Source organism: Nyctibius grandis, chromosome 10, assembly GCF_013368605.1.
Source record: "Nyctibius grandis isolate bNycGra1 chromosome 10, bNycGra1.pri, whole genome shotgun sequence".
In the NCBI taxonomy this organism is placed as follows: domain Eukaryota; kingdom Metazoa; phylum Chordata; class Aves; order Nyctibiiformes; family Nyctibiidae; genus Nyctibius; species Nyctibius grandis.
The window spans coordinates 3,969,083-4,113,261 of NC_090667.1; the positions used below are offsets into that span (position 1 = coordinate 3,969,083).

Consider the following 144,179-nt stretch of genomic DNA (forward strand, 5'->3'; position numbering starts at 1 on the left):
CCTGCTGTGTAAGCCCTAATTAAACCCTTGCAGCAGAATAATTAATCATCAGTAAGGGAATTAAGTATTAGTCTGTATTACAGTAAACATTAGTTATATATTAACAAGCTCTTTAGCTATTCATTAACCTTTTAAGCCCTTCCAAATCCCCTATATCACACTGCAGGTTTGTGTTAAACATCTGTCTTAAATGACCTTAAGCGAGTGCCCTTTTGCTTGCTGTTAAAGGCATTACAAATTCCAGGACCAGTTTAGTTATTTTGCCCCTTTGGTTATCATCTCCCTTTCTATTTGGCTTTATTTAAATTCAACTGTAGTGAAGATTTATCTCATTATTGATATGGAGCCATTAAAACCTCCCAGAGACTGAGGGAATCACTTCCCAAGATGATATGTGATAACTGAGGCGATGGTTCTTTCTTGCTATTGTTGCTCTTGTGCTGCTTGCACCAGGCATTGGCAGATCTTATCCCTCACACCAGAGTATGTGCCCTACAAAGATGCAGGACAGGGAGTAAGAGAGGGCAAAGCTAATGGGTATATAAAGCCCCAGATAAGATTCTGAGTCACAGATCCATTTTTGGCCCCTGACTTCCAGCTTATTAAGGCAAATCCCTGAATTTCTCTGCACCTCCCTTCCCTTGCTGGAACTTAGGGCTATTTCTCCTGTGCCCTCTCTATCGCTTTTTAGTAAAAATATAAGTAAGTTTTTTAAGGCTGTAGTTTGTGCAGGCTGGTATCCAGCATCAGGTCTCCCACCTGCAGAGTTTACAGCCCAGTCACTCTCAGGTAAAACGATGGGCAGGAACCAAGTGGGTGAAGAAGGGAGCAATGGGACCTGCTGACATTAGCATCTCTAGCTCTGCAGTGGTGAGAGTTTTCTGGCCAAAGCACGAAAATTCTCTGCTTTTAGGGGTCAGGATGGGTCACAAGGGAAGTAATTATAATGTCTGGCTAGAGGAAACATCTATCCTCCCCATCTGAAAGCTGTCTTGCAGGACAGCCCTGGTAGCCTTATCTATGAAGTTGTGGCTTTCATTTCCCTACCTGTTGCTTAGTGAGGGAGGCAAATGCAAGCCAAATCAGGAATGACAAGACCTGTTTGCCAGGTTCCTGCCTGGGGCACGAGGCAGCAGAGGTGCTCTGTGGCACGGTGCTACCCACCACGCAGGGCTGATGCTGTCTCCTCCGTCCCCACCTGCAGCCCAGGGCTGCAGCACTGACCTGGCCCCTGGGGCAAGCAGAGACCTGCTGGGGTGATGTATTTGAAACCCTGTCCATGCCACTTGAGCCTCCTGAGCTTGTGGTGATGGACTGTGTCCCGGCTTGTCCTTGCCGAGTGATCCTTAATGTCTTACATCTTTTAATTAGGGCAATTTCTTTTGGCCTGCTGGAAATGTTTTTCTCATGTAGATTAATTAAAAATAAAGCCTAGCTCTGACAGCTTAATGTGCTGTGAGCTCTGCTCAGGATGCAGGCAGTCTTCTAAGCCATTATTCATGACACCGTTCTTGCTGCTTATTTACTTTTAAACCGTGTTTTGTGGGAACTGGGGACAGGAGACGTTCTCTGTAAAGTCAGGGGCAGAATGAGTCCAGCTGTGAGGGCAAAGCTGTGTATGAACCATCCTGTGCTGCTGAAAGCAGTGGCATGATGCCAGATGCCCTCAGCAGCTCCTTTGTTTCGGGATTTGCACCTCTGCTCAGCAGGGGTTCCTGGCTTAAAACCTGGCAGTTCAGCTATTCCAAGTCATGTTAATGCTTTCTGCTGTTTGCTCCCTTTCTGTTAGCAGCAGCTGACTGGTTTGGTCTTTGAAAGGAGTGAAACAATTGTCTAAAGGCTTGGACAGTCAATAAATCAATATTGGCTACTTAATGGCTTTGTTCTGGTCTTCTTCAGGGTGTTTATTTAAGTCCCAGTTTGATTGGTCTGGGGGATTTGCAGAATTAGGATGATTTCTTGGAGAATATTCACCCTTGTGAATACAGTAATTGCAAATTAAGCACCACAAGTAAGGAGTCATTTTTGCAGACTATAGTTGGTCACAGAACCTTTAATTTCATAGTTTTATTCCTTTTAAATGTATTTTGGTTTAGGTTTTGCTTTTTGACTCTTTCGGGCTTCAGAATTCCTATAGCAAAATTGCTTCATATATTGATTTCATTGATCACACATTGCAGAAAAGCAAAAAAATGTCCATGTATTGGATAGTCAAAAGATCAGGCAAATATTTCACTCAATGTACAACAAAATATTATGAGGTAATTTTATTTTTTTCCCATTTTCAGATAAAAATATTACAGTATACAAGATAATCTTATTAAAGGTAAAAATACTGTATTTTGCTTTTTCTCTAAACAGATCTACATACAGTACACTTTTAATTTTGTTTTCTTTTTTTTTTTTTTTTTTTACAAATATAACTATTATTCTATTAGGCTATCTGTGTTCTCATCTGGCACTTAAGAACTGATCACAGGTCACCTTCTGGTTCTGCTTGTGTTTCTTAGTTCATACCTAAATGTAATGTTCATCTCATGGGTGTCTCTTGTAAACAAACAGTACAGTTCAGTGGTTCCCAAGTAGTAAGGTGTGCTTTAAGTAGTTGAAATCACGTAGCTAAACGTAAAAAGCCAACAATCCAAGTTTGCAGTTGTGTAGCACAGACTCATCACTTTCCAGTCATAAAAGTGCAATCCAAGTACTTGCATTACTGCAGCCTTTAAAGCAGTTTTAATCCCTTCCCCATCCTCTGTAAGAGCCAAACACATAAAACAATAATTTCTACAATGTTTCTTCCTTTTTTTGTCAGAATGTTCTCGGTGGAATTGAAGCATTTTCGTATTGATTTAAAGGTTTGAAACTACTGGGCTATGTTCTTTGTGATTTATCTCACCCTATGGCTTGCTGTTTGACCTCTGGAATCCAAAAGCTGAGCTCACTTTCATCACTGTCACTGGATTAACGTTGTTCCTTGAACCGAACACATTAGCATAATACATGTTATTTCTGGGTATTCCTGGGAAGTGAGTTTCACATCATTATGAATATTTCAGTACGCTGTTGTTGAAGCTGGGATAATCTAAGGATAAAAAAGAGGCTACGTGTGTACAAAGAGACCATATCCTTTAGTGGACTAGATAATATAGCTGGAAAAGGTGGAGATTTTGTCTGGGAATCCTTTTATCAGGTTCTCGCAGAGGGGTGAAAGGATGCTTTACCCAACAAGCTTAGTCCATTTTTTCCAACGCAGTCACCCAGTCTCAAAGGCAGATGACCTCTACCTGCCATACTTTGCCTTGGTCATTTCAGCAGATGATTTCTCGTTTGCTTATTAACTCCTTAGCCACAGTGCTGTTCAAAGTTATCTTCATGGATGTTCATGTAAACATAAAAGGAGAGTACACACCCAAGGACAGGAATTTATAAAATGTTTCAAGGAATATACTTGGCACGTTTTTTCTTCAGACTTCACCCAATTCTGATCAGCACAGTCTCAGTCGGTATAAATGAGCACAGTTGCATTGTCTTCACTGGAGTCAGATGGGTGAAGATCTGGCTTTTTTGCCTTTAACTAGAGATGCCTTCCGTATGGTGCATCTATTTCTGGTGTCAAAGGGCAATATTTTTACCAGTAAGTCACTTTTGTATCATAAAAGGTTTAACTGGTAACTCACCAAGCACAGGAGTGATGAGAAGTGCTCCTACCAATACTTACTAGTTAACAAAAGTTGAGTGTGCAGCACCCATCTTTTGCATGGTTTTTGCCCTCCTAAGATGCTGGTTGAGACTGAATAATGTTTAGAAAACCGTTTGACTTTCTCTGTGTTCACCATCAAATGTCCTTATTTAAGTTCTTCCCAAATTTGTCGCTCAGCTGCTGTATTAGTCTTGCCAGCTCGCCAGTAGCTTGTGACTTTTCCTCTAAGAGTTCATAGCGGAGGCTAGAAATATCTTGTTTAATCTCTTTAAGTTCTCCTAAAAGGAGGAAAATGTTCTTGTTAGCAATATTGAACCAAATAATTAATTGCTGTGGTTTTAAGACCGAGAAAGCATTAATTGCAGTTTTCTTGGTCATGAATGTATGTGGAGCTCCATATGATGTCTCTGCATTTGTGCACTTAGTATTTGAGTTATAAGAAATAATCTGTACTTGCAGTAGTGGTACTGACAGCAATAACAACTACATGTGGAAAGTTCATCTTTTTTCTCAAGTCTGTTCTCTCTCCACATATGGATCTCCACATACACAGGACATTTGCAGGAGGGTAGCAGTCAAGAGGTGTTAGAAGGAAGTTCTTTTCCATCTGTATATAAATCCTACATGACACCACGGCCATACAAATCCTCAACCAGTTCAGAAAAAGTCCTTGGGACAGGCATGGGCAGTGCAGTCAGAAATTGCTTTACGTAGACCCCAAGACAAGGTTAGGTGTTGGCAATATCATGGGTGGTGTAAAGCAAGCAGAAGTAGAACTACAGGGCAGAGCAGGATTATGTAAAGACAGGTCCTATGATATATGTGTTCTGCTAAGGAAAATTAAAGGCCCAGAATTTCAAGAGCATGAAGGTGGCTCAGAGTCACCACTGCTCACCTTAGTGCTAGCAAGAGCATGCTCTCTCTCTACACAGGATGTTATCTAAGTTCAACCTTCTTACTGGCAATACCAGTAGCAATAACATTACATGCTCTCATCTGTGTCAATTATAAAAATCCACTTGCCTTCATTGACCTCATCATTTTCTCGGTCAACCTGAGCCTTCAGTACATACCGCTTGATCAGACGTTTCATTATTTTCTGAAAAGAGAACAGAAACACTTGTCTTAACATGAGCTTATCCACATTGCCTTAATTCTAGACTCATTATGAGCAATTAAAACACTGGATTCCACTATGGATAAAACCTGGCTTCAGAGGCTGCAAAGAGAATTTTTTATTGATTCCCCATTTATTTTATACTTTATATTATGAACTTTGTACTACAATAGTTGATTGACAGACATTCCATAATGAGCCCACGTACGAGGCATTTTGGGGTATTTTGTGGGATGCACATGAATGTAGAGTATGTCCCACAGACAAATATAACACAGCTGGTCCAATAGCAAGCTAAGAAATGGGATCCAGAGCTTTCCTTTAGCATGTTGCTGTTTAATGTATCAATAAAAAATACTTTACGGGAAGAAATAAGTGGTTAATTAATGATGTTAGCAAATTCACTCATGGTGATGAACTTAACATCTGACTTGAGGTTAACAGATAGACTATTTGCCTTGCAATTGGGGTTTTAGGAGAGAAAATAAATTTAGTGAAGGACAGAGAAAAGAGTTTGAACAGAAGTGGAGAACTTGGCTTAAATGAGAGAAGTTTCTTAGGGAATGGCAGATTTTAAGGGACATGCACAGGGAAAAAATAGACCATGTAGACTTATAAAATGGGAGATGATTGTTAGTAAGGAACAGTGTATATAGAAATAGTAGATGGCGGCTATGGATACGAGCTTGCAATGTGATATTGTTCCAAAAATGCATAAGTTACATTTATCTAGAAGGAAAGTAACTTTGGCAGTCTTGGGCTACACACTGGGTTACAGCTGAAGGGCTGCATCATTGTCAGATCTTCGCTACAGAAAAGACACTCATCAATGGGGAAAAAAAAAATCTCAATTATGATAAACATAAAAAGGATTGCTCTACCAGAGACAATGGTTTAGGTGCGTCCTCTGCAAACAGGGGAGAGCTCAGTGAGCATCCAAGAACAGATACACAAATGTCTTTCTTTGACCAGATGGACGCTGTTAAGGGAAAAGCCTGTCCCAGCACAGGCTCACTTACTCACAGAGCAATCACATGTCTCTGCTTTGACCATCACTGAAAAATGCTGCAAAGAGTGTGAAATATGAATTAAGAAATCAGTACACCTGCTCTTTTTTCTCAGCAGCCAAATACGGATTATAGCAGTGCAAAAGGCATCTGAACATCAAAGAAGGATCCAGTCATTTGTATATGTCATGCAGTTACGGAATATGGGATGTCTAAGACTGTCCTTGTTTCAGAGGCATCTGGCTAACCAGGTAAGTCATTAAGGCAACAGAGATGAGGCACAGCGCACGTACGGTGTGTTGAAGATGGCCAAGGTAGTAGAATCCAGAGGGAGGTAGGGTTGTCACCTGAGAAAACATAAATGGAGTAATGTTTGGGGAAAGTAGGGAAATCCTGGACTTTTGCATATTGTGTTACCCTACTACACATTTGCACAAGAAATAATACAGCTGCTGGCACAAACACTCCAGCTGAGACAGACAGTTGTGTTAGTTCCTGCTGGGGCACCCCGTGCCACCGCTGCAGCCACAGGTATTTTTGAACAGTACCACATTGCAGGTTAAGCTCAGTAGGACAAGTCGCTGCCAGAGAAAGCACATGCAAATGTTAATGCAAAGGCTGGAGAGGTGACGCTGTGTCATGACAAATGAAATGCCATCAGTGCAAGACTGGAAGGTTGAAGAGTAAATTATATTTCTTGTATTAAATTAAATACCCTTGAATGGAGTTAATTAACATGACAAACGCTAACACCATGTGTATTTCCACGGGTGATAGGCTGTGTTTGTCTCTGAAGTGCCCCAGCCAAGTCCCGTGCCCGTGCTAAGCCCCAGCCTGGCACATCACAGGATGGCATTGGCTGGAAAAAAACAAACGTGACCCTTGCAGGTAAGAGCTGTTCACTGACAGATCTCTTCCCTGGCTCCTGCTTTCATGCTGTGATTACCTGATATCTTGTGGGCTTGTTATAAGCATTCTTCACAGAAAAATTTTCTGTATTTCGAGTGCTAGAGTGAAAACGATCTTTCTGAAATTAGAAAACATAATGATATAATTAGATCAATGACAGCTTCTCATACCCAGACGCTCTGCACAGTGTTGCAGATAACAATTTCCACGGGCAACACCATTTTCTCTAATTTCTCTGGCATTTCCCCATGGAAAAAGCAAAACTAATTCTGTTGGGAAGGGTCTGGGTGCTAAGCATACCCCTGCGTCTCCCTCTTGTTTTGTCATGCAGACACTCACTAGTGCTGAGGAAAGCGTGCTGCTGCGTAGCAAGTATTTCCAAAGCAAATTTCTGTTTCAAATGACAAAAGGGGCAGCGGCTGAGGCAGAATCTACCTATTAGTGGCTACACATCACTAGGTAGATATAAGTAGAGAGGTTGTTAATTATAGCTTTAGGTATTCATGAAGTGTTATTAATCCCTGCTAGGAAACTTGTTCCCAAACCTGGAATGGCAGTAAATGTTGTAATGACAGTAAAATCAATTTGGAAATCACTTAAAGGAAGGTGGACGTTTTGAAGAGGCACAAAGGCCTGCTGGGTAGATGAGGAGTCAGACAAGCTAGGAGCCTATTTGTGCCTCTGCTTCTGCCCTTCGTCTTTGATCTTGCTTATTTGGCCTTGGGAAACTCCCTTATAAAAGTGCCTGCTTTTATAAAAGTTCCCTGGTGTCCAGACAGTGCCTAATATGATGAGGCCACAAGTTTTGGAGGAACCTTTAGCTGCAATGTAATACAAATAACATGCAATGCTGAGGCTGAGTAACAGGCTGTACTGTCCTCGATCTACCTGTGTACCATGCAACCCCGTCCATAAGGTCCCTGGCATGAATCCTTTCTACAAAGAAGCTGAAAAGTGAGGATACAACATACCCGTTGTTTGGAATTCAGCATCCCCATCTCAAGATCATTTTCACAGTTTTTGGCCTTAGATTTGCAGAGTTTTATGAGGCACATTTTTATTCTCAGTATGAGATAATAAAATGATTTAGGGCTTGGCACTAGATTAAAAGGAGCAGGTAAAGTCCTTCCTTCGTCAAAGTAGGATAGCCAGAGCTTGGCACGTGCAAACTTCCACTCCACATCTGCATCCTCCTTGGGAAGGGAAGAGAAAAAAGAAAACAACTTACAGGTAGGATTTAACTAGAACCAGATTCTGTTTGCCAGACCAAGACCCCTGCACAAAACAAGTCTTTGTAGGCTTCTCTGTGATAATATCAAAATAAGGAAAATTTGAACAAAGCAATGGATAAACAGAGAGTGTAAGTCCTCCAAATATTAGACTATTTCCTGTTTCCTTGGATATCAAAGCGGTTGTCTTTCAGTAACGATCTGGTGCTTGTGCTATGCTGATTAATTAATGTGCCAGAACATACACAGAGTCATGGAACACAGAAGAAAGAGTTATGTGCACAACAACAAAGACTGTCTCTGATTAACTGCAACACTATCTAACTGCCAGCTAACTGTTATCACTGCCTTGGCCAGGAATCCCCCAAAGAAAGAGGCTAGGTCACTGATTTCTTCTATCATTAGCTGATTTCCTCATGGATCCTGTTTGTGTTCACCATCGTGTATCCCTAGATCAATACACCTTAATTCTCTCACTGTTCACCTCCTGCCACTGATGAAGGTGGAGAAAAAGTCCATCCCTCAGAGCCCATGAATCTCCTTTATTAACTGTCAAGGTGGGCCGGGATCACTTCCAAGTAACAAGGTCAAGGTTAGCACATACTTTATGGATCTGCTCGGCACTTATATAGGAGGATGGTCAGGGCCATGTATCAGGACCATTTATCAGGCAAAAGAAAGGATGAGACACATCTGTTCCACAGCTGTTTTCAATGTGGTTTATATAGAGGCCAGCAGCATCAATAGAAGCGTGGGTCTGCCAAAACCCGGTACTAATGTATATCTGTGTTCTGCTGAAATTAATAACCTCTGATTACCCTGTACCTCTGAAACCCAGTCAAAAACTGGCATAACACAATTCTGTCACAGTTAAAGCAATATATCTTCGCCAATGGAGCAGCATTCACTTCTGCCGTTTGATCTCATTGTCTGGGGTCACACCTCACAGAAGCCTTAAGCTGAATTACAGTAGAAATCACTTGTGAACAGGTTTAATGCTTTTCTGCTTTAATGCTTTTAATGTTAAGCTGTTAAGAAGCTACTGACAGAAGTAGTTCTGGTTTCTGGCTGGCAAAAGGATTTTTTCTTTCCATAAATGCAAAGTTGGCAGGAAGGGCTAATACTTGAGGCATAAACAGAAGAAAAACAGAAGTAGCTGAAGAGAGATGTTCAATGGAAAGCATGAGATTATGGTCTTGTCGCTCCAGCTAAGAGTAAAGCATGTCCCCACTGACCATAATGGAATTTAATTCCTAAGTAACTACCATCCTCTGTCATTATTGACATTGCTGTTGTTAGATAAATGCATTTGAAAAAGATGCTTTCTCTGCAGTCAGTTGGATCGAGTCACCATCCCTGGAGGTGTTTAAAAGATGTGTAGATGTGGCACTTACTTAGGGACATGGTTTAGTGGTGGACTTGGCAGTGCTGGGTTAAAGGTTAGACTTAATGATCTTAAAGGTCTTTTCCAACCTAAATGATTCCATGATTCTATGATTCTCTGGCTCTGTCTTTAATCCCCTTGTTACTGAGGACTGAAATGAATTAGTGTGACATTTACTAGTTTTTCCTGGTTCTCAAGTAGGAGGATCTGGGCCAAATAGCTCCCACTTGTTTTGCTTGCTGGTAGTTACAAGTAGTCTTTAACAAAGTTTTGAGAATTTCCACGCAATCAAGAAGGATGATAAAGCATTTTTCCAGGAAAATGGTAATCGCAAAGTTTAGGCTAGAAAGTTAATATAGGCCACCTATTCTGGTATTTGTAGAGATTTTTCTTCGGAAATTTCAAGAGCATCTCTACCTACTACAATTAACTAGAAAATACAGTAAGAGTCTGAGACCCCTTCAGAACTAAATCTTCTTTCAGTAGAAGAGGATTCAGGAAGATGCTTGATCTTAAGTGATCAGAAACCTTTGAGGAAATGACTCTGCCTTCTGCATGCAGGAAAGCTTCTGGGGCAGAGAACATATGTGAGGTCTCTCTGACATTTAGACTTAGTTACAGCAGGCACAAGATAGATAGAGTTATATTTGCACTACAGTACATGGATGAATCAGACATTACAGTGAGAAAATATTTTCAGCCCTGGCCTTTTGCAGTGTCAGGTTCTGAGGGGAGATTAGAACAAATAATTAGTGCAAACCCAACTACAGAAGCTTGACATTTAACAAATCAGAAGAAAGAGGTGACTCAGCATTAACATTATCCAAATAATATTTTTTTTCTGCCTTTATTTACATTAGTAGGGATTTGTTTATGTCCAAAGCATTTAGCAAATCCAGCCAGCTAACAGCCAAACTACTGAACAAGGTTGGGTAAACCAGGCAAACGTCTCTCTGCAGAAACCTATTCATATTCCTTGAGGGTTGTGTTCATATCCTTTAAAAGTTGCTCTTTGTGAATGTCCATGCAGTTACATTTTGCAGACCTAGACACTCCTCAAAAAAATCTGTATCAAGGGTTCTATGCCTGGTATTCAGAAAATATGGAATTTTTAAAGGTGCATACATGAGCTTCAGACCTATATGGGCTTGAGTGTTTAAGCAGTAGAGAACAGGGCAAAAAGCCAGATGAAATATTACTCTATCATAAGCAAACAATGCAGTTAAGGTAATGCACATGGATAAATTATCATAACCAACACAGGGAGTAAAAAATATCACAAACCACTTTCATTAAGTGCATGTAAAGGAAATTTGGTTTACTTACAGACGGTCATAAAAAACAAGGAAGTTGAAGTTGCTCTAGAAATGATTCACTGTCAATTATTAATTTAGTTGTAATTTGTGGTCAGACACAGCCTTAACTCTTACATAGTGTACAATCTGTGTTTCAGCAGCACTCGAATCTTGCATATGGAATAAGCTACAGATTCCTCATTTTTTTTAACATTTCATTACCAATGATAATTAAGTACATTGAGTTTGCAATCTCATTTCTTATCTTACCTCAATTTCCTGATAGGAGTTGTTGATCATGGCTATTAGCATATTAAGCAGCACCACCACCATAGTCACGTTATATACTCCATAGAGTACATATCCAATATTCTCAATGAATTTATGATCATACTTCAGCACCACAGATATCACTTCAGATAAGCCAAATATTGACCAGAATAAGGTTTTAAAACTTTCTTCTACCCTAAAAAATAAAGCAAACAATCATTTTATAGAGTTGACACGAGGTTAGCCAGGTCAAATGCTAATAATAAATGTGGCAATCCACCAATGCAAATATGATGCCTTGGCACAGTCATTCTAAGCCATTATCCATCACCCAGGGATGAGCCAAATCATATTTCCTGATTGGATACAGAAATATGATTTCTGAATAATACTGTAAAGTTACATTGTCCCCTTATTTGCTCCATCTGTTCTCCTCAGGTGTATTATTTGCCACTTGGATTTTGTGTCCCTATGAAGAACTTCTTCATGGGAAACTTGTAGTTTGAAACTTTTTGTGTAGGACGCTTTACTTCTACTCATTCACCCTTTTCTCATACAGAGAAGACAGGCAGAGATTTTCTGGCAAAGGGAAGAAGAGACCTAGTTTGACTTCCTTATATGCGATTTCCAGGGCAGAAGAGAAGCATTACTTTTTACCCAGGAGGAGTGACCAAAAAGTTCTGATTAGTGGCATTAATATAACAAGCACACAGTGCAAATATAGTCAGCCCATAGTCTGGTTTTCTTCCCATCTTGCTCTGTGACTGCAAACAAGTCAGATGCTCAAGCATTTGTAGCAAAAATTTGAAATTAAGGAGTGGTACAAGATGTTGCAGAGAGGCATTTTGATTGGATTGTTTGAAAATAGAAAGGAACTAGAGGAAAATAAAAAGGTTGAAAGATAGGAAACAAAAAAGAGGGGAATAAGCTAATGAGAAAGACAACTGAGGCTGGAAAGGATGCAGCTGGACTGACAGGTCAAAAGGAGAGTTGGGAGAGTCTGATTCAGAGGAGTCAAAGCCATAACAGGCAAAAGGGGAGCAGCCACAGCTGAAAGGGAAGGAAGGAAGGAAGGAGGAGGAGGAATGCTGGTAAATTTTGGAAGCAGTTTGCTTAATTTTAAATTTAGAAACAATTTTGCCTTCACTGAACAGTCCTTAGTATGTTAACAGTTAGTTACCTCCCCTCTCCCCCTGCCTGCCAGGAGGTAAATGCCTTCTAAGAAAACAATGCCATTTACAAATTATTTTGATGAAATGTTTGTTACTAGGGTGGCAGCCTAATCCTTCTAAATCTGTTCATAAAAACAGATTATAGACACAAACTGTGACATATCCTAAGGGAACAATAAGATTTACATCAACTCCAGTATCAATTACACCGTGCATAAAAGCAAGAGAAATAAATTTCAACGCTTTGAAAGGCTAGTGCAATGCATTGGGTAATTCCTTTCTGCCACAGCAAACTGGTATTTATCTCCCATCATAACTTATGGTATTCCATATTCCATTTACAAGTAGTAGTAAGACTGCAGTAAATATTAGGTATCATTCTCAGCCGGTACAACTGCATTGACTTGTGTGGGGTAACCCTGGGTGGTGTTTCAAATAGATGTTGCACAACTTCATTTAAAATGTGGCTTTCTATTGAGTCTCTGTGATACTCAGAGTCTCAGAGTCACTGATACCGTGTTCACTCCCCCTTGCTGTTTTGCATGAGGTTGGGACACCACGCAAAGATACACTTGTGGGATGAGCTATGACTGTGCTGTAAACAAGCGCCATCACTTTTCCACTTGCTGGACATTTCCTCTCCCATCACACTCTGCTCTTGTCTCCTGACTTCATCTGCAGCAAAGGGTAGCTGGCATTGATGTGTCAGATACTCTGCACTTTTATGGTGGTAATCGGGCCAGTCCTTATTCCATTAAATGTTGTACTTTCCAGTTAAAGAACACATATAACACCAAAAATCCCTGGCTTTGAAACCCGCCACCTAAGTCACTTATCAAACTAATAAAAACAATAACCTCCAGCCCTGATCCCAGCTGCACCCTGCTATTAACCTTCCTTTTTTAATTTGGAAAGGTTCCCTTAGTTTTCCACCCTGCCGGCAGATTTTAATACAAGTTGTCAACTCTGCTCCTTTTCTGCAGCTTAAACATTAACCTTTGTTCTGGAGTGGTGCCAGGTTCTCCTTGAAAAGATAATTAAGGACTGCGAGTGGCCTTGACCGCCCTGAGCACTGCAGAGGCGGCAGGCAAGGGACAGGGTGCTGGGCTCCAGTGCCAGTGTCCATAGTCCTTATTCCCCGTGTCAGGTAAGGGACAAGTGCCCATGGCGGTGGGACTGGGAGGGTGGTGTGAGAGGTGGACCTGACCTGTAGCAACCCAAAACAGTGCTTAGCAATGCCCCCAGGCAGGCACTGATCTTCCTCTCATGGAGGATACATTTCTAAGGAGACCTTGTAGTAGTCCGTCCCTACCCTCCAAAAAGGCTGGATGGCTCCTTCTTTCTGCCTTTTTGATTACTGACGAATTGCATGAGATTTGGCACAGGACACAGGGAACAAGAGTGATTTCCTTTTTTTGACAGCATCTCACTAAAACACAAGATGAGGATGTTTGGAGCCAAGTTCTCAAAGATCCCGAGATGCTGATGTGCCTCATTGTTGCCAGCTAAGCAATTTACCCCCTTCCTGCAAGGTCAGCAGGTGTTTTATCCTTCTCAAAGGCAGAAAAATGAAGGAATGGAGAAAGTCAGGAGTCCTGCCCAAACTGGCAGCAGGAGGATCCGGCAGTGGCAGATTGACTGATGCTGCTTGTGGAGATGGGTACGTGCACTCTCTCTCTACTGTGGTAGAGCCAACTGTGGCAGTGGGGAGAGAGCAGAGAGATCTTTTTGTTTCAATACACATAGTCCTGTAAAAGTTAAACAGAGATTTTGCATCAAGGAAGAAACCAGACCGTAGGCAATCACCTAGTTGCAGATTTTCCTCACTTTTGTAAACAGCAGTGTGCAGTTCATCAAAAATATCATGGCAAGGCTATGATTTCATGTCAATGTCGTGTCCTCCTCTTTAAGAAAGCTTAAGGCATCTTTTCAACTGAGTTATTTCCTTAAATTGATTGGTTGAGATGCAACACTGCCAAAAAAGCAATATAGTCAATATAATCAAAAAAATAATCACATTTTGACAATGCAAAATGAGAAGAAAAAAAGCCTCCAAGCCTCCAAGTAGTACTGGCACTGAACAGTGAGTCACATTTCCCTTTGGGGAGAGGGAGACAGAAAAGCTGGCGTTGTGGTGTTCAGCCTGATTTGTGATGCAGAAAGCAAGATGAATGCAATCAGTCTTGCCTCCATTTCGATTTTGTTTGCATAGCATGTTCTTAATTACAGGCTGTTTCCAGAGCTGTGTTCTGTACACAGCACACGATAAACAGATAAACATAGCTGGGGTCGTTGCAACTGTCATGGAAATGGTCTACTTTTCAGCTTTGAAGAACTTCAAAAAAACTGTGTGAAGTCCACTGCATCTTTATTTACTTTGCATCCAGAACAATAAAATGGAAGAAATTATAGAAACTGCATAGTAACTCTGTTCAGAGGCCACTGGGGTGCTACGTGCTTGCTCTGTAGATGGCAGCACAAGCAAAACAGAGCACAAGATTTCGAAAATGCAACAGCAAGGGAAGGTGAGAGCTAAGTTACACCAACCATCCACTGATTGTTATCAATAGAACGAAGCAAGAAATTCCCTCTGAGTGTTATCTGGACAAATGTATACTCTTTCTTCTGCCTACGTGCTATCCTGGGAGCTGTGGTTTTCTTAAATGTGTAATTTGAAGTTATTTCAGTGAGTAGCTATTTATCTAAGCTTTCTCACTGTGTCTATCCAGTGAGCTAGCAATTCAACGCTCTTTGAAACTGGCCACAATCAATTAGGGCACAAATCCAATGGGGATTTTTCTGTCATGACTAGCCAAGCGATCTCTGAGAATCGGGTCCCATAGTAGAATAGTCACAGTTCTGAGTATAAAACTTGCTTTCTGTAAAATTTCCCCCATCCTCATTAGAATTCACAAACATGCCCACCAGGAAATGCATTCAGTGACATCTCTGAAGTCACAGAACAGTTATGAGGACACCAAAGAAAGCACTATCTTTTTTTTTTCCCCAGTGAATTTTCAGTGAAAGAACAGTTGAGTTCCTTATTCAGCTCTAATACCAAAATCTTCCTTCTTTTCATGAATACGTTAATGGCAGCAGGAGCCCACCACCTTCAGCAAAGCCCACAGGCAGCTCATGAAAAATAGAGAAGGAAACGTTGCTAGAGCTGGCAGCTGCCCATCTGCCAATATAACCTTGTCATTAGCTTATTAAAATTGTTTGAGACTGTATACCTCAGGGTTTCTAGCTTGTCGAATGAGATATCTGAGAAGGATTTTCAAGATGAATGTTAATCTATTCTCTTTGTTTCATATGATGAAAGGGCTCATTTTCAGTGATCATCATTTGACACTCCTGTGTGTTTAAATAATCAGAAGTAAGTAAGTCTCTTTTAAATCTCTTCCAAATTCTTAAAAGGAAAATTTATGCTCATGGAAAATTTACTTCATAACAACATGAAGTCCCTCCAGGACAAGTAGTCACCAGGCTGAAGTTAAGGAGGAAGAGCACTGCCTTTTGACAAGAGTCTCACCAATCCAAACATCCCTCAGGCATTTAAGCAATCTTTACTCCTGTGAGCAGTCATCATTTTAGTCAGTTTACTCATTATTTCCATCACAAGATAGTGACTACTGGAAGATCCACTTAGGTAATGAGTGCTGATGAGAGAGTCATTGCATCAGAGACTGGAATTTGTCAGTGACGTGCTCCAGCAATGTGCCCGGGGGATGCCAGAACTGAGGGTTACTGTGCCACCAGGCAATCAAGGACAGTATCGACTCCACTTCTCATTAACTCTTGTGCTTCAAGGGCATCTCCTCTTCAAATAAGAAGTAAGTCACATCCCACACACTCAATTTTCTTCTACCTTACTACAGAGCACAGACAAATGTAATTGCATCTGACCTCATAAATCCTTCCATTAAAATGTACTCTGAGGTTACAGCAGAGGTCTAGAAGGCATATTTGGCTCAATTAGAAAAAGTAAACATTATGTTACAAGGTCCGTGTTGCACAAGAGGGTGGTGTGGCAAAAATGGCTCCTGGGCATTTGGAAGGAAGCAACCACTCGCAGGACAGAAATTATGCTGAAAAGGTTATTCCTACTATGGGAGAGATGAGCTAAGCCCCCAGCTCGCCATGTGACACATGAGAGAAATGACACATCAAATGCCAACTGCTGTCTGCTCTACATCTGGTAAACGCTGTGGGCTCGGGCATTGCAAATGTGGCGTGGTTGCCTGGAAGTCGGATCACAGAAAAGGGTAAAACATTATGCCAAGCTTTCTTCTTCCCTCACAGACAGGTGTGTGGGAAGGAAAGTCCCCACCGTGTCCCTAAGGCAAGTCACGGTGGTTTTGTGGGACACAAACCTGACTGCCGCAGTGCTATGCTGGTGTCACATCGCAGTGCAAGGAAGGAGGCTTTCCTGTGGATGTATGGGACACATCCCTCAGACACAGCAGGGCACCAGGCTGTCCCTCCTCTGAAAGCTCCTTCAGGACCTCAGCTGTCTCCCACAGGGATGGGGCTTGGGTTCCCGGGGTCCCAGAGAATCAAGATGGCATTTTGTCCTACCTCCAAAGGGCTGTAGGCTTTCCCTTTTCAAAAGCAGCCTCAGTGTGAACCTCTTTGCAGAAGCATTTGCCAACCTCTTTCTCTTCCTGACATCCCTGACAAAGTGGAGACAGGGCCTCTGGCACGGCCAGCTCCCAGGGCTGTGCGGCCACCCAGTGAGTGCTGGCAGGGGAGCATGACCCAGGCAGACCCACTGCCATGCATGGCTGGTAGCCTGGCATGATGCTTTGTGCAGCTTTCACATGGCCTCTGCTGAAAAGTTCCCAGTCAGGATTTAAAAAACACAGCCTAGGCATCCTGGTTGGTTTTACTTTCTTGAGCATCACGACGAGCAGCTGCCTCTGCAGATGTGCACCTCGTAATCACAGCTGTGCTCAGGCAGTATCCTAAACCAGACCTCACATAAGCTAAATCATCCCTTATTTTACATATATTTCGACTTGTAGTTTTAAGAACAATAATCTTAGGTCTAACTTCTTCTCCACTGCTTCTCTTGACTCATTAAACTGAACATCTCAGAAAACATTTTCCTGATCTGTTATCTTGATTTCCAGAAATAAGCATTTCTGAACTATACATCTCCCTATGCTCAGGCCTTGAGCAGGCTGTCAGGGCTGGAGGCTGTGGTACAAGCTTCCTTGGCAAAATCTGGATGTGACTTCCCCACATAGCTGGAGTAGAAACTATCTGAGTAGACCTTGCACTAGCAATGGACCAGAATGGATTTAGCTCTGCAAAGAGGTACTCACGTTGTAAACGCGGGGTTGTATTTTGCACCAAGGTAGTAAGAGTAAAGGTTGAACATTCCGATCATGAAGGCCAGGAACACCATGATGAAGATGACCATGAACTTGAAGATATCCTTCACAGTCCTCCCCAAAGAGATCTGCAGGGGGCCAAAGCTTTCGTTGGCTGGAAGAATGTAAGCAATGCGGGAGAAGCTGAGTACCACAGCTATTGCATACAGTCCTTCTGAAATGATCTGAGGATCCGAGGGAAGCCACTTGTTCCTGGCTAAAACAATACACGTACATTAGGTATTAGTAAAGAAAAGTGTCAGATGGAAGTTATGATAAATGACCCCTTTTCAACAATGATTCTTGGTTTTGGACAGGAGTTAAAAAAAACGGTTTTGGACCAACTTGTCGCTGGAGTCTTCAGTATGCTGTACACATATGGGTGAGAAGAATTAGTTGTACTTTTCACATGGTAAAGACGAGAAATGAGCAAGTCACTGGGATTTACCAAAGTCACACAGCAAATAAATAGCATGGCTTTAAACAAATCTGATATTTTCTGTTTCCTAGTTGAACATCGACTGTGCTGTGCCTTTTCCGTCTGAAGCTCTTGAGATGGAGAACTAAAACCACAACACAGTAGACTTTGGCTGTAGATTTGGATACATGGCGCTGTGGCAATATTTGGAATGGAAGCATTAGGGAGACTGAGATCTCCATCCCTACCATCAGATAAGAAAGTCAGGATTTGTTCAAATAAAGCAGACATAACTATCAAGTGTATCATTTTCATGTTACCTTTAAATTAAACCTATCCTTGCAGTCTAGTCACTCTAATATTTTTACTTTAAAAAGCTTCTTGTTGATACCAGATATGTATCATTTATTTAATCTACTGAAAATTTGAACATTTATATTAATATAGCTTATAAGTGTCCTTGCATCAACTGAGCTTCTTGATGAGAAGATTGTGACTCAGAGCTGAAACATGTGACATCACTAAGGACACAGCAGTAAACGGAGGCATTATTTGCAATAATCTGAACCAAAGGAAAAGCAGCAGGTGGAGGAATTCGCAGGATGTGGTTGTGACATTCTGTTCCGGACCCTTTGTACCTTTGTATCAAGAACTCACTTTAAATGGGTCAGTGGCAAAGCAGAGGGAGGAAAACCACAGCATTATCTCAGAGGCCTCTTGCTTGCCTGGGCAGGGAGAGGGAAGCTTGCCTTTGGAGGGGACACACCAAGCGAGAGGCTGAGCCTTTGTGACCAGCTCATGGACTCGCCAGCAAGCCTGTGGCTGTGCACCCTGGTGTTGGGTCAGGGTACATATCTCTGATGCCACAGGGTGCACGTCTACAGTGGATGAAGTCTCGTGTCCCAGATCTTCCTCTCCAGCCCAAGCACATCGCTAGAAAAACTACCTTACAACCCTAGGGAGCAAAGGGTGCTCCTTTGTGCCCAGCTCTCTAGCTCCTGCAACCTCTCCATGAGCAAAAATCCTCATGGATTTTGCTCAGGGTTATATCTAAAGCTTGCAGAGGCATATAATGAATCCAGTCCTCACACTGGGGTGCAAAGCTCTATTCATTTGTGAATATCAAAGAAAAAGCATTTCAGCCATCAAAAATAATGTTGTCAAGGCTCTACTACTGCTTGCATTTCCAAATGTTAGCCTTATAGATGGTACACACTCTCCAAAATACAGGTTTTCCTCTTGGAGGAGCAGCAGCTTATGGGTGTAATTTATTTTTGTATTTCCCTTATACAAGTGTAACAGAGGTTCAGAGTGCACCAACAGTTAGAAATGCAGCTCCAGACCCTATGCTTGTTCACACATGTCCCCCCTTTCTCATTTGGAAAACCAAGCAGGTTCATTCATCTGTAATTTAAATTATATTCTGCTCACTCCCAGTTCCTGATTATTTGTTGCCCAAGCTATTTTCTCAGGATATGATTGACCTGAATGTAGCCTTAGCACAAGATCAGAGACTGAATGAGGTTCAAATCTCAGTTCTTTTCTGACTCTTTAGGAAGAAGGTGGGAATGGGTAGATCTGAGATGAATAATTTGGTTTAATTAGGAAAAAACCTACATAAATGTCACAAAAAGAAAGCTGCTTTCAGCACTGCCACACATTAGCCTAAAAGAACAGGAAGCATTAGATAGCAAAAAGCATCTTACCATAAGTAAAGTAAGCAACTTCAGGGGGAAGGGTGACATTATTGAGGTCATCGTCTTGAACGTACTGGTCTACGTACTGTTGTGCTTCAGTCGCTTTGAGAAAAGCCATGAACCTGGCGGTGAATGATGCCACGAAGATGGACAGCATCCCAAAGTCCAGCAGGTTCCAGAGATGCACCACGTATTCACGTGGACCCTCTTCCCAGATCTCCTTGCACTCTGACCATATCATGCCTGCGGAGAGGCCAGAGCACATTTAACCAGCAAACACAGAACGTGCATATTATATTCAGACAGACCCATTTCCTGGCTAACAGTGGCTTCTAAGACTGAAGCAAATAACTCCTCAATTAAACTGAATTTCTTGAGAATAGTTCGTGTCATCTCTTCTTAAAAATTATTAAAAACTTAAAGCTTATATGTCTTTTTGTGCATATGAGGTAGAAATTTCGAAATTTCACTGTGTGAGTCAATGGTAAAGTAGATTTCTGGTGAGGTCAGAGAAAACACAGTTCAGAAATACTGAAGTCATTAGAAAATCCTACTGCTGATTTCCTCTTGTCCCCAAAATCTCCTTGCTAAACTGTGCCACTGAAGATGGTATTTCTTGCTCTGCTGATGTTTTCCTCCTTCCCTAAAATAGTGGGTGGGTCCATTTTGAGAATGGAAACAGATCTTTGTGACAGAAATTCTGATCCAGGAGTAAATGCAGTGTGATTAAAGGTAAGACAGAAGTTCTGCCCTTGCAGTACTTTTCATAAAGTTTTATATATTAAATAATAATGAATTTCTGTATATTAAAGTCTAATCTACGACTTTGAAAACACTGAGTTTAGCCTGAATTTAGAATCTTTCTGACAATTGACTTGCAGATAAACCTAAATGCCAGACCCAGAAAATTAAAATGTTTTGACATCCATGTTCTACTGGGGAGTGCTAGGGAGGACAGGTGAATTCAGTGGGCAAACTGGAGCCAAGAGCTCAGGTCAAATTCATCAACTTGCCCAAATTTCAATCACAGCAGGTCTCCACAGCCAAAATCTTGCTTTTGAATAGCTAAAATATTGGAATATTTAACCCACTGATAAATGTTTCCTGCACTCTACCCAGTCCTGTTTCCATAGCAGCAGCAAAATTCACGTTTAATCAAGCAGGAGCAGTGCCTGCCAATTTTCATGTGGCCTCCTGCAACCTTGTCCTTTTTGTGAACTCTTCTTCATCCTCTTTGCTGGAAGCTCTCATGGTGTGGCATGTAAATGCATTTGCTCATCTACTTCAGAGACTCCTGGAATCACATGGTGTCCCAAGAGGTGCAGTCGAAGGCTGGGTTGTAGAGAAGGAAACAAGTCAGTGTGAATCTAGCTGGAGGCTGGAGGAATGAAGAACTGCTGCTGCCAGTCTTTGTGCACTGGGAAGGATTTGAGAGAAAAGGAAAGCTAAGCTATTGATACCAACTGATGGCCAAGGCACCGCTAAGTCTGTGACCTCCATAGCTCTGGAATCTCCAGGCAGATCCTTGGAGCTGTACCCCGATATAGGTTATGCCCCATATAGATCTATCTTTGGAGAGAGCCTGAGGTCTCCTGAGGCTGAGCAGAGCCAGAGGGAGGGCAGGAGAAGAGCCTCCCAGCTCTTCTCCTCAAGTCCACAGCTGCTTGGCTTAGTAGAAACAGGAACTTCATCCCAAGCCATCATTCACCAAGAGTAAGATTTAACAATAAATAGTCTAAGGGAGAAGGTGGAAGAATTGGTTTCTCAGGAACTGTCCCAGAGTGAGGATGAAATATTAAAGAAATATTTCTAGGTAAAAAAAATATCCCAGAAGTGATAGATAAGAGAGATCAGCCCTACGCATTATGCACGCGTGGCATATAAAGATACCAAAGCACTTCAGGAAATATCACATGCATGGTAACACTGTCGACCAGAATACTTGTTCACTGACACCCAGAAATGTCTTTTCTGGTTTAAATATTAACTCTCCCATCCAAATTTATTTCTAATCTTGGTCACTTAATATACCTAAGTCACAGATTAATGAAGTAAGGAATGTCTAAAACTGAGTAGACTGACTAAAATTAGAATCACTCTGTGAAAGTATCACACTATTGGCCTATAATTTACATCATTCTTTTTGCCAGCTTCATGGCAATCATTTTTTATCCATACATATGAAAAAATGTCTCTTCAGGACAAGTAGAAAAGTGACAGTAATTATTTGGTCAGTACTGCTGGGTAATTGTATACGCATTGTGAGAGAGTAATTCAAAGCTTCTCCTTAAGTAAAAATACTGAGAAGAGAGAAAGGAGCTAAAATTCAGGGGATGGGATGTAAGATGGGATGTAAGAACAGAAATAAGGGAAGCAAACTAGGCAAAGCAGATTTGCCAGGCTGTGATTGCATTTCAAGATGGTGACCTCTGGGAGAGGTCGTTTCCCTGAGTTTGATGCACAGAGAGGTGGGATATGAGCAGCTCCTGCTCCTCAGCTTCTGCGCGTCTCTTGTGCCTGTTCTCCCACAGCAGCGATAATCAGACATGTCACTTTGATGGGCGCTTCTGGTTTCAGCAGGGGAAGGAGAGTCAAGCTACAGGCACAGCCCATCTGGAAGAAAAATATAAGTGTGCAAGCAGCCCTTCACCGCCTGTGCACAAAAAGGAACAGTTTGTCAGATTTTTATATCCACTGGCTTGGTACGTAAATCACAAGCAGCTGTTGTTGGAGAGCCACCTTTGAGCCTGGATCCCCCAAAGGCTGTTGGATTAAGCGAGAGAGTTGTGCTCAGATTGCATCTACCCAGAGCTTAACTGCTACCTTGGCTGCTTTTGCAGTGAGGATTTTGTCTCTGTAAACGAAACCTTCCTGCTTCCAGTGCACACTTTCGTCCATATTACTCATGAGGAACACCCCAGCCTTCCTCACTTGAAGGCAAGAGATGGGAAGACCTGGCTGGAGGGGAAGAGGTAGCCAAGGCATACAATGAGCCACAGACGCATGAGCTGAATTTGCCATGCCCCATATATGAAGGGGCAAGTTCTACTTTCAGAGCATTGTGGTATTTCTCTGCGCTGACAGGTTTATCATCTAAAGCCCTTGGATGCTCATTCATAACAGAGGAGAGAGACCAAAAAGTCATTCTCCCACCTAAAATGCTATCTGTCTGTTCATGGGGATGATAAATGGGCTATTAACACTACCTGGCTGATCCAACCATGCTCTACAGCCGTTTCAGAGGTGCAGGCTAATGGGAAGTAAATCCTCTGATACGGATTTTTGGAGCAGGATGAAGTGCTTGCCTGGCTGAAAGTCATTGCCTCCGCTCGGTTTACTCCATTACTCACCTGCATTACAAATAGTTGGGAGCAGGAGATGGTAATGCTATCTTTTTGCATAACTCCACTCTGAAATTCTTCTACTGGTAGTTTTCTCTCAAAATATATACAAGTGGGTCGATTTTCATATCTCCAGCAAAATTAATTGCAGGGAATGCTATCAAAGGTTGTGCTCACTCACGGCCACACCGTGCTATGCTAATGTAGCACATTATCTTCAAATAATGCTATTCTGAACATGCATCATAATTTTATGGTTGACAGCCAGATAACTCAGACATCCAATTTTCTCCCCAAAAAAGAACCAAGATCAGGGACCTGTAAACTAATTTCTCAAAAATGGTCTCCTATGGTTGGAACAAGTAATGTGTCATCAACACTCATCATTGCTGCCATAGAATGAAGGAGAAAAGAGAAAGAACAGAAACAGAAGGAAGGGATTTGCAAGCTGAGAATAAATAAATTTATACTTTTTGATTGTACTACAAATTGAAATGTAGGCAGCACACCTACACTGTTGAGTCTGAAGACAGCAACTGGTGTTGCTAAGTATGATTAAACATAGCTGTGTATATTTAGTACAAGTTAGATTTATTATACTTTAACATATACTTACTGTCTACTTACATTTTCCTCTTTGGAAAAGCATGTCTTGGCAACTTTACCTGTGATAGTTATCTATAGCATTTACTTTTATTTAATTATATTTCTATTTACAAATACATATTTGTAATATCTATAAGATTTTTGCACCAAAAGGCTGGGCAGTCACCACCCTTAGTGCTTTTACAGCCCTTAAAGTTCAGGGTCACATATGGGGCTCAGAAGTGCCCAAGCCCCCACGCCAGCTCTCTGCAGGCCACGTGCACCAAACTTTCACCTCAGTGTTGCTGAAACATTATTTGAAGCTTTATGTAGGCAGACAGGTAAAATGGCCAGAGAAGACTGTCAGTGCTGATGGAGGCAGTCATTAGAAAATCTCATTATATTCAGAAGTCTGTACAATGAATCACCTTTCTTCTCCAGAACACTGAAAACCTTCTCTTTAAATTAAATGATTTCTTCTTCATCCCTCAGGAACCCACCAGGCAGACAGTTACCTACTGCTTGTAAGAAAAGAATACCTAGTCTAAAATCTAATCACCTTGTCCAACTGCTTTAATATAATTTTAAAAATATATCTTACAGACTTACTCTATCCGCTTTGGCATCTATTCAATATTTTCTAGCCTAATATCCTGTATGGAATTCTGATTATTGTAGGGACAGGGAACAAAGGAGTGGTGGCCAGGAAGTCATCAGACAGAGCAACCCTATCCTATTTTTCAGGAGAGATTTAATGCCTTCAGTACTTATGGAAGAGTGGAATTATTGCTGTAAGAAAAGAATCAAAATTACAGAAATCATGGTGGAGAGTAAAAATAGATGCAGAAGAGGTAGACAAAGATTCTGCAGAGCTGATAAGCTCAATTTCCCAATAAATCCTTCTGAGCTAGTTTGGATTAGCAGTTCAAGGTAGCTGACCTGCCAGGAACAAATTGTGCCTGTAGGAAAAGCACTACATCTGTATTTGCCTAAAAATCCCTGGCATATGACATACTTCTGCATTTGAAGGGTTCATCCACATGAATCCCTACTTTGTAATTGTTGGATAACTTAATTTTTTTAAAAGATTTGAATGCTGTGCAGTCCTCTCACCAGTAACAATTCCACACTATGAACTTCTTAAAATCCAGCTCTTCTTTACCTAGCAGTTTTCATCACTAGATCTCAAAGTTCATTACAAAAAAGTAAATAACAATATACCCATTTTGCAGATGAAGAAACTGAGGTTCAGTGCATTATAATAGGATCTCATGGCAATGTAATAAAACAGGATGGTGTTCACTCATGTCCCAATGGACACACCTCTTTCTGCTCACTTTAGACAGAGCAATGTCCTACAGTGAAGCTATAAGTTTCGATGACTATAGTACCTTCTTTAAGATGCAATGATTAAAACAAGAGAGGCAAACAGACAACATCTATAGCATTCGCCATGGGAAGTGGAAAATCAGGAAAGTGAGAATTTGCTAAGCATCATTCAATATTTTCAAAAGCAGTGACCAAGATGAAAGTCATCTTTGATCCTGTTTTAATCAAAATACTTCCACCAACCTCTAATTTAGCCTTATTTTGTTTTTTTTTTGGGGGGGGGGGGGGGGGGGGGTTGGGTTTTGTGTTTGGTCTTTCTTTGGTTTGGGTTGGGTTTTTTTTCCTTTGCCTTGTCACTGTTTCTCATGCTATTCCTAGTCATGTTGAATTTCTGGAGGACTTGCAGACATTTTACTTTTGCTTACCCAATACCCACTTCATGATCAGCAATTCTGTCCATGAGAACTGAGTTGTTTTGACTCTAAATATTTGTTTTGGATGATCTGTGATGGTCTCATTGGGGAGATTTTTTACTCCTTCAAACCGATCTGAAGCATTCACAACTAACAGTCCAAGGAAGATTGTGAAAGAAACTGCATGTGCCACAAACTTCATGAAAGGACTTCGAAGGGTCCGTCCCAACTGCAATGAAACAGACACAAGACATAAGATGTTTTTTTCCTCATCCACCTCCTGGAAGTTTTTTCCTATAAAAGTTTGAACTATTTGCGCAAGGTGAAAAGGATTCAGAAATGAATACTAGATCATGAACTAAACACGGTTTAGATTTGTTCAAGTTGTTCTTTGCTATTACTAGTATTCTTTGCTACAATAGTATTGGTCAGGACAGCTCCTATAAGCAGTATTCCACATTACAGAAATTTCCTTCATTTTTCTCACTGTCTTAGCCCAGAAATGAGTCCCAGACTCATGCCTGGGCATCCATGAGTCTTTTAAGTCAGGCCTGATTTGATTTAAGTTAAATATCTTAGCTGATTGTTACTATGGAAAAATTATTTCATTACCCAGTTGTGTGACATCAAGATTGTTTCCATGACTTAAAACCAAACAAAGCTCTTGTAAAATTGACCAGGACAAAATTGGGCTGCTCAAAGCATCACACATAAATCTTCTGTTAGCATCACCATCCTTTCAGCAGATACTCTGCCTGTGTAAAATTGTCTGCAATAACACTACGAGAGGATACAAGGCTCATGCATCAACCCTCAGCCCTTGAGCCTAATAGTGACTATTTTGGGTCAGGTACAAATTCATGGGGGAAGAAATGCATTCATTATTCAGTTATTTATTTCTATCACAGGTCCCAATCAAAAATCAAGACTACATTGTTCTGATCAACGCAAAGCCATGCATTAAAAGACAATTCCTGCCTGAAAGAACTTTCAATTTGATGTTATGACAGAAGGTTCCGTATGGTTTTTCAGTCTAAACTGGGGTGAAAAGAAAGGGACATTGAAAAATGAGAATGCTCAAAAGGTGTAGTGTAATGAAATCACAGTTGATGAAAAGTTAAGTCTCTGTACCTCCATTTTTTTCAATTTTAAAACACCTACCTCAAGAAATTAAAACCAAATAACTTTCTCAATCATATTTTATTTCTGCTGTAAAACTGATTTATTCTTAATTTTTTGCCTCAGGTTTTTTCCCCCTTGGTTTTTATGCTTTTCATTTAAATCCTCCACTTATTTCTAATCTAATTGTTCTCCCCACCTATTGCTGTATTCAAATGCAACCTCTGTAATTCTGAGAATATATCACAAATGTTGCTGTTGGTTGATGTGCCAACTCCCAGCACATTCAACAGAGGTGAAGGAAATTAAACAGCTTCATAAATCCTTGCTAGACTGAGGTCTCACATAACAGAATCAACATGGTAATTCAACACATGAATTCCTTCTACGACCTAACCAAAACCAACTGCAACACAGCCTGGCTTTCACATGCACTTCTCTGTATGAAACTCTGGAGTCCTGTTCAGTATTCATAAAAGCCATGGGGCTTTGTGTTGATACAAACCTTAAGAAAACGAAGTTGCATTCTCAATTACTCTAAGAGAAAGTACTTTTCTTAGAAATATTTTGGAGGACACCAAGCCTTAAACATGTTTTATTATCTCAGATGTTCTGGAAGACTGTTTTCAAAAGGTTTGTCTGATTACACCAACATAAATCTTTTCAAATTATAGTCTTTCCTTAATATCCACCCATGGATCTGTAATTTCTTGGGCTTGACAAATTTGGAAAGGACTCCTCACTGCCTTTTAAAGGAAATAGGAGAAGATGCTTTTAAGACTGAATAAATTACCAGCACCAGGGGTGATTTTATCAAATTTAAGTTCCTCTGATAAGCCTCCTGCTGAAGATGTCTACCTTGTAATGGATGATGTTGCTGGCTATTGCTGAATGTGAAATGATCTTCTTCCCTGCCACCCCTTTCTTCTGTGGCAAGAGTAGCGAAAAGGCTATTTATCACTCAGCCACACACCTATTTATCTCCACTTGCTTGAGCAGACTCTTTCAGGATGGAAACCTCACTACAGATTTCATACCACAGACAACTCAGGCTTTTACCTAAGCTAATGGTTGGCTCTGGTCCTTTGACCTCTAGGTCTTGGCAAAAGTCTCCTGCTCCGTCTGATGCTGCGAGACATAGCACAGCCCTATTTAGGCACGTGGCAATTTTCCAAGTTTCATAATCTTTTTCCTCAAAACAGTAAAGATTGTATGATTAAGTCTAGTCTTTGCAGTGCTAAGCAGTCCCCTGGGGCTTGCCAGAATTTCAGGCACATGTGTCATAATAATGCTCCACTAACTAAAAATACAAGATCAGAAAGAAGAAGGAAAGGGAAGAGAGGAGCCCTGAAGAAGCAAAGAACCTGCAAAAAAGGTTCATAAAAGGAATGAGAGTTTAAACATCAGAGTTAATTAAAAGGGCAACAAAGATCTTCTCCTTTAGCTATTCCCCATTTTGGTGGTTCTTTTCTTTCTTCACTCCACTCCCATGTTGTTATCTCCTATCCATTGCTTGTTCATGTTCTTTTCTTGTCACCCACCGTCTGAATGTTTCCTTCCCCCATCACCCCACCTTTATTACCTGTAAAAATGCACCTCAAACCATGCCTAATATCTTCATTTGTCTATATTAAGCAACATCTCATGCTTGCTCTCCTCTGGGGCAATCTTAGAGGACAGCATGGATTGCTTCCCAATGGCATTACAGAAAAATATGTGACTGCATTCCAGGCCCTGGATAGAAATGACCATAAAAAACATGCACCTTCATGAGTTTGTACCTTGCTGCAGGGAGCAATCCAGTAGGCTATGGCAAGGAAGGGCAGGCCAATGGAGACCCCAAAGACAGCCAAGAACTTCACAGCTATAGATTGCTGCCGTAAGCCTGAGAGGTTTTCATACCACATGGTGAGCAATTGCTGCTGGCAGTTGGGGTGAGCAACAAACTGTAAGAGAAACAGAAATAGAAGTATCAGTAGCATTGTCTGAACAGGATGAGATTTCAGTGAATAACCTGCTGAACTTGCCAGTGGAACAAGACAGGGCACTTCTTTGTTGTCCAACATAGCTTATAGTGTCACAAATAGAAAAATGCAAACCAGGCACCCACAATCCCCAGGTACTGGCAGAAAGTGTTTCAGTTCTGCTTCTTGTTTTCTCTAGATAAAAGTTTTGTTAGACAGCAGACTGTCTAGGCCAAAACCCAACATCCATCAGTGGTCAGCACTGACAACGTGCCTCTGTGGGGTCAGCGTTTACATCTGAGATGGTCTACATTGAGATTCAGAAAAGACACAGAGAGACACCTTGATGTCAAGCTGAAAAAACCTCTGATAACTTGCTAAAGACGAAGGCCATTGAAAGAGTAGCTCAACACAGCACTATTACATTGTTCTATTCTCTGCATACGGACCCAAAGTGAACCATTCTGCACGGTTCTCCTTCTCCTGTAAACTATAGGAGGTCTGCTTGGTATTTTGCTACTTTAAATGCTGTATTTCAGATTATTTTTCAAAAAATGACAGCTCATTCTTTACTGATCAGACAAAAAGACAAGTTTAAAAGCAGAAGGAAAAGCTGTGCTGCTCTGGTACAGAAAGTACATGTTTTGTATCCTGTAACTGAGACTCTTCTTCAGTTTATTGTTCAGAGGAAAAAGAAAAGGTGAGCAGCAGACAACTGAAAAGGGCAATTTCTTAATGGTAAAATTACAGCACCACTGGATCCCACAGAAGGGATTCATAATAAAAGATTAAACTTCTTTATTTCATATTGTTCTTCAGGGTGATTGAATTTAGAATGTGACTATCTTTAATCACAAAGACAGACAATTAAAAGGCAAAATAACTGAAAGGAAAGATGAAAAATAAATATGTTGCTAATGTAGCTGATTGCATTAGCAGAACTGAGTGTTTCATTTATGAGCTTTGTGGGTGAATAAATGTTCTTAGGAGGGAAATGTAAAACCTTGCACTATTTCAAAAAGCAGAACTTTCTGGAGGTGAGGGGGAGGATGAAGGGGTTAGAGAGAGAAAGAGAGGAGGGAAGCAGAGGCTACTAGGGGGCTTCGTGGCCGCTGTCGCCCCTACCTGGCAGGGTGGACATGGACCATGTCTGGCAGCTGCCCCGTTGCCCTGCTTCAGCCCTTCCAGCTGCAGCCAGCTGGGGGGATTTCAGCTGTAGCCTGTAGTTTTATTGGGACTGAAAAGCAGAGAAAAGTCTAACCGTGCTTACATCTTCACTATCTCTGAAACAATGATCAAATCGGGAATTGAATGAACTCTTTTCTAGATGTTTGCATAATAATAAAACCGCTACTGTGAGTTTAAATGATCAGTTTATTGCTAGTGCAGAATGAATACAGTTGCACAGTAACTAGGATTGCTGTGGAATAGTGCATTTCCTTCTTTAACAGCTATTTAAAATGTTCTTCTTCTGATGAATTAGGCTTTTGGGCCTGCATTTCTCAAAAAGAAAACAATAGAAAATAAGATTTTACCCCTTCCACTGAATAAATCAATCAGAGTGAAGAAATTTGACAGGTACTTTTAATCTCTTTTGTCTTTAGGTGTTTTTTCCTGGAAATATTAACATTTTAATATGCTTTCTTTTAAGCTGCTTTCAAAAAAAGAAAGCTTTCAAAAAAGATAATCTATAAATCATCAGTCTTAGCCCTGAACATTTAAAGTTTAAGGCTAAGGTGATGATAGCAGCATTGCAAGGTGGCATTTCCTAAGGCCCAGTGTTTATGTTTGTGCTAATGCTGCGAGGGCTTATTGTCTTTTTGGCAAATGGACAGAAAGATGAAGTAGAAGGAAGCTGGACAGAGCATTGATTCCCTTTGTACATTTTGTTTTCAGATATGATGAATTCAACAGCAATTGTAGCAACTCATGAAAAGGAAAATTACACTGGTAGATGTGCAGACTTGTGAGATGAAGGGCCAAAGCAACAGCCAGGTTTCCTCCTGCTCTTGTAATTGTTCACCACAATATGAGAATTGATTCAAAGAAATTCAGTTGTCCTTTGCAATGAGACAGTCAAAGACTTTTGCTGATTGGCGTTCCAGAGAATTCACGAGACATTTTAATCTGTTCAATGTTTCACTCTGTCTGGGAACAGCTACAATGAAAATACAAATACAGGAAAATTGAGAAGGAATTGCCATAAAACCCAGTTCACTGGAACAATTTGTTTTGTACAAGGCAATAAAGATTGGCAGCATGTCATAGAGCCTTGATGGTGTTCATCTTACTCTGATTATTACAAAAAAAAGAGGGGAAAATAAGATCAGGATAAGAAAGATAAGAGCATGAATGAGTTTTGATCTGTTATTTGCTTACCACAAGCAGTACAGTTTTTCATTATGTTTGCTCCATCAGGTATTAATGAAATACACAGTGACTCTTGGACAATGCCAACCCTCTCTCTATCAAAATTTCAGAAATTGAGTTTAGATCTCGTCAGAGACATTACAGAGCCATTTGACTTTCTCTCTTCTCTAGGAATGGGCATTAACACCAAGTTACACTAATGCTTTGCTTAGTGTCTCAAACTCTGTTCTTTTCTGTGCCTAAGACAAAAGCTTCAAGGCAAAATGCTTCAAAGTGTAATGAAAAATGGTGGTGTTGAATTTCAGAGGCCTAAATACTGCAATGCTTTTTTAAAGTTTCCATTAAATGTTATTTTCCTTTCTCCAGTACTGGAAAATGAGGCTAGAAGGCTTTTAGGGGCAAACTGTGGCTGTTCCTGTGCTGCATCCCAGAAGAGGAGAAAGGCAGAAAGCGTTACAAGACTGGTGTGGCTGGGACTCTGCAGAAGGGCAAGATATCTCTGACTGAGATGGAAGCACTGGCAGTGGAGGGATTGCGTGAGTCTAAAAAGAGCCGTGTAAAAGCATTAAATGCTTTATCTCATGGGCAGAGAGAGTCCTCTCCAAGCTGATAAAGGTAATGCATCAGGATCTGGGAGCTCAAGGAAAACATTTTCCAATGCTTCTGCATTCAGAAGCCACAGTGGCAGCTTTTCTGGTTGCATGGCATAGGGACATGAGCAGTGGTTTTTCCTTATGCCATGCATATCTCTCTGAGGAAGAAAATTGTACTTTCCTCCAGCCTATCATTTACAGATTTTTTTAAATTAAAAAACATTAAAAAAAAAAAAAAAAAAATCACACATCAATCTGAAGAGCCAGCTCAAATAATGAAGCTGCCAAGGTGGCATTTTTGAGAGCCACTGAAAAACACGGGAAAGTATTGACACCTCCAAAAGCCACTGTTCTGTGCTACAGGGAATTACACGAGTGAGATTAATATTTTGTCTAGAATACAGAAAAAATCTCTCAAAGCCTTCAGTGGGAACTGAAAGAGCCCAAAGGAACAGTTTTATACAGAGAAATAAAGAGAATGCTTTAGAGACCACTGTGGACACCACATTGAGCAGTTGCTTTTCCACATTGCTGTCTAATTTGATGTATGATAGCTCTTTCTTGTAGCTTATCGTGTATATGCATTGTGGGAAAGCACTTTACAGCTCTCACGACAGAGAGTGAGATTTTTTCCTCAGCATACTTGTTCAAAAAGGCATGAGTTTCACTACACAGACAATAAAGTACCTTTATATCTCTATAACTGTATAGGAAGTTACTTCTGATAGAAAACACTGTAATAGAGAGACTTTCATTTTTTATTTTTTTATCATTTTGGACAGAGAAAGAGTCTGTGATGAGGACCCCTGTTACTGCTGCCTTCAATATTAGCTCTGAGGCTGCCTGAGCTGTCAGTGGTTAGGCACTGTTTAAATCCCCATCCAAAGTACCCCGCATTCCCTACCTGAAGGGCATCTCCCTCATCCTGTGGCACATAACAGATAAGCTACAGCCAGGTGAAAAAAAAACCCTGGAAAATTCTTGAGAGTGTCAGACAATGCTCAGACATTTAAAAAAAAAAAAAAGAATATGTATATAGTGGACAGAAACATGCTGTCAGTACAAATAAGGAAGCTTATAGCGAGACAGGTAAAAGGCAGAGGTCAGCCTCAGATGATTGGAATTAATTGTGCAGGAAAAAACAAATATCTTTTGTTACTGAAATAATTCTAAGTCCCTTATAAGTGCAGAAATCTGCCATTGAGGCAAAAGAATTAACCACTCAGACAAGATCTTCTTGCTTTGCCAATGCACCCTATGCTAAATAGCCAGGGACTGAGTTCAGAAGGAAAAACTTATCAGTGAACCAGTGAAAAGACTTTAAAAACCTGCATGTCAAAACTAACAATGCAAACTTTAATGTGAGTTTAATGTCCTGCTTTCACAGAGATACTCCTGTTTTGTCCTCTCCAGCTGGTCCCTTCACTTTTAACAAACGCTGGCAAACCTCAGCAAACAAAAGCTGCAATTCAGGTGAGCAGCAGTGTGTTTGATCAGTGAGTGAGAGCTAGAAAATAGCTACATAAATAGTTTTTCAGGAGAACTTTGGTAATATCAAGAGGCAGTGGCAGGGGCAGGGACGAGCTGTTTCTCTTTCAATCCTGTGGCCGCATTCATACCCTTCAAACAACCTTTCTGGGTTCATTATTAAACATTTGTCTTTTGATGTAGCTCATGGCTTCTGCCGGGGATGTCAGCAGGGAGCGCAGGAGCAGCGCTGCTGCAGGGAGCCACACGTGGGAAAAACCAGGTGGGATCTGAGCCACACATTGTGTGCTCTGAAAGGATGAAAGTACATAGGTATCATTCAGAAGACTTCAGCCTGAGCTGAGCTTGCCGTGCTCGTGTTCCCAGCAGGACCGAAGCCAGCCCTGGTCTGGAAGGTGAGTTGGCATTTGATCAGCAGCGATGCTGTGCTGGAGCAAAAACGGAGGCAGGCAGGGATGGGAAGCTGGGCTCGTCCCTCTCCACTTCTGTGTGGGCAATGTCGTGTTTCTTCCAGCAAAATCCTCATCAAAGGAGATGTGAAATCATCCTTTTTCAGTGGGTTGTTGCTCTGGGAGTATCAGGAAACATCGGCAGGGGTGGAAGAAACTCAGGGAAAGGTGGAAGCAGGATATTACTGCTGTTCCCCGAAAGGTAAAAACTATACTGCCATAATCACAGAATCAATCAGGTTGGAAGGGCCCTCTGGGGTCATCGAGTCCAACCTTTGACCTAACACCACTGTATCAACTTGACCATGCCACTAAGTGCCACATTCAGTCTTTTCTTAAACACCTCCAGGGATGGTGACTCCATCAATCAGATGAATTAAAGGGTAAACACATGCCCACATGCACTCAACAGAAGAAAAAGGCAATGAAAATATTAAACCAAAACATAATTACTTTGTTTTTAAATGACTTTTCATTTTTGAAGATTCCTTTGATATTTTAAGCATTTTTAAGTCTCAAAGCCTAAACAAAAAATCTAGATTTATACTGAATAAAATAATTTCCTTGAACTGAAACATACTTTTTTTGAAAAAAAAAAAACAAAAAACAAAGCTTGAAAAAACTGACACATACATCAGAACAGTTTTTTGACCTAGTAAGAGACCCAGTTACTTGCAGAGTCATTTCACCCAGTGCAGAGCAAGAGATGACAGAGCTCAATGGAAATTACTGAAGCTTGCTAGGAAATACGGAGCACAGGAAAAGGCCAATATATGCGTATGTCTTTTCTTATCTTCACCTTGTTCTCTGTTCTGTGAACCTCCAAGTGAAGAAAGAGCCTTTTGTTTTGAAGAAACTATTCTGAGACACCTTAACAGAAGCAGATGGAATATAATACATTTATTTCATGATCTGGAGTGTGAAAAATATCTGTCTTTAGCAAGTGCTTGTGCTATTAAACTATGACAAATGAGGCTGTCAGAGAGTAAATACAGCTGGATCTTGGCTCACTGTTTGCTGTTGTGCCTCATAAGAGGTAAAAGTAAAACTGTAGAAAGTTTAAGAAAGAAATAGAAAACTACTTGTCCTATTATTTATGAATTAAAAACAATAAGTGAAGTTCCAATCCAAATACCCATGCTGTGAGACTGTGACCTTTTCACAGAAGAGACCTGCTCTAATTATAGTTAAATTCTATCCATGGCCACAGGCCCAGTTTTTAAAACATTTTGCACCAGAGTAACCTTACAAGGGCGAGTAAATCAGCAGGTCCAAATTCCTTCATCCAGACACAAAGAAGTATTTCATGGAACCCTGTTCAACTTGGGTGAAAGAAAATTCAACTGATCAAGACTCATTTCAATGGGATCTGACCAATGCATAAAAATAAAGACTACATGAGAAAGGTCCTCTGAAATATTGCAGTTGCTGCAGACACACACAGAGAACATGAAGCAAGGAAAAGTCCCTGCCCTGAGGATTTCTGCAGCTTTCCCTCTGTCCCTGGGGTTCATTTGACTGTCTAATGGCATCACACACATATTCATGAGGTTCTTGCTCATCCTGTAGATGATCTTTATGATAGTTTTGGTGAATATTCAGACCTGATATCTGGAGCCTGACATCAGTGTTTATAAACCTGGCGGCAAAGGGAAAAGCTTTGTATCTGTAGGTAGAGCCCAGATGACCTGGAATTATCAGGGAAAAGAAATGCAACGTATTGTGCAACCTCAATCTCTGAGTTGCTTTTAAGGCATAAACCCAGAAGCATTTGTTATGGTTTTAATAATAAATTACACCTTTCGTAAAACCTTTCACACGTACTTTCTGAATCAAAATATCTTTCTTATTAGAGCCATTTGGCAGTGAGGAAATGCTTGCATCAAGTCCCAAGATACTCACATATTCCCTGGTTTTATGGAAATCCAATATCTGGATCCGCTTGCTGGTTGACCTGAGTTATCTGATCCAAAATTCTGATTTTGAACACTTAAAACCTTAGCATAGCTACAGTTCACAACCACATCTCTTTCCTGTGACTCAGTCTGCTCTGTAAAAGGAAGCGTGTTGTTTGGGATAGATCTGCTCTCTGCTGAATTAGTTGGTACATTAACAGGATGGGGATCTCACTTTGCAAAGGTGACAAGAAGACAGAACCAAGGCAGTGAAGGTCATCCCAGCATCAGAATGTTTGTGTAATTGCCCCAAACCACCCGTGCAGTGCAGCTCTGCAAAGGAGGTGGCATGGTCCCATTAAAATGAGCAACGTGAATGGAAACAGGATTTGACCAGGAACTAAATTGTTAAACAGGCACAAAAACCCAATAAAAACAAATTAGTCTAATAGAAAACAAAAATAATGGGATAAATAAAACTGTCAGGACCATTTCAAATGCAATTTGCCTATTGACAGAAATGCTCTCCAGTGCAGAGTGAAACCACAAAATTAATAATCCTCTTAGTAGTGGAGGGAATGAAGGGGAATTTTTTTGTTGTTCTGTTACATTTTCAATTCATGTTATATAAAATTAAAGCTGATATATTTGAGGAGTATAATTAGAAAATTTAAACTTTACACAAATTCTTTAGTTGATTCATTTTAAACCTTGTTCTGCTGAACGTTTCTTTATAATTTCACTTTTCTGAGACAAGGATAGAGGCTCTTTCCTGTGATCAGTGTTCTTCTATAGGGTAGTGAATAAGGTGTTTGGCTCTTAAGCAAGCTTCTGTTTCATATTCTAGTGGGTTGCATGTATTCTGAAGAGATTTGTTGCTAATGTCTAGTTTCTCCTCTTTTTACATGTATGAATTAATCTTATCACTGAATTATTTATCTGAAACCAAGCAAATGAATTGGAAGTCCCAGCCTCTAACATTCCAGGGTTTTCATATCTGTGCAGAATCCAAACCACTTGGAAATCCTTATTATTTAATTATTCATCTGAAAACATGCCATAATAGAAAGCTACAAAACAACAAGCTCCCTTTGGTATCTATAAAAAAACAAATACAGTGGGCACAGAAGGAGAAATTTAAGATGCTATAGCTGCTTCCTCCCCCAGGAGAGTCAATAAACTATTTTCCCTTGCCTACGTGGTGAGGAAAGGCTGGGCTGGTGCTCAAACTCAGATGCCTCTGGTATAGACGGCTTCACTCCCAGCAGTGCTGATGGAGGGAGAGACTCACTCATAGGACGACTTCTCTCACCATGAAGCAGAGAGTCCCAAAACCAAACTCAAATGTAGACATCTCCAGTTGTGTGACAAGAACCCCACGTAGAAGAGCTGCACACTGCGTCAGTACCCGTGCAGACACCCAAATTTGACCACCACTTAGGAAAATTCCCTCAGTAACTTGAAATACTGAATCTTACTATTTTTTTGAGGGATTGTCAATATCTCGATGGACAGCTAAGACCCTGTGGCACTTTGCAAATGATAATAATTAAGTTTGCATATTACAGTAAATTAGGAATATTGCAAACGACTCAGGATGGAGAAATGATTCATTCAAGCCTTGAGAGGATGGATGTATGGGCAGGAAATAACAAAATGAGATTCATCTTGGAAAAGAAAAGCAATTAAAACATCTGGGCAAAGGAAATCGTCAGAACCACAGATTTTAGAGGGAGGAAGGAACCTTGCTAATGAAATACTCAGAGACATAGAAACACTTTCTGTGAGGAAGGGAAGTGACTCCTTCCCATTCCAATCACAGACAAAACGTCTGTAATACGCAATTAAAAATGTAAAAAGAAAAATTACATGGATAAGCTTAAGAGTCCAGAATGACCACAGTGTTTCTGCTGTTCACATAGATATTAAATTACATTTGTACAGTATCGACTGGTTCTCCAGTGATGGAAAGAAGAGACACTTTCCTTCCCACCACCACAGTCCAAGCCATCAGTCACTCCACAAGACCTCAGTTAAATATTCCAGAAACTGAAGAGTGGAAAAAAATTAACTAGGGATTAAGGAAACAACAGCAAAAAGCCAGCTTCCTGAAAGCCTTTTTTCTTGAGGAGTTCTCTTCCTTGAGGCTTAACATTTAGATGGCAAAACATAACCCTGTCCTGCTTCGAGCCACATCTGTGCATGTCACAACCATTTGGGTACAGAAAGATCAATGTTTGTCCCGTGGGAAATTCCTAAATTTAATTTTGTTCAAAGAAGGACAAACAGAGATTTTCTGTGACCTACCCAGCTGTGAAAGCTGTGGAGCTGAAACATTTCATTTGGGTTACCCAAATGTAGTTTCCTGTTTGCATTAAGGCTGTGGGCGGTGTGTCCCGGTGTGCCCTCTCTGCCTTTGCCCCCCAGCAGTGCCACCCCAGGGCATGGCACTGCAGGGTAACAGCAAACTGAGAGCACATAGAGCTCGCAGAGCCGTAGCTACCCTCCATGGCACGTGGCACAGATATACTCCTTGCTCTCCAAAGGGAGGAATTTCAGCACTTCTTGTCATCCTTGGGCTTCTCCTTGCCCTCTGTTCTCCAGCACATTTTCTTGTGCTTCTCTTGCAAGCACAAAGCTTTTCCAGTCAACCTTCCTAAGGCTGTGCTAGCTGAGCTCTGCCCTAGACTGTGTCCAGGGCAGTGTCTGTTATTGCACACGTCGAGGGGCAAAGCTCTCTCCACAGCAGGAGCAAGGCTAGTTCTTTTGCCCATTCAGGGACTAACCTTCTCTAGCTCCCACGTGGGGTGGAAATGCTGCAGCTGGAGCCCCATTCAATGGTGACAAGCACCCTGGAAGGCATCCCATGCACAAGATACTGTGCAGGATAAAACCACATCCTCTGAGCAAATGAATGGGGAGCACAGGATTTTGCAGTGGTTGGTGATAGCTGGGACTTCTCATGCCCTTCAGTAACTGAGTCGTGTGACCAATGCAGAGAAAAATTATAATTTAATGCAGCCATGAGTATTCTGTTCGGAGCATCCTCCATATGTTAATTATTAATAATACATTTATGAGAAAAGTTCCTGTTCCAGCTCTCTATTAAATAGGATTTACACAGCCATCTGGTGTTCTGTTTAATTCTTATTAATTTTTTTTTTTCAAACGCAATTTGTGTGTCTTACTGTTAATTAAATTAAAACTCGTGAAAGAGAAAGGTGCTCTGGCTTTGTGATGGCTATGAACTGAGCTGCTGAGAAAATAGAGGTGGGGACTCAACATTTGCAATTAAAAGAATTCAGCAACAATAATTCTGACATTGGGGAAGAAGGAGAATGAATGTCACCTCCTATAGAGAAGCAGCAGCTTTAGACCTAAAGGTAAATGTCGACATATAAACCCCCTGCCATCATTAAAGGATGAGAATAAAGGAGCATAGAGATAATGAGAACAGAAAGTCTGAAGGGCTCTGTAAAGCTGATATATACCAGTAAAATGGTTTTATTGTGGTACATCAAAAACTGCATTTGCTCACTACTGGCTGTCCAAGGGAAGAGCCCAAGACAGAGTTGTCCCAGCCTCTGCACCTATGCCTCTCACAGGTAGAAGTCACACCCTGGCTTAATTAGAGATGAGTTCACACACAGGGAAAAACCTGTGCTACCCTTATATTTCCAGTTCTGACTGGAAACAAAATTGTTTAATTGTTTCAAGAAAAGAAAAAACATTATTCTGCAATTTCCAGTCAAGAACATGAAGTAAACTCTCAGTTAAAAGTTGTAAACCTGCATGAAGAACATCTGAGAGTATCCTTGGCTCAAGAAGCTCAAGATCAGTTTTATTTTCTTTCCTTGGGAGCAGAACTCCAATTTAACATCTCAAGCCACTGTTGGCTATAATCCACTCAAAACACCCAATCTAAGTAATTCCTGTTTCACCTTAATGCTGCTTTTAATTTTCCCAGTTCCATGGGTAGCTGTTGGATTCCACCACGATGTTTGCTCTCACATCGCGATGGTTCCCTAGCGCTCTCCTACAATACCCAAAGAAGCCACATGAGCAGCCTTGCTACAGCATCAGCAGGGTGCTCGGTTGCTCTTCCTGCACCCAACCTTTCTCCTCCCTTCGCCTGAGGCCCTGCACAGCTGGAGGAGAAAGAAATCAGTTCTTGACTGGAGTATGCAAGTGTGAAGCATAACTAAATAATATCGGGGACACAATAGCAAATTTGCAACAATCCCACTACATGGGCTAGAAGTCCATTTCTTGGAAAAAATCCAGGACTCCGTAAATACTCAAATGTTTGCAAATTATTTGTTCTGCTTTTGACAAAATGTTCCCATTGTAATAATTTTCGAGGAATCATGAATCATTAAGACACCTAATTTGAAGGGAGTAATGACTCTGGAAAACTTGAACAGAGTACATTTGAGAGCAGTTTTCCAAAAATCCTGGGGTACAGAGTGGTGATTTAGTTCTTTCAGGTAAGGTAGAGAATTAGAGTAATCCAGGGTTTTTAAAGACCACTTTGTAAACTACTGCAATTTTATATTTCTCCTTGCTGCGAAATAAGTACAAGCAGAGTTTCTTAATTCTTCAATGACCTTCTATATAAAATCCTTCAATTATATTAGAGCCTTAAACTTGCTTTCTTGCCAGCATTTCATATATGCTAGTAGCATGCTTTGCAGAAAAAAAGGAAAAAAAGAGACAGACAAATGACTTTCCAAGATCCATTTCAAATTTTGTAAATTTGGAAAAAAAGATAATGATCAATAAAACTGTGTCCTTTCAGTTGAATGGAGAACTGCTTTTTTGGAGTAGCAAAGAGGTGAGGTAACAGGGAATTCTAATGGGAAGCACAAAGGAAAAAGTGCAGAGAAAGATCACTCAGGGACTGGAAAAAAAACCTGTTGTAGGTACCAGTTGCAGGTTTACTGAGTGGAGGAGGTAAGAAGGCTTCAGTCCCCTTTTTCGCCCTGATGCGCATACGAAGTTTTCCTGCACCGGCAAATCATGATCACTCAAGAGCTCTGTGAACATCCAGCTCAAGGGCAGGTTGCCCCTGGACTTGGCAATTTTCAAGCAGGAATTTGTCCTTCAAAAAACAGAGGCACAAGAAGCACCATGTTCTGGGCACAAAGGTTGATCACTGAGCTCTCTGCTGTGCAGGCGTGGCATGCACTGTACTTGCAAAGTAGGTGCAGCCTCTACCTCCAACCAAGAGTGACTTACTGGGGAACACAATTGTTGAATTCAAGATCAAGAAGTTACTCTGTTGCACTCAAAATTAGCACCTACAATTTAAACTGTATATGTAACATCAATTGCATCCCTACAATTCTCAGATGGGCACATATGAAGAAAAAGACAAAAGATGGTAGAGTCAATTTAAATCCATAAAATGCGATGTGATGGTTCTCTGTTTCGAAATTCTGCTGTCTCTGCCATTAGACTTTGAGGGGGAAGCCAACTCCATGAGAGCTGTGGGATGGGCAGGGCATGGGAGACACTAGTAGACCAGCTTCTACTACTAAAGAAAAATCCCATTCTTAGACACTGTGCCTGTGGTGACTGCACTGTGTGAGGATGATGAAGTAACAGAGAAATTTAAAAGAACAAAATTTTAAAAGTTTGTGCAAAGGCCTGATGAAGCTCTACAGATGCAATTTTTCTCCTGCCTGAGGATGGGAGCCCTTGACATCTTCCCCAGACTACGAAAATAAAAGTGTGACAAAATGCAGACTGCATCAGCAGATATAAAAGTAAAATCATGGATATTGAATAATAATTTCCAATATAAATTGTTCTCTGCAATTTTCATCAAAGAAAGCCTATTGTAGGCACTTAGAGTACTAATATGGGAATGTGAATTAAGAAGGTAATGGTAGAAATAGATTTTTTTAAAAAAATCAAATATTTCTTAAAATTTCAGATGCAAATGCAAATTTTTAGTCTGCATATTAAGTTAATTAAAAAAAACCCTAACAACTAACACTGCTTTTATTTCATTTTCTCAGACCACTATGAAGTCCCTAAAGTTGCCTTGTCTAAGATTCTTCTTGCTGTTCATTGGAAAGAAGGAATATAAAATACTTCAGGAGCTCTATACTCATTTAAATAAGAGCATCTTTGTTTCTTTGGCTCATCTAGAGCTTGCCGAGCTGCATAATACAAAATTGACCATCTGGATATTGATGCTAGTGATAAAGACAGGACAGTTTTGGTATCAGGGGTGGCAGTCGCAGCTGTAGTCCCTTCATTAGTCCTACCCTGCCAGTTCTAGAGTGCAGTAAAAAAACTGGAAAGGTCTCCAGTTTTGTAGGTCTCCAGGGACTGTTTCTGGGTGAGATACAGCCACCCACGTCTCAGCATCCGGACTTGGCCTGGGCAGGCAACACTGTCAGACCAGGTGATGGGGCTTGGGTGCTGTAGGTGGGAAACCACTTGCTGCGCCTGCCTCGGTCTGCCTTTTGCCCTTGGAGGGTCACATAAGATATTGCTTACGTCTATGAGTCGTTGCATTAGCTTTGAAAAAGTGACTTGAAATTTACAGAGTCTGTCCAAGTATGGATTTATTAAACACGCACAATAATTCACCTTCCATCTCACCCCTCCGTATTACAGGATTTTCTTAAAATGAAAATAGATTTCAAAACACAGGGGTGGTATACATAAGCCTAAAGATCTCTCAGCTGGATAAAACACTTGTACCTGAAACCTGTTGCCTCTTAAGGAAATCATTACTCTGTTACCATAACACAATCTCTTTGTTCAGCAGGTGTGATAAATATCAGTGTATTATCATAAGTCACTGCCAATAACTAAAGCCATTTGTCTGAATGTGTCTCTGCCTCCCACATATGAAACTATCTTACTTTTGAGTTAGCAGTTAAATGCTCATTTTACACACAGACATATACTGCTTGCTGAAAAGAATATTCTGAAAAGTGCTAACATGAGGTTGACAAATGCTCATGTTTATGTTCTTTGATTAGTTTAGCAGTTATTATCAGTGACCAACAAGTTGCTGTGATCCTGAAAGGATGCTCAGCTTTCCTGGGCATAGGAAGATATTTATAAGTTAAAAGACTAACTGTATATGACCTGCCACAGATGTTTTAGATCAGCGTTCATGCTTTAGGAAAAGGTGCACATATATAAAATATAAGAAACAAAGGAAATGTTCCTCTGAAACCAACTAAGCATGCTCAAAGCACAATAACTAACAGCAATTCAGCTCTGGCTAATGGTCTTGGTATCTAAAGGATGACACAAATATTTAGAAGAATGAACAAGCGAAATAGTGCAGAAGACTTCATGCATTGAAAAGGCTTGAGGTTCTGACCAACTTCATTGTAATTCTCAGACCATAGGTTGCTGGAGACTCTTCCTGGATGAGGTGCTATCAGTGTCTTTTAGATGAGTTCACTTTCTGAAAGAGCACCAGAGCAAGTTTTGCCTCCTGTTACCAAAGCAACAGCTTCAATAACTAAACTTGACCCAGCTTGCTGAAAGTCATCTAACTAAGAGTGAACTGAGATGTTACACTCAGTTTTGGTGATGAAACAATGTGGAGACACAACGTCCTAGGAGGAAATATTTGTCTCCCTACCATGTGCTCCTGCATGAAAGCAATTCATTTCAAATAAGAGTTTTAAGATTCTCTTTAATTAATGGCTTTCATAACAGGAAAAGACCTTCCCTGGCCAGCACGGCAACACAGTCAAGAGGCAAACTGAAGCAGGTGGTGGGTTTGGAGGGAAAAGAGAGAGCAGATGTTAGCTTGAAAATTTGGAACGCTCTCCAAGTCCCGTAGCAGGAGCCCAGTTTCCATCAATGCATATTGTAGGAGCAATTAATTGGGACCACCCAGGCCTAGGATTTGCCAGAATCAAATTTTCCATTCACAGAACATACTTCCGTAAAGCTGAATATTTGTTTAAAGTACTTCTAAAATTCATTCAGTCTTCATGTTTTTCCTTAAAATATACATGTGCCTTCTGTTTTGTAGATGTGGTGGAAATCCAAACTCTTAGAATATGGATCTGGAACTTTAGGAGAGTGGAAGCTGGGAATCTATCACTTTTTATCAATGTTGATCTACTTTCATATGCTTTCAAAAAAATCAAAATTCCAAGTTAGTTGGAAATTGATTTTTGAGGTTTTGATCTAATTCTGAATAAAATTTATAAAACTTCTTTTTTTAAAATTTAAATTCCACTTTCCATCACACTGCAGTAAAGGGTCTTGAGTACAACAAAATTGTTACATTTTTGTATATGTTCTTTCTGTAACATTACAGAAAAAGTAACATTTTTGATGGTTGCAAGTGGCTTTGGAGACTAAAATGAGATGTGAATCAGAGGAGAGTGGTCAGGGAGCATTTGAGAGCAGACAAGTGAGTTTGGAGACTTGGTCTGCTGACTTCAATCAGGCTGCAGAGTCCAGCAGTTTCCTCAGTCTAAGCAGAAGATGTAGATTGAAGGAAAGACAGATGGTTGGGGAATGGTGAGGAGCTGGATTAAATTCTCTGCTTTTATAATTTGTGGCCAAAGATGCCACAGCATCTCCGAGGTTTATCCCTTACCTTCATGTAAATCACAGAGAAGGAAGGAAGACCCTCAGTTTGGTACAGTAACACCTGTTGGTCCCTGCTGAAGTCTTCACAGATTCATAGTCATGACCTGCATAAGAAGCACTGTGCACTATGGGCAGTCCCTTGTGCCATCTATACATTCATGTCTGTCACTTGAAAATAAATGCCATAGCTGCTGTAATGTGTCCCTTGCAAATATCCTTCTCCACACTAAAGTATGTGAGAAAAGGCAAATCGTACCATAAAACGCTACAATTCCTGGTCCCACTGAAATCTTTCATTTGTTATTTTCCAGGTGACATCAAGAAAGCATAATTTAGATGTGAAGATGTATCCCTCAGGGACCCAAAGAAATAGCTTACCTTTTTGACCTCGTATTTAATAGCAAGTTTAATCCTGCTCAGACTTGGCCGGTGGTGCTCGGGGCACAGATGTATGTTCACATCTCCATTGAGAATCGCCTCTACTTCTTCGGTGTCTCTGCACAGGTCCAGCACCCCCACGACAAAGTCCTTGCATTGCATAGATAGCTTCCTGTAGTCATTCTTAGGGAAAACAGAGAAGCAAGAGTTATTTAATTGTGCACTTGAAAGCACACCTCAAACAAACAAACAAAAAAAGCAAGAGAGAGCAATTGTGAGCAAGGTTACTTCTGCAAAACTGCTGGCTGGAGTAGTAAGAAAGCACTTGATTTCACCCAGGGTGTAGCTAGCTATTCACTAATATATATTAATTATAATTAATTAGCAATGTTTGGTCAGCAACATAGTTTACATTACAATAGAACATACTTCACAGAACAAGTAAAGAATTTATAGGAAAATTCTGATTTTAAGCAACTGCTTGACCTCTCCTCTCTGCTTGACATGTCTTCTAAGAATGTGAAAAGGTGGCCAAACAAAGGTCCTGGTAATGGGTCAGAATTTACAGCAAATTTTACAATTTACATTCTTCACCACTCATTCTTTCTTTAGTAACTTTCAAGGAGTTTCAGTCTGGTGTGACAAACTGTAACACCAGACACAGATGTGTTCAAATGAATTATATAGCTGTAATACCAATTTCAGTTTCAAATTTATTACCTAACGATTTGGTTAAACAGTCCTAAAGAGGGATAAAAGATTATCCCCAGAGGATAATTTTTGTCATAACACTTCTCCAGGAAATGGGACTTCAGAAACTCAACACGATCTCCTATGAAATAATTTCACCTTGCAAACCCAAATTACACGTATGGGAAAAGAGAATGTAGCAGACTTGACAGAGGGCTAGAAGAGCAGTTTCACTGCCTTAAATTAAATTGTGATTGATTTTCACATGCTGACAATTAAAAAATGAGGAAAATGCCACCATCTGAGTAAATGCAGTAAATCAGAACACAATTAAGACTGCCATTAATAGCCTAACAAAACGGTGAGATTAAAGACTCGATGCAACAAATAGAAATAATAAGCATAAGACAAGCTGTTACTGACTTGAGAGATCTTTTCAAATTAGGTTTGATGAGTTAATTAAATTCAGCAGCTTATCTAATTAAGCAAGCAGTCAAAAAAAGAAGATAGTTAAACCTGGCTTTGATGAAACGATAAGAGTAACCTGGCGTTGTACTCTTGTATTTTCTAAATTATTAATTCTAACATTTACACATAGCAACGTATTAGCCTTCCTTGTTAGGCAAAGATCTCAAAGAACTGTGCAAACATTCAGTAGTTAGGTAGAATAGTACTGTCTGATATATGGTGTTATCAGAAGTGGCTAAATTTCCTTGAACAGTTTTTTCCCTTCAGAACAGAGATGCTCTTGATAATGAATATTTTTTAAGTAAGTCAGTTTAATTACGTTATTGTAAGTTTGAGGTTACTTCTAATGTGTGTGTGTCCCCACTTTGCTTACTATGCTGTCCTGTATGCTGAGGGCTATGAAGAGCTGTTCCACTCAGCACAGAAAAATTCAATAGTCACAGGGAACCAGAAAGCCCTTCAGGGCTGGGGTTAGGGCATTCTCACAGAAACAGGGAGATGCCATTTCTGAGAGGTGTTTAGGAGACTGGACTGAGGAGGAGAGCTGGAGAATAGCCTGTATTTTAGTGGTGAGACCTTCTGCAAGGTGGAGCTTGTGTGTTTACATCCTCTTATCTCTCAAAGTGTTGAAATCTGGGTTTGCCTTTTCCTTCATGAGCGCTGTAATCAGACCGCACATTCTGATAGGGATCTTCATAAATGGAGATCAGCAAGAACTTAAAATCTTCATTAAAAGGAGACATAATGTAACAACAAGCAGGTGTTTATCTCTGGTAGAGCAGGTGCATGCCCCATTGCAGAAACTGGGGCACAGAGACTTCTACAAAAGTGCCAATTTAGCGTGCTAAGATTTAAGGTGTTCTCAAAGTTTAGGCAGAAAATGATTGTACATTTGCATCTAAATCTAGTACCTAAGTATTTTGTGGAGATAGGGTTTGTAGAGTGAATGTTATCTAATATGGGGTGAAGTAAGGTCTGAAATGTAAATGAAAGACAGATTGTACTTTATGGATTCAAAGCGCTCCTCTCTAATCAATTCCATGCTTTAATCTTCACCACCATACCAAGATGAATTTCAATAAACAGAAAGCCTGTCTGTTCACTGAGAGAATAGATGGTCAAACAAAATACCAGCCTGAAAATAACTGCAGGAATTGTGAAGGACAGCAAATATAGATAGATCTGAAACTAGATGTAGGCTGGGAATGAAATACCTAGCTGCCACAGGTAATGGAGACACATAATTAGCCCAGTAGGGTTAAAAAAAAAAACAAGGGTGAGAACTCTGCTAAGCTTTAATACCATTCTCTATGTTCTGTTTGCAAAGTTCACAAGCTTATCTCTCAGCCAGCACATTTTAGGTAATTCTCATCACCATTTCCACATCATCTGAACAACTAGCATGTATTAGCTCAAAATATTTTTCCTCTTCTGCTTTCTTTAAGGAAGACAGTTTAGTTAGCAACTAGGAAACTGCTTCTAAAGCAACTGTAAATGGCAGGCTCCCAGCTGGCAAACTCCATCAGGACCCAACTTTATTCGCATCTTCAAGCCTAATGTTTTAACTGGTTCTGTACATTTGCAGAGACTAAGAATGAATTTTCTGTTCAAAATTATTTACTCAATTTTTAAGTAGACATAAGCAGCAACACCATCTACCCAAGATACAGGCTATATAAGGAATAAAATAAAATAAAATAAAATAAAATAAAATAAAATAAAATAAAATAAAATAAAATAAATCAAGTGCCTTCCAGCCAATCTGCATCAGGCAGGAGAGCAGCTTTCTGCTCTCAGGTGACATTGCTCATGTGTTAAGACAAGCCTCGATGATCACCGAATCTGCTGTGTCTTCTGATGATCCCTTTTACAAAAGCATTTGTCATCTTTGTTGCGGCTTCCTTAGTGCTCGCAGTCAGCATAGAAACTCCTGTTCAGTCTGACAGTGAGAACACAGCCACCCAGTGACGCTGCTAATGTCAGTGTCTCGCCCTTTGCAAGCACAGGTTATTGAAGGTTTATTTACTAAAACCTGAGATTAGCAGGAGACTGACAGCCAAGCTTCTCCTGACCCTGGCTTGTGTAGTGTAGCTTTGATGGTGCACGCAGAAATGACCCACCTGCATATAAAATACTGAATTGCAAGTCATGACACACAGTAGAAGACTCAAGGAGACCAAGGAGGTTCACAAGCGACATGCAAGCTATACTGGTGTATGTGCCAGTGCTGTGTAAACTGCCTGTATTTCACACGTTTGGAAGCATCTGAGATCCTGCATACCCTGCACAAAGGAGAGCTGTGACAGCGGTGGGGCTTGCTTTTGCATAGGACAGAAGGCTGCAGCCCCAGGGCAAGGGTTAGCAAGAGGCAGAAGAGTCAGGAGGAAGAAGTGAAGGAGAATCAGAACACATTTCCAGTTATTTTTTGTTACACCAAGGTGTTTAAAGATCAGAGCCTTGAAGACTCCAGGTGACTCTGCCAGGAGGCAGAGGGGCAGACAGCCACTGTGTCTTGGGGTGTGAAGGACCAGTCCCCACTTCACCATTGTCTCTGCCAGCCGGGTTTGACCACCAAACCAGGCACTTCATGGCCCTCCTGGTCTAAATACATTTCTGGGGAGAACCAACCTAGTTGCAAGCCTGGCCAGGTGACGGGCTGCAAGTGGGTGTCCTCCCTTCCACCGCAACAAGAAACTCATGGTTGGAGACACAAAATCCAGCTCAGTCCTCTCGACAGCGTTGCAAACACAGACACAGGCAATGACAATAACCTAAACCTTCCTGAGTACTCTGATTAGCTACCACGTTGTGGAATTCTGAGGAATATGAGTTTCATAAAACAGATGGATCTTTACAGTAATGAAAACTGCAAATCATACATGAGGGATGCTGAGGCCTCATTCTGACAAGCTGAGCACTGTCAAGCCTTGGGGAGGAAGATGAAGGGTACAACTAAGTACATAAGAGAGCCAATCTGCTTCAAGTAACACATGGAACAGTATTTTATTTCCTACAGAGACAGCAAGAAGAGAAGCATCAGGGTAATGTTTGAGAATGTTACAATATAATTTTTTAAAAACTAGAACATAATAAAAGGATTCCAAATTAGCCATTTCCTGCTTCTTCTAACACTGTTGTGCATGTGGAGTTAAAAATGTCTAATTTCGCTGTTTTGAAAAGGCTGATGGTACTTGTCATTCACTGCAATTTCTCCAAGTACCCTATTATTATCTGTTGATTATGTTCTAAATGAACTCTGTCATGTCTCCACATCTGTTCAAAACCACCCAGATTTCTTCAGAAAAGAGCTGTTTCAGGTCAGAGGGATACAGTCTGAGCAAAAAGTTAATTGAAATGAGAAAAAGACCAGCAACCTATCTTGACTAGTTAATGAAAAACTGTTTCAAAAGCAATCACAGTCAAGGATTGAAAAGGACCTTCTTCATCCGTGGGAGCCTACCTCTGAAATGCCAGCACTGCAGGTGCATTTTGGATGGCACATAGAGAAATCTGGCCTTGATGCTGCAACATATAGCGAGCAGGTCTGAGGTTTGCTGAACCCCTCAATGCAGATGAGCTTTCACCAGAAACTGAAGTGGGGCCAATGGTTGAGAAACTAAGAGGATCAAACTACTTTATATTCAATTACAAACATCCTCCAGCTCCCTCAAAATTGCTTCTGAGCCTTCCGCCCTCCCAGTCCCAGATTCAGGAACATATTTGTGTTTATGTTTAAGTCCCACTGTTGCCAATAAAATACTTGCAAGCATGTGTTTCAGTGCACTGAAGCAGTCTTTTGGGCTTCAGGAATTTTGAAGTGGAATGAGTTTGTCAATCAGCTTGCAGGTTTTTTTGGTTATAATTGTTGTAGATTATTCACTGCACAGTTGTTACTGGAAATGGGGCCACAGACCCACAGGATGGTGCTTGACACAAATACAGAACAACGTGTACAAGTGCACTATTCATTAAAATCACTCCATATGTCACCATTTAGGACATTCACTCTAATAATTGCTTCCAAATAACATCTGTAAAGAGCAGAACATGAACTACAACCCATCAATAGATATTCTAAGCAGAGATAATTCCAAGTTTCACAGTTTTTATTGCTATCCTGTATACAACTAATTGTTCTATTAGTCTGTACTAAAGCTTCAGGGTCAGACTTCTGATCAGAAAAGCAAGTATCACAGATGAGTTTCCCTTTGAATATATAACCATATATCTGGCTCAGAATGATTTAATCTACAGACCTTACTCTAGAAAAAAAAGCAACCTAATGCTGCTTATCTGTACACATATATTTTTTTGCCTAATAAAAGGAAGCAAAGGGGAGCAGAGACAGGATGATGGGTATATGTTAAAGGCACCATTTCTCAAGGGCTCTGTCCATAGTATATTGTCTGTTATAAAATCTGCTCCAGTGGGATTTGAGGACTTCCACACAAATCCAAGACTTCTGGAACTAATGGACGCGAACGTCCAGCATCTGTGTCTGGAGCTATCATAGCACCAGAAAGCCTCTGCGTACTCTCAGTGCGTTCACAGATTAACTGCACGGCACAAATCTGCTGAATCCAACCTCCTGTCTGTGAGCAGTGCAGGAGCTGTGTACTCGGCAGTAAATCTGGCATTTCTGGGAAACATTAAATTTGCTGCACAAATGAAAGCTGTAGGCACGCTGTACAGAGCCTCTCTTTATATTTCCTTGAAGCTCTTCACTCTTTGCATTTAATCTACATCACACATATACATATATCATGAAGAGAAATGCTGCATTGCTTAGATTATAATTTTGAGCAGAAGCAGTAGAAAAGAAATAAAACGGAGAAGTAATTGTGAAAATGAACAGAAAACTTCCCCAAATAAAAATGCTTGTAGAAATAAAAAAAAAGTGAGAGGAAGGAGGGGAATAGAAAGCCAGTAATGTTACATGCTAGATTCGAAACGAAATTTTTAAATAAAGCATCATGTCAAATATTCAAAATGCTTATAAATATTTACCGATTAGATTTCACATGAAATATGCACAAGCCAGTTTAGAAGCTGTTGGACAAATTTCCTTCTGGCTATTTACACTGTCTGTGACTGGCCATATGTTTAGGCACGAAAAAAAAGCACAAGGTCTGTGGGAGGGAAGGCGATGAGAGGGGATGCTAAGAAATGGCCCTGCACTGATCCTGCTCATGTAGCCACATTATCATCTGAAGTGCACTGAGCACCCCTTCCAAAGAGCTGTCAGTTGTGCACATAACTTCTACCACGTCTGAATACAGCCCGAGTGCATTTCTATTGTTTCCAGACTAAATGCCTACATGCATAGACTATGCCAAGGTTGTACAGTTAATTTTCCAGAAAGTACAACATCAAGTTCATTTATATTCTCTTGCTTCTTAATTGGCAGCACATCAGTGGGTTTTTTGAGCTTTGGGTGTACTGTGTCATATTCAGTGGGCATGTCTCTGAAAAGAAAGCCAAGTGCTCATTTAAAACATTTCACTACTCAGGTGGGTGTTGCTAAGTATGTCTGCAGGTAGCAACAGATGCCGCTGGTTCATTTTTTTAATGATCCAGACCTTGATTTCTTTATCTCTAGTGAGCATAATATAATAAGCAAGCTGTTCAAATACAAGAATTTGACATTTCAAAAGTGTGTCTTTGTTGCTTTCCAAGCAATTTGGACCTTCCTAAATGAAGCCAAGATAAACATGGCAACTGTTTGCTCTCTGAAGAGTGCCAGGCTGCAGCAAAGTGGAACAGAGGGGCAGTGCCTCTAGGCAAAGGATTATCATAAATCCTGTGAGGGAATGTCAGGAGTCACCAAGAGATGTGTCCAATAAAAGAGCTCAAGGACAAAACAGACAGTGCTGTCTGTGTTGACATTATTTTTGGCTGAAGAAGTCCAAAAAACAACAGTATGCTTTGACTGAGGACCAAAAATTGTGTGGCTTCCAATGAGTCATGAAAATAATATCCCTTGCATCATTACAAGGATTTCAATGGCAGTTGCAGAGACTGATTTACCACACAAAATTTTTTTTTTGTGCCTCTTTTTTCTCCTCAATAGGTTAGGCTTTCTAGCTGCAATTCATCTCTCCGTATGCACTGCAGAAACTGATCTCTGAGACAGCATGTCCCTTCAACAAGGGGAAAGAGCAGTAAGAAATCGATCAAACCACTGACTTTGGATTTCACCTTATACCTGTTGACTGGTAGACATATCAAATCCTTAAAGAACCTAGCCAAGATGGTTTCATGGTTTCTGTGGTGGAGTTAGAAAAATCCCTTAAAATTTGTTACTGTGTTTTTACAGCATCCTTCACCAGTCCAGGCATATGTGTAACCTTCAACAACAGCGTTCAAAGAGCTTTAAAGTGCACACTGTCAAAAGCAGCAAAAAGGATAGGTTTGCACCTCCCTGTTTTGTTTCTACTCTTTTGCGCTCTAGCTGTTATATATCTACCAACTCTACTGATAATTCTTCAGGGAAATTGTTCATTTTTGTGATAAACAGCTTACGTGGGACCAAAACCAATGAATAAATTTTGCAAGCTCTTTCCATCAATAAAAACATTAGGAAATGCAAAATACTTCACTTTGATATCCCCTTGAAACATTTAAAACAACCTAATTCCTTAAAATGTATTTTTTTCTTTATAATCTAATATTAATGGATGGATTATTTGGAGAAGTAAAGCCAGAAATTCATTCGCATAATCCTAGGAGAAAGCTAAGGACTGAGACTGAGCACAATTCCTGGCTCTTTAGCTGAAGTTTTAGATTCCCTAGCATAAGAAATTTCAGAATCAGTCCACTCAACTTTTTTTATTACTTATATTGCTTTTTTCCTATTTGAAACTTAAAATAAGTTTCCTGTACATGTGAACTCTCTCTACACTGAAATTAGTGGATCACTTCACTTATTTAAAGTTCTCACCCTGAACTGAATACAATCTTTTTTTTTTTTAATACTCATCTAAGAAGTCGCTGTAGGAACCCCTCCATCTCCTCCACTCCTTTCCCACAATGTCACCTTCTTCCTGACAAGTACCACTACTGAGCATCTTTGTAGCATGCATGTGTGCAGAAACACCAATGCTATTCAGTGTAGAACTAACAAACACCCTATTCCAAGTCTCTGAAGATATTTAAATACATTTAGAACAGAAATTATGTTAGTTGACGAATTTTTTAAAATTAGAGTACTTAAAATCTCAAGGTTGGCATAGCAGCTTTTCAGCATAAGATGGCATTTGATGTTTGATGTACTTCTCTTTCATATCATCTCAGCTGGTTTTCAAACCTATGTCACAAGTAAGCCACATGGTTTTGATTCCTCAGCTAATTAAAAGGTGGTTTTTTTTACCTTCTTACAGATTTTCCCAAGCTCATTTGAATGTTTATGCTGAAACACCTGTTTTCAGAAGATAAGCTATCAAGTCTTGGGATGTCACATAAACAGGACAGGCTATACAGAGGTATTAACTAAATGCTTTGGCATGAAAATGTAGGGAGTACACACATTCAGTGAAGGAGAGGATCTGTCTCCCTGTGTCCTGTCAACAGCTTCTCTTTACTAAATACAAACTACACATTTCAAAATAATACTGCTAATTGTCTTCGTAAAGAAGAGTTGATCTGTTAATGTCAGTGGCAAAAATCAAGCTCATGATGATGCAGTGCAAGACTCCCAATCCCTTTCCATTATTTTCAAATATTTGCTTGCTTCTTGTGTGGGAACATGACACTGAGAAATGGCTTTTTGTATTTTTAAAAACACAAATGTCCTTGGCATTAGAGGAACCTTTATCTCAACCTTACTTTTCTCATCATGCAGAAAGAATTCCTCTTTTATCCCCAGATGGATTTCACAAGGGCAGGAGTCCAATGCAGTGTAGGGGTTAACTTCTTTTGTCTGTCACCTATTCTGCTTTCAACAGAGCACTGACACACAAGACGACAGACAGCAAATCTGCAGCTCTGATGCGATAAATGAATCAAAGCACGAAAGTTACTTCTAGGCCAAGCTCCTCATTTCACATGTCACACATATTTTTTCTCTCTGGCATTTTCCCATGTTTATTACATTCCTGATCTGTCTGTTACAAGCTCCACCAGGGAAGGTCCACATTTCCTATACAATTTGAGACTGCATAGATAGTTTCCTTGCACTAAATGTACCAGCTGCTCTCCTTCAACTGTGTGGCTCTTTTCAGCTCAGCTGCTTGAAACCCCTACATTTCCTGAAAACCAGATGGGAGAAACAGGGAGAAAATAATGGACTTAAATTTAAAGCAATTGTTTGCTTAACACAGCTACGTTTATCCCCTAAGCTGAGCTAATTTGGCACTTTCAGCTTGCTTAAGGAACACATTTATATGTTCAAAGGCACTATGAGTCCCATCTCTCATGGGAATTTTGGCTACAAACTGCACCTGCATATCAGGAGAAAGACTCCTCCTAAATCCAGCCTCTAAGTGAATGCTGGCTTAACTGAGAGCCATGATGCAACTTACACCGATAACTAAAATAAGCATATGTCTTCCAGATCTCAAACAGCCAACTTCCACAGATCCCAATGTCCAGCAACAACAGCTTCTTGGAAAACTAGTCACAAACAGCAAAGTGGATGAAACTCTGGTCCCCACAGCACGGGAACAGCAACAGCACTTTGGAAAAAGGTGGTCCCAGCTGCAGAGTCCTGGCACTGAACACTCTTGACCATATGGACATCAATCCTCTCTCTAAGAAAACCACGCTTAGAAGTGATGCTGGAGCTCTTTCTTAAGCAGAAAAGTGAATATAAAAATTGTATTATTACTTTTCTCTGTTCTGAAATGAGTCCAGTTCCTGGGGCTTGGATAGTGACGGTGAAATGACACACTTGGCAATGAGCAATTTCCCCGCTGCACTGGCGTAAAGTTCTCTGCAGCACATTATGTTCCAGGAAATTGTCATTTTTGATCATGTAAATGCCAAAGCCCATAGACACTAAAGTACCTAGCACCATTTTGTGGCGATGTAAAATTGTTTGCATACCATTCCTGTTTATCCACAATCCAGTGGGTAGTCTGCCTAGACGCAGTGAGGATGGGTTCATTATAATTATCTACAATAACAACAATTAACAACACAATGAGGGATAAACTAAATCACTTCCCATCTGCATCCTCTTTAATGTTGGACTTGAGATCCTCAGAATGTGTTACTTCATTCACATTCATTATTACGGTATTAATTCCCTACAGTGCCTTGGATAAACGTACCTGACTCCATTCTCCCATCTGCTGATCTAGTATTATTATTCTATTCAGAGCAATAGTCCTAATTATGCCATTTGTAGTTCCAGTAGATATCCTTGTCCAACATGAATAATGAGCAGCAGTCTTTGGAAACCAGTCATCTTGCACATAATAAACTGCCCAGCTCCTAACTAGTCCCTAAAACCCAGTGCTGGTATTAGCTGAATGCTTGGGCATTTGGTGTTATTAATTAAACACAAAGCTTACCAATATTGTATTGGGCTGATACTGCAATAGTGATAGCATCATTTTCTGTCTGTTCTCCTCACCAATAATTTGATTTTGTCTTTCTGAAAAACATCTTAGTCTTTAACACACTAAAGTATATCCCCTCCTGGTACCATTTATTGCCAAGTGGAGGAGGAAGGGTAAGTGTATTACTATGTGATTTTACATCAGTAAGTGCTCTGAGAAAACTCTAAAACAAACGGTGAGTGTGCTAGCAAGGGCAAGCTCAAAGTCACACAAGTTCTTGTGCTCACTGTAGAAGATTCAGTGGCTAGGATGAAAAGGGCCAACATGTGTTTCCTTTCAAAACATCCAGCTGCAGGTAGCAGGAGCCCTCTCTGCGTTACCATCGAGTAGGTGCACCGGTTTTGAATACCAGGACTCATTTTGTCTTGCACACTCAGTGGGTAAGAAAGGAAAACACTGTCACTGTTAACTAAACACAGGCAACTGGCCAAATCATTCCACTTATTTGTCACAGTGCTACTAGCAGCTGGCAGCAAACCTGGCAGAGAAACACAAGCTGCTTCTCTCTGGAGCAGCAGCAAGGGCCATGGCTGAGCACAGTCCCGGGCGGTTCGGCTCCGCCACAGCAGCCTCCATCTGCCTGCACGAGCAGAAAGTCCCCTGGCATCTGGGCCGGGCAGCCGGCAGAACAGCGAGAGGCGGCACGGAGGAGTTTGTCTCCCCTTTATTGCTTAGAGACTAGAGAGACTACGGTAAATCTCTGTGGGACAGCCCAGATCATTGGGAAACATTATGGTAGAGCATAAATCCTACCTACTGATACAACTGCTGATTGATTAGTTTGCTGTGATGGAACTTTTAATACAAGATGCTATCCCTTATTTCTCATTTGTATAAAGAGAGGAACCCATGAGCAATGGTCAGCCTTGGATCGGACCCACTGGTTAGTCCACCAGCTTCACTGTACCTATTTCTTTCAAAGGGTGAGGATAAAATCATGGTTTCAACAAATCTGAAGATGATATGATGGTCAAATGAGCCGTGATTTTGCCAAATAATGGGGCTTTTCTCCCGTGTTAAATCTGTTATAAAATACAAAATACAAAATTAATAACATTGTGGTAAGCTGAAGTTTTTAAGTTTAATTAAATTTTGAAAGTATTTCTAAACTATTTGTTGCCTGTCTCTTGGGTTTGTGACAATCATTATACCTGTTAGATTCAGCCTTCTAAGCAGCTGTACTCAAAAAGCTGTTGTAGAGGAGCAGTGCTTGCACAAAATAGACTAACAGAATGCAGGCAAATCATCTTCATTCCTAAAATCAGCCATCTCTAAAACCAAACAATTTTCCTAACTCCTTGTCCCTGAGAAGCAGAAGCAGTTAGGAACAGGTATCACGGCATCACTTTCGCTGAAAAGGCTCCCAAAAGGCAGTTAAATGCCATTTAAATCTTCACACCAACTACTGACCTTTACTCAACTATATGTGCTGTGTATGACTCCACAACACACACGGGCGCTATATTGATTTAATTAAACCTTATTTCACTTGCTTTTATACCACAGTAACTTCAACTTAATATAACCCTGTATTTAACCTTGCCTTCATACAAATCCCTTCCACGCACAACAAATTATCTCAAAATGTCAGTTGTTTTTTTCCTTCTACTTAGTCAAAACACTTTATGTTCCTGATTAACATGTTACAAGCGTTATTATGCTTCACCCTGACTACAAAACATTCAAAGACTGTCTGTTTCAAAGGTAAATGACTCTCCTCTTGTATTCACTATCAAAAGTTCAGGTTTAAGAAGGATGAAAAGGAGATCTCTCAACTCTAAAACCCTTCTTCTAAATATATTCAATGTGCTCCATGTTAGTCTATGTAAGATGTCACACACACAAATATATTTCCTGAAAATCGTAGAATTTCTAAATTCCTCATCGTACCTAGGGTTTAAGAACCATATGGAAAATCTGGAGTTAATATAATCACAACAGCAGGCTACAAGAGGAAGAAAAATATAAGTAACCAGCCATTTATGCAGAGAGAAAGCGTGCTGACAGCCCCGGTGCAACCCATTTACTGCAGTGTTGAAGATTCAGATTCAGAAATTTAATATCAGATGTTTCTGGCAGGGGAGGAACACACACAATATTGCTGGGTTTTCCCCTCTTTTGCTACAGATTCCTCACAGGATTATTTATGTGTAAGGCAGTTAACTCTGCTCACCACCCTTACCAGCTCCTGCCCTTCAAGTCACTTAAAACGTGTCCGTTAATAGGGATTTTACAACTTGACAGCAATGCACTCTCGATGAAGGACTGGCTGCTTATTTGTAGGAAGACACTGAGATCCCAGGAGTGAAATGACCTTAAAGCAACTGAAATATGCTTAGTTCCAACTGGTTCCAGATTTTGCACTTATCTCTCTACCTGGCTAAAATGTCACATTGTTTGGCTTAAAACTTATCTACATGAAAATGCCTTTGAAATGCCTGACAGTGGTGAGGCAGCTGCTCTGCTGCTCCAGCATGTGAACCATTTCCACTGCTCTCCTCTTTCCACCCAGTTCATGAATCCACCTGTTGTCTCCCATTAATGATTATAAGGGGATTACATGTTATTTTATATTTTTATGATCATGGCCGTTGCTCACCAAAACTGGAATCCTGCTGAGGGCTGTTCCATGCAATCAAACTGGAAACAGCAAGCTGTAAGCGCCGCAGTTGCAATGCTGTTCATCCCTAACTGAGCAGGACTAAAAATTACTTCCCAAGGAGATGTAAAGAGTAATAAACATTGCACTGATGGTGTGCAAACTGGCATTGCCAAAAGTCTCACTTGCAGTAGCATCATGGGAAACGAAAGTATTCCAGCTGTACCCTCTGGGAGATTCAAATATTTCCAGGGTTGCTTCTGTCTTTCCATCTCCAAATGCCAAAAGTTTCCTCCAAACAATTTTTTGAGGGGAGCAAAACCCTTAAGGCAGTAATTAAAATAGTAAATTTTCTTACACTGATGGATTGTCTCTGATTTGATGTGTTGAATCTTTTTTCCCCTCCACTCTTTCAAAAGAGAGACATGGGATTGTTCCTCTGGGAAAGTGAAGAGAACATTTTCCTGCAGAAAGTATTTTGTCAACTTTTAAAGAGGTTTTCTTTTTCTTTTTTTTGTTAGCTGGGAGCTTCTAACAATGTCACTCAATCATCCATAACGTAGCTTAAATGACCTTGTAGGCTGTGGCTAGGATGCAGTTTTATGTGACTGCTCAGTGCCTAGTGCTGTTGCTAGAGTTACAGCTTTCATGAATAACAGTCTTATATTTTCCAGGTGCAGATGTGGGTTGTGGATGGCTGAGTTATACCTTTCACTATGAACCACAACATCTACTACTCTGCTTTACTGCGAATAGGTATAGACAGATGTTAACATACCTTCACATTCACAGATACAAATATATTTTTTCAAGACAGCTCCAGGCATCATAGCTTTGGCATCAGTTCTAAATCACTCTGAAAAGCTTTGGAGATTTTCTTCTCACGCAACATTTTAAAACCATTTTTCTTGGGCAATGTGCCAGGCAGAAAATGATTTAATCACAGAACAGACATAGAAATAGCACTTGCGATAACAGCTCTCAAAATATCAAGGACATTTCTTAATGTATAAATATTTAAAGAGAACAATACAAGAGTCACAAATTTGTTTTTTTTTTTTAAGGTCAAGAGGGTTCTCTACATCCATTTTCCACAGTCTCTGCTACACATCCACACAAAACATATCTGCAATTAATTAGTTTAGCTCTCAAGACAAATCCAACGCAGCGTCTATTATTAGTGTATTTGTCTCTGAAAAAGAACAGCATGGAGAATGAATTCCTCATGGGCAGAGTGAGTCCCACTCAGTGAGCCAAACACAAATTTCACTACAAGGCTTAAATACATTCTTCTTCTCCCAAGCTATTTCCATGATCATTTTTAATTTCCTCCCTTATTTTAATACCTAATTTGTTCCAACAATAAGTTAAAATTTTAATAATAGAGAATTTGTTTTCCTGCTTTACTAGGAGTTAATTCTTTCCTGTATTATGAGTTGGGTAATTGGTTGTACCTGCTTATGCATTTGATTTGCACAAGTGAAAACTGAAAAGAAGAATCTTAGCTTCTAAACACACATTTTTAAGACAGTAGAGAAAATTGTCTTTTAGGTGAGAGGGGAAAAAGAAAAGAACAAACCCAACAAACCACAACCCTGATCCCATCTTTAAGAAAAAAAATAATGTTCTCATTAAAGACTGACCTGGAAAAGTTCATATCCAAAAAACAAAAAAAAAGATTATAGATTACTAACCTATTTTTAGAGATAGCAGTTTTTCTCACTTCTACAGGAGTGTAACACTCTTGACTTCACACTAGCAGTATAATTGCATATAGCAATGTATACATTTTTGTCCTTTCACAGGGATCATGCATGTTTAGGTAAAAAAATAAAAAAGTGAGTCTTCCTTTTGACTTTGAGTACCAAGATGGCTTCAAAGACAGCAGGGATTTCCCTTAGAGAAGCCAAAGGTGCTGAAGTAGCACAGAGCCAACAGGGGAAGCAGAGAAGCTGATGAGGCCATAAGCTGCAACACAAAAAGGGTCTGAAAGAACTTTCTGCCCCAGCCACATCAAAGCCCAGTGTCATCAGGCGTTAACTTGGGATAGAGCTGAATAACCCAGTGGCTTGCTCTCTCAGTTAGCAATTTAGCAATGAGAGTCACAAGAGGTAGCAGAAGAAAGGGATGCAAGGGGAAGAGGTGGTTTTCACTCCCAAGCAGCTGCTTTTTGGAGTGGTTGTCAGAAAACTCAGAGGAGGAGAAACAGCAGTTGCTTCACAGCTGTGTACAGGACCTGGTGCGAGAGAATCACTTGGGAATAGTGACCGTTTATATACTCAAAAGTATTTATAATGACGATGCTTAATTTTCAAAACAGGAACTAGGTAAGGTTGATGATACTTGTGCAGAAGAAAATAAAAACAGTAATAAAAGGGAGTGAGCACTTTCTGCCTCCCAGGCCAGACTTCTGAAATTCCCTTCTGTCTTCTCTTCCTAAAACCCAGCAAAGTGAAACAGCATAAAAAAAGAAAGTTGCATAAGTAAAAAGACATATTTTTAAAAAGTACAAGTCCTGTCTGGAAGTGAAAAATAGAAAAGAACAGAAATTCTGGAAAATTAAAACCTGAAGTAAGGCCAGATAAAAACACTAAAGCCTCAAACATTATCTTGCTGAAATAAGAAACATGACTCATAGAAGGTGCTCCCAAACATCTCAGAAGCAAGATGTCTGACAGAGGCCATGTTGAGGCCAGAGATTATGAAGGGATAAAAGGATCACTCAAGGAAGAAGAGGTCAGAGCAGAAAAATTAAGTGATTGATTTACAAGAGTGTTCATGAGGCTAATTGGGGAAGTTCCCACGACAATCTCCTTTTTTAATGGGAGATGAGTTTCAGAGGCTATCTCCAATCAGTCAGTCCTGAGAGCAAACAAGTCTAAGAGTTTGTTCAGTTTGGGTAGGAAGCAGAGTTTCTAAGTGCAGTCTTACTGGTTTACAGCCTGATAGTGCTCAAAAATCTTTCTCTTTCGAAGTTCACTGCTATTCTACTTTCTCAGAAAATATTTCCTTTTCTTACTATTTTGCTTTCCAATGTTTTCTGCCCTTTCTTATTTTTTCATCACTCATTTCAAAAAGCAATAGTCTAATAATGATTTTTTGCAGCATGGATGTTTCATGCTAAAATGTTTCCCAGTCAGGAATATTCACAGTCAGATCTTCTTCCCAAGTTTTCTTAGGCCTTCACTTAATTTTTGTATCTTATTTTCTCTATATATATTATCCCTTCTTATTTTCTTATAAATTTTAAAATAAACCCCCCTAATTATTTTGTATTTGAACAGTTAGACTTCTTTCATTAAATCAAATTTCACCAAGTTTATCAATCAGTATGGGGAAAGGAAGCAGTTTATGACCTCTGATGTATTTATCCTGAGCAATGCCCATGATTTGCAGATGGCCTGAGAAATGAAAAGGTTAGGAGGTCTCCTTCAATGCTGCAGAGCCACAAACCCTAAAAAGCTGCAGCTTCTCATCAAGATATAACCAGATATGCCAGTGGCTGTTACTTTGCAACAGCAGTACAGTGTCATCCTCAAAGCGCAGGTTCTGGTCCCAATCCCTCATTTGCAGAGATAAAGCAGAAACACTGAGGAAATTTAGAAGGCCATTTCTCTTAAGAAGTTTAGGCCAAGCACATCCTGTGAAGTTAATAATTTATATTTAGGTAGAAAAAAGGTGGGGCTGACTTACTTGAACAAGAGCCGTGCTGCAGGAATGCCAGATCATCCCTAAAAGACAGAAGTCATTGAGCCTCCAGGGCTGTTTTGCCACTCTTTCAGCATCATGGGAACTCAGGGATTTGAGCCTCAGCTGTTTTACATTACTGCAGCCCAAATGAACCAACAAGCAGTTCCTAGCAGGCATATCTCTGTAGGCATCTACACACTTGACTTGTTGCCACACAAGCCATCACTCCCCACAAAGAGCATAGCAGCCAGTTGCAGTCCATCACCTGCATACAAGAGCAGGCTCACAGCTAGGGTCTGCTTTTGGATCCCAATGCTTCTTTAGAGAAAGGACAACAGTTAAAAGAAAAGTGACAGCAAGAGGCATATCATTTAGAAACAAAACATGTTATGCTGTAGTAAAGGAACTAACAATGTTGGTAGGATTGATAAACAAAGCCCACACACCATATGTCTTCCAGGTGGTGGTTTTGGTCATGCCTTCAGTAACATTTTACTCAACAGGAGCAGAGATCTTATTTACCACTTATGGTTGGTGTGACCTTTTCACAGCCTCCTTTGCGATTCCATAATTTAATTTGAATAGATTGCTAAATGGCATGAATTGGCTGATTGTCTTCATCCCAAGGACGTTTCCTGATGTACACAAGCATGTAGTCGAATTTGAGAGTGTGCAAGGCTCTAACACAGACCTGGGTGCAGAGTGGGATCTCACCAGAAACAGGAATGCACAGTCACAGCTTTAAAAAAGATTGAACAGAGCTATTATTCTGCATTTTACTCACTGTTTGCAGGACGTTTATTGTAATATGAAGCCCAATACTGGTGCTAAAGACAGTTGCAAGGGCATTTCCTGCAGACTGTTTGCTAAAAATGTAATGTCCTAAGGCGTTCAGTGGACATATAAAAATTATTCTGTTGACTTTGCTTTTAATATTCCAGTCTTAGAAATTAGTCACCTGGCTGAGAACAGCTGGTAACCGTGAAGGTATCTGCATACGATTTCACACCAAGGTGACATGAGGAAGATTGATTTCTCTGTATCTAAAAGGAGAACAACACCCATCAGCCTGGCTCATGGGTGATGACTTGCACATATGGACAAATCCTGGCTATGTTATTCACATTGGAAGTGACGTCAAGCTTACGTGCATGAGCAAAACAAACAGGAATATACTGGTAGGTGAGAGAAGGATTATTTGCTTTATGACTCAGGCCCAGGGTCTGCCAACTTTGAAAGAAATGGGAGGGTACACAGGTTTTTTTCAATTTGAGTAAAAGCACAGCATGGCCCAGTAGCTTCAGATGTTTAACATCTCCTTTCATAGTCAGCTGTGTTTAACACACAGCTCTACTTAGAAGCTGTAAAATATCTTAACACGATATGAGATATGTACAAACTGGTTGGGAGGTATCAAGCTATAATTTGCCTAAGCTCCAAATTTATTGCAATTCAAAATCAAAATTAAGATTAAAACAGAAATGTAGGACAAAATTAATTTGCTTTGTAGTTTTCTATGAAGGGTGGAAAACAGCCATTAGGTCAGTGATTAAAATATGAAGCTGTTTTGAGGGAGGAAACAAATAACTTCAGCCTAGCAGAGCTAGGATCCCTCTAGTCCCCAAAGGGAGGAAGGCTCCCCTCTCTTTCCGTCTCTTCCCAAGGGCAACATAGACCAAGGGCCTAATCCAGTGAACTAAACTAGGCTCCTGATATGTATTGCCTTTGCTCCAGTGGATGTTGATTTATTATTTTTTTAAACACGAAATGAAAACTGGAAAGAATGAGAAAGTCATGAACTGGTTCTAAATTTTGAGCTTTCAAATGGGATATAAAAAATGGCAAAGTACTGAGTTAAGGTTGTTTTTTCAACTTGGGCTTCCTCCACTATGGAAGGTGTCATTGCATAAAGACCTGCAAGCATACACAATGACTCTGATGCGTACTTCTCTTCTGAAATTTCAAGAATCCACCTCTGAGGGGTTTCCTACCCATCTTGTTTCTAGGCTAACTGTCGGGACATTTAATGCAATCACATTGCTAGCATTTTCAGTGGAAACAACCAGTTCAATATTTTTCATCTTATTTTGGGGAAGGGGGATTTTTTGGGTTGGATTATTTATTTTTGGACTCCTACATCTTTCAAAGCAATTTTTTTTCTCCTATTAATAAGAAAACCTTTTTTGCAAGACTTTGACACCAGAGTATTTAAGGGGAAGAATAAAATGATTTCTATGTGAATGTAACATTATTCTACTTCCCTCCCCCCCATCAATAAGCACTGAAAAACATTTACTTGAAATAATAGCACAGCAACACTGATCCCAATTATACATTTCTTCTAAATACTGGGAGAGATCCTCATCTTCTGTGACCTCATCTAAGCTTCAGTGAAAAAGCACTGATTTACCCCAATAGTGTATCTGCTCCAGTAAAACCATCGGCATTGACTGGCTCTGACAGCTTCCCTCTTTCTTCCAGCTCCAAGCCTCCACTCTTATTATTCTCTTCAACATGCGAGAAGCCACATAGTAGCTGACTGACTTGACCTTGTTTTTGAGCCAAAATCAACACATCAAGAAAGTTCAATAGGGCAGTATATCCACTCCAAACTGATAGCCAGATCATCTACTCTTGCTATTGAAGACCTATTGATCAGTCAACAGAAAGGCTGCTAAAGGCCAGCAGTGTGATCTAGCACATGTCCAGACTCCTATTTTTCACCGTCATAACACTCCCATACTACTTTGTGATGCATGATGCTTATGCAAAAACATTTCGTAAGAACTGCAGTGTGTGACTGAATCTTAGCAATTCAGGGTGAGAGCAATCTACTCAGCTTCTCCTGCTGTAAAAAAAGAATCGATAAAATTATTTTTACCTAGTAATCTTCATTGGAGTCTCTCTCAAACTGTGACCAACCACAGTTAATGCAACTTTTCTCCTTTAAAGTGGTTCACCCAGTTCTTTTGTTTCACCTTTCATATCTGTACAAAGATGCAACTCACCTGAAAAATTTCATGTTCTCTAAAAACATAGTGCATGTACTGGCTCCTCAGCCTGATGTGCTGAATGTTGTTATTGTAAAAGAGATTTAGGGCAGCAAGCAGCAGGTGAGAGGCATTGCATTTAAATTTTAATTACCTCATGCTAGGAGTTTCTTTAGAGGTAAGTTATCTAACCCTTAATTACTATTTGTCCACCTACATTATTAAAATCTTACTTGTGTCCTTCTGTTTCAAGGACTTTTTGTACCTCTTGAAAACTGTATTGCTAAGATTGCGTATAAATAACTATACTGAAATAATCCCAAGTGATAATTTTATAAATCTGTTGAGCACCAATTGTAATTACAGAACTTTAGCAACAAAAATCAAGAAGTCTAGGAAAGTATTATTTTAAAGTACAAAAAAAGAGTCCTCTGGAACTTGTCTGATTTCATAGATGTTCATCATTTGTGGTCGTCTTAAATACATTTTCAGCAATCGCATTCTTTTCTAGAAATAAATTCTCAAAATGTCATGATCCATGAAAAAACCTACTGTTTTATTAATACTCTATTCCACATCACACTGATTACCTTAATAAGAATAAATATTTTTGCATAAATACACACATCTGATTTTTTTCTACAGAGAGAATACTTTTTAATCTTGAGATGTTTCTTATTTCTGGAAGCATTAATGTACTAAAGGAATATGACAACTTTGAAGTAAACTAGTGGTATGGGTACTTCTGAGGTACTTCACTAACATACGTAGATGTGTGTTGCACAGAACCTTCCAATAAGGCAGTGAAATTGGAAAGCCTTCCTGGAATTACATTAATTTGGCAAAGGGTTTCTAATGATTTTCCTGTATTGATTTCTTTGCATTCATTTGCCAATGCTGTGGAGATACAACTACCATGAGACTATTTAACGTTTGATTGCTTGTTTGCTCCAGGAGGATTCATGTACCTGCCACTGCCAGTCTCGATCATACTGGCAGTTCTGTGAACAAAAGGAGGGATTCTGGTAGAAATAGATTTACTTTTCTGCAGCAAGACACCAGAACTGACAGGCATGCAATATTGAGGTGGCTCATGCTCCACACCATATATATTTTTCTACTGAAAAGAAGCTGGAACATTAATGAGAGATTAATGTCATTAACTGTGGGGTGTGAGCCCACAGCGCTTTCACACTGGAGTAACCCTCACTCAAGCAGCCAGATTCACTGAACCCAATGAGGCTGCTTTACTAGGACTGAATGCCATGCAAGTAAAAACTCCCTTCTAAATTGTCGTGTCCTTCCAATTCTGATTCACATGGGTAAAAATAATTTGCAAGATTTTTCCCTAATTTTATTGCCAGAAATGCTCGGTGGTTTGCGTATTTTTTCCTGTTAGAGACCCACTACAGAGTTTCAAAGGCAACAGCTTGAGAGCATGTTTTCTTGTCACTTTTAAATTGGAGACAGTATAGCTACAAATCCTGAAATGGATGCTTTAACACTTGAATAGCTTTCTAAATTAAAAATAATGGATTCCTGGCAGGCATCCTACCCCAGTTTACTCACAACATAGATTTTATTACCCCAGTGTCACTGATCGTGATTGTAGCTGCACAATAGTAATAAGTCAGAAAACAGTCTTATGTTGATGACTGAGCCACTGAAAATGAGTTTTTTCATGACCAATTTATTTTAGAAAGGGAGACAATGCTATTTATGTAGTGTAAATGACTTAGAAAAATAATGCAAATGACATTGGACATTTACAAACTCATTATGATAATGGAAATCTTGAATAACTTGTAAGAGAGTTCTGCAAGTTCCACTGTTATGTTTGGCATGACAATAAACTTCATAACAATTTCTTGATGATTCCCCCCTCCTTTTTCATGAAATTCATCATATACAGATGCAGTACTAAACCATTAAGATGCAATGGAATGTAAATTATTTTACAGAGAACCAAAATTGCTTAATTTATACCTTTTATCATTGTAACAGAACTAGATGTACTGGATTCTCTATCCATTAAACCAGCCTCTAGAGCTCTGCCTCTAAAATAGATTGCTCAATTAAAAAAACTTACCTTTCTTACAATAAATGAGTCTCCATTTTTATAAGAATCTAATTTTTATTCCTGCTGCAAACTAGAGATTCTAAGCAATCACAGTGTGCAACATAAAAACACTGAGTAAGGATGGCTCTCCTATAATATGCAATATTCAGTTCCAAATATTTATTAACTGGAGAACGCAGAGTGATCTGAATCTATGTGTAGTTAACATGTCTGGCAGCTTGTGTAGCTTCTTTGCTCCCCCACCCCCTCAAACAGCAAATCAAGACTTGATCAAACATGTGTGAAACATATGCTACCCTGAACACATTCAGCCCAAGGAAAAAGGCACAGTAGTAAATTACCTTAAATTCAGTTTCAATGTTGGCTAGTCTGGCCAATTCATTGCTTAGCTCTAAAGCAGTAAGGACAGGGTCTTCACTGGAAAGAGACAAATAAGCAGCACTGGCTAATCCTTTGTAGGCATTCATTCTCGATCGAGAGTGACTAAAGGAATCTTTCCTCTGCTTCTCAATACATTCATTGCACTTGCAAAAATAGTCATGCGGCCTTTCAATCCGTGCGCCTTTTAGAAGTAAGATGTGAACAATTTCATACTCCTGGCAGTGGGCAGCAAGTATTATAGGGGTGATGTCATGGGAAAACCGAGTTCCATCTTCATCGTAGGCATAAAAATCATCATCTCTCAGTTCCTGCTCAAGGGGACTGAGGGTGAGACGTTGTCCTTGTGCAAAGGCTGGATGGTTCAATATTGCTTCTACAATGCGCACATATCCTTTACTGATCGCTAACAAAAGCGCATCGCCAACTCGAGCGAGATTCTCCTTTTTGAGGAGGAGCTCCGTCACCTCCAGATGCTCATTCCCTACAGCTAACTGTAGGGCATTTTGTCCCATATAATCGACGCAATTAAAGTTCAAGGTTTTGGATTCCTCCAGCATTTTTCGCACCACGGGAATGTTGCCATATTCAGCAGAATCGAGAAAGCGTTCCTCTTCTGCAGTCAGGCTGGTGCCTTTCTCATTGAACATGTAGGCTGGGCCCCGGATAGCCTGCCTCCGGCCCTTCTCCCGAAGGGTTGTGTGCCTTCGATGCATGTTTTTATAATTACTGTTTCTCAACCTGCAGAAAACCAGAAAGCAAGTTCAGTTACATTCTTGGAGATTCATAATCTCACATAATATGAAATAAGGTTAGAAATGTCTCATTAGGGTCAGATCTTGCTAGCTTTTTTTGATCTGGGCCAGTTGTTTAAAATCATTTAGGATACATGTGGAATAAAGAAAATTAGTTTTGTGAACAACAGACAAGTTCTCTTCTGACTTGTATACCCTTCTGGCTTTCAACAAGGATACACAGTGCATTCTTAATTTGAGAAATAGCCAAAAAAAGGTGTGAACATGTTTTCCATTTTTATTGTTTAGAACTTCATTACACAGTATTTAGGAATAATATCCACCACATAAAGGTTCTCCTAATTACTCTTCTCGAGTTTTATCCTTGAGGGCACATGGCAAGCTAAAGAAAGTTAACAGAACTCCCCATGTCAATTGACCTTCGATCACGCCAATAAACTATGTTCCATAAAGTTAAAAAGCATGCTTCTAATTTTAAACACACAGTAAGAAGGATAAATATGTTGCATATTCTGTTAAGATTCAGCTGGTACAAGCAAACCACCTATTCATTCACTGCTTTTTTTCATGCTACCTAACACCATTTTTCTGTTTCCTGATCTAGAGCAGTTTAATGAATGACTGTCGATTTTTCTCACTGGAATACAATTGGCAGCTACTCTACAAATATGCAAATCCAGGGACCAGTCTTGAAAAACACAGGGATAACTCCTGATCTGGTGTCACATCACTCCTCAGTAAGCACCTTTCAGAGCACTACTGCAGAAAGACAAGAACACAGGTATCTGACCACAAACAGAGGGCTGACCAGAAAGGGTCATTAGTTTCCCCACTGATTATGTGGCTGAAATGCCTTCACTTGGAGTTAGTGGGATGGAGACAAACTAGTCTTGTTCTACCTTCTTGAACCTCCAAAGAAAACTGTGCTATGTGCAACTGGGCTCAAGGGGGAATAAACACCCCATTGTATGAAATTAACGGAAAACCTAAATCTATCTGTCTTTTTTGAAACGGTCGTACTTGCATTCAGTGCCATCTCAATGTTGCTCTTCTTTTTTCATTTCATTGCAGTAGCATGTCAACAAAATCATAGTCCCTCTTTTAGAGTCTCAGCACGTGGAGTTAATTGCCATCCTAAGCCCACAGAATGTGCAGCCTGAGTAAAAAGGTAAAAATAACATCTCTTTCACAAAAAGCATTTGCACTCAGTCCAATAACAAGTCCTAAATCACTTGGGTAAAATTTTCAGGAGCTTCTAAGCTGCAGTGGGCAGGTGTAACAAATAAGCAGGTGTTAATGCTCAGCAGGTGGCAAAGGTTCATTTTTCCATGTTCCATCTGCTCTCCAAGTCAGTTTTGACCTTCAGTCAATGAAAAGTTCGTGTGTTGCTCTGAAAAAATACTACTGGAGTTTGAAAGTGTTGTTGTGAATGATGAGAGGGAAAGGTGCCAGGAGACAAAGTGGAGTAGATACATTATCTCCAACAATATGTTCTTCAGGAGAAGAAAAGTGTAAGGCAACCAACCAAAAACCTGGGAAAACAGAGGGTATCAGAAACACCCAAAATACATAAAGTGCCAGGACTCAGAAATTCTCAAGGTAGCTGTTCTTATGGAACTAACATATATATATATATATATATATGCATCTATCCTTTCAATTCATCACTTTTTTACTGATCTAGAACGGAAAGCTAGTACTGAAGAGTTTCAACCAAATTTTAAACAATTTTTTAGCAGCTACATTAACGTTTAAACCAATCCTAAGAAAACAAATTTGTGACCATAGAAAGTTGAAAGTGAGGTTCATAATTAGGGACCTCTCCCCCTAAGCTTTGATGCATTAGTATAACAACTTAATAAAAGCTGGAAGAAACTGAACATATCATCCCATGCTCCGCTGAGAGATAAAGTGCTATATGAATCTTAAAACTAATCCCTTCCAGTGTAGTTGAAAGTTGAAGAAGTACACAGAGATGAGGGACATAAGAATAATGAAGGAGATATGGTTAAGTAAATTAATTCCCAAGATTGCATGACATTTTCTATAAGAGAAAACACTAACGGCTAAAAAAATATACTGTTAACATATCTAACACTGACATGGAGACAGAGGTCTCTAAAGCAGCAAAATGCCTGGGGTAAAATTGGGGCCCCTTTGAAGTCAACAGTGCAAGTTTCATTGATTTCAGTGGAGCCTAAATTTTGCTAACACATATGCATGTGCATGCACACACACACACAATGTCCCCAGCAATTATCTTTCATCTCAGAAGCAGTCCCAGTGAGGCCAAGAGGACTAACGTGTGCTTAAAATTAAGCATTTTACCATATGTAAAAGCTTATCTAAACTGGAGCCCATGTCCTTAGCTATTCAGGACAGCATTTATGTTTTAAACCTGCACCGAAGTCTTACTGAGTTCAGGTAAGGACTATACATACAAATAAACACTTCTGAAATGTGACTTTGTTAAATGGGGACTTATAGTACCAAAAAGCACTTTACACATTTGCAGTCTCTGGATTTCGTGCATCTTAAATTAAACCTCTTAAAATGTTAAGCAACCCAAAAGGATGGGCTGGTGATGGCTTAAGCAACTGTTGCTGGGATCAAGTGGAAACTGATCTACCTCCAGTAGCTGCACAGTGATGACCCATGAGTGAGGCAGGACTGCACATGCCTAAATACTTTAAGGCAGATAATTGCAATAGCTGTTTCAAGCTGGAGGAATTCCACTGGGCTTTTCTAATGTTCAAAAACCATATATTTTTATATTCTAAAAATGTTGCATGGTAAGATATTTGGCAACCTTATATTTGCTGTTATATTTAATGGTCAGTACTGGAAGCAGCTCAGAAATATGGAACATTTCCAGTAGTGAGGAATCTATTAGATATTTTACTGATGTCCAAGTATAATTCTTGATAATTTGTTCTTTTTTTCTTAGAAAGCTTTTCTCTCCTGATATGTTATTACCTTTAAATGAGAACCCAGGTAGGTGGGACAGATAATCTTACAATTATACCCAAGGAAAACATAAACCTACATCAAATATTATCATTGGCCCAGTTCTAAGATTTTTGCCCAAGAAAGGAGATTAGAGTTTGGCCTAGAACTAATTCACTCTGGTTTGTTGTATTTGTAATAACATGCCAAAAAAAGGACCTTCATTACACTTTCTTCAATTCAGAGAGAGCGCTGCTTTCAAACACTGTTTCTAGCAATAGAAATTGCATCAGGAAAAGAGAAAACAGAAAAGCATACCCGCCTTCTGAAAAGATAATTACTGTACAACATTTATCCCACAATAAATGTTCTCCAGGGGTGTCCCTACAGCATAGAGTTGGTTTCCACTGCCTGTGGGTAAGGGCAAGAGCACCATAATTCAGAGGGCTTCACCTCAGATGAATTATGACCCCTAGTCTTGCTCATGAACAGAGAAGATCAATATCTCATCTATTGCACTTTATCATCTTCACAGAGAACAGAAGATGAATAAAAAATTATACTTTTAACTTCGAATAATTTCATGAGAAAAGCTCAGCTTGAACTCCTGTTCTGAAAAGAAAGTTATAATTATGTTTGACCTGAGCACCGAATCGTGATAGAGAAGTGGTAGTGCAAAGAGTAATATATGCAATAGTTGAAGATCTTGGACACTGAACTCTACTGTAAAGTCACAACTGTTCTCAGTACCTTTTTCTATTCTGCTTCTCAGTTATGTGCAGGGAGTTTTAGAACTAATCATATTTACAGAGCGTAGGTAATGTGCCCTCTTAAAAAGAAGTAATTGTAACTTGATTGCGTTTATCTTACCATTTTTGTTTAAAGGTTCTTTGCATTGAAATGACTCTGTATTTGCATATTTTATTGAGACAGCTAGTGATCAAACTCTTCAGGCATTGCAATTAAATATTGTGTTTTTCTAGGAAAGAATGCCAATGTATATGATGTGGTTGGACAGAAAATGTTCTGGGAAAAAAAAACCCAAAAATTTCATGGCCTAAGTGCTGCTTGCAGCAAAGTGCATCCAGCTTTACACAGCTGAGAGAGGCATAAGATGTCTGGACTCCTGTAGTGAGTGGAGAAGAACAGCAATTTCTGAAAGGTGATTTAGCTCTTAACAAATCATCCTCTGGGACCATCTCGGCTTCTAATTAAAGTGGCTGAGAGTAGGTCCTTGCAACTTGCACTGATGGTACTAGGCACTGAGACACTCAACATCTGAAATGGGAACATGGCATAACATGAGATTTGTTCTTAATGTGGTGTCACTGAAAACACTGCTGAAGCTGAAGCTCTCTGGTTTTGCAGCCACACTCTATTAGCTGCTCTGAGTGCCAGACATGTAGGACAAAGGAGATGAAGGAACAAAACTGGGCTGCTTCATATTGAGCCTACCCCAGCAAATGGCTTTTCTCCTTGATCTTTCTTTCCACAGTGCTCCAGACTGTGCCATGCAGGACCTTCTGCTGCCTCTCTAGTCCCACGCAAGAACCTATGGAGGGACAGGGCTACCCCCTAGAGCTAAGGCTTGGAGAAAATTTTCAAAGGCCTAAATGCCTTAAGAGGCTAAATTGGAGTTTTTACACATGACTTTGAAACAGAACTTTAAAAGCACGTAGGACAGGCTGAATAGATTCTGCCTGAGATTTTAAAGCATCTGAAGTCTGAATAGGTATTGAAATCAATGGGTATTAGGTACTGAGGCAATTCTGGAATTCTCAGCTAATGTCAACCTTTACTTGACTTAAAGCCTAAAAGTTGAGGAGGACATTTACAAAGGCGGCTTTAAGAACTTATGGTCTCTGACTTGCTCTTTGGGTCTGCTTTCACTCAGTGGAGAGAGGTCGGTAGGAGTCTCCCTGTGCCCTTTGAACTGCCTCCTTTGTCTGGAAACTACAGAAGAAATACTTAGGATAAGTAACCTTTACTATGCCTGAAGTTGGGTAAAGCAACTGTCAGAGTAGGCTTTGATGAGACATGGACTCTGTCTTGTTGAAAAGGAAATTTAAGCTTCTGAAAGTTGTTTTGAAGGCATTACTCTTGGTTCCTGCAGAGCCTCAGAAACTGTCAGACTGACATTTTTTTCTTATTATTTTTCTTTCTACTTACACCAATATTTCTAAAAAGAATCAGGGCACACAAAAGCTGCAGACTCCCTGAGGTCTCTTTGGAATTGCCACAGCTCTTATACATCAAATGGACCATTTTCTTCTATTGACCCTTGCTTCCAACACAGAAAACCTGATCATCCAAGACATGCTATACGCATGAACAAAAATTAAGGAAATTAAGGTCTACAAGCAGACACACGTTGATATAGAAACGAATCCATTTAAAAGAGTAAGTCAAATTGTTCAGAGTAAAAATAGTAGGATGTTGCACATTTTAGTTTAAAAATTTGCAACACATTTTGTAGCAGACTCCAGGCTTCAGGTCAGGAGCACATACTGAACACAAACTGCACACATTTCTTATCCTACATGCAATAGGCTACTCTGGCATTCCAAATGCTTTGTAGGCATATGTTACCAGAGCTCTCTGATACCCTCTTTTTCTCCAATATCTTAAATAGCCTACTAAATCTTATCTTAAGTCAAGGTGTTATCCTTTAAGATAAAAGTTTTAAGTATCCTTTTTCGCATATTGCTGACTTACTATGTATACAGTCTCAATATCTTTTGAGGTGGTTACTTTTGATTAATAGCAGCTTATTCCAAAGATTTCTCTGTTTTGAAATGCTTAAGTACCATTTTATTTAATGTTAGGATGTCCAAAACACTAATTCAGGACTGTTAGCACCATGGTCCTTCTCCTGCATGAAAAATTGCATACATATTTAGGGACAATAAATAGTTTTTTAGCTCTATTCAGGCAAATATTCATCCACTTGCAAAGTGGTTCTACAAAGCAGCTGCAGGAAGTAATAACCCCTCCCCACCATTCCCACTGCTCTTATAGATAGAAGAAAATGATATTTCAAGGTCAAAGTTCGAAAAAAAAGGCCTCTCTCCTTGTGGAAGTACAGGTGCGGACAGCAAAGCTACATCTTCTCAAACCCCTTTAAGAAATGTCAGGGTGAGATATATTCAGGAAGAAAAAACAGGCCTCTCATGTCATTAAAGGATGCTGATGAATGACACACACTAACACTCCCATCGTCTTCTTGTCACGAAGCATAAGGTCTGAGGCCAATAACCTAGAAACATTGAGGGCAGACCACCAAATCTTTACCAGCATCTAAATTTTCACATCCTCCCTGATCTCTGTTAGAAAGGAGGAAGCTCTGCCCCGTGGTTTGAAAAAAAAGAAATGGAGTTTGGCTTTCTACCAGCTATCTTTCACAAAAACCCATCCACTCCTTCCCAGTTGTCTCACCCTCCTCCTTCTTATAAACTAAGCATCAGCATTTTCTTTCCCATTCCAAAGCAATGTTATGCACCAATACATGACTTTTAGAGCAGGACAGACTGTAAAACAAACACCTTTGTTCTGGTATTCAATTCCTTCTTATTTTATAATATATGTAATGGGGTGTTTTTCCTTCTTTCCTTCTTGGAATATATGGTTGTGAAGATGACTGATTATTACAAAGGAATCATAGAACACATGTGAGAAAGATATATCAAAATCAAGACTATTTTTATATTCTCTCCTATTGTCCCTTCACTAATATGTTTGGCCACCAAATGAATTGCCATGACAAGAATGAGTCCTACTTTTTTTTTATCTGGCTTTGGGAACTAGGACTAATTCACCCTCACTATTGAAGCACTTCAAAACTCAGGCTCAGATCATACCGAGAACACAACAGAGGAATACCTGTTCATTCATAAATTTTTACTACTGAGAGCAACGAAAAATATTTCTAATTGTGCAAGCAGGGGGCAGTGTAATGCTGATTTTCAACAGAGAGTTCTATTAAAAAGAGAAAGAAAAAGCTCTGAAAAGAACAGGTAATCTCGGTTCTGGCTGTATTTCATTTTTCCCTATTGCTGCACCCTTTTCATTGCTCACTTCATAGTTATTTCAAGACAAGAAAAAAACGTGGAGAGAAGGACTCCTGACAACCATTAGACCCATCAAGCTGCAACAGGCAAGATACAGTGTCCCGTATTTACACCTCTCATTTTCCCCCGTTTTGCTTTGGCCACTTTGTTTCCAGGAAAAACAAACCCTTAAAAAATTCACCCAGCTACAAGAGAAGACAACAGCATGGCTCCAAACCATGTGGCCAGTAACAAACAACAAGCCCTTCGAGGTAAATTTGAGACCAAGCATGTTTCCACAAATTACAAGGGTAGAAAGCCAAACCGATTTCACACGCAGCCACCCACCTCACTCACACTAGCCTATACTCAGGCTTACGAGTCACATCGAGACACCTCTAACCCCAACAAAACTTCCCAGCGCGTAACTAGGGACCGGCATTAGAGCCAGGGCACTTCTCGGGGAGCTGAGAGCCGGCTCTGGAAGAGGCAGAGCCCCGCGGCTGCCCGCCGCTCCCCGCAGGGGCAGCACCTTACATGAGCGCGTCGGGGCCGGGTCCGCTTCACTCCAGAGGCGCGGGGCGCGGCGCGGCGCGGGCGCTGCCCCCCATGGCGCTGCCGCTGGCGCTGTCCGCTGTGCTGAAGTGCCGCTGTCCCTGGTGCTGAATCGCCGCTCAGCGCGGCCGGACGGGGCGGGCTCTGTCCGCGCCGCTACAGCCGCAGCCGGCGCGGTCGAGGCGGTGTCTCATCCTTATCCCCTCGGCGCCGCTGGGGCAGAGCTCCCCGGGAGCGCCGGGGATTCGCTTCCTGGAGGAAGAGACCGCTGCAAGGTTGGCATGTGAGTTGCGTTGTCCTCCCCGTTTTCCCTCCCCCTCTTCCCACGCCGGTTGTCCTCCTGTAAGTGTGGATTTGATGGCTTTTTTTCGGCTCTCCCCGTTCTCGGCCGGAGCTGAGCGAGTGCCCTTGCGCCCTCCCAAGGGCTACCCCAGAGCAGGCGTGGCGAGAGAGCCTTCCTGGAGAGGGCAGGGCTGCCTGCAGGCTGCCCAGCGGGGCGGGGGGCTCCGTCGGGGGCTCTCCCCCTCACACGCCTCACGTCTGCCTCATCCGGCTGTGCCGCCCCTCCGCTGGGAGTGGTTAGTGCCGCTTCTCCCCGTCCTCCGTGCCCAGGTTGAGATCGTTTTCTGCCTTACCTAAGACAGCTTGTCTCTTAAGGGGGTGGCCGAGGAGGGATGTTTATGTGTGTGTGGCGGGAGTGGAGGCGGGGGGGAATGAAACCAACACACAAAATAATCAGTCAATGCAATCAATCCCCTCTATTGCCTGGCAGAGGAGAGACACCAGTACACCAACTTCAAACTGCACCCAGGAGCACCGGTGCACCCTTCTACACTCTATCCCGAGCAGTAAGAGCAGATTGTCTTCCTGGGACACCCCACCCCGCCATCCCACCTCCCACACAGCCCCACAGGGCTCTCCAAGCCCATGACCTTCCCTGTCCTTCCCCATCTGTGCAACTCCCCTGCCCACCCACTCCTCCTCATCTGGACACCACATCACATACCCCATTGCAATTACCACATAACACCAGCCCACCTCATCTGGCATGCGTCCGTGAGTTTAAGCCTGGAGGAAACCCTCTGCTTGAAGAGGTGACGGTGGGAGGCAGTGCATGACTCTGAGCAGCACAAGTGAGAGGATGGCAGGATGTTGATTTGCCCCCAAGTTCTCTGTCTCCCACCCCCTCACAGCACTGGGTGAAGAGAAGGCATTGATTAAGAGGAGATTTTTTCACCAACTTTCAGTCTCAAATCTGTGTAATCAGCTCGGCTGAAGATGTTATTTGATGGAAACACCTGAGGGAAATGATGGGTGCTGGTACAGACCACTTTAGCAGGGACCAGTGAGAGCTTGGTGTAGCTTCTGTAGTGGCACTATAAGAGCATCCCAGACCATGCGTTTCAGAAATCCTTAAAGACAGCTGGTGCAGGGCTTTCATCTCGCATCCCCAGTCAGCTATGTTACCTTCAGCAGCCTAAGATGTACTCACAATTGTGAGGAGAGCGAGTCTTTTTCTACAAAGAGGTTTTATGTCTTGAACAAGTGGGAGAGTGTATTAACCTCTAACTATTGTGGGAGGCACCCATACCTGCGGGATTCACTGCACTCTGTTTTGACACTGTCTTCCTCTGCTGATACCTCCTGCCTTCTCAAATGCACTGACTGCTTTGTTCTTGCCCCCATTTATGGCTTCTTGGAGTTCACTGAGAAAGTCAGAAGGGCCCAGATGGGTGAACATAGGAGAAGGATGTGGATGCTACCAGGTTCAGGGGAGAACAGCATTCTATGGGGAAAGTCACCCTGTGAAAAGAAAAGAAAAAAAAGAGAGACTCCACAGCTATATACCCACTTATGCTGTTGAAATAAACTTGAAATGATCTATTGCTGCACAGACACAAATCTCTGCCTCAGGTAGCTAACACAGCTTGGGGGTAAGAGTAACCCCTCTCTTTTGCTTTTGGACAACTTTTCCTCTAAGCAAAAAAATAGCCCTCCAAGCATCTTGGTATTTGTCTGGCCCTTCCCCCTTCAGGGTTTTATTTTCTGTCATTCAATACTTTTCTGTCACCATAGGAAACTAATTAAGAATCAAATATATTTACAGGCTCTTCCATTAAAAGTATTTATTTACATTTCCTTTCTAAGGCTTTGGAACACTTGCAAAAGGTCAATTTATTAACTTTTTTTTAATTGGGTAGATGAGAAGTGGAGATTAGACAAAACCAACAGTTTTTCATTTATTTTATTCATAGGCAGTATTGCCAGGTTATCTGAAAAATATTCATTTTAGGGTTGAACATGTGATTGCTTTGACAAAACATAGGTAATCTTTCTAGCATGTATATCCTAAAAAAAATTCAGGTATGGAATCATTGTACAGCTGCAATTATGTCTCCCGATCCTTCTTAGTTCTAACTCCACTGGAAAATATTCACCACTTATATTTTCATGCACATCTTTTTTCCTAAAAAAAATACTCAAGCCCCAGCAATGTCTACCACTCAGAGTTATCAGGAGGACCTTGTTAATAATCTTAATAATCAACAGCTTACCCACTCCATAAATCTGCAGCTGATAAAATACTGACAGTACTCCCCATTGTAATTAATTATGTCAGATTAACACATGTGAAGGGAAAAAGTGGGAGGAAAAGGGGGACTGAGGAAGTCTATAGTCTGTTATTATCAATGCACATTAAAAATATTCAAACTACTGTTGTACATTTCAGGTAAAGCACTTCTCAGTATTAGTGGAAACCCACAGCTGCAGAACCAACAAGTCTTATACATGGCTTTCTTAAAAGGCATTTATCATGAGGTTCTCACTTCTACAAGTTGTCTTTCATCTTGATTAGCTTTGCATTTTGCTATTGCAAGAGTTTCACATGAAAAGAGTGTGCTGAGAAATCTATTTCTAATATTATACAAAATCCTTCTGACTAAAGTCTTATTGACTAAAGAACTACAGAAAACTTGGGTATTTTCCTGCACATCGACAACAATTTGCATTGTTGTACACTGTAGCAAAATTGTCCTTACCTCATTGGGGGCAAGAACAACTCTTGTTTGACAGAATTAAGTTGTTATTTGCTTCTTCTCATTTGTACCTTTAAAACTAAACAAAACACATAGTAAATGTTGCATCCTACCAAACCCAAGCAAGCACACATTACTCTGCAGGAACAAAAGTGCAGAAACTATACAATTCCTACCAAGCCCACGTAGAACTAGCTATACCAACTAATAGCTATACCTACTACTTGTAACTAAATATTAGCACATAGACCTATATTGCATAATCTTTAAAAGTTCAAGAAGATAATTACAACACATCTAGCATGTATTTCTAATTATTTCTGGAAAGGTACCCACCTGAACCAGCTTTGACCCAGGTACAAAAGGCAAAATATTGCTTTACATCTTTATATTACTTTTACCATCTCATGAATTTTCCATTCTCCAGAGCTATTGGAGATGATGACTGGCAGCTTACAAGGGTATCTATGAATAGTAACCCCGTTGGCTGTACAATCTCATCTAATATCCTTCCATATGAAAAAAATGAAATAAATGCCAAAGCGTCTTCATATTAGAAAACATAATAAGTGGGACACATTTTGATTACTTACTCTCTGTCTATCTGTGAACCATTACATTTAAGATGGTTTTATTCACTTCAGTGACATTTTTTGCTCTTTTGACTACTTCTCTTACTGACCTAACTACTTCAGGATAACTTTACTAAGACTAGCAGCAATCTACCCTCAGAAAAGAGAAATTTGATCATAATTAAGTGATATCCCTCGTGTAAGAGAAGCCTCAGAGGAACAAAAGTGATGGGTTAATTTAAGATACTACCAGCAATAGGATTGATCTGACAAGTGCCTATTTCTTTTAACTCATTTTATTTAAAGAACAATTTATATGATAATCAGATCTGGTGCAATTTTTTTCCCATTAAAAGTAAATGATCCTCACATGTCAAAAAAAAAAAAAAAGAAGTCTTCTGTTAATAAATTGGACAGTTAACATTTGAATCAGAAGAAACTCTGGAATACAAATAGATGTGTTTAATTTCTTATAGAACCTCATTCCCATTATAGATTAAAGTTATAAATACGGAAAAAATATTTATTTACAAGTTCAAAAGCTAGGGATATTTAAACTGGAGAGACAGAAATTCTATTCCTTTCTTTTAACAAATGTGACCTGTGCCCTTCCTTATATTACAGACTCATTTCCTTCCAAAAGTATTGGCTAGGTTTTGTCAAGGTCATATCACAGACAGTGATATTTCTATACATATCTTGGTAGATATGGCTGCAGAGAGCATTGTTTTGATTATATTTTTTATGCTCATTTTAACAGCAGTGACTGTCCTTTATTCTCTGTGTGAGACACTACCTGGTGTATAACCTTTGCTGCTTATAGAAGCACATGTGCAGATATTTGAGGTTTTGCTGCTGTTTCCCACCAAACAGTATGATTCTGAACCTCTGCAAACCTCAGACATCACTTTACAAAAAAGAAGTTTCAATTTCTCCATGTTTGCTTAGACTCTCATTCAACACAACAAGTGAACGGATGCTTAACTTTAAGCACCTGCTCAAACCCATACTCATCCACTCTACTGCTTTGAGCTCGTGTTCAAAGCCACACAGATGCACGCATGCGACTATCACAGATATGAAGAACAGAGCTTTTCTCTGTACTGACGCCAGTTCTTTACACTCTGGATTCCTGGTGATTCTGCAGGTCAGGATCACATCGGGGTGTCACCGTTTAAGGCTGGGCTGGCTATTAAACGAACAACAGATGCTCTCTATTAACAACACTGTACAACACCCTTTCCTTCCTTTTCTTTTCATACAACAGCAGCTGGAGAGATTGCCCTGCAGCTTTGTTAAAGGTTTCTGGACAGAAGTCTGTGAAAGGCTACATGCTTACAAATGCCTTATCAACCCTTACCCTCTACAATAGCCTTTCTATTCTCCTCCAGTTTCATTGCTTCTTCCCAAACTTTACCAAAGCTTTCTAGAATCTTTCTGATTTTCTTTATCCTGTTCCTATTTGTTACGTGTTTAATTATTGTTGTTCATCTTTTCTGCATCCAAACCATTGCCTCCTTTCTCCTGAGGATACAGGTTAGGGATGAGTTGCCAGATGGCCACTCTTACACTTGGGTATATATTAATTTCCCTTCTGAATCCTTTCCCTCTGCTGTCTTTTTTAATCAGATTTTATGCAACACTTCCTGAATGCTTCCCAAATATATTTGGTTACAAACCCCATGGCCATTTTTCCCCATGATACCTTCTCTTTCTAGATCCCACTATAATTGCATTTAAAAGTCAGAGCGTACGTCTTGCTCTCACGATGATGTCCCATCTTAACATTTCTACTGATGTGTCTTGAATTACTTATATCTCAATTAAATATTACTCCCTCCAGAAATATCATATAACAGGACAAGTCTGGGAGGATTTAGTCAAATAAAGTTTTTTGTGAGGAAGGAAGACATAGAAACTGAGGAGCAATAGGAGAATATCTGTCTACAATACAAAAACCCAAATATTTCTTTTGTGTCCAGGTACAGTTAATTATCTGTTTCATTAGTTTATTTCCCTCTCAGACCCTCACAGTTTTTTATAGCATTCTGTTAATCTTTTTGTTCCTTTGTTCACAGTATTGTAAATTGGCATAATTTCAGGGAAAAGGGATTTTTTTCTAATTGCATAATCAAGAAATTTTACATCTGTTATTACCAAATCTTCCTCTACTCTGTAAAATGAAGTAACTACTTATGGGAAAAGAAGTTCACAAGGTACCAAATTGCATACAATTGTATGATTACTACAGAGAGAATTCACTGTAATCATGTGATTTTCCCATATTTTTTTTTTATTTCCTTGCAAGTATTCCCATGGACAAGATTATCGATAAGACTCTTCTCTAAAACATTGTACATACAGAAAAAATCAACACAAGCCTTATCGTTGCTTCATTTTTATAAGAATGAATACATACAATGAACAGCTGGAATAAGAGGCCTGAAAAAGAAGAATAAGTTTTTTGTTGTTTGGAGTAAAAAATTCTCTATATAATTGATTTTTGAGAGGGGGTGGAAAAAAAGACATAAAATAAAGCTAGATATTCTGCGTAAGAATCAGAACATAATGGTCAATTCTCCTCTTAGAAATTGTTTTCTTGCAAAACAAAAATAGAAAATTACAAAATCACAACTGATTTTCTACATGCCATTAATTATAGGTCAAAAGAGATATTTTTGTTTCTGTGATAGTAAGATATTATATACCTACTTTCACTATCTGATTCTAGAGTGTAATCTGTAAATATGACTTCATTATAAAGTGGAAAAATGCAAAATATCAATGTTCTAATACGTTTTTAAAACAAATGTTTAAACACATTTTAAAGAAATGGCCACTCCATGGACAATATTACGTCAACACTCAGTTTTCTGTTCTGGTTCAAATTATGGGCACAAAAATGTTCTTTAACTTTTCAACCTCCCAGAAATATGGACTGTTCCTAGCCCTTCCAAAACACTGTATTTTTGATGCCTTTTAGGCGATGAACACAAATTCTACCAATGACAGTCCAAACTGTCAGTTGTGCCGTGCTTGTCCTATAGGTATCTGAAACAATCAGAGGTTAAACAGGCGTAATATCAAAGCTGTTTTTCTCCTCACCCACATTTCATCAGGGGTAATTTAGAGTAGCTTAGCGCAGTAGGGTAACTAGGAGTAGCTCTGAACTCCCACAGGGACCATCACCAAGGCCAAAGAGGAATGGACACAAGTCTTCCTTATGGCCAGTGTGGTCCTGATGAGCCTCTTCTGCAGAGACAATGTCCTGAGAGCCCAGCGACAGCTACACTTCACAATTACTATCTTTCACAGGGGAAATTAGATAACACTTCGGGATAGCTTTTCAATTTCTTCAAGCATTTGAAGAAGCCAAGAAACAGAACCAAGATTAACTACGTTTGTCTAAAAGAAGATTTTCCACCTGTTTGTGCACTGGAAACAATACACAATGTAGGACAGATAATGATCTGTTCATTCAATCTTACTCTAATTGAGAAGAGCCTTAGGTAATACCCCAAGCTACAAAACGAAAAAGCTTAGCCCTTGAAATCAGAGTTTCCATTACATTTTCACTTCAGTACTTGCAAACACAAAGGTTTCAGACTGTATTGGTGACAGCTAAGTTAGGAAACTTCAGCACCAATGCTGTGAACTTTTGTAGTTAGCAACCTGTGTGTCCTAAAGCATCTTATGTGTCCTGGGCCTGAAAGACAACATCTGAAAATACTGTTCTGAATCTGACTTGGTTCTGGTCTCTTTTCCTCTCTGGAGCATTGTTGTAAACAGTGTTATCACCAGACCAAGCTTGTCTAAAGCACATCTCCTTATGGATGCTGATGTGATTCCAGTGCTCTTAGAGTTATCAGCTAAAGCAAGCCAGCTGAAGGTGAACTTCCCAGCAGTACTTAAATTTTTAATCTCAAAAAAAAAAAAAATCAGAAAAAAACATTTAAGGTATTCCTGAAACAAGAAGTTGTTTGAAACTTTTCCAGGACTGTCAATAACAAGTCAAAAGCAGTTACTCTTGGAAATAACACAGCATGATCAGCAGTATTTGAGAGCAAGGCCGTACAATGGCCTTTTTTTAGCTTTAAGCCAGTGACAATGATGAAGGATCAGCTCATGCACATATCAATCTCTCTATCTGAAGGAAACAAGTCCTGAAATAACTAAAAAGGAGTTAATAGTCTATATGTGGTGTTGAGGGCAGAACCTGAAACAAATCCCAGGACAAACTGAATAAATAAAATATTTTCCAAAACTTAAGAAAATTCAGATTAATTTGTGTTATTATGTAGTGAACCAAGAGTGTTACCTTCTGTAAACCTTCACGTATGAGCGTACCGAGGTGGTGGTGAAGGGGGTGCTGAGGATCTCAATCTTTTGTTGAAAAACAATTTCAAAACATCTGAAATACTTAAGTAAAACGTGGCAGTGTGAGGAAAGAATCAGAAATAATCAGAAATGTTGAAATGTATTTGGGATGACTCAAAGGCTGAGGATTTATTTCATGCAACAGTTATCCTCTAAAGGGTAAACATTCGGGCATCTTCTTTTGTCAATGGTCAGAAATTGTTCACAGAAAATAGACAATTGCTAGGCTTTCTGAAATACTTTAATAAAGAATATCCATGTCATGACAGTTAGACTGTGAGCTTCAGCTGTGCCTAACAGAGTCCTTTCAGTGATAAAAAAAAATCAGCCTGAGAGACGCTTTACATAGATATCTTTCTGGGTACATTTCCTAATTCAGTAAAGTCTATTTTTCTTCCAAGGACAAGTTTATTTGTCTGGTAAGATAACCTCCTGTCTGTCTGAAAAACACCCCCACAAGGAAGGTATTACATAAACATTTACCTGGAGACTTATTTAAATAATTATCAGTATTAGATACACAATACCTTGCTGCCAACATTAAATTCTATTACATGCTGTAAGTGAAATACTACAGATAATATATTCACATCAGATCTCTTTTTGAAGGCTGGCAGTCAATTACTTGCCTTTCTTAAGCACCTATTTCTGGTTTGGCTACTGCCTTTGCTTCCTCAGTCTTGGATAAGAGAAACTCAAGAAAGGAATAGAGCTCTTCCTCTTCCTTTACCTCATCTTGTGCACTGTACACCAATGCTTCAATTATATAGGATCTCTCTTATCACTCTCAATGCAGTCCCTGCTAAATGAAATGAGCTCAGAGATAGGAGTTTTAAGCTCACAATGAGTTTCGATATTTGGATTAAGAAGTTGCAACCTTAATCAGAGCATCTTTCCCCTATCCGCTTCAAACCAGGACTGCACCCAGCAATGCCATGCCCTGCAGTGCTGATATTACTGTCTCCATTTCTCTCATCATTCACGGTTTCATCACTGATTCAGTGTAGGTAACGTGCAGAATGAACATGAAGCACATATCCCAATATGCCACAGGATACTGTCAGGAATGGGAAGCATCAGATTCAACACAGGGAGTTATTTAACTCTACCATAACATAACAGTTCAGAAACTATGTTGCACACCTCTACTCAGGAATATTAGGTGTGAAATTTTACAGCTCTAAAAAGCCATGATCATTACTAATCAACTAAACATTGGTATTATCACTGGGGTTCTTGCTTGGTACCCAAACAAATCAAAGACAAAACAGCCTCAGCATCGAATTAGCAGCCTGAGGATGAAGGAGTTAAATACTGAGCAAGTTCCTTCAACATGGGTTCAACAGGGGACCAATGTAATCCAAGTAATATTGCTAGGGCAAGACATGCATTGCAGTAAATCAGTGTGTATGCCAATTGACTTCAAATAAGTTTCTATTCCACTGCATTTACTACCCCGATGTACTTTGTTTTCTTCATGTGCCTGGAGCACATATTTCTTGCTGTTTACTATTCTGGAAAATGAGCTTTTTCAATGACCCCCTCAGAGCATTTGAAATGCACTTTATTTTAAAGGCAGCAGCATTTGATCATCCTTGAAACTGCATGCTTTTTCATGATAAAATGTCAATACTGTCACCTTTGAGAGTCAGGGAAAATAGGTCTTTCATTCCACCATGTCCAGTACAGCTGTAATTCACTTAGAGTTATACTTGGCATGCTCCTATTTTGCAAGGAAGGATGCAAGAAAATCAGATTTATGAACAATAGAGACAAACCATTCACGCTACATTATCACAAGAAAATAGTAAAAACATTGCATACCTTTCAAACCATGCTGAAAGATTTGGAAATCTCTCTGGCCTTTCACATTCTTGATTTCATGTCATATCTTTTGTGAACCTAACTGGTACGACAAACACTTCATGCTTATACTCTGGTGTTTAATCTATGTAAAAATCAGCTGTGACATTTAAGAATCCTGCATGAGATGACTGAGCTTTGAGTAACTTTGTCTCCATTTTTGATAGGTGAAAAAGATGCAAATATTTTGAGCAAAAGAGGACTGACTATCACACTAAAAAAAATTTTAAAACATCATTACTAAAGTGTATTTCATGCCGAGCATAAGGCAATATAAAATGTTACACACTGAGCCCAGAACAGTAATTCTTTCCAGAACACATCTGTGGTTATTTAGCATCTCTGCTACACACAGCCTTCCCTGCCTTTCAGAAAGGGATGGTACCAGCTAAAGAACACAGATAAGAGAACATTTTCTTCTTTTTTAACTAGAAATTTATTTGGGGAAAAAATGTGATCATTGAAAAATTGGTGAAAGGCAGGTTCTCTGTGTCCCTACTTATTTTCCTTTCCTATGCCATTCAGCTTGGACTCAGAGATCAGATACACTATTTTTTCTTCAAACAGTGCCAGAAGAACACAAGTAGGTTAGCAAACTGGTGCATATGTGGTAAGAGCAGGAAAAAATGAAAGAAGATTCCTTTTACTCAAACACAGGTCAGGCAGATGACACTGATAATGTGTCATTGGTTTGCTGGTGCAAACTTTTGAAATGGCAATTTAAAAAATTTCACTATTGCTTTTAGCCAGTTTGGTTTGTGCTCCTCTAACCTGCTTACATGAGCTATATATGGGCCTTCTCACTAGACCCCAGGTTTTAATTTTCTCCCCAAATTAAAGCAATGAGCCCAAGGAGTGAGATTTATGGTGTCACACATACTCCATACTAACACTCCTTTACCCAAACCTGCCTCAGTATGCTAGCCTAGGAGTATCTTTATACTATGTATTATTTTAAAAAAATTTTCAGATGACATTTTAAACACTTTTTGACTGTTTCCTTTGTACTTACAAACACTCTCCTGACCAGCCCATTCCTATTCCTTGGGGAGAACTTTCCTTTCCTCCCCAGACTGACCCCACTGCTGACCGCGTTACTGCACAGTTCACACTCATTAATGTGAACAGGCCACTTACCCGTTAGAGTTTGTACTGTTTGCCTCCCTCCTCTATTTACTCTTCAAGACAAGCAAGCAAGACAAGCTCTGAATGATGAGGTTTAATTAAGCTGCAACTCCATTAACTGAGATCCTCCAGGAATTACCCAGCAATCATTCGCCTGCAGCAGGTCATCCTTCCTTCTGTCTTTTCCACCTAGTGAAAGGAGCTTCCATTGGTCCCTGACAACTCAGTTTGAGCTTTGCATGAAAAGCTTGCTGCTAGAGCAAGTATCCACCTTCTTTCTATGTCTTTTAGGAGTGGCATTCATCTTGCCTAACTTTAGGGGTTTACAGAGCAGAGGACATAATGACAATCTTAGCTGGACATACAGTCTCTCTTTGCTGTCAAAGGAAAGAAACAAGTACTCCTCTGGTGAGATATGCTTTGCTTAGATGACTCAGATCTGTTCTCAGCGTACCTATTCTCCTCCTGACAAGAAATTAATGTAGACAATCATTTCAGGTATAGTTATAGACAAGAAATTAATGTAGACAAAGCTTTCAGGTATAATTATAGACGTCTGAGTCTGAAAGGACAAATTCCACTTTTAGAGACCCAAGCTACTATTTGTAAATTATCTAAACTCCTAATAGATGATGCTCAGCCTGAACACTTGCCACTAGATGTTTATCCTGCCTGCATCCGTGCAGCGAAACATTCCTGAATTTGGACAGTTAACAATTGCCTAATATTAGATTCAAATTTATTCACCAGATGTAGAGGTGCCCCTCATCTTCCATAACTCCAGAACACAATACTTACAGGGTTTGGATAATTTCCAAATTTCTTTCAATAAAGCACAGGATAATTCAGAGTCTACCCATCCTATTGTCTTCTTGACCCAAATCAAGCCTGACAGCTCCTTTTTGCCTTGGCTTTTGTTCCAAAACTTCAGATCCGTTGAGAAGCCTTTCCTTGAAATATAGTAATTATAATCTCACCTTAAATCTTTCTCTGTCCTGATACTGAACTTTAAACCTCAAACAGCTTTCAGTCCTTCTTGTTAAAGCCAACAGTCAATAACCCATTACTTTTAAGTTCCTCTTTCAAGCTGAGCCAGAAAAATTGCTGTCTCATTTCTAGAAAAGTGAGACCCAACTAACTGTATGAGCAGGAAATCTTGTTATTCTAACTCTCTTTTTATCCCAAGCAGTGACAAGTGACTATTTTGCAAAGCAACTGCTTGGGTAGATCTCTGCTGTGCAAAAGTATTTCCTGAAAAAATTACCCAAATCTAATTACTGTGAATTCTGCACTTGCGGTCAGCAATAAACTGTGGGTTTGCATTACTTAATGAATAACAAATGGTTGCTGATGTTTTATCTATTATTACGGTTTCATGGTGGTGACTGTAATAAAGATTATTAAATGGAAATCCTCTTCTCAATGATCATTTAAACAAACAGGCAGATCAGATTTTCCCAATCTTTACAAGGCTTGTTTGTGCTTTGTCTGGAATCAGTAGTTTTGTGATAAGAACCGGTGAAGTTTCAAATGAAGCCAGACTATTTTTTTTGTATCTTCTCACAAACACATAACAACAGAGCGTTATCGGGGTGGCACTGATTAACCTGACAGTGTAATGCAGCTTTCAGTTTAGCACACCCTAACATGGCCAGTGTGCAAACAGGAGCTGATGCTTTCTGGAGGAAACAAAATAGACATGTCTCTCTTGCTCTTGGAGCCATCCCCATAAAGCTGGACCAGAACATCATTTGGAAAACAATGTAAACCATGTCAGCAACATCACTGTAAAAAGGCAACATCAGTGGTGTAATTCAAATGAGGCAACTGGGACTCATTCCAGACTTTAGGAGAGGCTTCATGGTATTAAGACAAAGTCTGTGGCTGAGACTCATAAACTGTATCATTAAGTAAATCATCTTTCTGTGATTAGTTTTACTTTTTCTGTACATGTACATCTTAAAGCAGTAGAAAAGGAATATTCTGTAAATTTTTGCTATATGCAGTCAGTCCACAACCAATGTTGAAAGCCAGATAAAAAGACCTTATCTTCTCAAAACACAAATAAACAGTCCTGTTAATACAAGATGATTCATGAAAGCCATTTGTCTTTTATTGTTCTTCTGAGAAACTTGGAAGGGCAAGAAAGTGCATCTTAAAGAGATTTATCAAGGTGATAATGGGAGCAGAGAGAAATCTTTCTTTTTCAAAGTTCTAATGGAAATCTAACATTATTTCCTTCACAAGTTTAGAATTTTAAGAGAATACTCAGGGGATAATGTGTGGGTTCTTTCATCTATTGCAGTCCATACAGTACATAGGAAGCCCAGGGGACTATTTAGCAGTATGTCTGACTCAGTGGCACCAGGATATGACCAAAGGTCTAAAATAAACCTAGACCCAGCAGGTAGAAAGACTACTGAGTTTGCAGGGCTTCCCTTGAGGCTGATTACCCATGGCACCTTGAGATAGTGTGAATGATGCTCCTCCTGAAGCTTTCCTGTCTGTCTTTTTCTCATAAAGAAAGATGCTGAGTTGATAACTGGAGATAAATTTATGTAATTTGAGTCATATTTCTGACCAGTGCGATTTTTAAAAATGTTTTTTTCACGCTTATTTTGAAAGAGGCTATCCATAGTCAAAGAGTCTAATGCTTCCTCTGCTAACAGGCTTCTGTGGAAGGTAGCACTGAGGGTCCTGCTCAGGCTTGCATCGAGGAAATAAGCCACTTTTTCAAAATTATTTTCTTTCAGGAAGAGGGGGTGTTTCTACCTAAACCAAACCTGAGTAATTTGTACAGACAGAGGTCAGTGTGGACACTTTATACTTTCACATTTCTTTCAGAAATGAATAGAAAGTGAGTGACCTATCTGCTTCTGCTTCTCCAGTCTGCTGCTTTAACTATGAGAAGGGTGAGAATCTTTTGCCGCTACTCACTTTGAATACTGAATTAAGCAAGGAAGATTTTATGGTTTTGTTCAAAGTCAGTCTTTCAAATCATTCTGTTTAGGTTGAAGAAAGAAACAATAAAAGAGTGATTTTTCCTTATAAAAATATAGAGATTATAAGATTATTTCAGTATGTCAAAACCAAAAATAAACAGGATTCAAGGGGAAACATTTTTGCAGCATTGGCAAAATTCTTGTTGCATCAAATTTGAGAGTTAGAGTAAAGGTAGCTGCAAAGCCAGTTCCTGTCTTTAAGCAGAAATCCTGAGTAAACATGCAACCACCCTAGCAGCTTGTCTGTGTATTTCCTTTTGTTACACAGCAAGGGTAATCCAAAACACCACTACCACAACCTCACTACTTCCTGAGAGCAAAATCAATGTACTTCAGCACCTGCTGCGTTGGGTATAGAATCAGCTCTTCAACTGTAGTAGTAACAAAGAGAGTCTATGCCAGCAGGCTAACCCTCCCTGTGCAGGTAGATAAACAGAGGGATGCAGTTTTCAGATATGGCAACTCGGTGATTTTTTGCTTTAAATTGGTTTGCTAAAATGACCAGAAAGCAAATCCAACACTGGAGTATTTTTGGAAGACTGAAGGGAAAGATACAGCTGCAGCCCCTTGTAAGCCTAATAGGAAAATAAACTTCATATGAAATGAGGAGTGGATAATTATGTGTTGCCTAACAAAAAGAAAACTGTTCCCTCCTAGAGCTCATTTTCTTTAGAACTTAAGTGCTGCTGTTGAATTTCTGTCTATGCAAAGTGATTGGAACAGAGGAAAGTGGTCAGGAGAAGCTACACAAGAAGTCCGCATACAGGAGCATGCAAATGCTCCAAATGAATTTGGCTTTTTCACATTGAAACATGGGTATTTTGGAGAAGGTGAAGGAGTTATCTAACAAAAGAGAAACCAGCATGCTTACTAAAAGAGGGAGGTAGAGTGTTACATGCAAATCAACAGATTTCTTAAGGAAAATATTAAGTGCTTTAAAGGAAAAAATACAGCCTGTAATTTCCCAATCATGTTTCAAAAGATAAATATGTAGCTCATAGGACACAATTATTCCTATAAACCAACAGTGGTATCTACATAGGGAGATGAGGCAACACTGCAGTTTCTTACTGGTGCTTGAAACTAAAAGAAAAGAAAAAAATAGCAAAACAAAATATCCTTTTAAAATATCCCTTTGAAAACATGCAGAGATTGGAAGGAATATGAAATTCAGATTCCTCTTAAGTTGTGATTACAGTGACAAGAGGATTTTTTCCTAGGACATGCTACCCCTCAGCCTGCTCCAGAGGCAGTCAGAAGTGTACGAGTCAGGCAGAGTTACAGTGAGGACAGAAACAAGCTGGCTCCAGGTATGAAAACCCTGAGGCAACTCAGGGCAAAAACCTCATAACTAGTTCAGCACCAGCCTTGATAAAAAAACAAAAAAATTTCTTGGCTGAACAAAAAAAAAGAGGCAAGACACACAAAGACAAGAAAGACTAATCACAACAACTATGCAATTAGTGAAAGAAAATTTTACAAGGATTGCTATGTTCATTTTAGGTCACACATGTTGAATCCATGGAATCAAAGACTGGCTGAGGTTGGAAGGGACCTCTGGAGGTCATATTCCAATCTCTTACTCAAGCAGGACCACCAAGAGCCAGTTGCCCAGGATCGTGTCCAGACGGCTTTCCAATATGTCCAAGGATGGTCACTCCATAACATCTCTGGGCAACCTGTGCCGGTGCTCAGTCACCCTCACAGTAAAAAAGCATTTCCTCATGCATTACCAGCCACTTCTGGATGAAGGTTTGGTATTGGACATGTATTTAATTCCAAAGGTGTGAAATATTACCTTCAGTCAACTTCCAGAATTTAGTCTTCAACGCTGCAAATCTCAGCAATGAGTAATACACACAACTTAATTGGGCACTGAGTAGGACCTGCTGCTTTTAATTCTCTTTTAACCTTTGCTGAGCTGCTGTTCTTTAAACTGCTGCCACAGCTACTTAATTTCCTTCCCCAGAATTACCAGCTGGTGGGATTTTCTTTTGTTTGTATGTTTTGGCTTTTTTTTTTTTTAATTAGGATTTATTGTTTGGGGTTTTTTTATTGTTATTTGTTTCTTTTCTTTTGACTGGTGGAAGATAACAGCCACATCACAGTGATGCAGCACTAACGGCAGGCACCAGACCTGCTGATGTCACGGCTGTGTCCCAGCAGGCAGAATGTGACAGTGGCAGTGTCACTGGGGGGCTTCTGACACAGGCAGCCCAGGATGTGTGTAAAAAGGGCTGCTAGGACAGCTAATGTCACCAGAGCAGCTGGACCACTCTCCGCTCCAGCGAAATGAGCTTTCTTATGAGACAGACAAACGCAGCACGCTGTGAAGTTGCGTGTGAGGACTTGTGCTTTTACGGATAAGGAACATGCTCCATGGCAGCCACTTGTCTTACATTTACAGCTGAAGAGGTACAGCTGACCCACAGGGAGTTGCAGCTAACCTACCAACACAGGAGGAGTGCTAGCCAAATGGACTGTGACTTTTAAAATTATAAACTGAGCAGGAGCAGCTGCATGGGGACAGTTCTTTCCTGCTGCCGTATGTAAGAAGCAAATGAAATCAATACATAATTACCAAGGATAACCTATAATTGACAATACCCATTATGTAAGATGAAGTTAGACAAGTCCATAACGGTTTCCAGTGCAATACATGCTCCTTAGTGACTAACAAAGCTTTTCCTTTCCCAATCTCATTTAAGCAGTGCCTGCCCCACTGCTCTCCTGGTTCCCAGCAAATGGATCAGCTGCTCCAAGATACAATTACTGTTCAGAACTAAAAGAGTTTTTCTCTATTTACAATTTTAAGGCAAGTCTCTTTTCATAAATACTCGACTTGCCTGTTTAGAGGTTTGACATTTTATTGACAGCCGTACAAGTTAGGTTATGCGGATGAAACAGATGCTGCCATTTTTAGGTATAATTAGCATTTCATTTCCTTTCAAACAATTTTCCCATCACATTGAGCACCACCAGGGCAATGGGAACGTTCAAAAGAACACTCCACTGCAGTTTTATGCTATTTAAAAAAAAAAAAAGACCATAGCAATTTCTGAACTAAGGTTTTTGGTGTTGTTTTTTTTTTGTTGGGGGTTTTTTTTTTTTTCTTTTGGACAGTAACGTTTTACAAAGTTAATACCAGGTAACATACCCAAAGCTTTAGGAAGGCTTGAATTCTGTTATTTAATTTCTCTCACAGACTTAAAAAGTTACCTTATTAAAACTTTTCTTGCAGAAGGGAAGTTTTTAATGAATAACATGATAGAAAGGAGACCAGGAATATCCCTGGTTTTTGCACAAATGACTGGGGATGATTTCCGATCACCCCTGGCTCCTTGCTGCATACATAGAGCAGCCCCAATCACAGTCCCAGTGAGCTTCTGAGGAGCACAAAAGGGGAGATGAACCTCCTGTTAAACCCATGTCAGGCTGCATTGGTATTTGGGTGGGCTGCTGAGGAAAGGGATGAGGACCAGCAGTCCATCAGGTCACAAATCTAACCCCAATATCTGAATCTCTCACACTTTTAAGTGGATTATTTCAGGTAATTTTTAGGCGTATCTTGCTTTGAGAAACTTTCCAAGGGAAGTTGTGTCAAAACGGGTGCATCTCCACAAGAAGTCTGGGGTTTAGTAAGAGGTTTTCTCACTGCTTCCCCATTGACCCCCCCTCTGGGAGCAGAGATCCTCCAGGCTCTGGCTGGATAGCAGGCAGAAGACACCACCTTCTTTTCACAAGGCTACACAATCCTTGTGGTGCTTTCCTGATTACTGGGGGGCTCTCTGAAAACATTAAAAATCAAACAGCCCAATTCCTGCTGAATCCTGGCCAAAAATTCGTGATTCACAGGAGTTCTCAGCATGCCAAGAGAGACCAACATCTGACGAAGTAATTTACAAAGCTTGTTCCTGAGAGGGTTTAACCACAGTTTGCTACCGACGTCAGCCCCTGCTTCAATAGACCTGCTGTGTCATTTATGCTATTCTTGCCTCCCACACATTTTCTGCAAAACATGATGAATATTCATTTTGCTGTTCACTTCAGTGACAGCAGGAGAATGCCCCAAACACAGTGTCTGGTGTGTGTCAGTCTAGTCATGGAGTCTTGGGTATACCAAGAAAAGCCGCCTGTAGATTTAGTCCGCAACAGCGGCATTTAACGCTTGCCAGAGGTACATTGCCATGCAGCAGAACTACAGGATCCTCACACTGTCACAATAACCAAAATAAGTTACAATGCAAAAACCAGAGATATTTTCTGCACTTAAAAAAAAAGTTACTAGAAAGTCATTGTGTAACCTTGGCTATCCTTTACAGAGCAACTTATAGAGCAACTATAGGAATAAAGAAAAAAAAAGAAAAAATATTTATGGCCCCTAAACATATTATTTTTTCCTTTTAAATGCATTAACCAATTTGCAATTTAGATTTTTCTAGTCCTGCTTTCATTAGAACTTTTTAATACCCTGTATGGGTGAGATTCTGCAAGACATGCTCTATAATTACTGTCACTTAATAGGAAGTTTAAAAGCTCTGTTTGTAGAGTGACCAGTTACTTTCTACTTTAATAATATCATTTACTGATCATTTGCTATTATTTATGTGTGTCTTAACCTGACCATTGGTGGAAATAAGTTTTAAAGAGACACTTTAATAATACTTAAGGAGTGAGAGTTCACACACCCCAAGTGTACTATTTTAAGTTGAAAAATGGACTGTGAAAGGTTCTAGCAGCAGGGTTTTGATTTTCATGGTAATGGGATGTACACAATAGGATTTCACTTGTGCGAGAAATCATCCATAGGATTGAGGTTTCTGTACTAGACACATGCCTGGTACTCATGCAGTCATCCTTCAGCAAAAGAACAGAAAAAAACAAAGGGCTTTCATGCTTACCTGTCACCTTGAGATAAATAACAAAATTCAACTAATTTCAAAGGGAGCCTGACTGAGCCTGAAAATAAAATTAGAAGTATTGGGCAACCATTCATATTTATCGAAAGTATAAAAAAAGATTAATTTTCTGTATAATCAAGTCCACACATAAGCATCCATTTCTACTATTGTAGTCCAATAAAAGTAAATTAAACGGTGTCAGAATTGATGGCTTTTCCTTGTGAGACAGATAACAGCCACAAACTGGGTATAGAAATGAATCTACCTACGAGTGCAGCTCACATTGTTTGCAGAGAGCAGGAAAACCCAGCAGCCATGTGGGAACAGACTATGTGACAGCAATGGAAAAAACAGTAAACTTTGCTTAATTCCTCTTACGCTAAAAAAGGCTTTAATTTTCTTCTTTAGTTTTTTTTTGCTGAGTTTTAAAAGATTAGGAATGATAATGTAAGCCAGTGGCAGCCAAAGAGAAAAAAAGTCTCTCGTGATGGGAAAGTTTCAAACATTGGCAAACCTCTGTCAGCTCCATAGACAAAAGCATTTTCAGTCCAGGCTGTTTCTTTGTGCTGCACTGCCAGATGAGTCACTGATAGATGGAGGAGTTTGCAGTGTAGTGCAGCAGACATGAAAACTGTTCCTTATTATAAACTAATATAGGAAATTACATACAGAAAACTATATTTAAGGACTGACACACAAAAGAGTTTAATGAAGCTGTTCCTGCAACCTTACTTCAGCCTCCCCAGGCACAGGTGTTTCCTCACTCCTCCCAGCATCACAGAGATGCACTGACACAGCCAGCGACAGAAACCCGCTTTTGGGGCTCCACTCCCAATTACTGAACCCTGAGAGTAGGTTTTTTAAAAGAAGCTTTATGCCTTAATTACTATTCAACCTATATATGAAAGGAGGCAGGGACCTTGTTCAAAGGTCTCTGTCCAATACCAGGCTGGGTTATAGGGCTTGCACAGAATATGGCACTGCTTTAAGGCATTTAATAAACATATTGCTTGACTTTGCAACCCAGTGCTCTCAAATTCGAATTTAACCATTCTTGCATCAGTTTTCCAAATTAGGAGCCAAGGAAAAACATAAATGTATTTATGCAATGCTAAAACACACGTTTCTCCTTAAATTGTTCATTCTTTCCCTTGCCATATTGGAAGCTAACTCTGAATCCAATAAAGTAAAACATCTCACAGTAAATTACTTGCAAGTGAAAGAATCAGATCCAAAGTTTCTTTTCCTTCCCAACACAAGTTAATAAATGAAACACCTACACGAAGTAATAAAGAGAAAATATTTCTAATTCATGCAATGTTACAAAAGCTATAACCATCAAGTTACTCTGGGGAAATGGGCTGTAGTAGTAGATTATCTTTAAATATAGCCAAGAAGGAAATTAAAACTGGCTTAAAATAGAAGTCAAAACCCTCACTATAAAGATGAAAAATAGATTGCTGAATGACAGTGTCCAGATCCAAAAAAACCCATCCAGCTCCCTACGAGATAAATGTAAGCCTGACTCACCCAAACTATTTCATAAACACGTTAGAACAGCTCTATAAGACAAATGTGAGAACACCACAGCATTGCGCAGCCCCCACCCTTAAGTGCGTTTCTGAATGTTGAAGACATCACACACATCTCTATTTAAGGAATAATTATTGCGTTAGTACAACATATTACTTGAAGTATTTTTGATGCCTGATTAACAGGACAAAGATACACTCTCCAAGCCCCAGCCTGACTCTGGCAAAGGTAGAAATAAAACTCAAACTTTACACATAACCTTCACATTAGCAGAGCTTTCCGTAGCTAACTGAGCTGGTCCTTCTCAAGGACACCAAAGCTTTCCAGCTACTTAACATTTTGAAATGCATGGCATGAGTCCTCAGCAAAAACTGCTTCACTGTACAGATCTGTCCTTGTAGATCTCTCTGCGTGCTAAGGTAGACACGGAAACTGTTCCTAAGCCGGAGGCAAAGAGTTCATTGTGCAAAAAAAAAAAAAAAAAGCTGTGAAAAAGTTACTATCCATTTCTCATCGCTTCTCTCACATCACGAGATTCTTGATGCAAAGCTTGGTGGGGTTTTTTCTGGGACAAACACACACACCTTGTTTTACATTAAAAGAGAGAGACATCATTGGAATGGTTGTAGGTGGTAGTGTTACATGCCCTAGACAGTTTGAATAGTTTTGCAAAATCTCCTGTGTAAGTAGGGAGAGAAAGAACCGTGGAATTAAAGAAGAGAGAACAGGAGAATGGGAGAATGAAAGAACAAGAAAACAGAAGTTAACCATATGTTTGCTTTTTATGTACACAAACTAAAGTCAGTTCTATAAATTAAAAATAACAGAACTTTAAAATAAATTCTAGGTTATTTTCCTAAAACAGTGACTAGAAATGTATTTTCCTGACCATCAAGCAAGGCAGCACACTGTGTGTTTGAACTAGCATGCTGGTCTGCAGAAAGTTGATCCAGTAGCGAAGAATGGGAAAATTAAGCTGGTTATTGCTGTTTTTCTTTCCTAACATACCATAGAAAATCTCTGCAGAAGTACCCCAATCAGGCTATAGTTAGTAGGAATCTCCAAATCTCCTTCTAGATCACAGATATTTTTATACATCTCACCTCCAAAACTAAAATTTTCCTAGCTTTCTTGAGGCTAAAAGTTTCTTTTCAAGTTTTAATCTCTTTATTATAAAACTTTTTTCTTTGTCCATTCTGAATTCTCCTTCACACCTTGCATGGCCTGGTGGCTGTGACATCTACGTTTTTACATGTTATAGCACCTTCCTCACTTCAAGCTCTGCTAGCATGAGCTGATCATCCACCCTTTCATGGTCCTTCACAGGCTAACTCACCTATCCAACTTTGAGCAGTTAGCACAGCTCTAAACAGTCCATGAGCCCTCACTCCATCATCTGTGTGTCAAATTTTAAAAGATACATCACCATTCTGCTTGCCATCCATCTTCCTTACCTAACTCTCCAATAACTTGCTAGATCACCTCATTGTTTATTCTCAAAACGCCTTCCCCCCCCCCATAAGGCTTTTAAGAAGTCTTGATAGGAGTCGGCCTATTGTCGTGTGAAGATCAACCCCTGTCACGCTGATAATCTGCTTATTACCTTGTTTACTCTCATCTGCCTGTCAGTATCCATCACATCCAGCACTCACATGCTTAGACGATAACATTTTTCAGCAGGTGCTGCCTTTTTCTGTTCAAGAGATCAGTACAGCTATGAATTTTAGGAGTTCTTCCCCTTCCCAGAAGAGTCAGGCAAGTTCATAGTAGGCCGAGTAAAATGACTTTACTTGCTTTCGTTAAAAAAGGGACCAAAAAGCTTTAATGCAGGATTTTCTTAATTGAGGACTATAGAAACAGGATATGAAAAATGCAAGAGAAATTGCAAAATAATTTATATGAAATATGCATGGATTTTATAATTGAAAAATAAAATGCCTTTGCTTAGGTTGAAAACAGAAGAGATGGAGGGTGGGAGAATGTGGTCTAGTTTAGAGCTGAGGGGCAAGAATTGCTATTGTACGAGGAGCTCTCATCTCAAACCCATGGGCTGCTTTGTCCGCCCAGTGCCACACACAATTGGGAAATACAGGTCATGTGTCATCTACAAAGCTACACTTTCATGCACATACAGGTTCCCTTGACCTTTTACCTACAGTACACAATTAAAATTTCATATTAGACAAAGCGTTATAATTTTGATAAGAAGGTTAGATAAAATGGATAAAATATGTATTTTTATTCTAGGATTTGTTCAATTTATGTTTTTATTCATTACTTGTGTTTTTTAATTACTTCTGATTGCTGTATCAATAAAATGTCACATATCTATCCTTAGAGTTTACCAGCTGGAGATCAGAGGGTGTATCTTAAAGGCAAAGAACTGAAACCTGCATTTGCTGTACTACATTTGATTCACAGTAAAGAAAAACAGTTAAACAAGAACTCTGACTGAAAAGAGACAGGCAAATACATATTCCCAAAAGAATAATAATAATAAAAAGCTGAACTTTCTTAAGAAACAATATCCTAGGAGTCCCTTCCTAAAGCCTCCTAGGATTTCCCATCTCTGCAGAGTCACAGGAATTTTTTGTTACTGTCAGGCACAGGCTGCAGAGCTAAGCCAGTGCATTGTAGTTACAGGTAGTACACAAACACACAAAGATGTCAATTCTTTCCAAATCCAATACCTCAGTACATCCAGCTGTGAAACTGAGAAGCCCAGCACCTTAAAAAGTTTAGAGTGCCCTAAACTACATGGAGTAGTTTAGAGTGCTGGACCTTCATGTGAACAGCAGAAAGGCTCCTTCAGTACTAAATTACTGAAGCTGAGTGGTGAAAATAGGGCTTTTTCAGTAGAGATGAGAATTAAACACAATCATCCAGGAAACTTCTAATGACTATATTTAATCTATTGGATTCAGGCATACAACTACACATTTCTCATTAGAGTCCAAGATAAGCCCTTAGAAGTCACAGTCAAAAGTACACACAAAATACTAACCATGGAAATCACTTTAATTTTCCAACTAGTTATTATTTCCGTACTTCCCTATGAGCGGTTTTCAGTAATGAATAAGATTTTTGCTTCACCTCCCCAGGTCTAGTTAATAGATCTGAATCTCTTCACAAGCTCCAGGTACATAATTCATTTCACAAGAAAAGGAGTAATGATACAAGCAATAGAACCATTAGGGAGAAAAAAGGAACATTATAATTACTGTCAACAATATAAATGTTCTTCATACGCTGAAGTCCTCTCAACTTGTCTACATACAGAGAGCTATTATTCGTGCTTTACTTTTGAGAAAATATTGAATCGATTACATAAATGTAACGTTCAGGTTTTGCATATGCTTGTTTGGATTTTGAAGAGATGGAAAGAAGAGAAAGGCAGCCACTCAGGGAAAAATACAGCTTGAAGCCTGATTTTTCAAATATGTCATCGAAAAGATCGTGGTAATGAGGAGAAGTGAGGGAAAAGTCCACAAATCCTGACTTGCTCAAAACTTGCCTAGAATTTTAAAAGATCTTTTAATCTGTTTGGTAAAAACAGGCTTTTCATATGACTTCTCCAACCATCTTACCACTGGATAGTTTCACTGACTATTGAAGGTTTTCTGTGTACTTATCAATTGGATCTCTTTGTAGCACCATGCTTGATTACTCTTATCTTCCGTCTCCCGCTTCTATATCACGTCTGCCACACAGATGTTTCCAAAACAAGCTGATACGTGTAACGAAAAGATCACATTATGCCTCCACATTCATATATGATTTTGATTGCACACAGTAGAATTTTTAGCTCCAAAGCTTAGGGGTTTTTATAGTCATCACAGATGTTATATTCAGTGCAGCTGGAACTCTTGACTCAGAACCAGAGAGGTCCTGCACATGGTTATAAAACTGAACCCCTGCAACGTATGTGTGGGGGGAAAGCATTCAAAACCATTTTTTTCTTGTGACTGCTCTCACACATCTTTGCCTGCACCCTCTAGAGAAGACAGATCCCCTGCAATAGGGCTGCCTTGACAGCTAGCAGTATGCTCCTGCCAGGTGAGGGAAAAATTAGAAAGGAACCAGTTCATATTCAAACAGCTTCTACAGCTTGCATCTGGAATTATACCATCCAGGCCAAACAACTGGATTGTTCATTAAAATCATCTGATTGCCATGCACTTATCTTTGTGCTCACAACAAAAGAGAGAAAAAGAAAGAAAAGCTGCTTTTTTTTCAGTCCTTTGTGCTATCATCTCTTTCTATTAGAGTCTGCCTATTGGACAGAGATTTTGCCATGATTGGTTTCTTTGACATGTATTTCTATTGCTTTTCATCTGAAAGGAGAAGGTGGCTAAAAATTAAGTGAATTGTTCATTAAATAGCCACCCCTGCTTTCAGAAAAGGTTATTCTTTCTTTGTATGCTTTGACGCTACATTAATGATGCCTTTCCTTCCAGAAGCTTTGTGCATAAAAGGCAAGCTCTTGGAGAAAAAAATTGGAAAATGAACCTTCTCCTCCCCATTCTTTCCATGATGGTAATTTAAAAGATAACTGTTTTGAAGATAAAGTTGATTTCTGATAACAAAAGACCTGGTGTTTAAAATGGGAGTCTGCTACTGTCAGCAGATGATTGACATGAAAAATGGTCCAACAGAAGGAATGGCCAGATGGGCTGATGGGGACTTGCAACAATGAAAAATAAAGCAGTAATCTTAAGTCAAAGTGACTCCACTAAACTATTTCTGGGCTAGAACCATATTTTCTTTGTTTGTATTTTTGTCTTAACTATTGGTGCATTCACACACAGTAAGAATGTAGGTCATCTCATGAAATTACGTCTTAAAAAGAGAAATATAAATGACCCATCTCTTTGCTCCACCCATCCTCAGTCTGCTTGCAATGCCGACGTTCTGAATTACGGGCGTACGAGCTGTGTGGATTGTGTCTTATCTTTCCTGTATTACTGCTAATACAATCAAGTTTACTTGTTTTTATGAAAAAAGGAGAAGTTAGAGGAACAAAAAAAGAACAACAAAAATAAAGACGTGCATGGGATTACCACGTATTATTTCTTGAATGCTGCCTTATTGATTCAGGAATTTGTACATAAGAATTTGTTGGTCTAAGACCAAGAACAATTTTCAGGCACATTAAAAATTTTCTGCTCCTCACCCCTAATACAAAGGCCAGCACACACATAAAAAATAGTTAAGTTCTCAAAATGAGGTGCTGGTGAAATTTAAGTGATCTATTAGCTTCATACTGGTTTTTGCCAAGGGATACTTTCACGTTCAGCTGATTACTGAAGTCTACACAGAGCAAAATATCTAACAACTCCACAGTGTAAGCACCTATGATCTCATGGCAGATGTAGAAAAAATGATGCCCATCTAAGTTCCTTGCCTTAAGAGAAAGAACATATGCCAGTGTTTTGTTTTTTTTTTCTTATTCTGCAGCATTGTTCACCAACTATGAATATAATTTCCAAAGAAGAGGCAGTAAGTGTTATCCAAAAATCTCCAAACCCCACTAAACACATTAAATATTCAGTCAGCAACACAGCACAGTTCTACAGCTACACACTACTGGCCTCCAGGAGCACTGAAATGCACTCCTAAGGTATTAGAGATGATCTTTTAACCCTTAGTCATATCAGTAGTCATATCAATCTCAACAATACAAATATGAAAAAGGGCAGCCAAAGCTCTTAATTGAACAGAGGTAAGGCATTTGAAAGACAACAACCAAGAACGCCATTAATTATCGTTGTGGTTCCTCTACTCAACCACTCTCATCCTCAAAACATTTATATCCTATGTGCAAAAGCCATTACCACACCCTATCAGACTAGCGTGAGTGGAGAAGTACTGAGTAAAGGAGACAGGAAAGAGGTGAAAAATAAACAAAAGAAGTGAGGGTTTGTCAGGAAGCATTGATACTAATGGCTGGATAACAGTCACCTCAAGAAGAGTTTGGGTGCAGTGCTGCAGCACAAAAAGGTCCTGCAGCGTGCTGCCTGGAGAGCTGCTTAACTGATTTGCTGACCCTTGCACTGACTACATTCAAGCTGTGTTTGCTTTTTACTAATAAATATGCATTTAGGTGGCTTCACAACAGATTTCAAAGGAAGGCTTGCCATGGAATATCTTCATTTTAGGAGGTAAAAACTACCTTGGATTCTTCTTTCAGTTCCATATATAATTAACTACCAGAAAAACTATTTTTTTGGGGAAATAAAGAAGAACTGGAAAATGGCATTGTGTGGTGGTCAACCAGTGTCCTGCCAGCCTGTAACTAGCTGTCAGATTTAAGACCTCCAACACTCTGTTCCACTAGTGTACCTTAGTGGTGACCAGTGTATAGGATGTGTTGAGGCTTTCATGGACACTGGGGAAAAGTCTCTCCTTTGTCAGTGCAGAACCTTCCACTCTACTTCAATGACAGCAAGAGAACAATGAGTTGAAGCCAACATCAGGGCAAGCTCCTGGAGTATTGCCTTCTTTTTGATGACATCCTCTTCTTCTGGAGCGGAGTGTAGCTGGCTGCTGCTCCACATATATGTCTATTTAAGTCCTGTGGACATCTGGAGAGCACATCTGTTGCAGAAGACATGTACAGCTGGGTGTCCACAGCATATTGAAGCAACGAAGCCCCAAGAGGTCTCAAATACGTGTTAAAAAGCAGCCAGAAAGTCCAGTACTCATGAGGTTCCATATGCCAGGGCCACAAGGGACAAGAGCAGCAGATGTTTCTCATGCTCCCTGGGGTCTCCCTGTCCTTCTTTCTCTCTCTCCTTCCTTCCTTCCTTCCAAGCTACTGACACTGCTGGAGTGACAGGGGATCCATAGCTGCATGTTGTTCTGAGGTTTTGTGAATTATGGACAGTCAACATTGATTCAACTTTTTTCTCCAAAGTCAGTTGGTCATCTTGTTCTGATCATCCGTTCCTCCAGCTGTTTACTGCCAAGGGCACTACCAGAGCTGGCACCATGAGGATTGTCTAGAAGACAGTAGTCATTCCTGAGACAGTTGGTAACCCTCAAAGTTTGCAGAAGAGGAGGATACATTTACAATGGCTGCCCTGAGCTGTGAGCCCAGCTACTACATACATACTTTGGTCTGGCTATTGATGAATTCTAGAAAGGTCTGAAAAACTACAGATTCGAAGTAAACCTGAAGTATAATTCTGAGAGATGTTTGCAAAAATAATTAGCAAAGATAAGAATTTTTAATTGATGACACCTTTTTACTTAAAAAATAAAACTATGAGAGCAAAATTCAGTACAAGGAAGAGATAGAGAAATGAACACAACAGGTGGAACTGACAGGAAGATTATAATCACAGCTGTTGCTCTTTTGTTTGCAGAGTGATTTTACAAGCCAGAGAAAATCTTGAATGTAGAAATTCAACTCAAATTTTAGTCACTCTAAAAGTTGTTCTCCATTCCAGAAGTTCTTTAAATTACTTCTGCTGGATAGGGTGGTTTTTTTTTTATATGAAAGCTTTATAACCCATCCTCACTATGGTTTTAACTTCATAGATATCTCCCCATTCTGGTATCATTGGCCTTACTCCTTTCTGTGGCTCTCCTGAAATATGGTTCACGGTGTATGATAGAGACTGAAAAGTTCAGCTTTCCCCCAGCTTTGTTACTGTTCCACCTCAGTGCAGAGCATGATGAGCTCTAGCCACAGACATCGCTGTACAACTGTTCAGCCTGGGACATACATGGGAAAGAAAGATGAGCTACTGCGGCTCACCAAATAGGTTATTTATGGTGAGAGAGTCTAAAGGCAGCCTTGATTATGAAGAGCTGCATCCAATTGAGTGCATTTTTCTGCAATTACAATCAATTAAAAAAAGATGGTTCCTGTGTCTTAACAAAATGCTTTCCTTATGCTGTCATAGTCTAAGCAGTACAACTAAAATAAAAATGTTAACAAAATATATATAAAAACAACATAAAAGTGAAAATAAAAAAGCATTTTGATTCTTGCGAAACATAAGCAAACTGAGGTATGCTAGGTTGAGAACATGCTCCTCTCTGAATTTCAGTACATGAACTCCAGGAACAGGGAAGAATAGGAAAAGATAGCCATCTTGTGAAATTTATGAAGTAACAGATTCATAGGTAGGACATTCAAAGGTAGGGCCACACATTCAAAGGTAGGACTCTGGCTCATATCAAACATATACCAGCATAGAAAAAGAAATAATACTATATTCAGATGTATAAACTGGACTATTCTTTAGTAGACATGAAGTAACTATTCCCTTTCACCCAGCATTAACTAGGAGTCAGTGTATGAGTCTCAGTCAATTGCAACATATTGCTTCATCTCTCTCAATTCTTTAAAATTAAAAGGGTGGGTGACTGTAGGTGTAGAAAACATGACCTACAATGAGCATTTGAAGTAATCGTAATCAACTAGCCTAGAATAGAGGAGACTTGAAAGAAAAGAACAATAGCTCACTGATAAAGAAAGGAAATGATATATCACGATATGCTGCACAGCCTTAGTATATGTGTTGTTTTGACAAACATTTTTTCCATATGATTACAGTGACTTTTGTTAAAATAAAGAAACTAACATTTGAGAAGGAAGGGAGGGAGGGAGGGAGGACATTGATTAACTGTATCTCTTTTTCTCACAAATTTCTGGATTTAAAAATCAGAAGCTGAATATAGCATCATGATGACATTTCTTTATAAATTATTTTGTAATGGCTCATCTCACCTTAGGTGGGTAAGGGATAGATTTTGTCACTTAATTGTATGTATGAAACATCACTCAAAAAGGCTGCAAAGATGCAGCAGAAGCATGAATATGTTCAGAAGTGGAGTAAGCTGCAGAGGCACAGAGCTGATTACAAACCCTGTTCTGCTGACAGTACCCAAGAGGGACCTCTTTTGAAGTCAGTAAAATCTCACTAGCTTAAGTATGGTGTTGCATGGGAGCCAGTCTTATCACTCCATGTGTCGCATTTTGTTTTGTTATCTACTGAATTATCTCCATCTTTAGAGTCCATAGGACTCAGAACAGGAAAGCAAAAGAGACTAAGATTCAAAATATTCACTGTTAGTGTATTCTCATACACATCTCAGGCATTTATGATCACCTCCATATAAAAGGTCCCTTTTTAGTACATTTTTGCCATTCTAAGCAATCATAGAAAAATACATTATCATTAATCAGCTGAAGATACGCGTTCCATCTGAGACAGGGAGACCTACAGCAAGTCTTTTTTTAAGCCATTCAGTCTTATGTTATCACAATGAAGTGCTTCATTCTTCCTACAGAGTTTCAAAACTAATCTGTTTCACAGTACTTTTTTTCAAGTATTCTTTCAAGAAATGAATTTAACACATGCAAGTCTTAAATAAAGAAGACAGTGTACTGCCAGGAGGTTTTTGGGGTTTTTTTTGTTGTTTAAAAACAAGACTTTGCAAATCCTGAAACAGGTTTAAAATCCAAGAGAAACCATGTTATCAATATCACTACAACTATATAAACATTGACTAGCTTTACACTTTCACTTGTAAAAGACTGAAGCAACAAAGGAACTGTAAGTGAACGAGCCTTTTTAACCTCAAAAATGGAAAAGTTAGGAAGTTACCTTGAACAAAACTGTACACGACCATCAAGATCTTAAACTTTCAAAGAAAAAAGACACACTAATATATTCAACACACTTGCAAAGAAAAGAAAGAATGCTATTTCATTGCTACAAAATCAGCAGTGTTTTAGTTACTCAGAGACTACTAGCAGAGGTAAAGACAGCTAAACAATAGTTAAGCAGAATACAAGAAATAGATGGGATCTACCCACCCCTTTTTTTATTCGAGATGAAATTCACCTGCAAGAGGGGAGGATTAATGTCCCTTCAGCCAGCAATCTGTGGGAGGAGTACTCAGGCTGCTCCTTGACTTCCATCAGCACTGGCAATACGGGCAAGCATGCATTTTTTGGAAAGGTTACCTGATTTTCTCTGAACGTTCAAGGAAATAAGGAACACAGAAGACTTCTCAGCTCTAAAAAAAAAAACAACCCCAAACAAAAAACCAAAAAACACACCAAAAAAAACCCCAAGGAAACAAAACACACAAAGCTGAACATCCCTAAATATAAGAAGGTGATGGTGTCTGCTGTAGTACAGCCAGGAACTAAGGCTTAAGGGTCTGAGCACCAGCTGACATTCATATGATTTCCCTGATGCTTGTCCTGTTTGCAGCTGCAGAACGATGCCTGCATGAGGAACCCAGGATTTCTCTCCTTACAGCTGTCAGTGTGTGACAGACATAAAAGTAGCTCACAGGACACTTTCTGTTTATCTTATGTCTAGTAAGGAACAGAGCATACATGGAGAGTTCAATCACTTTCTATTTTCAGTGATCATACAGCCTTTGCCAAAGGACATTGCCTCAGTCATTTGCACATGAGCACAAATCCACTCAACTGCTCCCTCAAATGCACTGGCACTTCAGCTCTGCGGCTTGCTCTGGGTGATTGATGCGGTACAGTCTTTGCTTCCCTCCAGTGTGTTACACAAGAGAAAGGAAAATGCAGCTGTGGGGAGGATATTCACTCAGTGGTCCAAGGTGGATCGTGTTTTTATAACTGATTAGTATTGCTGTGCCATTGCATTTCTCATTAAAATCTCTTTCTCAAAGCTAGGTACAATTTGCACCATGTTTTCCACTTGTTTAAGCTTCAAGCTGTCGCTCAAAAAATTAATTTCAGCTGGGTTCATCTTTCCATCACCATCTTTTTGTCACAGTGGTTGATTAATTCTGTGTCGTTGTTTGCTTTTTTTTACAGGATTAATTGCAGGATGAGAGCATATATGACACTCTGGTGAGGCAATGTATCAAGTTATTGTAATTCCACAATGCTGTAAAGGAACTTTCCCCCCTCCCATCTAAATACAGGAAACAAGCAAAAAATGCAGTGGAACTGGTTTTGTTCTGTCATTGGATAAATAGTGTTGATTGAAGGAAAGACCTTCTTTAGCTGTTTGGTTAAGATTTGCCACCACAGTGCTCATTCCCTCCAGTTCTGTTGTAGCCAAAACCTTAAAGTCTTGGTATCTCCTGAGCTCTTGAAGGAGGCAAGCCATTTTCACAGACTGACCAACAATAGACAGCTGCAGAGAAAGGTCTAGCATTAAAACAAGTATTTCCCCTGGAATTTTATGCCAACACTGAAAACAGCCAAGACTAATAGATTTACCAAACTGCAACAAAGGAACAAACATAGGAACACCATCAGTTTTCACATCAGTTGTAACACCAGATGGCTTCAGAAGAAACTAACCTGTGCTCAGTGCAATGAACAGATCCTGGGCTCTTACTCAAGGCTTGTACATCCCATGTTTCCCCCCCTTGAATTTGGTTTGCTTTGTTGGATTTTTACTCAAAGATGTGAGCCACTGTTGTATCACAGCAGTCACTAATAAACTGCACATTTCCTGGTGGGAAACACTGTGACAGAGGTTTTCCCCAGGTAAGGCTTGTCTAGTTCCAGCCCAGGTGAGCTGACTCCTCTGGTTTTAATGCACTCAAGACACAATACATATATGTGAAGTAAGGACAGGGGGGGGTCTTTGGGACACTCTTTCTGTAATGGCATAAGATAAACAGTACTTTGCATTCAGTCAACTTTTCAATGGCTTGCTTTAGTACACATTTATTTCCCCACAAAGCTGCTTTGAAAAGCGAATCTTCAATATTGTATGATGCAGTCATACAGATTTTTTTCTACATGAACTTCATTTATTCAGCTTTTATTCCATTTATTCTGCTTACTGATTGTTTGGAAGAAATACTATACACTAGTTAGACAACTGAATTGATATTTCTCTACTGGTTTTTCATTTAAGCTTGAACATAGTCTTTCTGTTCCTCTTTTACCCCTTTGTATAGAGAATAAAAGGTTTTCCAGAAATGTCTATGCTCCCCAGATGAATAACACTGTAAATGCCTGCTCCCACCTGCATTGAAGCCAAGGAAAATATTCTCTCCAGTTTCAGTAAGAACAGGTTTAGGCACTGCCTGTATGAATTACTTTCATTAATAAAGCAGAATTAATTGCTCTGCATCATAGTAAGTTTAGGCATCTAACCCAAAAAGACATGACACTGTATAAATGCAATAATATTGTCCATAATCTCAGAAATTTTTATTATTTGAATGAAATCAATAAATATTCTCTTCCCCTCCTTGTGAACCAATTGAGCACATTCCGTTCATGGAAATTCCACTCCAAATTTCACTTTGGCTTCAGTTGTATCAGTATCAATAAACAAAGACAAATACAATACAAATTAACTTGTTGTGAGTGTTGCCTGTGTATTGGTCAGGGATGTATCAAAGTCCTGTTGACCTTTGTAGAGATGGGGCTGGGTGCACAATGCCAGGAACACCAGGGTTTTGTAAGCAATCCCACTGAGACCAACAGGGACTATTCATGTAAGAAAAGGTAATAAGGCATCTCACTTAGCTGGTGTTAAATGCTGTAACAAAAGTAACAAACAGGCTTGAAATGGCATTTATTTCAACCTGTCTCAATCTGCATGAGTATATGAATAGAACCTGACTGTTAATCTGAATTTTGCTACTGTCATTGAAATACATCATGGGCACTGAAAATAATGCCACCTTTATAAGGAAATAAATACAGCTTTACTTATATTAATTCTACTTTTGTCTGCCTTTACCCACAGTTTAAAAAAAAAATTGTATAGGAATGTCCTTGAATGGAGTATGTACATTGTTAGTCATTGAAAGCTGTGCTGCCTTTTTTTTTATCCTAAAAAAACCCCACTCTAGTTTATCCAAGAAAAATATGCTACAGTGTTGGAAACATGTACTAGTCTAATATAATTATGGCTGACCACAAAGTCCACCTCTCCCCAAAGCAAGGATATCATAAAGTATTTAGAATTTCTATAAACTGTGTTAACCTCCTCATGCAGCAGTAAGGGAAACCTGCTGGAGTGACTGCATTCAGCTACAGAAACAAGTTTTTGGTTGCTACTCATATTGGCCATATTTAAAGTCTTCCCATAATGAATTCTACTTGCAGAGGATTACTGCACACAGTGAATGCATAACTGACCACCCGAAACTGCTGTGTCTAGAAAACAGGAGGGAGTGAAATCATTGTAAACATGTTGTCACCTTAACAGCATACAATTGCTTCTTGATTTATGCACCTGGATTGCTTTAGGAATAGGGAATACATGCCCAAGACCAAAACCCAGCAGAAACCTGTCCAGTTTCTTCTGTTTACTGCTTTCAATATTCAAGCTTCTCCAATGTGTCAATTTGTGTCTTGTGAAGCAAATCTGCCTTCTAGAATTCAGCCCACAGAGGAAAGTAAACCTGATTCTTGCCTTTTCCAAGCAAGAAAAATACATGCTGTATGGGGAACCGATGTACCTAATTGAGTGAAATCATTACTGACATTAGAACAACAAGCCTGTGATTTTGAAAAATCATCCAATTACTTTGGGGATTTACTTTGTAATTTTACAGGAATTACATGACTAAATCCCATCATGAAAATCCCATGAACTTGGAAAATTTCAGCATAAAAATTGAAACTCAGTGAATTAGTCTGGGAAAAACCTCTGTGTTCCTCATATCCAGGTAGCAATGGTGAAATCATGCCCTGTGCGGAAGAGGCAAAAACAAACATGTGATATGGAATAAGTTATGAAGAGTAAGCCCTTTCTAAAGCTGTTTTCCCCCAGGAATATCCAATATATCCCTTCATCATGATCACTCCAATGCCACACTGCAATGTTCAAGGTGGTTGAGTCATTTCTACAATTCCTCTTCAGTCTCAGCTCTTTCAGCCTTCCTGCACCACAGAGTAAAGCATTCAGGGGAGAATTTGCAATTTCTTGTCACAAGGCTGCATCTGATAACCAAAATGTCATGTGTGTTGTAGTCTGCAAGTAAGGATGGGAATTAATGAGCCACAACACATACATGGAGAAAAATGTGTACTTCATTTTTAAAATCTCACGTTTTTCTCCTCAATGAAAAGCTTTTCTTAAGTATTTACCAAGGCTCAGTATCTAAACAGGATTACTCAGATGCTTGAAGCTTGTTGTTTGTTTAAATATCTCATGGCATGAGGAAACTAAAGTTAATGCATGAATTGCTCTCATGCGCACAATATGCAATTTTTCCTAGTCTTGGGACTTTTGGGTGTTATATTGAACGATGCTAGAGAGTATTAATAATTAGGTAGAATTGCATTCAGAAAGCCTAACTGAATATTTAAAGTAGTGTAGGATTTTACAGGGTTTTTTCCCCTCCCTCCAGGCCATAATGCTCATTTAGCAAAAATGTGCAAAAGTGACATATACATCAGTAAATCTGATGTGTAAATTAGAGAAGTCTCGAAACAATTTATGTTTTTGTAGACGTCTGAGGAAGTAGAACACTTTTATTAGCTCCTGTCAGGTCGCACATAAATAACTGCAGATCCAATTGCCTGAATTTCTGGATCTTGTCAAAAAGCTTAATAGAAAGATTTATGAGAACTTCAAGTTTAGATTTCAAATCCTTGGTATCTGTCAAGCTATAGTCTTAATACTAAACTTCACATCCCCAAAACTGTTTGTAAATTCAAAATGAAGCTACAGAGTGTTGTTAAAGGCTTTCATTTTGCATCTTAAATTCTATCCTCATGTTCTGTTCAATATGCGTTATTGCTGGGAAGTCCTTTGTGCTTTGAAGTAATCTTATAGCTCATACCAGACCAACCTTACTTTTCCCTAGTATTTAGGGATTGTTTTTTGCAGCAGAATGATGCTGACATTTATTTGTATTATTTAATGTCAGTAATTGGGATGACTATATTATTTCCCTTCTGAAAAGGGCTGTTAGGAGATTTTGATTCATATATTGGTTCATTTAACAGAGGAGGCATCACCTGCTTTGGATGACAGGACTGTGGTCCCAGGCCAGGGGACTGAGGATGATGGGGAACATAGTTTGATAGGAGACAGCAAATTCCTGTCCTTGCAGCTAATGCTGGAATTATATAAACATAGATATATTGGTCTCCTTCGAAAAAGCCAGTGTGTGTGTATATATATATATACACACACACACACACAGAAGCCAGTATACATATATATACACACACACATACATTTATACACATATACTATATATACTTGCTGTTACAAGGAGCATCTTGCCCATATGTAATTAAATTTAAGAAAAGGCAAATGTCTAAGTAAGAAAATGCAAATCTCTTGCTCTGCATGACCACAATATTTGAAACCACTGCAGCACACATTTTCAGACATCCCATTATTCAGGAAATTGCTCTTTGACTTACAGGTTTTTTAATCATAGCCTTTTTTTTTTTAATTGGAAAAAGGTACCTTTTTTTACTTACTAGAAAGGAAAAGATTCCTGAGCTGAGCTATCGCTCAAATCACCTAATTTCTGAGGAAGTCCAAGAAGGAAAGACTTAAGAGGAAACCAAAAGGGGTCTAAAGTTTTCCTGGATAATTTTTGGATGTTCAGGTTTTGGTTGGTTGGTTGTCTCTGCATAAAATTGCATTCTTTCTAAATTTTGTGATCAAAATCAACATAATTGAGGTTTCTGATTAATTCCTAGCAACCACTTTAATTTACCAAATCAAAGAATTTCATATAGATCTCTAGAAATAGTGCAAGCAATTTTTAAGAGCTTTTCTCTTAAAAGAAAAGGAAAGTATATATTTATAAAACTGTGTAAAATGGCATTTGCTAGGAATTTACAGAATACTGGAGAAACAGCATACATACCAAAGAATGAACAAAAGGAATTCAAGCAATTGGCACCGAAGTACCTCAAGTAACATTTACCAGGCAATGATACTTTTTTGGCGTATTTTTGGAGGTTGCACCCTATCATAGGATATAAGTGGAATAAGATGGAACCCAGCACACCAGAAAACATTTAAAGTTCTCTCAATAGCAAGTGTGCAGCTTCAGTAAGCTTCACTGAAGCACCATGTAGTGACAGATTGCATAGCACAGCGTATTTTTTTTTTCCCCAAAAAATCCCACAGATTCCTCTTGAGGTTAAATTTAAAGTCAACAGAAATTCTTAGCTCACAAACAGGCTTTTGTAAGTGCCTAGAACAGCCTTTGAAATATTGTTAGGACTCAGCACAGCATCCTGTCAGAATAAAAAAAAAGAAAAAAAAATGTTCTGTGTTCAGAGAGTGAGATTTCCAGCCTGAACTTCAGTGCAAACTTGTCGTTGCTCAGCAGCAGTAATTTCACGATGCTTTAGTCAAAGCTGTATTTGAAGTCCAAAGTTGATAAAGTGAAAACACAAAGGTTTAGTAAATTAACTTACAGCAACTGGCTTAAGTATACAAGAGCAATGACCATTACCTAAGGTAGAAAAACCTCGGGGATTACACAGTGTATCGTACATTTAGTTGGGTAAAGCAGGAGAATAAGCTTTGTTGTTATTGTCTGGCTTGTGCAGATTCTGTTACTCCATTCTTGTACTAGTTAGAAAACTCTTTTCCCACCCTCACTGTGATTTTAAACTCAAGTTCTCTGATTCTTTATGCACAGGGTCTGCCAAGGTGGACTGATCTTTCAAACCAGTAAGAGCTGAAAGGGTTAAAAATAAGGAAAATGCTTGCTTTCTCATTCCTAGTATGAGTTCAAGTTCTTATGGTGCCAGTCACATCAAATAACTCAACTCAGTAAAATAATGGCTTGTCTTGTCAATGAGTATTTTGGCACTAAATCAATAAACTACTTTTAGTTCCTCTTGTCATGCATTAAACTCCAGCCTAAATGAAATACCCTTTGTTTTTATTTAATTTCTTTTAAATGACTCTTTACAAACTAAAGTCTAATTATAAATGGAGTTTGTCCTGCCTTTTCTTCTAAACATACCAAAGCATATTTTGAAATATAGGACTGAAGAAAGTCACTTTCAGAAACTGCACATTTAAATTACAAGAAGCTGACAAGCCATATGGAACCACTAATTTCTAACAACTTTTGAAGCTGTGAATCCATTAAGAAAGTAGGAAAGGGAGGGGGAGCATTGGCTCCACCCACATTCCATCATGGAGGCAACTGGTAGCCCCAAAGCTAAAATTCTCAAATGAAGGCTTATAGGATTTTAGCAGTTTTAATTATGGTGAATGGAACCAATATGAACCTTAACATATACTTGACTTCCTATCAACTACACAAATTATCAGATTCTAGCTAATCTGAAAATATCTGCCACAGTTTGTTGACTCACAAGCAATAAACCCAAAAGAACAGGGAACAGGAAAGGAGAGGAGGAACGAAAAATTAAGAAACACTCACAGAAAAATGAGACTTATCAAATGTTACAAGACACTGTATGGGTTCTGGCTCTGCTATTCTCTTTCAGCCTGGAATAGCAACTAAGAGTTGTCACAAAGAGCTACTCAGTGTCAGTTAGGAGCAGCAGGTCTGAGGCCACTGCACCTCAAGGCTGTGCTATCATAACCCCTAAAGATCTCCTAAATGCAGTTGTGCTGTAGAAAATGCTTCTGTTACTGAACTCTGTTCTCAAGCTACCTCCTAAATCTGTATCTTCCTTTGGTAGTGAGGACATAGTCCAAGAAGGGTGTGAAGGGAAGAGAGAAGGGAGCTAATTAAATTGTTCAAGTTTAGTTTTTTGGTGTTCGCTGTTTTTTTTTCTTGGACTTTGATCACGATTTTCAGCTGTGGGAAATCCTGTCCTGCTTTCTGGGTAGCACCAGTGTTCTTAGAGTGTGCGCTGAATTAAAAGACACCATCACGCAGGCATCCTGTTTACTCTTCAGCAATGTATTCTTCGTGCTTTTCTATAAAACGCTTCAGTCTCTACCCTGTGTGTAACAACAGTATTGAGGCATATTTGAGAGGCTGTTTAGAGTTTATAGCCTGATATTCATCAGTAATTGGTCAACAGCAGGAAAGCTGTTGAGCTTACTCTGAGCTTCTCTAAGGAGACTCACACCATAAGCTGCTATACCAAGTCTGCAATTGCCATCCATGCTCCTACATCTGCTTTTCCCCCCACCTCTATATATACCCTGTTCCCATAATTTTGGTCCCAAGATTAAGATTTTTTTTTTTTAACCTCAGAATGCCCTAAAAATAAGCATGTGCCTCTGGCATTTTTGGAGAAAAAAAAAGAAGAAAAGACAAACCAGAAATCAAATATCAACATTTCAAGTTTTATAAATAACTTCAAAATGTGCTCTCCATGATTTGTTTTGTAAATGCCAAAATATCCCTCTAAGTAGAAACTGTTTTACATGAACTAGTAAAATATATATTTATAATGGCATCATCTTTTTTTTTTAATGCCATGTACCATTTGTCCAGAAGATGACCTTTCCCTACAGCCATCATTTTCCCCATAAGAACATAGTCTGCACCAATCCTTTCCCCAGTATGGGTTTTGAGAAGGTACTGGGCCCTGCTCCAGCTACAGCCATGTAAATGCAAACTCACTCCCACTTGCTTGGGCTGGAAGCAAAAGCCATATTTCTGCATAGCCAAGATTTTGCAAAATGAAGTCTTACCATCCACAAATGAAATATTACCTTCCCTAAAGAGGAGGACAGCAAAGGACTTTACCAGTTTCCTTGATCAAGTCCTCCCAGAGGACTGCAGAACTTCCCTTGTTGAATCAAGTGTCTGTACTGGAGTATGAACCAACCATGCCTCCATAGCTCATCAGACCGGCACTGGCAATACTCCTTAAGGTTTCCTCCTTTGGAGGAAATTTTACAAAGAAACTATAAATTGCAGAAGAAATAAGAGCACTGGACTTCTGTGTCCTGCCCTTGTTACCCAGGAGTTCTTTGTCCCCTCCAAACACCTGCGGGTAGCACTAATTAGTAGTCATGATTTGTTTTTCTTGGAAAAATAACAACTCAAACAGCTCTTTATCAAGCTTTTTAAGAACAGGGTTTGTTTTTCTCCCCCCCCCCCAAACCTTTTTTTTTTCCTACCTATCTGTAATTATCCACATACTCAGATCAATTTATTACCCTATGCATAAGCACATTCTCCCTCGCTTTTCTTTCCCTTAGGACCTTCACATTGAGATGACGACTCAGACTGCTCAAATCACCCAATTGCAAATGCACTTTGATCAAATGATGACTCAAGGAGCTCAAAGATTGCTTCTGCAGGGAAAGACAAGGCAAATTGATCAGGGCTGTCACTGGTAAGAAACAGCTCCTGAAGGAATAGTTCTAAAATGCATTATCTTTAATGTAATCAAAGGAACATTTCATTTAATTTTAAAATGCCTTGCAATATTTGTTAGTGCTATCGTTTCAGAGGGTTATGGGGACAAAAGTTAATCACACTGACTAGACAAAAACTAAATTGTTTAATTAAGGCTATCCCACTTCGTGTAATATTTTTCTAACTTGGTGTATAAACAGATTATTTTTAAAATAATGAGAGCATAAATGTAAATAATCTTTCAGGGTAGAGGTGCTGAGACTAAAGACGTAAGAGGGTTGGTGGACTAGGAAACTAAAGAATAAAAAGTTGTTTTTCTTACCACCTCATGACACATTTTTGATTGAAATGAGAAGAGATTAGGCATGCCCATGGCATGGTTTTTCCAGAAGGCATGAACAAGATCGTAATCCACCCATGGATTACACAGGCAGCACGAGTGAAAATTTGATGTGTTGCCTAGACATTGCTCCCAGAGCCAGTGATTAGGAGGAGTTTGCAGCCTTCTGCCTATTTTCCTATTTTGGGTTTGCACTTCTGTAGGAAGGGGATGTAGCTGCACCAGCGATGGAGGGGAAGAGGGTCTCCAGAGGCAAAGCCCTTCCTTCACCAAATAGCAAGAGGTGTTGCTAACAGAGGGAGCCAAAAGCCCTTAACTCCAGGCAACCCACCCCTGGACCCAGAAAGCCCCACATTCACACAGGACACGAGGAATATACACAAGCTAAGGCTTGCTTTCAGCAGGCTGATACGAGGCAGGGTTTGAATGCTTGGGCTGAACCAAAAGAGCATATTTCCTCTATTCTTAGGTGTCCCTATAGGCTCTAGAAAGCAAGTTAGCATCCAAGCTGGCTCTTCCTTATGACTTTAGTTTCTGTGGCAGTGATTCATTATCCTGTTTTATCCACTCTGAGATGGTGATGGCATTCACTTGTTAAAGAAATAGGGAAGTTTATAAAACCAGTGGAAAGTGGACAGTTGGATTTACATCACTAAGAGATATATAGCAGGAAACAGAAGGAAAAAATGGAAAGGATGTCTTGAAAAGTGAAGGTTTTGAAGCAGAAGACTGTGGGTAAGTTTAACGTTATTTTTAGGGGTCCTCCAATGCTTATTTCTTATGTAATAATTCACAGGCATAAAATGAAAGTTAAACCTTTAAAACCTCTAAAACCCCTAAAAGGGGAAGAGGTGTAGTCTGAAGACCTGCTATATATTCTAGATATCATGGGACATTAGAAGTAAATCAGGAACCAACCACATCCCTATAATAGTTGGAGAAAAGATCAGAATAATTACAGAAGAAAACCAGGATGGTACCAAAGGGAAGATGAACTGAACACCAGAGAGGCCTGACTAGTAAAACCAGGCCAATTGTCTGTAAATCAAGTGAGAACATGTCCTCCCTGTCCATCTGTAAGCTGTGTGGTTCCCCAGAAAAAGCATTTGCCTCTGTATTCCACTTTTCAGCGCCAGAACACGATGTCTCTTATCCTGGCATAAAACCAGAATAAGCGCATGTAACTTTGCAGGAGGTTTTAGCTTTATAGCTGTTATAAGTAAAAAAAACCCAAAAATATACCAATACAATTTTTTCCCCACAGATTTTTCAGAAAAAACTATGTTGTCAATAATTTGTTTGCGGCCATCTGACTAACTGAGCTCTACAGCAAGAAAGTTTTGTTTAGAGCCAGCCAGAAAGTTTTGTTTAGAGCCAGTAAACTCTATTCTGATTTGTCTTCTGTAAAACTCGCCCCTGTCCTCCCCAAGAGCCAGACTTAAACATAAGTAAGTTTTAGTGAAAAAATGCCTGTTGGATAAAGCACTTGTTCACTAGCAGAACAATATCAAACCATCAGCAAGATCTAGGATTTAGGTGACCAATACAAATATTTTCTGGTGTTCACATCTTTGTTTTCCTACACTAATATTGTGTTTGAAAGTTTTCTCTTCAGTAATGGGCAAAGAAATAGTTATTTTTCAAAGACGTCAACCCTTGCTCCTCCATTGCTGACCTTCACACCAGTCATCTTCTCACTCAAGCAGAAAAGTGAAAATGGAAGTAGCACTTCAAGTAAAGAAAAAAAAAAATGCTCTGAGCGTGGCAATTTGAATAAAAGCTTTTCTGTGCATCCTCACTCTTTGTTGCAGAAACAAGAAAGTGAACACATTTGGTCTGCTTTTCATTTGCAGCTACAGCTCTGGTTGCAACTGCAAGAGGTGCTCCCAGAGAAAGTACTTGCACAGGAAGAAGAGCAGAAAAGATATTATTTTAGGATAAATCACAAAATAAAACTGGGAACAAAATAAAGCAGATTAAAAGTCATATGCAAATATGTCAGATGAAAATACAGTTTCTAAGGGTAAGTAAATAACACTGCAACAATGAGTTCTCACCTCCTCTTTGCTTATATTGTCCAATCTCAAAAAATTTCATATTGCATGACATTTTCATGGGAAGGTAGGGCAAGGTTATAGAGAATGCTCATGGTTACAGCACTCAGTTCATGAAAACACTGTTTAATGAGTTGTAACTATTGCTGAAAATGCAGAATTAGACTCTGGCATATGTGCAGTGATAGTGCCCCAATTGTAGTCTGCTGTCAAGAAATATTTAGTCCACTCCTAAAATCTGTTGCAGATAAATGTTTTTTTCCTGATTCACCTTACTGTAGCTCTAAAATTTTCTCAGGAATGGATCTCCTCTGTCAAACAGCACTAACCACGTTCAACCTGAACTGATTCTTGGGGCCACTGAGTTAGAAAATGCATAGAACTGCTTTAATATTCTGAAGCTTGATTATAGGTTTGCAACTAGTCATGTCACTTACTTGAGTTGCAAGGCAATTCCTTTCCACCACACACACAGTCTATGTAAAGAAAAAGGGATTAAATTTTCCTATTTCAAATAACTGCATAATACTGTGAGAAAATCTGGTTTGCAGAAAAAAAATGACTATATACTTACACAAATTTCCCTTCAAGATTTCATTAAATTCAACAACAGCAGCCACATTTACAAAAAACCTGTCACTTCCCCAGGAGAGTTACTCCAGATCAGACCATGTACTTACAACTCAGCATCATGACCATCTTGAGTGTAAACTGATTTTAGGGGTCGTCTGCCCAGGATGGAAGGAAAACAAGAAGAATGAACATATAAAACCAAACTTTTTTTCTCTTTTAAATGCATTAAAGCATCTTAACTTTTGCCAAGAACTTTTTTTAATATCTTGTAGTTCATGTTACAGAGAAAAAAAAAGTGAAAAATAATACAATTTCATCCACTCTGTACTGGGCACAGTCAGGGGCAAGTAATAAGCAGCCAGGTTCCAGGATTTATTTGCAATAATCCCGGTTTCATGCCACTAACCACCAAAAAAGCTATCTGCATTATATATTTCATGTATTTCCTACTCAAAGCAAGTACATTGCTGTTGGATCAAAGCTGCGCCCAATAAGTTAGGCTGGAAAGAGAACCAGAGAAAAATCAGTTCTGGAGGCTGGTGATTTACAGGTGAGCGGCAGCAAGCCAGCGACAGGGAATGGAAAGAAGAAATGAGCTGAGGCTTTTGAGACAGAGAAAGTAAAGGGTAAGGAGAGGGAAACAAAACATGTCCTTAGTGGGAACAAACAGAATTTCAGCAAAAGTGCTCTCCTGTGCGCTACTGAGAAAAGACCTTGTCAGAGCAGAGCAACGAGACCCCAAGGCGTATAAATTTCTGGCCACAATCTGATCTCTAACTCCTTCCCCAGCCTGGAGCAAGTCACTCCAGACGAGGCGAGTAGCACAAGTTGAAATGACACCTTGGCAGTGGGCTTATAAAACTGGGTACAGGCTCCAACTGGATTGTTTCCCCTGCTTGTTGTGGAAAGTTTGCAGTCCATACCACAGCTAGATTTAATGCTCAAGTTAGCTGGTTAAGGCTTACAATCTCAGTCACAGACCTGCTCCCTGCACCAAGTCACACAGGCTGTCAGCACCATTAGGTACTTTTGAAAAACAAAGTGGATGGCAGCAGCGAAGGAACAGGCAGGCAAGCTCTGCATTGAGACTAAAACCAGACCTAATTTAGGTGTTTCTTGCACTGTGCTGCAAAAGCTCATGAGAGAAGATGTGATGATTAACTTTTACTCAGAAAAACCTAGGGTGAGCTAGACCTACAGAGGTCACATTGGAGGAACCTAAATGGAACTCTTCTCAAATAGAGGTAGGTTATGGGGAAAAAAAAAAAAATTAAATAGAAGGTGACAGGACAAAGGGAACAGTGGAGAAAGGAATCTAAGAAAGTTCCAGGCAAGTAAAATATTTCTTCAATACTGAATCATACACTGTTTGTGTACTGTTTACAGTATCTTGGACTGCTACTGAGTTCCCCTGGCTATACTAAGTAGCAGAGCCTCTGAAAGTTCAGAAAGTTGGCCTCTGGATGTATGCAACACAGAATACAAAGTAAAATTAAAAAAAAAAAAAGTGAAGAAACCTTCCTTCAGATAGGCAAGTACTTTCCCAATTAATATAACTGATCATCTTCCAAATCACACCCATCGAAGAACACTTCTATCACATAATCATTGAAACAAGGGATTGCCCCTGCAACAGACAGATCCCCTTTAAGTGTCATCAGTTATGGTTTAGGGTTAAAAGTAAAACAACTGTTGGGGCTTTTTCCACTTGTTTTAGACATTTTTCTACCACAACAGCATCAAGATTTAGGATGCTTAAGGTTTATTCCAGCTTTAATTTTCTTCACAAATTCTCCATCTCTGTAGAAATTAAAGGAGCAGATGCATCCCTGGGAAGGTTTCCAGACTGATTTTGGAGAGAGGGAAACATCCAACACTTCCTGAGCTGAGCTGGGCTTTCTGATCAATGACAATACCACGCAGAGGATCAACGAAAAGCTTGGAGTAAACACCTGATGTTCAGGGTTGTATAAAATGTTTAAGATGCAGATGGTTTCTGTACCTCCCCATGGACTCCCGTTGAAGAGACAAACCGCTGATCTCCATCTTTGATTATCATGTAGATCATCTATATTGCTTTATGCAGCTGAATGCTCTGCTTTCCTATATGGGTAACTTATGTTTATATTTATTTTCAAAGATTAAGGAAAGCTTTTAAGAAAAATATACACGTAAACATTCCATGACTAATATTGTTGAACGAGTATGTTATCACTCAAAGTATTTTCTACAAAGACCTGGCTTTTATTTCTGTTTTATGGAATCCAAATAGCAAACCCCAATACTTCATCTGTGCTTCCCTGGGCACTGCAACAAAGGAAAATATTAACTCTTTTGCCTTTAGTGCAGGTCCAAAGTAACCGTCGCTGAGCATTTCAAACACTAGGTTATTTATCTGTTCAGCTTATCATATGTTAACTCCCACTAATTTTCATGGGGTTAATGAGAATAGAAAATTCATTTGAGGAAATTCAATTACAAAATTAAGCTGACCATGGTGTGTCTGACTATGTAAAGTAAGTTTAATCCTTTATGCGTAGGCAAACAAGAGTTTCAGGCAGGGATGTGGATTAATCTCAGAGGGGGTGTGTGAAAGCTGATGGAGATAGCACAGTTTTTCTAATATATCTCTGCATAACTGCAGTTTTTATAACAAAGCTCCATTGAATTAGGTACATCATGTAGATACTACAAACAGATGCTTCAAATGCTACTAAATGACTATTTAAGTAATGCAAACAAGCATTAGCTTTGAATAAGAAGCCAGAAAAACTCTGTAATTTCTAATACATACAGTAATATATTACTTCAGTGGCCAGTTGACCTTTTCACAACATGAATCCTTGTCATTTATTGGAAAAACACATTTCTTGAGAAGATTGTTTTGGTTTTAATCATGTGGATAAAGCCTGAGAGGAAATTGTAATATAGATCGTAATTCACTCATTGTCTTTCAGCTCTGGAATTTATTCTGGCTGAGAGATTGGCCAAGACAGCTTTCATTTCATGCTTATAACTTTATATTTCCCTTTAGTATGGAGAAAAGCAACATTTTTTGTTGCTTTTGTTGAAATTACTGTTCCTGTGTTAAGAACAAAATTGCAAATACAAAGAGAATGGTTTCATTTATAATAAAAGAAACATAAAAATCCATTTTTCTCTGAATTATTGTTTGAAATATATGTTCATTCCCTCAAAAGTACAGTTCATTATACATTATAAAGCAATATTACTGAACTACATAGCTAGAGCCTTCAGCAGAGCCCTAAAGGCCAGATCTTAGAGCTCTACTACACAGATGCTGTATTAAAAAAATAAAGGGGGGAGGAAAGAAAAAAAAAAAAAAAAAGAAATGCTGCAGTTCTGTTAGGAAAAAGGAGAAGGGATTACTAGGCTCTTGCGTGCTAAATTTATAGCCAGAAAGTCTAAGTTCATACCCAGTGAAATGCTTTCAACTCTGGTTTTTGGAAACAGCTATCACCTGACGAAGTCAATGTGCAGAAGTGAGAGCTCTCATACCTGCTAAGAATGACCCTGCTGGTCATGGTAGTGGAGGTGTATATTTCAATGCAAAAAGTAATAGCTACATCACAGGATTTCCCCATTCTACTGTGGAACAAAAGCAAGCCTGAGATGCTGAAAATGCATGTAAGCAAAGATTTGTTCCAAAATATGCATCATAGCTGGATATCAATGCATTTGACTGTTTTGGAGTAAAAGAGCAGATCTGGGTAAGGATGTAGACCCTGAAGCTCCTAGTCTTCCATCTCTAGTTTTGACCATCTCCAAAATGAGAAATGCCCAATTTTTATTCCCAATTAGATTTCCTCAAATATAATTCCACTATATATTTCGGTTTTGGCAGTAAATTCACAATTGTTTCTAGTTCTATGTGGATAATTTCCTCCTAAACACTTGAAAGTTTACAAATTTGGAAAGCTTCTGAATCTAGATTTTATTGGGGAAAGTGTTGGCTACTACAGCGAGCACTGCATGAACTGCCTATAGTGCTTATTAGTGATGGCAGCCTACTATGAAGAAATAAATTAATAGACTATGAGTCGTTCTTATCACACTTAATATTTCTGCAGTGATTAAAATGAAAATCCTCATGGAGGGAGGGGAATGGTGATACAACATTAAACTAACTGCATGGATGCACTCTGTTAAAGTGACAAATAAGGTGGAGTAGAGCATGGGAGACATTGCAGTAACCTATAGCTGAAAGGCTGGCTGTTCTGCTCCTCATAAAAGTCTTTGAATGTGTGGCTTCCAACTGATGCCCTTAATTTAATGACTTAAAGGAAAGTCATTGAAAGAAAAGTCTCAGTATTGTTTTATTTCATTCTATTATTCAAGTTAAGCTCTTTCTCTTGCAACGTCCTCAAGGAAGCAGTCTCATTGCAAATGCCTTCCCATGTTAAGACCAGATGGAAAGGTCTGCCATCATTGCTCATTCCATGCAAGGTGAAGAAAATAACCAAAAAAATATTGTGGCCACGTATTTATTATTTACTGAAAACAATGGAAAGCAGCTTTTGTCCCTGCATTTTATGTTTTCCTTACAATAATTAGGGGAATAAGAAAGATTATTTTCTTCCAAGTTGTGTTTTCCCAAAGTTTTTTCTTTTTGGTTTGGATTTGTTGAGCTTTGAGATTCAAGATACCAAGTGCCCTCCCACATAAGCTCTCACCCATCAGAAATCAAGCTGAAGGAAGTGCCTATGGTTCACACAAAGCAGCGTCATTCCCACAAATGCTTTCCCTCCTCAGTGAGCCACAGCACCTCTTGCACTGTCACCCACAAACTAGCATCATGCTCTTGTTCAGGTGGGGAAAAGCTAAAATGAATCTGGAAAACAGTCTTTCTGCTTTGGAAACCATGGCTGGACACTCAGAGAATATTTTAACACCTTAATAGACTTACAGAATTTCCAAAAGTAGTCCAGTAATATCCTGTAATGCACTAAGTCAAAGTCCTGCAACAGGAGCCTGGTTTGCTGTTTGCATTCTGAGTAACAAGGTAATGGCTCAGGAATAGAATCACAGAATAGAATCATAGAATTATTTTGGTTGGAAACGACCTTTAAGATCGTCAAGTCCAACCACTAACCCAGCACTGCCAAGTCCACCACTAAACCATGTCCCTAAACACCACATCTATGCATCTTTTAATACATGGATGGGTATCTTCTCAGATAATCTCTGCGATTCTCTTTGCAGACAACATCTTCAGGAAAGATTATTTTCCTTCAGAGTAGCAATCTCAGAGGAAAAGGTTGTATTTTCCTTTTAATTCTCCTGTACAGGTTTGTTTGCCAAAGACTAAATAAGTTCCAATTATTCTTCACGCAGAGTCATAGCTAGACAGAGGGTCAGAGTAAGTGCTCTCTAGCAGCTACCTGGAGACAGCGTGAAAAAGCCTTGCAGAGGTAGTGCCGCAATAAGCATTTGGAGATATCTTTTGAATCACAATGTGTATTCGGAGCTGCACTTACAGGTCAAAGCTCATCACATGCAGCTGTAGTATTCAAATATCCCCTTTACTTATTGCATTTGTAGTCTACACACAGCAAATTTTGAGCTATCTAGATTTTTTTTTCTAGTTGTTCAGTGGCACAAATCTAGACAGTGAGGAAAAGTTAAAACTTCGAGGTGTTGGTTTTTTGATTTGGTATTTTTAAATTATTTTTAATATTGTGTACAGGGCTCAGTCTGCATTACAGATCTCAACGTGGGAAGGCTCAGAATGGTAGAATAAGAGGAGCTGCTTTTTCAGGGCAACTGAGAATAACTTAATTTTAAAATGAGGGAGATGGATACCAAAGGAAACATTGAAAGACATCATATCTCTGTTTCCAAACGGAAGGGTTTTTTTGTGTTCAGTGGATTGAAAAGGCTGCATTTCACAATGCTCAAGCCAAAAGCATTTTAAAATTTGTGTGAATAAAAAAAAAAAGAAAGAAAGGTCAAAAGACTTCAATAACCAAAGTAAAACCAGAACAAATGATTCAGCTTGTCTCCAAATTAGATTTTTGGGGAAGAAGAAAGAAGCATTTTAGCTAGATGCGAACAAATCAGCAACAAAAAAAGAACCTCAAGAAGTTATTTTTGTCTATCAAAACCAAATAGTTTGTCCATTTTTACTTTCCTCTTGGACCCTCTTTTTTTCATTTGGCATCTGAACTGACACATCTGTTTAGCCCTGGAGGAGAGGGAGTATAAAGTGGGGATGGATGAGAAGCAGAAGGACACAGCACAGCCAAGAAATGCCGTCACTTACTGCAGGGACACAAACTGATGCCAAGGGGGTGCAGAATCTATCCACTAATAAATCCCTGCCCAACTTGTCAGCTCTAAAGTACTTCATAAAACACTACCCACTGCCATTGCACAACATACTGCAGAACGTGGAACAGTCAAGAGAATGTGAGTGTTAAATCAGAGTAAAATTACGGTATCCTTATGTAGCTCATTTTATGCATTATTTGGAAGAAAACTTAATGAAGAGCTTTCCACTCACACAGAAGACCAGGAGGTACTTTCAGAAGTGCACTTCATTTTCGAGCTTGTGTACCGAGCCCCAACTAAAATTTCATCTCGGTTCCACTAACGATTTTTTTTTCTTTTCCAGGATCAGAGATTTTACAAGATTAGCACTAAGCAGCTATACTTATCTTCATCTTAATGGCATTACTGATGCCCTTCCAAGGCAATTCAAACTATTTGTCAAGAATTAGTGAACCAGAAATCAAGTATGCCTCACCCTCCTCTCCCAGAAGGGATCCTGGCTCTGGGGACCAAGTTGTGCCCTACGCTCTCCCGTGCTGCACTGAGGAGTTGCTGCCTTCCCCAGCTCTCAGCCATCTGCTCTCCCACTGCTCCAGCAGCAGTGGAAAATTCCTTTTTGTCTGAAAGGTGAATTGCATGCTAAATCTAGATGACAGGATCAGGAAACATCTTAAAACAAATTAGCAAGACAACAAAGCAGAGCGAACAAGTTATAAATTGCATTAGCCATTCTGTGTCCCTCTGGCCTCAACTCTTGCTCTTTGCTTTTTATCTTCCAAAAGAATAGTTACGAGATTAGTTTCCTAATGCTTATTCTGCCCTTTTTAGGAGCAGAGGATTTTAAGCAGTGATGTCTCTAGCCAGATTCAATGGCATGACCCATTTGAACCTCCAGTAGGACCCACAGCATTGAAATTATTTGCAGAGAGAAATCCAGGCACAGTTACAAACCCTGTGTAACAATTTCTTCCAGAAAACCATATGTACCTGGAGACAGATACGAAGTCCTTTGCAAACCTGAAAGGGGAAAAAAACAGCAGCGCACTTCTTATTTTTAACTCTTTCAAACATGCATGTGATTGCTTCTGTTTGCTCCAGTGCTTCCTCCTTTCCTGCCTTCCTCTAATTATTTTTCTTACTTAGACTACTGGACACAAATATCCTACCCATTATATTGTAACTACACAAAAACCCACCACGGATTCAATATTTTTAACACAACGTGATGACAGGAAGACAAGAACTTCATTTACAATCACTGCTCAACACCAGATCATCAGCACAACAGGACGATGCATCACTTAATGAAACCTTTCAGGAAAATTAAGTTGTTTTTAAGGTATAAGCTTTGTCACGTGAATTGGAAGCTGGTAATTTGATCTTTTACTGCCATCCTGAACATAAGATGAAAGACAAGTTTTTGAGGTTCTTACTCTCATGGGACTGCAGAGGGACTTGTGTGATCTGCTCCTCCCTAACTCAAGCATTACTGCAACAAGAACATTGTTGAAAAGATTAAAAGTCACTTCTTGTCACTTGAGCTTAACTTGCATTTTGTCAGCAGCTATATAAAGGCATCAAGGACACTTTGTTCATGAAAAAAAAGAAAATCCCAAACTGCATCTAGCAGTGTATTCGAAATTATTTTCTGTTTTTCAGCCTGAAATGCTATTTTCAACTAAACTTTAAAAGGATTTTGTCAGGACTCTCCCTGATGTTCTCCCAGCCATGAAGTCTGAAGCCTTAATAACTCAAAGAGAAGGTTCTTGGAAATCTGAGGAACACAAAAATGGTACTACATGAAGACTTTCTCCATTCACCTCTCATCAATGAGGTACCTATTTGCTATGCAAGCAGAAGCAAAAATAAAACAATTATTATTCTGCACCCTTAATCTGCATGAAGATATGGTTCAATACAGCACAAATCTGGAGTTTCACTGTTAAATCCCATACAAGACTTGAAGAAATTTATTTTCAGTGCCCCCCACAGCCATATGCACAATCCACACCTCTTAATGAATTACATCCTAGCATGTCTTAAACAGAATGGATTTCAGAGCTGCAAATATTCTGGAAATGGCCATTACAAGAACAATAAAACAATTATGTGCTCAGAAACAGTCGTCTTCTTGACCTAGCCAACTTTGAAATACTAAAATTCCATATCAAGAATTACAATATTGTCCTGTGGGATTGATTGTCAGAACTGCTTAATACTAGCAGTGAAATACAGAAATATCTTTTAATATACAAGAAAACTTCATGTTAAAGTTAAGCATCCTATAAGCTAAAAATCCCATATATTTTCATGCTCTAGTTGCTTCAGTTGTGCTTGTTGTATAAATACTGCATTGAAATAAGCAGTAAGTTTATCCTCTGATTTTCACTATAGATCTATTTAATTAAACATAATGAAGCGTGACTAATAGTACAAACAAACATTTTCTTGACAGGAGTTTATTTTTCTGACTATGGCTTTCACAGGTTGCAGATGTTCCCAGTTGCTCCAGAGTACTTATTTGAACCCTATGCCTGTACCTCACATTTTTTAAAGTCAGTCTTTTTTTCTACTCTGTTGCTGCAGTGCTAAATATTGTATCCATTTAAACACAGCCAGATAACTATCAAATCATACATGCTATAACACCACAGTAGAACTTCTAATTTTAGGCTACAAGCTTTCATCACTGCGTCTGTGTAAGAGTGGTCCATGTTTCTGGTTACTGTGTAAGTGGTCCATGTTTTTGGTTAGGCAAGTCTGATTGCACCACTGTGCTCCCACAGTTCTTCCTTGGGTGACATTTCAGATGTCAGGGACTCACGCACAGACTAAAAATATTTCAGTCCAGTTTGACAGAGATTGAGAAAATGATTAAAAATTCTATATGCCTCAGGCACCTTGAAAGAAATAAACCAACAAGTAAAAGACCTCAGGTTCTTACCTGTCTTCATAGCTGCAAATGGTGAAGAAGTAAGTTTGTAAGCCCAAATGGTGGAAGGTGGAATAAATTGCTAAAAAAGGCAATACCAGAATAATGAATGAATAGCTGAAACAGACAGAGATTTCAGCATCCATGCAGCAGAATGGGGTAAATAGGATCAAGGGACATTCCTTAAACTTCCATATTAAATTGGTGTTGGAAAATATCTACCTCCTGATTTGCTATCCAAATATCATGCTATACAGCTATGAATAGTGGTGGGACTAACACATAAGAGGCACAACTAGCTGGATTTTTTTTCTTAAGTATGAATTTTTCATTGGAAAAATGTGAGTCACATTGAAAATTAAGCATATTACCAACATTTCCCGTTCAATGAATTTCTTTGACCTGTTCCTTCCCACTTGTCCTGCAATTGCATATTCTACAGTTTCTACCCAACGTTCAAGTGGATCTAGGATTACTGAAGTTTTAATCTGAGAAAGCCAGAAGCACCGTACAGATAACTATAGTATGACCAGAGTTAAAATTCTAACAAATTATAGCACATCTGCTACAGATTAACCTTATATACATCCTGTATCATTGATCTGATATGGTTGCTTAAAACCAACAGCAGCTCTCAAAACTTCATCCCTCCTTCAGCATGTGCCTCACTGCATTGCCTGGGAGCAGTGCTTAAGGACAAGGGCTGCAAGGACATGAGGCTTTGCATGAGCACAGCGCAAAAAACCCAACCTGTTCTTGCTCCAAAGGGCATCCAATCATTTCTGTTCCCAGTACAGAGCTATGCAGAGCTTGGAAGTAAACATAAGTAGAGATAGCTTAGAAGGACTTTGAAATAATTTTTAAAAAACCCTTATTTTACATTTAGCATGAGATGGAAGAGGGAGCAAATGTGAGCTTACAAAGAGAAGAGCAGCAGTGCTTCACAGCTGTAAATAGGGGAAAACTTTATTATTCAAAGCCAGACAAGGACTTTGCGGGGAAAAGAACTGTAAAATTGCAGAAGGCAAAAAAGGGAATTAGAGGAAGGAAGGCCAGTTCTTGGAGACAGAGTGAAGACCTTTACTGATCTTGGAGTTCAAGATAGTGTTCAGATTACCAGCAGCTGGGGTATGAGATAGACAACCTGACCCTGGAGTGAGAGATAGACCATGTGCAGCCTTGTCAGAGGTGGAGCTTTTGATCTGGATCAGAGGAAGGAGGTAGAGAGAGGCACCACCAGCTCTCACTGAAGAACAGACCCCTCAAATGGGGTTCATGGGCTGTGACCACCAAGACTTTCTCATTTCCTAAATGTGCAGTAGGACACTGCTCAGCATTGCCTATGAGGAACTTTGTCCATGAGAAACACATTTGTTAGTAGTTCAGCTTCCGTACATCCACAGTGGCTAATTCAGCTGAGGCTGTTTAGTGGCACAAGAAGTTAGTTTCCTTATGGTATATTTGCCTTCTTCCTGTGAAAATTGCTTTGGAATTCAATGTTTAAAACAAGACCCCTCTTTTCAGAAACAGCCACCCACACAGCACACACTGAGTTTGCCAACAATTAACCAGTCAATCTGTCTGTAAAATAATTAAATATGTTTTAACAAAAAAAAAAAATAATTCTATTTAAATGAAAAAATTACAGACTAAACAGCATGATTTTTTGCCACATGCTTCTGTTGATAGCAACCTGAAACACAAGAGCTTTCAAATACAATGGACCTGTTGGTTTTTGATTCTGTCCGTTCACTTTTGTGTAAATCTCCCAAACATATATCTTTAAGAGCTTAATCAAATTAGATAACATCTCAGTCATCAGCAGTCACACACATTGGGCCAAGACATTTCCCTAAATACATTCTGCATTACAGGTTTTATCTGCAACACAGCTAGAGAGAAAGCAGCTTATGGATCCATACCAAATTCCAGGCAGTATCACCACACTGAATGGTGTTTGCAGAATATACAGTGCTGTAAACTTGTTACCATGGCTGCTCTCTTTTGGATTGTTCTTACATTTACTTTCTCCAACTTCTTTTTTGACATTTGCACTTTTTTGAATCTATGCTTGAGTAAATCTCCATGCCCTTTCCAGTTGCTATAACTAATCACCTTCCTGCAAAACTGCAGGAGAGCCTGAAAATATTGAAAAAGTTTCAAAATTAGACATTGAGAGTACCAAAGGTTGTCTAAAAAAAAAAAAAAAAATCAATCAAACAAAAGAACCCCCAAACAGTTGCAGCATGCTTGCAATTCTGTGCTGTATCCCCGGGATAAGCTAAGCACTCTGGCTATAATTTAACATTTAATATCCTCAGGGCTCAGTATATAAGCAGTCACGGAGAGTCAGTCTCACTTATCCCCTAGCACTACACACATGCTCGGGAGTTGGGGTGGATTGGAATGAGATTACAAGGTCATTATGTGATTCAGCAGTATCAGCTCAAATTATTGTTAAAAAAAGCATAAAACAGTGATCATATGTTTTTAGCAGTTCTCGTATTTAGGATGGCAAAACGTCATCCCAATCTTTCTAGCAGACAAAGTGCATCATTATACAGCTTGGACACCTCAGAATTGCTTCAATTAAAATTAATTTCTATGTTTTCTGCAATTCCTGAATTATCGACAACTGTTTTATTCGAAGAATTTGTTAGTTCTCCAACAGCATATGGGCATAAGCGTGCAAGACAGAATATGCCTGCAACGCTGCCAAGCAGAATTTTGCCTGGTACAGCACATTTTCTTTTCAAAGACTGAAATGTACTGCTGTAAGAGAACACACCCAGTTCCAAAATGTAGGATGACATCACATTATAAATTAATGATCTGTAATATCATACCACGAATGCTTCATTTCTCTTCTTTCTCCCACCACATGATATTTATCTGGTTTAAAAAAAAAATGAAAGAAGAATAAATGCAAGCTGACTGGAGAGCTGTATATTTTGACAAACTGTCATGACCTTTCCTATTGAAATTTACATATAAATGTTTCCAAGACTTTTTATTCAATTTAGAAAATGAATTAGCATTTTGAAGGTAAATATAATGGAAAACATGACCCCAAAGAAAGGGAAAACAACACTATTAAAATTATATAATCAAAATTACATATGGAATGCGATTTTCTTTTATATAGTTTGCCCTATCTTAAAGTCAGGTGTTATATATCATGAATACAGGCAACGTAAGCAACAAGACAAAAGATATAAAACCAGCGTACAGCAAAGGTCTCCATTACCTGAATTCTGAATGAAGCCAATCTGCACATCCTACAAGCAAGAATATTATTACACAAATCTATCCTCAGAGAGAATTGGTGGAAAAGAAGTGAGGCAAAGGGTGTTAAGCCCCAGTTTTATCTACTATTCAGAAAACTTAAATGCTTTAGGTAAGTAAGATAGTGTTTAGTATTATCTAACATTTTTTGCCTCAGCTCCTTGGGTTTCCTTTCAACCCATATTTATGTTACATTTAAGCTATTTATATCATTTAAACCTCAATCAGCTGTAGAAGCTTTTCTGTCATTGCTACAAACAGTTTCTGTTAACATGACACCCTGAACCAGCAGACAATTGAATGTTCAGGCTGGAATAGTAAACGTTTTGCCAAATCATTATAAATGGAGAATTACAGCTTGTGTCATGATGTACCATGCGGTTGGCTAAAGGCCTCACCAAAGCAAGTGGTACGGAGCTGCACAGCAATACCACCGTAGGGTCTAATCCAGGCTTCCTGCTTGGAGGGTCAATCAATCAAACAAGTTATCCTGGGTCAGCAGAGCTGCGGTAACTGTGTGTGCAGCTTCTACCAAACCCACTCAGGGTTCACACCTACAGCATCCAACTCTTTCCCAAACACCGCGGTAATCACTCATACCACAAACCATTTGCTTTACATGAGTGCCGGCTTCCCAGTATCCTCACAAAAATATCCTCCAGTTATTAAGCATTTTCTGGTAGGTCACAGTGCCTGAAAGCGTAATATTTTCATTCTCCATGGAAGAAAAAGGCATCTTTGGTCTAACAGGTTCACAGCTGTTGCAAACCATAGCAATCCCACTGAAGTCAGGGGAGATGCATGACTTCATGCTACTTGTGCCAAGGTACTTGGGAGATCCTACACTGAGCTCTGCCCTGCTTCTCATTAAGTGCTGGCCCACACCTGAAGTGTTCTCTGTTGTTTTTTGAAGACAATGTTCCTGTTTAAATCCCACCATCCTCATGCCAGAAGAGATTAAAAATTTCTCAACTAAGTGCAAAATGCACTGATCTGTTTAAAGTTTATGCCAGTTCCATGCTACCAAGAGCAGTGCAAGGTGTGTGGGAAGGAGAAAGCTCTAGAGGAAAAATGAGCAACTTTCATGTTGATTTAAAGAATCTCACAATACTTATCAAATAGATTGCTCATCACTTTGGTTTTCCTTGAAAACCCAGATTCTTTTAAGCTTCCCCAATCTAGATTTGTTTGTGTCCTGATTTCTTTCTCAGGTTCTGAGAAAGCAAGCTACAGTTTGATGAATTTCAGCTCGAGCTGCAGATTCTCAAGAGCTTTGACAGACTCTGAAAGCCTTGATTTCCTCTCTCTGATGCCAATAGGATGCAAAATCGTTAACAGGTTTAAGTAGTCATAGCTGCTTGATTTCTGAAGTGTATACCCTACTAACATGCCCATCTCACAGGCAGCACAGTGAAACTTGCTCATCATCCACGCACATTCCTTCAGGAACACTAGGTGGAAGCGCCTTTGATCGAAAATGTAGTCAGAGCATGATTTTCAAAATATTCAACTCCCACCTAAATCCAAACTCTACCCACTAGCTTTAAAGAAAGCAGATTTAGGCCAGCACTGAACACTTTTGAAAATCCAAATCTGAAGTAGAATAACTCCATATGGGCGCCACTTCCTAAATGAAAAAGCAGCAGGCAAATCAGGTCTGACTACATGCACAACTACTGGAATTCACCTAAAATCATATGTGAGCCTTTGCTGAGTTTTAAACAGTTTGTTTTAAATTAATTTGCCATTTTTCCTTGCCTCCTAAATGCTGAGTTCTGGCAGCAGCCAGAAGCTGGACTGCCACAAGTGTTGTTTCCATGGCATTTCCAGTCTGACTGGAAGCCAGAAACATTAGAAAGCTCATGAGACAGCCTGTTTTCAAGAGTTCTCAAGCAAATTTTGGCTGATTCAGGATGTTTTGATGACTTCAGAACAGCATCCAAACTGGGACATATCTCACAGCCAAGCTAAGCCCAAACCCTGGAGAAGTTTGCCTGCAACAAGATATGATCTGGGGAAGGCAGGGGTGGGCAAATATTTTCTAAGGTTTATTAGAAGCATTTAAAGGCAGACAGAGCAGAGACAATAAAAATAGAGAGATATCCAGAAATATACAATCAACCTGTAGTTTTCTGATTCAAGGGGTGATGGCTTGGATCTTGAGCAGTCAGGTAAGTAAAGGATATTCTTGGAGTTGGAGTAGTATTGGAGAAGCCCCTAACCTGACCCGGGAGAGCTGAGTTTATAGAAAACATCAAGTTCACCCTAACTTTGGTTATTGTGAAGCCATGCACACATTTTGCTGTGACCAGTTCAAAGCCCCAGCTGTCTCTCTGTCAGAGGCAAATACGCAAACGAGTTCATTTTGTACCCTCTCCTGCTGCACACACCGCTTTACTTACATCCCCTGACCAAGCTTTCCCTGCCACTTCCTCGTGCATTTAATAGTCTTAAAGGCTTGTTGCAACGAGTGGAAATGCTGCTAGAAATACCCCCAAACAGCAGTAACGCATGTGGGGGAGAGTGTACAAATATCCCTTCCATCCAACGGACCTTGCGCCAGCTGCCACAGCTGTACGCCCAGCAGAAGCACTTGGGCTCTGACCCAACAGAATCACTGCAGCTGCTCTTTTTGTGAAAAGGAGAATTTCAAGACTCAACTCAGCACCTATTCCTGCACAGCCAAATTTGTGAAAGATCAGAGCTTCTGATTCAGCTCTATGGCGTGGTGCAGACAGAGAGCTTGTCTGGAGAGCCTGAAAACCTCGTTCGGCACTTCCCCTGTTTTACGGCTCAGCCAAGTAAGAGCCATGAGACATCATGGACCAGCACACGTGTCTGACATGGACACTCTGTTCACTTCATGGCATGGTTAGACGTATAAAACCCTCTTTTCAGTAGCACCTCCTGATAACCAAGGTCCATCACAAGGGTCAGAGGGCCACTGCTGGAGAGTAGCTACCAAGAGCTTTACATTAGCGCTCACCCTACCCCTTGGCTCAGGCATGCAGAAAGCTGGCAGGAACGTGTAGCCTGCAGTTCCTCCTCAAACCCCTGAAACACCTGATGTCTCAATATAATATGTGCCCTACTTTTCTGACCCCCAAGACTGCTTTCTGTCCTCAGGGAAGGTGTCTTCTTTCTGAACCGAAAGCACACAACTTTGAATACAGATTTTTCTGCATGTTCTTGGTAGAAGCAGAGCTGCCTGCTATAGCTAGTGCCTCAATAAACAGGAAAAAAAAAAAGCCCTAAACAAATAAAAACTCAAAGCATTCATTTACCCTTCTCTCCATGAAGTACTGAGTTCATCATTTTCTGTAAATCAAAGAGAAGATGAATGCTAAGTGTGATTCCAACTTCTCAGTGCAGATATAACAAACTGTTTCCTAGCTCCAAACCTCAATCAACCACCATGCAAGAAAATACATATGCATGTTTGTATTTCTTATTTGATCAATGTCAAAATTGCTTCCATTTTTTATTTCAAAAGAAACTAAGAAAAGATATTTTTAAAATTCACTGCAAAGAGTAAATTCAGCTGGAAGATCAAAGCCCCCATTGATTGCACTATTCAGGGTCACTGCAGCAAATTCAGGGTATCAACTGTTTTAGTTACTTCTTTAGAAATCAGACACAGTATATTACCAGATCTTTAGTTTTATTAGCTACACTACAGATCCCAAAGGGACCTCAGCTCAGTTTGTTTCTGCTGCATATAATGCCCCTGGCTTCTGCTGTATGTACCTCTTCATTCTGCATTTGAATTTCTTATTTCGAGTTCAGAAACCTGGCCCTCTTTCCTGAATGGACTTCAAAGCTTGTAAAACAGACCGATCCTTTCATACGAATATATTGATTTTAAGAGCACACTTGCAGCTAGGAGGAACGGTTTGGCTTCAGAGCAATATTCCTTGCTAATGTCTCATGATCTGAGCAGTGAGATGAATTTTGCTGAATCTAATATGTGGTTACTCATCACAAGGTATAGCTGGAAATTTCACACAGCAGGACTCCTTCGTCAAAACAATCCTCTGCTGCAAAAGTGTCTTCTGCAGGAGCTCCACGGGACTCTGAGTACTTTGACATTTCAATCAACTTCTCTCCGTTTGCAACTCGTTTTTGGCTCTCCGCGCTAAGCAGGTTAGCTCTGGAGTTGCGCAAGAAGAACGTTCATTACTGCTCCGCCAGCTCACACGGGCTGCTGTGGTTGTCGATTCCCCGGCAGTACACTCCGTGGGAAGCGTTAAGGAGATCAGTGCAGAACCAAAGACAGCTTGGAAGATATTTCAAGGGAACAGTTCAACATTTTGCATGAGCCTACTTGCTTTTCTTCAAAATATAAAATATATATATACAGTGTGTTCAATGTTTACTAATCTGTGTGCAAGAATTACTGAGAAAATGTATTTTCAGCATGAAATCTAGCCAATTCCTCAGTTTCATATAGAGGAACATTCCTATTTACTCTTTTTCTTTTTTCCTTTCTTTTTTTCCCCCCTCCTGTTATTAAGACCTTAAACTGTATGAACTAACTATGTATTTCTTAATTTTAGTTAAATATATAGTTAATGCTATGTCACACCACACAGTCTGGCTGCCATCATTTCCTGGACAAGAAAAAAAAAAAAATCCCATCTGAGGTCTCCCTTTTATTGTCCCTGAAGATCAAAGGTGTTTCTAGATACCTTTTCGACTTTGAAAACTACAATCTGGTTGAAGCAGGGTACAAAACAAGTGTGTCATTGCCAGGAATAGAAGTTCTCTGACTTACTATAGAGCCATGCTCTTAGGAATAAACTATCATCATATAATGAGACTAGTAACATTGATTAAATCTAGTATTGAAAACTTAAATTTTGCTTTCTATTTTTAGTTACAGAAGAAACTATAAGCTATTTTTACAATGAAAAGAGAAAATTCTTTAATCTCATGGATACATACAATCTTGTAGCAGAAATAAGGTTAGGAATAGAGATCAATACCTGGAAAATATATTCTAACAAATTTATTTCAGAGAGGAGAGATTATTGAAAGTGACAGAGAGATGTTGTAATAGCTTATTTCAACAAAAAAATGTGGAGAACATGCCATGAAGAGTAAAGGATCTGTAACTTTACCCATCAAGACAACCTGCATAATTGTGCCATACATTTTTTAATGCAAAGAACAACTGAGCCACATATCACAAAGCTAAATACCATACTTTCAGGGAAAAGAAAATTAACTTTCATTTTTTAAAGCTTTTTAAGAAAATATATTGCCACAAGAAGGACAAAGGCTACATCAGACCCTGAGATTTTATTGTAATCATTGGAGAAGTTTTTCTGCAAGAGGGCAATCTAGCAACAGTAGTGTGGATTTAGGCAGAGAAAATCCAAATGGCTCACCACAAATATAATTTCTGAAAACTCGTTGTGTTTATCAGAGCAAATTGCTCCAAGGATGGCAATGAATATTTCCTTATTCGAAGATGTTAAGAATTTGTGAGGCATAATAATTAAACAATAACCATCACAAATTAATCTAATCATCTGGTTGTCTAGCAGAACAATGACACATAGAGATCATAACTAATGAATGAAGAACATTGTTTACCAGATGAGTGCTAAGGACACTGTAAAATCAGAGTTTTTTAAATATCTAAAGTATGACACTTCATGTGAAGTCACAGTTTATAACCAAAGATTGAAAATTGTATAATATTAAGTCCTTTGGAGTCTCCTAGCCGTACCTTGCAGTTATTTGTTATTACTTCTGTCTTAATGAACTGTTTTGCAATAAGTAAGCAAAGACAGACAGGTAGTAGATTAATTTGGTCACAAGGTTTTTTCGATTTTCAGCATTATTTAGTGCTATCATTAGCAAGCGCTTTTTTCCTCCACTAAAAAGATCATGCAACTCACTGTGTTAAACATAATTTTGCTCCAGTTCTTCAATTAATGTCTGTATATATGCAAAGATTAGAACTTCAGACTAATCCACTTTACTGTAAGATTTTCATCTTTTCATCCATCACTTTAGTAAAATAAGCATCCTTACATATCCTACATCTTCTAAGTAAAATAAATGCATTTGAAACAGACAAGTTAATTCAGTTACTGGAACTCAGTCTTCATTCACATTTAATGATAAACAACATTAAACCAAACAACACTGTTCCTGAGATCCTACATATCGACCTTCAATAGTCAATACTCTTACCACCCTTCAGACACAGGCCAAACCATTCTACAACTCACAAAAGCAAAGATTTACAGGTCAGGCTATTACCTGAAAAAGCAGGATCTCACAGCAACTTCTCACTTGGTGGCTCTGAAGAGAAACAGACTGCAAAAAACAGAGGAGACACAACCTAGACCCCTCCCATCTCCACCATCTGGAGAGCTTGAAAGATCAAAGCTTATCAAGGCTTGGTTCGCCAAGGCTACCAATCACTACACACCTTCCACAGGCAGGTGATTCAACTTTACATTTTGAGATAGTTTACTAAGAATAGGTTTAATGGTTAAACATAAGTCTCCTTAAAACCTTAAAATACAAGAGCTTGCCTCGAAACCTGGAGGTCTTTTCCTAGGTCCTTGAAAAGAAACAGTGCTAAATTCAGGGGTAGGCCCTTTGTTAAAAAGATAATAACTAAATTCATATACCAAAAATCGATACTGAAAGTCTTTACCTTGAAGTTACCCATAAGAAATTATCCCTTTCTGATTGTGGAAGTCCATTTCTAAGTGAGTAATATTTTTCCAGCTGCTTCTATAGAATCCAAGTATTAACAATTCTGGAATATAACTTTTATCCAGTGAGATATATAAAGTTTGTCTGTATAAATGATATACTTATTTACATGAGTAGAAATGTAGTAAAGTGAGATTGAGAAAACAAATGCAAAAAGGAAAAAATAAGCTACTGGCGCAAAGCCTACAAGCAGCCTTCATTTCCTTTCGATTTTCTGTGGGTACAATAGTTGCATCTGTTTTTCCTCTGCTTTCCTCTCCCACTATTTCATATTCTGTGCAATAATGTGACAGTTTTTATCTTAACTGTGATTCAAGACAGCTGAAGGCATTGAAAGTGAAGACTAAAACTGAATGTTCCTGAATATTGGAACAAAAGACATTTTCAAAATAAAGAAATAAGGTACTTTTTCTCTTACCCTCTGACCATTGCATGTTCTTGACTGCTGTTGAGATGAGGCACCTGAATGGAAAATTCCCAGTGCATATATTGATCCACTTTTCTTCGCTTTCCCTTGTTTGTCGAAGCCCTGAGTGTGTTGCACTGTTATGTCTCTTTTATTTAAGGTCTAGGATAGTCTTAAGTAAGATAGATAGTCTGTTTTCAGTGCTGTGGCATACATCTGTTTATGAATAATGAGTATCACAGAGAAACTGATTAATAGCAATTTTATATCGTGGGAAGAGGCTAGCAAGGAGGACATTGTGTGGAATATTTATTGATGAAGTACAGTCAGCACTACACAATGAGTAAGGACTGTGGGGGAAAGGAAAAGAGGGAAATAATAAAGGTAAAACTACACCCAGAAGCTCCAGAAAGCATGGGAAGTAGGTGGCCAAGCAGAACAGTGTAAAAGGAGAAAGAAAAATTGCCACATGGCTGAAAGTTAGTGAGAAGTGAACAAGAGTCACTTAAACTTAATTCATGAGCGCAAAGGGCCTCTTATTAATTCTCTAATGCAGGTAAAGAACAGAGATGATCAGGGTAGTACCTCACTGGCAAGAGAGTAGTGTGTATTTAAAGGGGCAATCTTTATCCTGAGCTGAACTGATGAATACGCAGCATATCTGCATCAGTAGAGCCGTAGTCTGAGTCTCATTCAGTCACTGAAACCTGCCATTCACACACTAAATGGCAGTTCTCAGATTAAAGATCTGCCAAAGTGAGCACCCGCTGGGATTTCTCCACTATTGGTATCAGTGTCTAACAATGCCTTCCAGAGTCCCAGACTGAACTACCCGAAGTCTCAGACAGACCATACAGGAACTCCACTATCTACACCTGGAGAGTATATATTTGCAGCTTACCAGCAATAATCTTTTCTATTGATTTAGCCATTCCTGACAAATAAAATGCAAGAAGTGTGCAAGATTCAAAACCTCTCAGACAGGCATGTGTGCATCAGTTGACTGGTTTTTTCATGTTTAAGAACCAGAGTACACAGTAGTTCACCTCTAGTGACAAACACTTGTCACAGACACGTGTTAGCCATTCACTAATAGCTTCTAAAATTCTCAGCAAACCAAAGGAAAAACCTTAGAAAAGCAAAAAAACAATTTTACCATGCATATGTTAAAGCTGAAAGCACACTTTGAGAGTCACTCTAACACAGAGAGCAAGAAAAGAAACAAAACATACCTAGCCATCCACACACAAGACAACCTATTGCCTGTAGAGGTTGTATGGTGGTCCTTCAGCAAAACAAACAAACAAATAAATAGATAAATAATAAAAATAAATAAATAAATAAATTTTTCCTACTAGTATTTTTCAGAAGCGGCAGAAATAACATTGGTGTCTTTTTCTCTGAAAAACTGGAAAATTACTATGTATGTGCACATCCATCGCCAACCCAAACATCGCATGTTGCTCATCACTGACTTTTTTTACCAAGTAGTATTTTAGTCCTTTAAAGAGGCTATAAATTAATCTGAAATAATGCTATGTAACACCTTGGTTTTAACAATTTTGTTGATTCTTTTGAAAGGAATAACTTTGCTGTGAAGCAGCTGAATCCCCTATGAATCCCTTCTGTGTCAAACAGAAACTCATATGAGACCTTCAGTTCCTGTTCCAATCACATGCTCATCCACTAACTAAGCTTGATTTTTTTAGTCCCTTCCCTATCCTTATCTCTTGTTAGGGAAATAGCAGTAATTTTTTCCTGTTACTCTTCACAGTCATAAAAAAGGAACGTAATTGCAATCCTGTTTTATTGTGTTTTTCTCAAAAACCCATAATTCCTCATTTAAGGTACAATAGAGGAGTATTATTATTGTAGCTACTTTTGTCGTTGTTATTGTTGTTTTGGCTTGTATATCAATTATCACTCTAAGGAAGATATACAGAGCTCAGCTGGAAAAAAGTATAATGGATTTTACCAATCTATTTTCAAGGTTATTTGTCTTTCTGTTTATGCTTCTCAAAGATTTTTATTTTCAATTTCTTCTTTGTCTCAACACCCATACAATATGACTTTTTTTTTTAATTCAGTGAATAACTGCCTTAACAATATGTAAAGCCAGGCAAAAACCTCATTTGAAGTATATAATTTCCGTTTCCAGTGACTAGTCCTGTCAATCAACTGGTCTCAGGCTGCCACAAAAGTGTGTCAGAAGCTGCACTTTTCTTGCTATTACCTATAATCAGTGTGAAAGGAGAAAGCACATTATTTCATCTACAGTAGTGTCATATTAAAAAAAAATCTGTTAAACCTCACCAAGATTCAGCAGGTCCAGATAAGACAAAACCTCAATTAATTTCTCAGCATCAGGTCTTTCTACATCTGATGTTTTTTTACCCTACCAGTTTGAAACTACTGAGGTAGATGATCAAAGAGGCCATATGCAGTGACTGTCCCTTACAAGCAGATGAAATATGATGAGAGAAAAGAAGAATATTTTCATTCCTTCTCCTTTGCTGCTGTTTGGCCTTTTGTGCAGCGCAGGATGTTCTTCCAGAAGAAATTGCTCACATTCAACACCACCCTCCTGTGAGGCTTTTTCTGTCCTAGATAAGGACCTTCTCTCCTGAAATCCAGAGCATCATTAATATGATTTTTGAAAGATGCTCTGTTATAGGCATTAAGGGGTCAAGTTCTCTTTGTTAGATGTAGTAAACCATACAGAAAGTTGTCCACTTTTGGACAGCCTAAGGAAGGCTCACATAGAATCATAGAATAGAATCATAGAATGGTTTGGGTTGGAAGGGACCTTAAAGATCATCCAGTTCCAACCCCCCTGCCACAGGCAGGGATACCTTTCCACTAGACCAGGTTGCTCAAAGCCTCATCCGACCTGGCCTTGAACACTGCCAGGGAGGGGGCAGCCACAGCTTCTCTGGGCAACCTGGGCCAGTGTCTCACCACCCTCACAGCAAAGAATTTCTTCCTAATATCTAATCTAAATCACCCCTCTTTCAGTTTAAAACCATCCCCCCTTGTCCTGTCACTACTTGCCCTTGTAAAAAGCCCCTCTCCTGCTTTCCTGTAGGCCCCCTTCAGACACTGGAAGGCTGCTATGAGGTCTCCCCAGAGCCTTCTCTTCTCCAGGCTGAAGAGCCCCAACTCTCTCAGCCTGTCTTCATAGGAGAGGCGCTCCAGCCCTCTGATCATCTTCGTGGCCCTCCTCTGGACTCACTCCAACAGCTCCATGTCCTTCTTATGTTGGGGAAATCACCCGAGAGTATTTACTGGGGTACCCAGTTGGAACTGGTAAAGGAAGAAATGGCATCTACAAAGACCAATAACATTAGTATTGTTGTAGCCATTCCCCAGTACGTGTATGGGCTATTTCAGCCCATGAGCTGCAATACCAGCACCCTCCCGTAGGCACTGATTCAGATACGGATCATCCCTGGGCAGCCCTGCCCGCCAGCTCTCCGTAACCACCGCAGACACTGCCCACAAGCACAGCAGACTCAGCACTCATTTTCCCTTTTTGTCTTTTTTTTTTTTCTGGTTTGCAGCTTAAATATGCACTGTTCCCAAAAGGCAGTCTGGCTGGATCTTCAGCCTCACAGGGTGAAATGGGAGCTCATAAAAACTACGTTTCTAATGATGTTCAGCCCAATGTTGAAGGGAGCAGGAGTGGGTCCAGCTCCGGTGGGTCCCTCCTGCATTGAGTGCTTGCACGGTGGGTATGAAGGGAACCTGCTCCTGACGTTTCTGTCCACTTTGGACCACTCCTTTCCTCCTCTGGACTTTTCTGCCATTCATTTCCCCATTCTTTCCCCAACTTGATGAGATTCAGTTGTTTAAATAGCAAAAAGCTGGGAACACTATCGATTTGGTTTTTGTTTATTTTAGTCACATCATGTGAGGACAAATTCCTGTCTGTGAGAGAGGACTATATGGATTAATAGGATGGCATGCCCTCCTGAAGAACACAGCCTGCTCAGAAATGCGGGGTACTTATTGTTTGCATTTTGTGTATATATCAAAATCATAAATTAACTCCATTCTAGTCTTTTTACCATTTCTTATACTTCTGCCTATTTCAAAATTATATCTTTGTTCCATAAAGTTTTACAGCTTCTGAAAATTACTTGGAAGGGGACCATATTAGAAATAAAAACATCACAAAACAAGATGAGCTGTATTTCTTTTTTACAGCTCATCATCAGTTTTCTGAAGAGAATACTCGTTTCTCTGGAAAAAAAAACACTTCAGCTGAAGTAATTCCTCAGACTTTTGATTAGTACATTCCTCTTCAGGACTCGTCTTTTAATAGCTAATTCCTTCACCTGCCCATCTTTCTTAATGCTTGAAAACAATCCTCTCAGCAGTTCCAGGAGCGATGTGTTTTGCATGACAACATTTAAAGATGTATCATAAAAGAAATAATAAAACTGAACAGCTCAGAGGTTAATTTTAGAGTGAATGCAGCTACTTGTTAGGTGTAATTTTATTTAATTTAATGCAAACAGAAAAGAGTAGAGGCAACATTTCCCTGCAATGTGGCCTTGCACAGCCTGAGAAGCAGTAAAAGGCATCAGATACCCCAGCAAACCCTGCTTTTGAGGAGCAGCTTGCACCACAGACAGATGCGCTTTTCAGGCCACTCCCTTTTGTATCACTAATTGCTCTGCCTCCTCCAAGTGCTGCAGACAAGCATCTCCCTTCCTCCTCACCTGGCCCCATGAGAAAACTTTGCTGTCTCCTTGCAAATAGCTTGTGACCTTTCCAGGAGCATAAAAGTGCCTGCATGCTCACTAGAGCTCTGTGTTCTTTCACACGTGTAAACCTGTCATTTTAAGTTATCATCTAGGAAACCTGAGAAAATTGAGTTAGAACAATATTAATATTTTATCTTCTATAATCATTCCAGTTCAGTACTGAAGATCTCACTACCACTCTTTACAACATGCCTTCAAATCTACAAGCAGAACAATCCAAAGCTCCAACCGCTTCTTACACAGAAACATACACAAGGTGTTCAGGTAAACACACACGCTTCTTTGAAAATGTGAGAACTGTAGGTAGAAGAACAAAGAAATTACTTAGAGCAAAATGCGTATTCCTCTTTTAAACTGCTGTATAGGTTATTTTAATGGAAGACTTAAAATTGAAAATCAACTGATTTCTTATTTCTGCACAATATGCTTTCTGGTCTACTGCTGCTCAATGATTATTCTTATGTGAACTTCAAGAGTTTCTGTTCTATTTAAAAATACATATTTTATCCTTCAAACAGAATTTTGGGTTTTTTTCCCAGCAGTAATTCCATTTGTCTCACTGCCAGTATCGTCGAACCCAAACATGATTGTTTAATGTTCTTCTGCAATTTGAGGCACAGGAAGAATAAACCCAGACACCAAACTGGCCACAAGCACTGCCATGCTGAAAGCAGCAGCCTGAGGTGGTCTGAAGTTCGTGCACACTCGTGTGGATTGTAAGATAAAAGTTAGAAACCCTCCAAATTTGTACTGCAGAGCCACTGGTGTGAGCAGTTTCATCTCCATCCCCTCAAAGTATTTTCTTGTCTGTAACAGACAACATGGATGTTTGGTATTACTGTAATTCCTCATTCCTTAGGCTCATTCTTTACTCTATATACTTTTATTTTCCCTCTGTAGAACAAGCACAACAGAAGTAAACTTGTTATACCTCAGATGCTGCAAGAGCACACTCTCAGGCACCTTGGTTCCAACTCCAGCACACGTCACCTTCACTTATGCTCTAGGACTAAGATAACTTCATTGACTTCACCTATTTCCAGCTGAAGCACTGAGCCATATATCAGAAAATCTGGATCATCAGCCTGATTTAACGGTATAGAAGGGCTTTCGAGCATTGTAAGACAGGGTGATTCATCACACGGACTGATTCCCAGGGCTCTGCTTTGTGAAAGGCTTGGTTGGGTAGGCACCAGACAAAGCAGGAAGGAAAAAATAGTAGAAATATTCGGCAAGCATCCTTTTCTTTTTTTAAACTACTATTAAACATACTAAATATTTCTGTAAAAATAATGTTCTAACAGCTTCTGAAAATGAGAAAAAGCACAGTGTTGGCTAACAGCTGACTATTTCAAAGCCAGTGGAGCTGATTGAGCAATGTTGGTGAAACTGAGGAAAACTGTAAAGTTTCAAAGTCACACAAAAAAGAAAAAAAAAGGCTCTATGGAGGAGAATGTTCTATCTCTGGGAAAGCAGGTTTGCTTTTGAGAGGGGAGAAAAAGAAATTGCTACTTAAAAAAATATCTTTCCTGCAAGAGGTTGGTGGCTCAAGTTTGCTGGGAGCTGTCACAAGCAATGAATCAGGGCGAGAACAGGAGCCAACCCAAGGTGCAGTGGGGGAGTCTGAGGTGGGGTGGATAGAGGGCAGAAGGGGACCAGTGGGCTTGAGACCTCACAGAGCTGCAGGACTTACTGCAAGAGCGACACGTCCCCCTCGCTTCTTGAAACCGCAGCATTTTTAACTTTCCTTCAGGCTCTGTGCTCCCAAGGAGATGGCAAGGTTTGTAACTCCCAACGCATCGCCGTGCACTGCGCAGCAATGTAGTCTGTCTCGTGAGGATCAACAGCTCCCTGTGTAGAGCACAAGCCTTCCTTTGAATTTGTGCAGACTAGATGAGGAAGATTTTTATCCAGGGAAAAAAACATGTTATATAATAGAAAAAGGTAGCAAAATATGGTGAGGGGAAAAGCACTTGACTAATTTCAGGAAAAAAAAAAATAAGTTGTCAGGCATTAATTTTCAACTGACTGAGATCTTTCCAGTCCCACAGGTTCATTTCTAATGTCCTGAAAAAATAACATTATTTGTTTGTCTGAGCCTTTCTGAATATTTATTCTTAATGATAATTAGAGCTGAAGTTTTTAACATGAGGATTTTGAAATACCTAGACACAGTACATGCACAACATCTAGAGATTATTGCAGTTTCATAAAATACAACTAAGAAATAAACCCTACTTGGTAAAAGGTATTTTATTGAAAATTGCCTTTTAG

The 144,179-nt window shown here is 39.5% G+C and overlaps 1 protein-coding gene across 1 annotated transcript; it reads right to left on the minus strand.

Annotated features, from left to right (window-relative positions):
• Positions 1 to 3,835: 3,835 nt before the first annotated feature.
• On the minus strand, positions 3,836 to 75,890 carry TRPC7 (transient receptor potential cation channel subfamily C member 7). Its single transcript, XM_068409253.1, has 13 exons — positions 75,847 to 75,890; positions 66,502 to 67,279; positions 44,084 to 44,266; positions 28,142 to 28,306; positions 25,254 to 25,470; positions 19,583 to 19,816; positions 17,411 to 17,675; positions 10,912 to 11,107; positions 7,705 to 7,926; positions 6,771 to 6,851; positions 6,118 to 6,171; positions 4,724 to 4,799; positions 3,836 to 3,978 (listed from the first exon to the last, which is right to left on the minus strand). Exons 1-13 carry the CDS (start codon positions 75,888 to 75,890, stop codon positions 3,836 to 3,838), a joined length of 2,658 nt encoding a protein of 885 aa, XP_068265354.1.
• Between the last annotated feature and the right edge of the window lie 68,289 nt (positions 75,891 to 144,179).

Bases quoted from the DNA above. Each gene is read 5' to 3' on its own strand.
- TRPC7 (XM_068409253.1), bottom strand. From the start codon at position 75,890: ATGCCAGATGAGGTGGGCTGGTGTTATGTGGTAATTGCAATGGG. The intron at 67,280-75,846 runs GTATGTGATGTG...GGTTTTCTGCAG, and splicing joins TATGTGGTAATTGCAATGGG to GTTGAGAAACAGTAATTATA. The intron at 3,979-4,723 runs GCAAGTGGATTT...TCCTCCTTTTAG, and splicing joins AAATGATGAGGTCAATGAAG to GAGAACTTAAAGAGATTAAA.